The sequence below is a fragment of the Oncorhynchus gorbuscha genome, unplaced genomic scaffold (assembly GCF_021184085.1).
Source record: "Oncorhynchus gorbuscha isolate QuinsamMale2020 ecotype Even-year unplaced genomic scaffold, OgorEven_v1.0 Un_scaffold_487, whole genome shotgun sequence".
In the NCBI taxonomy this organism is placed as follows: Eukaryota; Metazoa; Chordata; class Actinopteri; order Salmoniformes; family Salmonidae; genus Oncorhynchus; species Oncorhynchus gorbuscha.
This window is the reverse complement of record NW_025745317.1, coordinates 1-135,000: the sequence shown is the minus strand read 5'-3', so window position 1 is coordinate 135,000 and position 135,000 is coordinate 1. Positions and strand designations below refer to the sequence as shown.

At 46.0% G+C, this 135,000-nt stretch overlaps 2 protein-coding genes across 2 annotated transcripts; one reads left to right on the top strand and one right to left on the bottom strand.

Annotated features, from left to right (window-relative positions):
• Nucleotides 1-28,230: 28,230 nt before the first annotated feature.
• On the top strand, nt 28,231-38,058 carry LOC124018352 (G-protein coupled receptor 26-like). Its single transcript, XM_046333627.1, has 3 exons — nt 28,231-29,003; nt 33,582-33,695; nt 37,809-38,058. The coding sequence occupies exons 1-3, from the start codon at nt 28,336-28,338 to the stop codon at nt 38,056-38,058; spliced, it is 1,032 nt and encodes a 343-aa protein (XP_046189583.1). The 5' UTR covers nt 28,231-28,335.
• Nucleotides 38,059-69,685: 31,627 nt separating this feature from the next.
• Nucleotides 69,686-128,089, bottom strand: LOC124018345 (inactive carboxypeptidase-like protein X2). The gene is made up of 11 exons (XM_046333617.1): nt 128,051-128,089; nt 120,899-120,983; nt 120,400-120,553; nt 113,756-113,844; nt 98,770-98,893; nt 97,613-97,809; nt 94,427-94,606; nt 92,571-92,868; nt 91,852-91,991; nt 90,200-90,299; nt 69,686-70,547 (listed from the first exon to the last, which is right to left on the bottom strand). The coding sequence occupies exons 3-11, from the start codon at nt 120,506-120,508 to the stop codon at nt 70,270-70,272; spliced, it is 1,515 nt and encodes a 504-aa protein (XP_046189573.1). The 5' UTR covers nt 120,509-120,553; nt 120,899-120,983; nt 128,051-128,089; the 3' UTR covers nt 69,686-70,269.
• Nucleotides 128,090-135,000: the final 6,911 nt, after the last annotated feature.

Genomic DNA, 135,000 nt, shown 5'->3' with positions numbered 1-135,000 from the left:
TGTATTTTTATAAAGACCCTTTTTACATCACCAGTTGTCACAAAGTGCTTTACATCCTGGGCAGTCTGTATACCTCTCTATCGCAGCCTGCCATTGGCTGTACCTGTATGGTGAACGACTAGGCCACGACCCAGTCAGAACAACACATCCAGCACAGTGAGTGAGCTCCCCCTGGTGGTTACATGAGGACTTTACATGTCAAATGGTTTCAGGTTCTCTTCACCTTCTGCATACAGGGGCCAGTCATTGGCCAAGCTAAACGTTAGGTGAAATGGTCTGTCTAGCAGAGAGAGAGAGAGAAGAAAGGGATCTCGTCTGTGCTGATTGCCGAAGGTGTTAAAACAACACATAATGGCAGACTAATAGTTAAAGGTTAGTAACCAGTGTTCCATCTCATCTTGAATAGGAGTCAGACAAAGTCAAGGGTCTTAGACAGGACAGCTTTTCATTCCCCAGGCGCAGGGGCAGCGTGAAAAAGCCAGCTGGGATGGAGACAGTAATAACCAGGAACACACAGTGTCATTCTCTGTGCTAATGGCCCAATGAGAAAAGGACTATGAGAGGACAGACAGACAGACAGACAGACAGACAGACAGACAGACAGACAGACAGACAGACAGACAGACAGACAGACAGACAGACAGACAGACAGACAGACAGACAGACAGACAGACAGACAGACAGACAGACAGACAGACAGACAGACAGACAGACAGACAGACAGACAGACAGACAGACAGACAGACAGACAGACAGACAGGGATTCTATGCTGTAGTTCTGTAAAGGGATTGTAGTTACGAACTTCAAACCGGCTCGAAGTTCGTAACAAAAGGAATGACAAAATATATTTATTAAACAAAGTAAACTAAATACAATTAAAAATGGTGTGTGTAATCAAATCAAATCAAATGTATTTGTCACATACACATGGTTAGCAGATGTTAATGCGAGTGTAGCGAAATGCTTGTGCTTCTAGTTCCGACAATGCAGTAATAACCAACGAGTAATCTAACCTAACAATTCCAAAACTACTGTCATATACACAGTGTAAGGGGATAAGGAACATGTACATAAGGATATATGAATGAGTGATGGTACAGAGCAGCATAGGCAAGATACAGTAGATGGTATCGAGTACAGTATATACATATGAGATGAGTATGTAAACAAAGGGGCATAGTTAAAGTAGCTAGTGACACATGTATTACATAAGGATGCAGTAGATGATATAGAGTACAGTATATACGTATCATATGAGATGTAATCATATGATAATAATATATATATAATAATAATATAATATATAATATAATAATATAATAATAATATAATAATAATAATATAATAATAATAATAATATAATAATAATATAATAATATAATAATATAATATAATATAATAATATAATAATATAATAATATAATATAATATAATATAATAATATAATATAATAATATAATATAATATAATAATATAATATAATAATATATATAATATAATAAATATAATATAATATAATAATATAATAATAATATAATAATATAATATAATAATATAATAATATAATAATAATAATATAATAATATAATAATATAATAATATAATATATAATAATATAATAATATATATAATAATATAATATAATAATAATATAATAATATAAATATAATAATATAATAATATAATAATATAATAATAATATAATATAATATAATAATATAATAATATAATATAATAATATAATATAATATAATAATATAATAATAATAATAATATAATAATAATAATATAATAATATAATAATAATATAATAATAATATAATAATATAATAATGATATAATAATATAATAATATAATATAATAATATATATAATATAATAATAATATAATATATAATATAATAATAATATAATAATATAATATAATAATAATATAATAATATAATAATAATATAATAATAATATAATATAATAATATAATAATATAATAATATAATATAATAATAATATAATATAATAATATAATATAATATAATAATAATATAATAATATAATATAATAATATAATAATAATAATATAATAATATAATAATATAACATGATAATATGATAATAATATAATAATAATATAATATAATATAATAATATAATATAATATAATAATATAATATAATAATATATATAATATAATAAATAATATAATAATGATATAATAATATAATAATATAATAATAATAATAATATAATATAATAATATAATAATATAATATAATAATATAATAATATAATAATATAATAATAATATAATAATAATATAATAATATAATAAATAATAATAATATAATATAATAATATAATATTATGTAATAATATAATATAATAATATAATATAATAATAATATAATAATATATATATAATAATAATAATATAATAATATAATATAATAATATAATATTAATATAATAATATAATAATATAATATAATAATATAATATTAATATAATAATATAATAATAGATAATAATATAATATAATAATAATATAATAATATAATAATAATATAATAATAATATAATAATATAATAATGATATAATAATATAATAATATAATATAATAATATAATATTAATATAATAATATAATATTATATAATATAATAATAATATAATAATATAAATAATAATAATATAATAATATATAATAATATAATAATAATATATATAATAATGATATAATAATATAATAATATAATATAATAATAATATAATATAATAATATAATATTAATATAATAATATAATATAATAATATAATATAATAATATAGTATAATAATAATATAATAATGGGTAATATCATGATAATATGATAATAATATAATAATATAATAATGTAATAATAATAATAATATAATAATATAATAATATAACATGATAATATGATAATAATATAATAATATAATAATGTAATAATAATAATAATATAATAATATAATATAATAATAATATAATAATATACTAATATAATAATAATATAATAATAATATAATAATAATATAATAATATAATAATAATATAATAATAATATAATAATATAATAATGATATAATAATATAATAATATAATAATAGTATAATAATATAATAATAGTATAATAATATAATAATATAATATAATAATATAATAATAGTATAACAGTAATATAATAATATAATATAGTGTATAATAATTATAATATAATAATATAATAATTATATAATAATATAATATATAATATAATATAATAATAATATTATAATGACTGGGGAAGATAATTATATAATAATATAATAATAATATAATAATATAATAATATAATAATATAATGTAATGCTACAGTAATAATGTAATCAGTAGTGTAAGTGAGTGTTTGCGTGCGTAAATGTGATAATGCGGTGTGTTGAAAGGTCCCAAAGCAAACAAACAAAATGACAACCAAAAATCAGTGTCTGCATTTATCCTGGGACACACCCGAGCCCAGGTGTGTCTGCATGGAGAGAGTCTCCTCAATGACTGGGGGAAGAGGTGTATTTATCCTGGGACACACCCAGCCCAGGTGTGTCTGCATGGAGAGAGTCTCCTCAATGACTGGGGGAAGAGGTGCATTTATCCCGGGACACACCCAGGCCCAGGTGTGTCTGCATGGAGAGAGTCTCCTCAATGACTGGGGGAAGAGGAGCATTTATCCCAGGACACACCCATGCCCAGGTGTGTCTGCATGGAGAGAGTCTCCTCAATGACTGGGGGAAGAGGTTTATTTATCCTGGGACACACCCAGCCCAGGTGTGTCTGCATGGAGAGAGTCTCCTCAATGACTGGGGGAAGAGGTGCATTTATCCTGGGACACACCCAGCCCAGGTGTGTCTGCATGGAGAGAGTCTCGTCAATGACTGGGGGAAGAGGTGCATTTATCCCAGGACACACCCAGCCCAGGTGTGTCTGCATGGAGAGAGTCTCCTCAATGACTGGGGGAAGAGGTGCATTTATCCCAGGACACACCCAGCCCAGGTGTGTCTGCATGGGAGAGTCTCCTCAATGACTGGGGGAAGAGGTGTATTTATCCTGGGACACACCCAGCCCAGGTGTGTCTGCATGGAGAGTCTCGTCAATGACTGGGGGAAGAGGTGCATTTATCCCGGGACACACCCAGCCCAGGTGTGTCTGCATGGAGAGTCTCGTCAATGACTGGGGGAAGAGGTGCATTTATCCTGGGACACACCCAGCCCAGGTGTGTCTGCATGGAGAGTCTCGTCAATGACTGGGGGAAGAGGTGCATTTATCCTGGGACACACCCAGCCCAGGTGTGTCTGCATGGAGAGTCTCCTCAATGACTGGGGGAAGAGGTGCATTTATCCTGGGACACACCCAGCCCAGGTGTCTGCATGGAGAGAGTCTCCTCAATGACTGGGGGAAGAGGTGCATTTATCCTGGGACACACCCAGCCCAGGTGTGTCCCAATTCTCTGACGACCCTCTCGGCTCCGCCCACCGACATCCTATTAAGGAAAAAAGAGCAAATAGAAAGAATTCGGCAGACAGAACAGGAGGGGCATCACAGAGTGGGAGGGGCGTCACAGAGTGGGAGGGGCGTCACAGAGTGGGAGGGGCGTCACACGACAAAACAGATGACCTAGGATGTGAAGTCATCTAGACATTAGACTACTGTCTACTGTAAATATATATATATATATATTTACATATATAAATGCGGATAATGTACTTTACTGTTTGATCAAATCATTGTTTTAGCCACCTAAATAAAGAGGAAGTTCAGAGTGAGTTGACGATATATACAGATCTCTTTCTAGGTGTATCAGCAACCTTTCAGTTCTTTTACGATCCATGATATTGTCAGTCTAACGGATGCAGCGTTTGTCTTTGAATGTGAGATTGACGTGACCTCAGTTCTGCCTGTCTGATCATTATAGATTAACATAACAGAGAAATTGCGCAAAAATCTTAAAAATAATGTAAACAGGCCCGGACAGGTCAGCCTTTTCATTCTTTTATTTTTATATATAGCATAGTTAACAAAACTAGGCAAGTCAGTTAAGAACAACTTCTTATTTACAATGACAGCCAACCAGGGAACAGGGGGTTAACTGTCTGATGGCCAACCAGGGAACAGTGGGTTAACTGTCTGATGGCCAACCAGGGAACAGTGGGTTAACTGTCTGATGGCCAACCAGGGAACAGGGAACAGTGGGTTAACTGTCTGATGGCCAGGGACCAGGGAACAGTGGGTTAACTGTCTGATGGCCAACCAGGGAACAGGGGGTTAACTGTCTGATGGCCTACCAGGGAACAGTGGGTTAACTGTTTGATGGCCAACCAGGGAACAGTGGGTTAACTGTCTGATGGCCAACCAGGGAACAGGGGTTAACTGTCTGATGGCCAACCAGGGAACAGGGAACAGTGGGTTAACTGTCTGATGGCCAACCAGGGAACATTTACATTACATTTAAGTCATGTAACAGAACGCTCTTATGTCTGATGGCCTACCAGGGAACAGGGCATTCACTGTCTGATGGCCAACCAGGGAACAGGGGTTCACTTTACAATAGTGCATCTAAATCCAGGGGGGAACAGTGGGTTAACTGTCTGATGGCCAACCAGGGAACAGTGGGTTAACTGTCTGATGGCCAACCGGAACAGTGGGTTAACTGTCTGATGGCCAACCAGGGAGGGAACAGTGGGTTAACTGTCTGGGGGCCACCAGGGAACAGTGGGTTTTGTCTGGGCCAACCAGGGAACTGGGTTAACTGTCTCAGTGGTACCAGGGAACAGTGGGTTAAGGTGGATGAACACAGTGCCCTTGTTTGTCTGAGGGCCTGATCAGGGAGCCAGGGGTTAACTGTCTGATGGCCAACCCGGGAGCACCAGTGGTCTTGTAGCGGATGCAAGCTTCAACTGGAAGCCAGTGGAGAGAACGGAGGACTGTCTGATGGCCAACCAGGGAACTTGGGAAGGTTGAACACCAGACGGGCTGCGGCGTTCTGGATGAGTTGAAGGGGTTAATGGCTGATGGCCAAGCCCAGGAACAGTGGGTTGCAGTAATGGCCAACGGGAGAGGGAACAGTGGGTTAACTGTCTGATGGCCTTCCAGGGAACAGGGTTAACTGTCTGATGGCCAACCATGAAACAGGAACAGGGGTTAACCGTCTGATGGGTTGACCAGGGAACAGGGTGTCTGATGGCCAACCAGGAACACGCCAAGGTTCTTGGCTGTCTGAGGGGACACAGGGAATGGAGGGTTAACTGTCTGATGGCCAATCAGGGAACAGTGGGCAGTCCTTCCCCGGGAGGAAGAGCAGCTCAGGGAACGAGGGAACAGTGGGTTAACTGTCTGATGGCCACCACTGATATGTCTGGGAACATGGGTTAATGTCTGATTCGCCACCTGGTCATCCAGGGGAAAGGGAAGATTAATTGTCTGTCGTCCAACCAGGGAATAAGAGGGAACATGTCTCATGAGGTTATGACAGAGCCAAGTGACTTGGTTAACTGTAGCGAGAATAGGAACAGTGGGTTAACTGTCTGATGGCCCTGGGGGAACAGTGGGTTAACTGTCTGTGGCCAACCAGGGAACAGAACGCCACCTGGAACAGTGGGTTAACCTGTCAGGTAGGACCAACCAGGGAACGTGGGTTAACTGTCTGAGATGCCCAACCAGGGAACAGGGTGGGTTAGGAGGTCTGATGGTTCACAGTATCGTTAAGGCAGCCGGAACTAGAAGGATGGGCAGATGATGAGAGCAGAGGGAAGAGTAGGGTTAACAGTCGGAGGCCTCCAGGGAACAGTGGGTTAACAGTCTCAGTTGAATGACTAGTCTTGAAACCTGACTGATTTGGATCAAGAAGGGAACAGTGGGTTAACTGGGAGATGGCCAACCAGGGAACAGTGGGTTAACTGTCTGATGGCCAACCAGGGAACAGGGAACAGTGGGTTAACTGTCTGACGGCCAACCAGGGAACAGTGGGTTAACTGTCTGATGGCCAACCAGGGAACAGTGGGTTAACTGTCTGACGGCCAACCAGGGAACAGTGGGTTAACTGTCTGATGGCCAACCAGGGAGCAGTGGGTTAACTGTCTGATGGCCAACCAGGGAACAGTGGGTTAACTGTCTGATGGCCAACCTAGGGAACAGGGAACAGTGGGTTAACTGTCTGATGGCCAACCAGGGAACAGTGGGTTAACTGTCTGGTGGCCTACCAGGGAACAGGGGGTTAACTGTCTGACGGCCAACCAGGGAACAGTGGGTTAACTGTCTGATGGCCAACCAGGGAACAGTGGGTTAACTGTCTGATGGCCAACCAGGGAACAGTGGGTTAACTGTCTGATGGCCAACCAGGGAACAGGGAACAGTGGGTTAACTGTCTGATGGCCTACCAGGGAACAGGGGGTTAACTGTCTGATGGCCAACCAGGGAACAGTGGGTTAACTGTCTGATGGCCAACCAGGGAACAGTGGGTTAACTGTCTGATGGCCAACCAGGGAACAGTGGGTTAACTGTCTGATGGCCAACCAGGGAACAGTGGGTTAACTGTCTCATGGCCAACCAGGGAACAGTGGGTTAACTGTCTCATGGTCAACCAGGGAACAGTGGGTTAACTGTCTGATGGCCAACCAGGGAACAGTGGGTTAACTGTCTGACGGCCAACCAGGGAACAGTGGGTTAACTGTCTGACGGCCAACCAGGGAACAGGGAACAGTGGGTTAACTGTCTGATGGCCAACCAGGGAACAGTGGGTTAACTGTCTGATGGCCAACCAGGGAACAGTGGGTTAACTGTCTGATGGCCAACCAGGGAACAGTGGGTTAACTGTCGGATGGCCAACCAGGGAACAGTGGGTTAACTGTCTGAAGGCCAACCAGGGAACAGTGGGTTAACTGTCTGACGGCCAACCAGGGAACAGTGGGTTAACTGTCTGACGGCCAACCAGGGAACAGTGGGTTAACTGTCTGATGGTCTACCAGGGAACAGTGGGTTAACTGTCTGATGGCCAACCAGGGAACAGTGGGTTAACTGTCTGATGGCCAACCAGGGAACAGTGGGTTAACTGTCTGACGGCCAACCAGGAAACAGTAGGTTAACTGTCTGATGGCCAACCAGGGAACAGTGGGTTAACTGTCTGATGGCCAACCAGGGAACAGTGGGTTAACTGTCTGATGGCCAACCAGGGAACAGTGGGTTAACTGTCTGATGGCCAACCAGGGAACAGTGGGTTAACTGTCTGATGGTCTACCAGGGAACAGTGGGTTAACTGTCTGACGGCCAACCAGGGAACAGGGAACAGTGGGTTAACTGTCTGATGGCCAACCAGGGACCAGGGAACAGTGGGTTAACTGTCTGATGGCCAACCAGGGAACAGTGGGTTAACTGTCTGATGGTCTACCAGGGAACAGTGGGTTAACTGTCTGACGGCCAACCAGGGAACAGGGAACAGTGGGTTAACTGTCTGACGGCCAACCAGGGACCAGGGAACAGTGGGTTAACTGTCTGATGGCCAACCAGGGAACAGTGGGTTAACTGTCTGATGGCCAACCAGGGAACAGTGGGTTAACTGTCTGATGGCCAACCAGGGAACAGTGGGTTAACTGTCTGATGGCCAACCAGGGAACAGTGGGTTAACTGTCTGACGGCCAACCAGGGAACAGTGGGTTAACTGTCTGATGGCCAACCAGGGAACAGTGGGTTAACTGTCTGATGGCCAACCAGGGAACAGTGGGTTAACTGTCTGATGGCCAACCAGGGAACAGTGGGTTAACTGTCTGATGGCCAACCAGGGAACAGTGGGTTAACTGTCTGACGGCCAACCAGGGAACAGGAACAGTGGGTTAACTGTCTGACGGCCAACCAGGGAACAGGGAACAGTGGGTTAACTGTCTGATGGCCAACCAGGGAACAGTGGGTTAACTGTCTGATGGCCAACCAGGGAACAGTGGGTTAACTGTCTGATGGCCAACCAGGGAGGGAACAGTGGGTTAACTGTCTGATGGCCAACCAGGGAACAGTGGGTTAACTGTCTGATGGCCAACCAGGGAACAGTGGGTTAACTGTCTGATGGCCAACCAGGGAACAGTGGGTTAACTGTCTGATGGCCAACCAGGGAACAGGGAACAGTGGGTTAACTGTCTGACGGCCAACCAGGGAACAGTGGGTTAACTGGGTCTGATGGCCAACCAGGGAACAGTGGGTTAACTGTCTGATGGCCAACCAGGGGGAACAGTGGGTTAACTGTCTGACGGCCAACCAGGGAGGGAACAGTGGGTTAACTGTCTGACGGCCAACCAGGGAACAGTGGGTTAACTGTCTGATGGCCAACCAGGGAACAGTGGGTTAACTGTCTGACGGCCAACCAGGGAACAGTGGGTTAACTGTCTGATGGCCAACCAGGGAACAGTGGGTTAACTGTCTGATGGCCAACCAGGGAACAGTGGGTTAACTGTCTGATGGTCTACCAGGGAACAGTGGGTTAACTGTCTGATGGCCAACCAGGGAACAGGGGGTTAACTGTCTGATGGCCAACCAGGGAACAGGGAACAGTGGGTTAACTGTCTAACTGTCTGACGGCCAACCAGGGAACAGTGGGTTAACTGTCTGATGGTCTACCAGGGAACAGTGGGTTAACTGTCTGACGGCCAACCAGGGAACAGGGAACAGTGGGTTAACTGTCTGATGGCCAACCAGGGAACAGTGGGTTAACTGTCTGACGGCCTCTACAAGGAGGTGCCATTAGACAACACTAACCTCCCTGCTCTACAAGGAGGTGCCATTAGACAACACTAACCTCCCTCCTCTACAAGGAGGTGCCATTAGACAACACTAACCTCCCTGCTCTACAAGGAGGTGCCATTAGACAATACCTCCCTCCTCCACAAGGAGGTGCCATTAGACAACACTAACCTCCCTGCTCTACAAGGAGGTGCCATTAGACAACACTAACCTCCCTCCTACACAAGGAGGTGCCATTAGAAAACACAAACCTCCCTCCTCTACAAGGAGGTGCCATTAGACAACACTAACCTCCCTGCTCTACAAGGAGGTGCCATTAGACAACACTAATCTCCCTGCTCTACAAGGAGGTGCCATTAGACAACACAAACCTCCCTCCTCTACAAGGAGGTGCCATTAGACAACACTAACCTCCCTCCTCCACAAGGAGGTGCCATTAGACAACACTAACCTCCCTCCTCTACAAGGAGGTGCCATTAGACAACACTAACTGCCCCTCCTCTACAAGGAGGTGCCAATAGACAATACCTCCCTCCTCCACAAGAAGGTGCCATTAGACAACACTAACCTCCCTCCTCTACAAGTAGGTGCCATTAGACAACACAAACCTCCCTCCTCCACAAGGAGGTGCCATTAGACAACACTAACCTCCCTGCTCTACAAGGAGGTGCCATTAGACAACACTAACCTCCCTGCTCTACAAGGAGGTGCCATTAGACAACACTAACCTCCCTGCTCTACAAGGAGGTGCCATTAGACAACACTAACCTCCCTCCTCTACAAGGAGGTGCCATTAGACAACACGAACCTCCCTCCTCTACAAGGAGGTGCCATTAGACAACACTAACCACCCTGCTCTACAAGGAGGTGCCATGAACAATTACCTCCCTCCTCCACAAGGAGGTGCCATTGAAGACAGACACTATTACCTGAAGACCCTCCTCTACAAGGAGGTGCCATGATGAACAATACAGGGAGTTCCCTGAACCTATTACAAGGAGGTGCCATTGAAGACAACACTAACCTCCCTCCTCTACAGAGGAGGTGCCATTGAAGACAGACTGATGAACCACCCTGCTCTACAAGGAGGTGCCATTGAAGACAGACTGATGAACCACCCTCCTCTACAAGGAGGTGCCATTGAAGACAACACTGAACCACCCTCCTCTACAAGGAGTTGTGCAGATTGAACAGGGTATTACAGGGAGTTGAACCACCCTCCTCTACAAGGAGAACACCTCATCGTGTTGTATTGTTGAAGGTATTACAATGGGTTGAAGACAGACTGATGAACAGGGTATTACAGGGAGTTGAAGACAGACTGATAAAAAGGGTATTACAGGGAGTTGAAGACAGACTGATGAACAGGGTATTACAGGGAGTTGAAGACAGACTGATGAACAGGGTATTACAGGGAGTTGAAGACAGACTGATGAACAGGGTATTACAGGGAGTTGAAGACAGACTAGTGAACAGGGTATTACAGGGAGTTGAAGACGGACTAGTGAACAGGGTATTACAGGGAGTTGAAGACAGACTGATGAACAGGGTATTACAGGGAGTTGAAGACAGACTGATGAACAGGGTATTACAGGGAGTTGAAGACAGACTGATGAACAGGGTATTACAGGGAGTTGAAGACAGACTGATGAACAGGGTATTACAGGGAGTTGAACAACACCCATTAGCACAGAGCACTGAGTCCTCTCCTCTCCTCTCCTCTCCTCTCCTCTCCTCTCCTCTCCTCTCCTCTCCTCCTCTCCTCTCCTCTCCTCTCCTCTCCTCTCCTCCTCTCCTCTCCTCTCCTCTCCTCCCTCCCCTCCTCCTCCTCCTCTCCTCTCCTCTCCCTCCCTCCCCCCTCCCCTCCCCTCCTCCACAGACACAAGATAACGATTCCCAAGGCTTTTTAAAAGCTGCATTTTTTTAATGACCAGCCAGGCCAACAGCAAATTTATCACATCCATTTTCAACGTAGATTTCACTAATTAGGGAGAATCCCATGTCCTGGAACCTTATCAAACGGAATTGAAATTAATGAGTTGAGATCTCAGAGAAAAAAAAGCTTTGTGGGAAAAAGACCCAATCTACTATGAAACAGACAGATTTTGATGGGGATTATGCTAATTCGATTTCTGCCGCTGAAATTGCAGCAGAAGAGTTTAACAATTCGCTATTTAAAGGATGTCCTAACGCTGCTATGTGTCTATAAAATACGATACATATTATCATTAAACACTTGTAATAAAAATGGATTACATTGTAATTACCACCGTAACAAAGAGGGGACAAAATGGCTAGAAGTGATTTGGTGGTCCCCTGTAAGTCACTGGAGCTACAGTAATGTTAACATGAGATTGGGCATCGGTGCTTTGGAGAAGTGTTGATCGGTCAGCCGGGCAGTGAGTTAGATAACTGGAAGAGAGGGGAAGGGGGAAAGAGAGAGAGAAAGAGGAGAGAGGAAGAGAGAGAGAGAAAGAGAGAGAGAGTAAGAACTAGAGAGAGGAAGGAGAGAGAGAGAGAGAGAGAGAGAGAGAGAGAGAGAGAGAGAGAGAGAGAGAGGAGAGAGTAAGAGAGGAAGGAGAGAGAGAGAGAGAGAGAGAGAGAGAGAGAGAGAGAGAGAGAGAGAGAGAGAGAGAGAGAGAGAGAGAGAGAGAGAGAGAGAGAGAGAGAGAGAGAGAGAGAGAGAATTAGAGAGAGAGAGAGAGATAGAGAAGAGAGAGAGTAAGAACTAGAGAGAGAGAGAGAGAGAGAGAGAGAGAGAGAGAGAGAGAGAGAGAGAGAGAGAGAGAGAGAGAGAGAGAGAGAGAGAGAGAGGAAGAGAGAGAGAGTAAGAACTAGAGAGAGGAAGGAGAGAGAGAGATAGGAGAGAGGAGAAAGCAAGGAGAGAGAGAGAGAGAGAAAGAGAGAGAAAGAGAGAGAAAGAGAGAGTGAAAAACAGAGAGAGACCATTGAATTGAGACAGAGAGAGAGAGGGAGAGAGGTAGGAGAGAGAGAGGTGGGATCTGTAGCTGGTTTAATTGACATACTGTATCTTCCTCTTATCTCTCTATCTTATACCGTTAGTTCTGTATCTATGACATCTATGTATTTGATACCATACCACTGATTTCGCTCCAGGAAATTACCACGAGCCCCTCCTCCCCAATTATGGTGCCACAAACCTCCTGTGAATCATACCCACTAACCCACACTGTCAGAGGGAAGAGGAGCAGTGCTGCAGTCTCTCTCCCCCTCCTTCCCTCCTTCCCTCCTTCCCTCCTTCCCTCCTTCCCTCCTTCCCTCCTTCCCTCCTCCCTCCCTCCCTCCCTCCCTCCCTCCCTCCCTCCCTCCCTCCCTCCCTCCCTCCCTCCTGGTCTCAGAGATAGTCACCACAGAGCCCCCTGGAGAATGAAGAGCTGGTCTCAGAGATAGTCACCACAGAGTCCCCTGGAGAATGAAGAGCTGGTCTCAGAGATAGTCACCACAGAGTCCCCTGGATAATGAAGAGCTGGTCTCAGAGATAGTCACCACAGAGTCCCCTGGAGAATGAAGAGCTGGTCTCAGAGATAGTCACCACAGAGTCCCCTGGAGAATGAAGAGCTGGTCTCAGAGATAGTCACCACAGAGTCCTCTGGAGACAATGAGGATCTGTTTGACCAGACAGCATCAGATAGGTGGTCAACACAGAGTCCTCTGGAGACAATGAGGATCTGTTTGACCAGACAGCATCAGATAGGTGGTCAACACAGAGTCCTCTGGAGACAATGAGGATCTGTTTGACCAGAGAGCATCAGATAGGTGGTCAACACAGAGTCCTCTGGAGACAATGAGGATCTGTTTGACCAGAGAGCATCAGATAGGTGGTCAACACAGAGTCCTCTGGAGACAATGAGGATCTGTTTGACCAGAGAGCATCAGATAGATGGTCAACACAGAGTCCTCTGGAGACAATGAGGATCTGTTTGACCAGAGAGCATCAGATAGATGGTCAACACAGAGTCCTCTGGAGACAATGAGGATCTGTTTGACCAGAGAGCATCAGATAGGTGGTCAACACAGAGTCCTCTGGAGACAATGAGGATCTGTTTGACCAGAGAGCATCAGATAGGTGGTCAACACAGAGTCCTCTGGAGACAATGAGGATCTGTTTGACCAGAGAGCATCAGATAGGTGGTCAACACAGAGTCCTCTGGAGACAATGAGGATCTGTTTGACCAGAGAGCATCAGATAGATGGTCAACACAGAGTCCTCTGGAGACAATGAGGATCTGTTTGACCAGAGAGCATCAGATAGGTGGTCAACACAGAGTCCTCTGGAGACAATGAGGATCTGTTTGACCAGAGAGCATCAGATAGGTGGTCAACACAGAGTCCTCTGGAGACAATGAGGATCTGTTTGACCAGAGAGCATCAGATAGGTGGTCAACACAGAGTCCTCTGGAGACAATGAGGATCTGTTTGACCAGAGAGCATCAGATAGGTGGTCAACACAGAGTCCTCTGGAGACAATGAGGATCTGTTTGACCAGAGCATCAGATAGGTGGTCAACACAGAGTCCTCTGGAGACAATGAGGATCTGTTTGACCAGACAGCATCAGATAGGTGGTCAACACAGAGTCCTCTGGAGACAATGAGGATCTGTTTGACCAGACAGCATCAGATAGGTGGTCAACACAGAGTCCTCTGGAGACAATGAGGATCTGTTTGACCAGACAGCATCAGATAGGTGGTCAACACAGAGTCCTCTGGAGACAATGAGGATCTGTTTGACCAGACAGCATCAGATAGGTGGTCAACACAGAGTCCTCTGGAGACAATGAGGATCTGTTTGACCAGACAGCATCAGATAGGTGGTCAACACAGAGTCCTCTGGAGACAATGAGGATCTGTTTGACCAGACAGCATCAGATAGGTGGTCAACACAGAGTCCTCTGGAGACAATGAGGATCTGTTTGACCAGACAGCATCAGATAGGTGGTCAACACAGAGTCCTCTGGAGACAATGAGGATCTGTTTGACCAGACAGCATCAGATAGGTGGTCAACACAGAGTCCTCTGGAGACAATGAGGATCTGTTTGACCAGACAGCATCAGATAGGTGGTCAACACAGAGTCCTCTGGAGACAATGAGGATCTGTTTGACCAGACAGCATCAGATAGGTGGTCAACACAGAGTCCTCTGGAGACAATGAGGATCTGTTTGACCAGACAGCATCAGATAGGTGGTCAACACAGAGTCCTCTGGAGACAATGAGGATCTGTTTGACCAGAGAGCATCAGATAGGTGGTCAACACAGAGTCCTCTGGAGACAATGAGGATCTGTTTGACCAGAGAGCATCAGATAGGTGGTCAACACAGAGTCCTCTGGAGACAATGAGGATCTGTTTGACCAGACAGCATCAGATAGGTGGTCAACACAGAGTCCTCTGGAGACAATGAGGATCTGTTTGACCAGAGAGCATCAGATAGGTGGTCAACACAGAGTCCTCTGGAGACAATGAGGATCTGTTTGACCAGACAGCATCAGATAGGTGGTCAACACAGAGTCCTCTGGAGACAATGAGGATCTGTTTGACCAGACAGCATCAGATAGGTGGTCAACACAGAGTCCTCTGGAGACAATGAGGATCTGTTTGACCAGACAGCATCAGATAGGTGGTCAACACAGAGTCCTCTGGAGACAATGAGGATCTGTTTGACCAGACAGCATCAGATAGGTGGTCAACACAGAGTCCTCTGGAGACAATGAGGATCTGTTTGACCAGACAGCATCAGATAGGTGGTCAACACAGAGTCCTCTGGAGACAATGAGGATCTGTTTGACCAGACAGCATCAGATAGGTGGTCAACACAGAGTCCTCTGGAGACAATGAGGATCTGTTTGACCAGACAGCATCAGATAGGTGGTCAACACAGAGTCCTCTGGAGACAATGAGGATCTGTTTGACCAGACAGCATCAGATAGGTGGTCAACACAGAGTCCTCTGGAGACAATGAGGATCTGTTTGACCAGACAGCATCAGATAGGTGGTCAACACAGAGTCCTCTGGAGACAATGAGGATCTGTTTGACCAGACAGCATCAGATAGGTGGTCAACACAGAGTCCTCTGGAGACAATGAGGATCTGTTTGACCAGAGAGCATCAGATAGGTGGTCAACACAGAGTCCTCTGGAGACAATGAGGATCTGTTTGACCAGACAGCATCAGATAGGTGGTCAACACAGAGTCCTCTGGATCTGTTTGTGGTTTCAGACAGCATCAGAGGTGGTCAACCAGAGTCCTCTGGAGACAATGAGGATCTGTTTGACCAGACAGCATCAGATAGGTGGTCAACACAGAGTCCTCTGGAGACAATGAGGATCTGTTTGACCAGACAGCATCAGATAGGTGGTCAACACAGAGTCCTCTGGAGACAATGAGGATCTGTTTGACCAGACAGCATCAGATAGGTGGTCAACACAGAGTCCTCTGGAGACAATGAGGATCTGTTTGACCAGACAGCATCAGATAGGTGGTCAACACAGAGTCCTCTGGAGACAATGAGGATCTGTTTGACCAGACAGCATCAGATAGGTGGTCAACACAGAGTCCTCTGGAGACAATGAGGATCTGTTTGACCAGACAGCATCAGATAGGTGGTCAACACAGAGTCCTCTGGAGACAATGAGGATCTGTTTCTGTTTGAGTCCTCTGGAGACAATGAGGATCTGTTTGACCAGACAGCATCAGATAGGTGGTCAACACAGAGTCCTCTGGAGACAATGAGGATCTGTTTGACCAGACAGCATCAGATAGGTGGTCAACACAGAGTCCTCTGGAGACAATGAGGATCTGTTTGACCAGACAGCATCAGATAGGTGGTCAACACAGAGTCCTCTGGAGACAATGAGGATCTGTTTGACCAGACAGCATCAGATAGGTGGTCAACACAGAGTCCTCTGGAGACAATGAGGATCTGTTTGACCAGACAGCATCAGATAGGTGGTCAACACAGAGTCCTCTGGAGACAATGAGGATCTGTTTGACCAGACAGCATCAGATAGGTGGTCAACACAGAGTCCTCTGGAGACAATGAGGATCTGTTTGACCAGACAGCATCAGATAGGTGGTCAACACAGAGTCCTCTGGAGACAATGAGGATCTGTTTGACCAGACAGCATCAGATAGGTGGTCAACACAGAGTCCTCTGGAGACAATGAGGATCTGTTTGACCAGACAGCATCAGATAGGTGGTCAACACAGAGTCCTCTGGAGACAATGAGGATCTGTTTGACCAGACAGCATCAGATAGGTGGTCAACACAGACAGAGGACAAGAGGGCCGTTGTTTTTCTCAGATGCTTTTTCTCCTGTGAGATACATTCCGTCTCTTGCGAACTGAAGGAAAATGACGAAAACATAGAGAAGCGAAATATCAATTATTTGATATGTTTTCCCCCCCAAAAAACATTGGTCAATGTTGTGTGTGAGGGGTGGGGTTGTGTGTGTGTGGGAAACAGACCCTGACTGCCCACCAGGGACTTTCAGCTGGGTTTCCTTTTCTCTGGAACCTTAACACACTCCATGTTGGAGTCCCAAATGGCCCCCTGTCCGCTACGTAGTGCAGTACGTCTGACGAGGGCACAGTGGGAATAGGGTGCCATTTGGGATTCAGAGCAGCAGTACTTTGTCCCATTGGAGAGCTGTAAAAGGCCCGTAATGACATTGTAGCTAGTTAAGGAGAATGGACTGATGTGATTCTGTCTGCTAGAAATGGATCCCAAACGTGTTGTTGGTCTTTCAAGGTGTTTCATCTGGCTGATGCCAAGGTCCCCAAGGTCCAGCTGGAGAGGACAACAGAGGACAGAATAAAACGCTCCTCGCCACGCTCCTCAACAATCTCCTCACTACGCTCCTCACTACGCTCCTCACTACGCGCCTCAACACGCTCCTCACTACGCTCCTCACTACGCTCCTCAACACCCTCCTCAACACGCTCCTCACTACGCTCCTCAACACGCTCATCAACTACGCTCCTCAACACGCTCCACACTACGCTCCTCACTACGCTCCTCACTACGCACCTCAACATGCTCCTCACTGCGCTCCTCAACACGCTCCTCAACACGCTCCTCACTACGCACCTCAACTACGCTCCTCAACACGCTCCTCAACAGGTTCCTCAACACGCTCCACACTACGCTCCTCACTACGCTCCTCAACATGCTCCTCACTGCGCTCCTCAACACGCTCCTCACGACGCTCCTCACCACGCTCCACACTACGCTCCACACTACGCTCCTCACTACGCTCCTCAACACGCTCCTCACTACGCTCCTCAACACGCTCCTCACTACGCTCCTCACTACGCTCCACACTACGCTCCTCACTACGCTCCACACTACGCTCCACACTACGCTCCTCACTACGCTCCTCACTACGCCCCTCACTACGCTCCTCACTACGCTCCTCACTACGCCCCTCACTACGCTCCTCACTACGCTCCTCACCACGCTCCTAAACACGCTCCTCACTACGCTCCTCACTACGCACCTCAACATGCTCCTCACTGCGCTCCTCAACACGCTCCTCACTACGCACCTCAACATGCTCCTCACTGCGCTCCTCAACACGCTCCTCAACATGCTCCTCACTACGCACCTCAACTACGCTCCTCAACACGCTCCTCAACAGGTTCCTCAACACGCTCCACACTACGCTCCTCACTACGCTCCTCAACATGCTCCTCACTGCGCTCCTCAACACGCTCCTCAACACGCTCCTCACTACGCTCCTCACCACGCTCCACACTATGCTCCACACTACGCTCCTCACTACGCTCCTCAACACGCTCCTCACTACGCTCCTCAACACGCTCCTCACTACGCTCCTCACTACGCTCCACACTACGCTCCTCACTACGCTCCACACTACGCTCCACACTACCCTCCCCTCACTACGCCCCTCACTACGCCCTCACTACGCTCCTCACTACGCTCCTCACTACGCCCCTCACTACGCTCCTCACTACGCTCCTCACCACGCTCCTAAACACGCTCCTCACTACGGACCTCAACATACTCCTCACTACGCACCTCAACTACGCTCCTCACTACGCTCCTCACTACGCTCCTCATTACGCTCCTCAACATGCTCCTCACTACGCTCCTCACTACGCTCCTAAACACGCTCCTCACTACGCTCCTCACTACGCTCCTCAACACCCTCCTCACTACGCTCCTCACTATGCTCCTCAACACGCTCCTCAACACGCTTCTCACACGCTCCTCACTACGCTCCTCAACACGCTCCTCAACACGCTCCTCACACGCTCCTCACTACGCTCCTCACTACGCTCCTCAACACGCTCCTCAACACGCTCCTCACTACGCTCCTCACTACGCTCCTCAACAGGTTCCTCGCTACGCTCCTCACTACGCTCCTCAACACGCTCCTCAACACGCTCCTCACTACGCTCCTCACTACGCTCCTCAACACGTTCCTCAACACGCTCCTCACTACGCTCCTCACTACGCCCCTCACTACGCTCCTCACACGCTCCTACGCTCCTCAACACCTCCTCACTACGCTCCTCACTACGCTCCTCAACACGCTCCTCAACAGGTTCCTCACTACGCTCCTCACTACGCTCCTCACTACGCTCCTCACTACGCTCCTCAACAGGTTCCTTACTACGCTCCTCACTACGCTCCTCACTACCCTCCTCACTACACTCCTCAACAGGTTCCTCACTACGCTCCTCACTAAGCTCCTCACTACGCTCCTCACTACGCTCCTAAACACGATCCTCACTACGCTCCTCACTACGCTCCTCAACACGCTCCTCACTACGATCCTCACTACGCTCCTCACTACGCTCCTCAACACGCTCCTCACTACGCTCCTCACTACGCTCCTCAACACGCTCCTAAACACGCTCCTCAACACGCTCCTCAACACGATCCTCATTACTCTCCTCAACAGGTTCAACAGCCCCCAGTCCCCAGCCCCCCAGCCCCCCAGACTCCAGATCTCAGCCCCCCAGACCTCAGCCCCCCAGACTCAAGCTGCCAGCCCCCCAGCCCCCAGCCCCCAGACTTCAGCCCTCAGCCCCCAGACTCCAGCTCACAGCCCCCCAGGTTCCAGCCCCCATACTCCAGCCCTCAGCCCCCCAGACTCCAGCCCCCAGACTCCATCCCTCAGCCCCCAGACTCCAGTCCCCAGCCCCCAGACTCCAGACCCCAGCCCCCAGACTCCAGCCCTCCAGACTCCAGCCAGCAGCCCCCAGATTCCAGCCCCCAGGTTCCAGCCCCCAGACTCCAGCCCCCAGACTCCAGCACCCCAGATTCCAGCCCCCATGCCCCCAAGACACCAGCGCCCCAGACTCCAGCCCCCAGACTCCAGCCACCAGCCCCCCAGTCTCCAGCCCCCAGACTCCATCCCCTAACCCCCAGACTCCAGTACCCAGCCCACCAGACTCCAGCCCCCAGAGTCCAACCCCCAAACTCCAGCCTCCAGCCCCCAAACTCCAGCCACCAGACTCCAGGACCCCAGACTCTACCCCCTGCCCCCCAGACTCCAGCCCTCAGCCCTCCAGACTCCAGCGCCCCAGACTCCAGCACTCAGCCCCCAAACTCCAGCCCCCAACCCCCAGAGTCCAGCCACCAGCCCCCTAGACTCCAGCCCCCAGACTCCAGCCACCAGCCCCCATTCTCCAGCCCCCAGTCTCAAGCCCCCAGACTCCAGCCACCAGCCCCCCAGACTCCAGCCCCACAGACTCCAGCCCCCCCAGACTCCAGCCCCCAGACTCCAGCCCCCAGACTCCAGCCCCCAGCCCCCAGTCCCCAGCCACCCAGACCCAGCCCCCCAGCCCCCAGCTCCCAGCCCCCAGACTCTAGCCCCCAGACTGCAGCCCCCAGCGCCCCAGACTCCAAACTCCAGCCCCCAGACTCCAGCCACCAGCCCCCAGACTCTAGCCCCCAGACTGCAGCCCCCAGCGCCCCAGACTCCAAACTCCAGCCCCCAGCCACTCAGCCCTCAGCCTGACAAAGCCTAACTGAGGTTCTGGGTAGAACTGTGTGTGTGTGTGTGTGTCTGAGTGTGTGTGTGTGTGTCTGAGTGTGTGTGTGTCCGTGTGTGTGTGTGTGTCTGTTCTCAGCCTTGTGTGTGTGTGTGTGTGTGTGTGTGTGTGTGTGTGTGTGTGTGTGTGTGTGTGTGTGTGTGTGTGTGTGTGTGTGTGTGTGTGTGTGTGTGTGTGTGTGTCTGTTCTCAGCCTTGTGGTGTGTGTGTGTGTGTGTGTGTGTGTGTGTGTGTGTGTGTGTGTGTGTGTGTGTGTGTGTGTCTGTCAGCCTTGTGGTGTGTGTGTGTGCCTGTGTGTGTGTGTGTGTGTCTGTTGTGTGTGTACGTGTGTGTGTGCCTGTCTCTCAGCCTTGTGGTGTGTGTGTGTCTGAGTGTGTGTGTGTCCGTGTGTGTGTGTGTGCGTCCGTGCATGTGCGTGTGTGTGTGTGTTCTCAGCCTTGTGGTGTGTGTGCGTACGTGTGTGTGTTCTCAGCCTTGTGGTGTGTGTGCGTCCGTGCGTGTGCGTGTGTGTGTGTTCTCGTGCGTGTGTGTGCGTGTGTGTGTGTTCTCAGCCTTGTGGTGTGTGTGTGCCTGTTCTCAGTGCGTGTGTGTGTGTGTGTGTGTGCCTGTTCTCAGCCTTGTGGTGTGTGTGTGTGCCTGTTCTCAGCCTTGTGGTGTGTGTGTGTGTGTGCCTGTTCTCAGCCTTGTGTGTGTGTGTGTGTGTGTGTGTGTGTGTGTGTGTGTGTGTGTGTGTGTGTGTGTGTGTGTGTGTGTGTGTGTGTGTGTGTGTGTGTCTGTTCTCAGCCTCGTGGTGTGTGTGTGTCCGTGTATGTGTGTGTGTGTGCCTGCCCTGCAGTCGGAAGGAAAGGCAGTGTTGCATTTTGGGCAGAGCGTGCGATAAATACCAAATAGTTTAGATGAATGTTGAGTAGTGACTGTCAGCGAAAAGTAGATGCCTTATCTCCCTACTGTCTCCCCTTATCTCCCTACTGTCTCCCCTTATCTCCCTACTATCTCCCCTTATCTCCCTACTGTCTCCCCTTATCTCCCTACTATCTCCCCTTATCTCCCTACTATCTCCCCTTATCTCCCTACTGTCTCCCCTTATCTCCCTACTATCTCCCCTTATCTCCCTAGTTTCAGACAACTCAATCTGCAAGTCACTTCTTCCATAGTTATTCTATAGTGTACTCAGTCAACCGTAAATCTAGGAGATGTTAGACTAAACTATGAGCCTATTATGTTACAGTCTATTTTCACATCTTTTCAAACAACTGGAACAGAGGAATGTGAATACTGCAGCCTACAGTGTGTGTGTTGCCTGCAGACGACAGAGAGAGACCCCACACTGTAAAGACCCTTACTGAAACAGATAACAACTGTAAAGACCCTTACTGAAACAGATAACCCTTACTGAAACAGATAACAACTGTAAAGACCCTTACTGAAACAGATAACAACTGTAAAGACCCTTACTGAAACAGATAACAACTGTAAAGACCCTTACTGAAACAGATAACAACTGTAAAGACCCTTATTAAACAGATAACAACTGTAAAGACTCTTATTAAACAGATAACAACTGTAAAGACCCTTATTAAACAGATAACAACTGTAAAGACCCTTACTGAAACAGAGAACTGTAAAGACCTTTACTGAAGCAGAGAACTGTAAAGACCTTTACTGAAGCAGAGAACTGTAAAGACCTTTACTAAAACAGAACTATAAAGACCCTTAGTGAAACAGAGAACTGTAAAGACCCTTAGTGAAACAGAGAACTGTAAAGACCCTTAGTGAAACAGAGAACTGTAAAGACCCTTAGTGAAACAGAGAACTGTAAAGACCCTTAGTGAAACAGAGAACTGTAAAGACCCTTAGTGAAACAGAGAACTGTAAAGACCCTTAGTGAAACAGAGAACTGTAAAGACCCTTAGTGAAACAGAGAACTGTAAAGACCCTTAGTGAAACAGAGAACTGTAAAGACCCTTAGTGAAACAGAGAACTGTAAAGACCCTTAGTGAAACAGAGAACTGTAAAGACCCTTAGTGAAACAGAGAACTGTAAAGACCCTTAGTGAAACAGAGAACTGTAAAGACCCTTAGTGAAACAGAGAACTGTAAAGACCCTTAGTGAAACAGAGAACTGTAAAGACCCTTAGTGAAACAGAGAACTGTAAAGACCCTTAGTGAAACAGAGAACTGTAAAGACCCTTAGTGAAACAGAGAACTGTAAAGACCCTTAGTGAAACAGAGAACTGTAAAGACCTTTACTAAAACAGAACTATAAAGACCCTTAGTGAAACAGAGAACTGTAAAGACCTTTACTGAAGCAGAGAACTGTAAAGACCCTTACTGAAACAGAGAACTGTAAAGACCTTTACTGAAAGAACAAAGACTATAAAGACTAAAACAGAACTATAAAGACCCTTACTGAAGCAGAGAACTGTAAAGACCTTTACTGAAACAGAGAACTGTAAAGACCTTTACTGAAGCAGAGAACTGTAAAGACCTTTACTAAAACAGAACTATAAAGACCCTTACTGAAACAGAGAACTGTAAAGACCTTTACTGAAACAGAGAACTGTAAAGACCTTTACTGAAGCAGAGAACTGTAAAGACCCTTACTGAAACAGAGAACTGTAAAGACCCTTAGTGAAACAGAGAACTGTAAAGACCCTTAGTGAAACAGAGAACTGTAAAGACCCTTAGTGAAACAGAGAACTGTAAAGACCCTTAGTGAAACAGAGAACTGTAAAGACCCTTAGTGAAACAGAGAACTGTAAAGACCTTTAGTGAAACAGAGAACTGTAAAGACACTTAGTGAAACAGAGAACTATAAAGACCCTTAGTGAAACAGAGAACTGTAAAGACCCTTAGTGAAACAGAGAACTGTAAAGACCCTTAGTGAAACAGAGAACTGTAAAGACCTTTACTAAAACAGAACTATAAAGACACTTAGTGAAACAGAGAACTGTAAAGACCTTTACTGAAGCAGAGAACTGTAAAGACCCTTAGTGAAACAGAGAACTGTAAAGACCTTTAGTGAAACAGAGAACTGTAAAGACCCTTAGTGAAACAGAGAACTGTAAAGACCCTTAGTGAAACAGAGAACTGTAAAGACCCTTAGTGAAACAGAGAACTGTAAAGACACTTAGTGAAACAGAGAACTGTAAAGACCCTTTAGTGAAACAGAGAACTGTAAAGACCCTTAGTGAAACAGAGAACTGTAAAGACCCTTAGTGAAACAGAGAACTGTAAAGACCCTTAGTGAAACAGAGAACTGTAAAGACCCTTAGTGAAACAGAGAACAACTGTAAAGACCCTTAGTGAAACAGAGAACAACTGTAAAGACCCTTAGTGAAACAGAGAACTGTAAAGACCCTTAGTGAAACAGAGAACTGTAAAGACCCTTAGTGAAACAGAGAACTGTAAAGACCCTTAGTGAAACAGAGAACTGTAAAGACCCTTAGTGAAACAGAGAACTGTAAAGACCCTTAGTGAAACAGAGAACAACTGTAAAGACCCTTAGTGAAACAGAGAACTGTAAAGACCCTTAGTGAAACAGAGAACTGTAAAGACCCTTAGTGAAACAGAGAACAACTGTAAAGACCCTTACTGAAACAGAGAACTGTAAAGACCTTTACTGAAACAGAGAACTGTAAAGACCCTTACTGAAACAGAACCGTAAAGACCTTTACTAAAACTGAACTGTAAAGACCCTTAGTGAAACAGAGAACTGTAAAGACCCTTACTGAAACAGAACCGTAAAGACCTTTACTAAAACTGAACTGTAAAGACCCTTAGTGAAACAGAGAACTGTAAAGACCCTTACTGAAACAGAACCGTAAAGACCTTTACTAAAACAGAACTGTAAAGACCCTTAGTGAAACAGAGAACTGTAAAGACACTTACTGAAACAGAGAACTGTAACGACCTTTACTAAAACAGTCAGAGGGTCTCATCCTGCTCTGTTCCACCTGACCTTCTTCTTGTCTCGACCCGCCTCCACGGTGTCGCCCATCTTCCCCACTTGGGTATTTATACCTGTGTTTTCTGTCTGTCTGTGCCAGTCTATTCTGAAGAGAGAGAGAGAGCGAGAGAGAGAGAGATCTACCTCCCACTCAGTCTATTCTGAAGAGAGAGAGAGGAGATCTACCTCCCACTCAGTCTATTCTGAAGAGAGAGGAGATCTACCTCCCACTCAGTCTATTCTGAAGAGAAGAGAGAGAGAGGAGATCTCTACCTCCCACTCAGTCTATTCTGAATAAAGAGAGAGAGAGGATATCTACCTCCCACTCAGTCTATTCTGAAGAGAGAGAGAGAGAGAGAGAGGATATCTACCTCCCACTCAGTCTATTCTGAAGAGAGAGAGAGAGAGAGAGAGAGAGAGAGAGAGGAGATCTACCTCCCACTCAGTCTATTCTGAAGAGAGAGGATATCTACCTCCCACTCAGTCTATTCTGAAGAAAGAGAGAGAGAGGATATCTACCTCCCACTCAGTCTATTCAGAAGAGAGAGAGAGTGAGGAGATCTACCTCCCACTCAGTCTATTCTGAAGAGAGAGAGGAGATGTACCTCCCACTCAGTCTATTCTGAGAGAGAGAGAGATCTACCTCCCACTCAGTCTATTCTGAAGAGAGAGAGAGGAGATCTACCTCCCACTCAGTCTATTCTGAAGAGAGAGAGAGGAGATCTACCTCCCACTCAGTCTATTCTGAAGAGAGCGAGAGAGAGAGGAGATCTACCTCCCACTCAGTCTATTCTGAAGAGAGAGAGATAAGAGAGAGAGAGAGGGAGGAGATCTACCTCCCACTCAGTCTATTCTGAAGAGAGAGAGGAGATCTACCTCCCACTCAGTCTATTCTGAAGAGAGAGAGAGGAGATCTACCTCCCACTCAGTCTATTCTGAAGAGAGAGAGAGAGAGAGGAGATCTACCTCCCACTCAGTCTATTCTGAAGAGAGAGAGAGGAGATCTACCTCCCACTCAGTCTATTCTGAAGAGAGAGGAGATCTACCTCCCACTCAGTCTATTCTGAAGAGAGAGAGAGAGGAGATCTACCTCCCACTCAGTCTATTCTGAAGAGAGAGAGAGGAGATCTACCTCCCACTCAGTCTATTCTGAAGAGAGAGAGAGGAGATCTACCTCCCACTCAGTCTATTCTGAAGAGAGAGAGAGGAGATCTACCTCCCACTCAGTCTATTCTGATCTACCTCCCACTCAGTCTATTCTGAGAGAGAGAGAGATCTACCTCCCACTCAGTCTATTCTGAAGAGAGAGAGAGGAGATCTACCTCCCACTCAGTCTATTCTGAAGAGAGAGAGGAGATCTACCTCCCACTCAGTCTATTCTGAAGAGAGAGAGAGGAGATCTACCTCCCACTCAGTCTATTCTGAAGAGAGAGAGAGAGGAGATCTACCTCCCACTCAGTCTATTCTGAAGAGAGAGAGAGGAGATCTACCTCCCACTCAGTCTATTCTGAAGAGAGAGAGGGGAGATCTACCTCCCACTCAGTCTATTATGAAGAGAGAGAGATCTACCTCCCACTCAGTCTATTCTGAAGACAGAGAGAGAGAGAGGAGATCTACCTCCCACTCAGTCTATTCTGAAGAGAGAGAGAGGAGATCTACCTCCCACTCAGTCTATTCTGAAGAGAGAGAGAGAGAGGAGATCTACCTCCCACTCAGTCTATTCTGAAGAGAGAGAGAGGAGATCTATCTCCCACTCAGTCTATTCTGAAGAAGAGAGAGAGAGGAGATCTACCTCCCACTCAGTCTATTCTGAAGAGAGAGAGGAGATCTACCTCCCACTCAGTTTATTCTGAAGAGAGAGAGAGGAGATCTACCTCCCACTCAGTCTATTCTGAAGAGAGAGAGAGAGGAGATCTACCTCCCACTCAGTCTATTCTGAAGAGAGAGAGAGAGGAGATCTACCTCCCACTAAGTCTATTCTGAAGACAGAGAGGGGAGATCTACCTCCCACTCAGTCTATTATGAAGAGAGAGAGATCTACCTCCCACTCAGTCTATTCTGAAGACAGAGAGAGAGAGAGGAGATCTACCTCCCACTCAGTCTATTCTGAAGAGAGAGAGAGGAGATCTACCTCCCACTCAGTCTATTCTGAAGAGAGAGAGGAGATCTACCTCCCACTCAGTCTATTCTGAAGAGAGAGGAGATCTACCTCCCACTCAGTCTATTCTGAAGACAGAGAGAGAGAGAGGAGATCTACCTCCCACTCAGTCTATTCTGAAGAGAGAGAGAGGAGATCTACCTCCCACTCAGTCTATTCTGAAGAGAGAGAGAGGAGATCTACCTCCCACTCAGTCTATTCTGAAGAGAGAGAGAGGAGATCTACCTCCCACTCAGTCTATTCTGAAGAGAGAGAGAGGAGATCTACCTCCCACTCAGTCTATTCTGAAGAGAGAGAGGAGATCTACCTCCCACTCAGTCTATTCTGAAGAGAGAGGAGATCTACCTCCCACTCAGTCTATTCTGAAGAGGAGAGAGAGAGAGGAGATCTACCTCCCACTCAGTCTATTCTGAAGAGAGAGAGAGAGGAGATCTACCTCCCACTCAGTCTATTCTGAAGAGAGAGAGAGAGAGGAGATCTACCTCCCACTCAGTCTATTCTGAAGAGAGAGAGAGGAGATCTACCTCCCACTCAGTCTATTCTGAAGAGAGAGAGAGGAGATCTACCTCCCACTCAGTCTATTCTGAAGAGATCAGAGAGAGAGAGAGATACTCAGTCTATTCTGAGAGAGAGAGAGAGGAGAGAGAGAGAGAGACAGAGAGAGAGAGAGAGAGAGAGAGAGAGAGAGAGAGAGAGAGAGAGAGAGAGAGAAAGAGAGAGAGAGGAGATCTACATCCCCCTCAGTCTATTCTGAAGAGAGAGAGAGAGAGCGAGTGAGAGAGAGAGAGATACAGAGAGAGAGAGAGAGAGTAAGAGAGAGAGAGAGAGAGAGAGAGAGAGAGAGAGAGAGAGATCTACATCCCCTCAGTCTATTCTGAAGAGAGAGAGAGAGAGAGAGAGAGAGAGAGCGAGAGAGAGAGAGAGAGAGAGAGAGAGAGTCTATTCTGAAGAGAGAGAGAGAGAGAGAGAGAGAGAGAGAGAGAGAGAGAGAGAGAGAGAGAGAGAGAGAGGAGCTGTCTTGAGAGAGCAGCGTCACAGAAGATAACACCACTGCAGAGACACGGGCATATTGGCACAGCGCCTGACAGCTGGCGTTTCTTTGCACTTAGTCGTAAACGGGGGAGTTTACTTGCCTCTCTCTCGGCCTCTCTCATTATGTTTTGAATCCTCCTAACTTGATGGACTTCACCGTCCCCTCTGCTGGTTCCTGCAGTAGAAGTCTGAGGACAACGAGTCAGAGGAGAGACACGGTTGCGCTCCACAGGAGAGGGATATAACTGGGAATGTCTGGATGTGGTTACGGGGTGAGTCTTCCAGCTAACACCATGCCTTTATTCCATAACCACATACGGTGGCTGGATCTGGACATAATCATTACCAAAAAGCAGATTTATAATAAGTGACTGGGACACACACCATGGCCGCTGTGGAGGTGCTTCTCGCCGTCTTGATGCTAGTCATTATCGTAGTGTCGTTGCTGTCCAACGCCGTGGTGCTGATCTGCTTTCTGTACAACCCACAGATCAGGAAGCAAGTGCCCTGTGTGTTCATCCTCAACCTCACTTTTTGTAACTTGTTGCTGACCGTTTCCAACATGCCTCTAACTCTGGTGGGTCTCGTCAACGAGGGTCAGCCCGGAAGTGACGCTTTCTGTCAGTCGGTCGGCTTCTCGGAGACGTTTTTAACGACTAATTCGATGTTGAGCATGGCCGCTCTGAGCATCGACAGGTGGATCGCTGTCGTGTTCCCGTTGAGGTACCATTCTAGAATACGACATAGAGATGCCGCTCTCGTGCTCGGATACACGTGGATACATTCTCTGTCTTTTTCGACGGCGGCTGCTTGCCTCTCGTGGGTGGGATACCGTCCGCTCTACGCGTCTTGCACGCTCTCCGACGTGACGGAGAACAGTCAGACTCCGTTTGTTGTGTTTACTGTGGTGTTTCACTCCCTCACCTTTCTCCTGTCCTTTCTCGTCCTGTGCGTCACGTACCTGAAAGTGCTGAAGGTGGCAAGGTTCCACTGTAGACGGATAGACGTTATCACAATGCAAACTCTAGTGCTGCTTGTGGATATTCACCCAAGGTAAGAGGAGGTCTTTGAGTTGCATTTCTCTCTGTGCACCTTACTCCAACTCACCTTACTCCAACTGACCTTACTCCAACTCACCTTACTCCAACTCACCTTACTCCAACTCACCTTACTCCAACGGACCTTACTCCAACTCACCTTACTCCAACTCACCTTACTCCAACTCACCTTACTCCAACTCACCTTACTCCAACTCACCTTACTCCAACTCACCTTACTCCAACTCACAATTGTTTTGAATTCATGTTGAAACCAGAACAATGCATCATGGGACATGTCTTTATTCTATTATGATCTGTTGTGTTCTATTGTGTTGCGTTCTATTCTGTTGTGTTCTATTCTGTTGTGTTCTATTGTGTTGTGTTCTATTCTGTTGTGTTCTATTCTGTTGTGTTCTATTCTGTTGTGTTCTATTCTGTTGTGTTCTATTCTGTTGTGTTCTATTCTGTTGTGTTCTATTCTGTTGTGTTCTCTACTGTTGTGTTCTATTATATTGTGTTGTGTTCTATTCTGTTGTGTTCTATTCTGTTGTGTTCTATTCTGTTGTGTTCTCTACTGTTGTGTTCTATTATATTGTGTTGTGTTCTATTGTGTTGTGTTCTATTCTGTTGTGTTCTATTCTGTTGTGTTCTCTACTGTTGTGTTCTATTATATTGTGTTGTGTTCTATTCTGTTGTGTTCTATTCTGTTGTGTTCTATTCTGTTGTGTTCTATTCTGTTGTGTTCTATTCTGTTGTGTTCTATTCTGTTGTGTTCTATTCTGTTGTGTTCTATTCTGTTGTGTTCTATTCTGTTGTGTTCTATTCTGTTGTGTTCTATTCTGTTGTGTTCTATTGTGTTGTATTCTATTCTGTTGTGTTCTATTCTGTTGTGTTCTATTCTGTTGTGTTATATTGTGTTGTGTTCTATTCTGTTGTGTTCTATTCTGTTGTGTTCTATTCTGTTGTGTTCTATTGTGTTGTGTTCTATTCTGTTGTGTTCTATTGTGTTGTGTTCTATTCTGTTGTGTTATATTGTGTTGTGTTCTCTACTGTTGTGTTCTATTATATTGTGTTGTGTTCTATTCTGTTGTGTTCTATTGTGTTGTGTTCTCTACTGTTGTGTTCTATTCTGTTGTGTTCTATTATATTGTGTTGTGTTCTATTCTGTTGTGTTCTATTCTGTTGTGTTCTCTACTGTTGTGTTCTATTCTGTTGTGTTCTATTGTGTTGTGTTCTCTACTGTTGTGTTCTATTATATTATATTGTGTTGTGTTCTATTCTGTTGTGTTCTATTGTGTTGTGTTATATTCTATTGTGTTATATTCTGTTGTGTTCTATTGTGTTGTGTTCTCTACTGTTGTGTTCTATTATATTGTGTTGTGTTCTATTGTGTTCTATTATGTTGTGTTGTGTTATATTGTGTTCTATGATATTGTGTTGTGTTATATTCTGTTGTGTTATATTCTGTTGTGTTATATTGTGTTGTGTTATATTGTGTTCTATGATATTGTGTTGTGTTATATTCTGTTGTGTTATATTGTGTTGTGTTCTCTACTGTTGTGTTCTATGATATTGTGTTGTGTTATATTCTGTTGTGTTCTATTGTGTTCTATTATGTTGTGTTGTGTTATATTGTGTTCCATGATATTGTGTTGTGTTATATTGTGTTTTATCATATTGTGTTCTATTGTGTTAAATGGTGTTGTGTTGTGTTCTATTGTGTTAAATGGTGTTGTGTTGTGTTCTATTGTGTTTATATGGTGTTGTGTTCTATTATATTGTGTTCTATTGTGTTCTATGATATTGTGTTGTGTTATATTGTGTTCTATTGTGTTATATGGTGTTGTGTTCTATTGTGTTATATGGTGTTGCGTTATGTTCTATTATGTTCTATTATATTGTGTTGTGTTTTATTGCGTTATTTTCTGTTGTGTTCTATTGCGTTCTATTCCATTGTGTTCTATTGTGTTGTGTTCTACTGTGGTCTATTGTGTTCTATTGTGTTGTGTTCTGTTGAGTCTATTCTGTTGTGTTCTATTCCACTGTGCTCTATTGTGTTCTATTGTGTTCTATTCTACTGTGTGATATTGTGTTAAATTCTGGTGTGTTCTATTCTATTGTGTTCTATTGTGTTCTATTCTACTGTGCTCTATTGTGTTCTATTGTGTTCTATTCTATTGTGTTCTATTCTGTTGTGTTTTATTCTGTTGTGTTCTATTCTATTGTGTTCTAATCCATTATGTTTTACTGTGTTCTATTCTATCTTCAGCACAGCTAATCACACCTAATGACACCTCGTGTCATTACAGCACACCTAAGCACACCTAATGACACATAATGACAACTCATGGCATTTAATGGCACCTCATAACACCTCATGGCACCTCATGGCACCTCATAGCACCTCATAACACCTCATGGCACCTCATGGCACCTCATAGCACCTCATAACACCTCATGGCACCTCATGGCACCTCATAGCACCTCATAGCACCTCATGGCACCTCATGGCTCCTCATAGCACCTCATGACACCTCATAACACCTCATGGTACCTCATAGCACCTCATAGCACCTCATAGCACCTCATGGCATCTCATGACACCTCATAGCACCTCATAGCACCTCATGGCACCTCATGGCACCTCATGGCACCTCATAGCACCTCATAGCACCTCATGGCACCTATTGGCACTTCAGCACACCTAATGACACCTAATGGCACCTCATGGCACCTCATAGCACCTCATAGCACCTCATGGCACCTATTGGCACTTCAGCACACCTAATGACACCTAATGACACCCCATGGCACCTCATGGCACCTCATGGCACCTCATGGCACCTAATGACACCTCATGGCACCTCATGGCACCTCATGGCACCTAATGGCACCTCATGGCACCTCATGGCACCTCATGGCACCTCATGGCACCTCATGGCACCTCATGGCACCTAATGACACCTAATGACACCTCATGGCACCTCATGGCACCTCATGGCACCTCATGGCACCTAATGGCACCTCATGGCACCTCATGGCACCTCATGGCACCTCATGGCACCTAATGGCACCTCATGGCACCTCATGACACCTAATGGCACCTCATGGCACCTCATGGCACCTCATGGCACCTCATGGCACCTCATGGCACCTAATGACACCTCATGACACCTCATGGCATCTCATGAAACATAATGACACCTCATGACAACCAATGGCACCTCATGGCACCTCATGGCACCTCATGGCACCTCATGAAACAAAATGACACCTCATGACAACCAATGGCATCTCATGGCACCTCATGGCACCTCATGAAACATAATGACACCTCATGAAACAATGACACCTCATGAAACCTCATGGCACCTAATGAAACCTAATGACACATAATGGCACCTCATGTCACTTCAGCACACCTCATGGCAGCTCGTGGCACCTCGTGGCACCTCATGGAACCTCGTGACACCTCCACCTCGTGGCACCTCATGGAACCTTGTGACACCTCCACCTCGTGGCACCTCGTGACACCTCCACCTCATGGAACCTCGTGACACCTCGTGGCACCTCGTGGCACCTCGTGGCACCTCGTGACACCTCGTGGCACCTCGTGGCACCTCGTGGCACCTCGTGGCACCTCGTGACACCTCATGGTACCTCGTGGCACCTCCACCTCATGGAACCTCGTGGCACCTCGTGGCACCTCGTGACACCTCGTGGCACCTCGTGGCACCTCGTGACACCTCGTGACACCTCCACCTCATGGAACCTCGTGGCACCTCGTGGCACCTCGTGGCACCTCGTGACACCTCATGGTACCTCGTGGCACCTCATGGTACCTCGTGGCACCTCATGACACCTCATGGCACCTCATGAAACATAATGACACCTCATGTCACTTCAGCACACCTAATGACACCTCATGGCACCTCATGGCACCTAATGGCACCTAATGGCACCTCATGGCACCTAATGACACCTAATGACACCTCATGTCACTTCAGCACACCTAATGACACCTCATGGCACCTAATGACACCTAATGACACCTCATGGCACCTCATGGCACCTCATGAAACATAATGACACCTCATGACAACCAATGGCACCTCATGGCACCTCATGGCACCTCATGAAACAAAATGACACCTCATGACAACCAATGGCACCTCATGGCACATCATGACACCTAATGGCACCTCATGACACCTCATGGCACCTCATGAAACATAATGACACCTCATGAAACAATGACACCTCATGAAACCTCATGGCACCTAATGAAACCTAATGACACATAATGGCACCTCATGGCACCTCATGACACCTCATGACACCTCCACCTCATGGCACCTCGTGGCACCTCGTGGCACCTCGTGACACCTCGTGGCACCTCGTGACACCTCGTGGTACCTCGTGGCACCTCGTGGCACCTCGTGGCACCTCGTGGCACCTCGTGACACCTCTTGGCACCTCATGGCACCTCATGGCACCTCATGGCACCTGATTTTAGGTCTAAGAACATAATCATGTTCATGTCATGAAGACGTGTGTCAAATAAAGTGTAACCACATATTTCCCTGATCAGTGTTCGAGAGCGTTGTCTGGAGGAGCAGAAGAGGAGGAGACAGAGAGCAACCAGGAAAATCAGTACCTTCATCGGCACATTCATGGTCTGCTTTGCTCCCTACGTCATCACCAGGTAGGTAGAAAGAGGGGAGGGGAAGAGAGAGATATCTTTACAAGAGAACATTAGATGAGATGTCCCTGATATCTTTACAAGAGTACATTAGATGATATTAATAACTAGGTTCAACAGGACCAATATCACCAAACAGGAAGCCAGCCATAATAACAAGGATCAACAGGATCTATACCACCTGGCAGCCATAATAACAAGGATCAACAGGATCTATACCACCTGCCAGCCATAATAACAAGGATCAACAGGATCTATACCACCTGCCAGCCAGCCAGCCATAATAACAAGGATCAACAGGATCTATACCACCTGCCAGCCATAATAACAAGGATCAACGGGATGGATCTATACCACCTGCCAGCCATAATAACAAGGATCAACAGGATCTATACCACCTGGCAGCCATAATAACAAGGATCAACAGGATCTATACCACCTGCCAGCCATAATAACAAGGATCAACAGAATCTATACCACCTGCCAGCCATAATAACAAGGATCAACGGGATGGATCTATACCACCTGCCAGCCATAATAACAAGGATCAACAGGATCTATACCACCTGGCAGCCATAATAACAAGGATCAACAGGATCTATACCACCTGCCAGCCATAATAACAAGGATCAACAGGATCTATACCACCTGGCAGCCAGCCATAATAACAAGGATCAACAGGATCTATACCACCTGGCAGCCATAATAACAAGGATCAACAGGATCTATACCACCTGCCAGCCATAATAACAAGGATCAACAGGATCTATACCACCTGCCAGCCAGCCAGCCATAATAACAAGGATCAACAGGATCTATACCACCTGCCAGCCATAATAACAAGGATCAACGGGATGGATCTATACCACCTGCCAGCCATAATAACAAGGATCAACAGGATCTATACCACCTGGCAGCCATAATAACAAGGATCAACAGGATCTATACCACCTGCCAGCCATAATAACAAGGATCAACAGAATCTATACCACCTGCCAGCCATAATAACAAGGATCAACGGGATGGATCTATACCACCTGCCAGCCATAATAACAAGGATCAACAGGATCTATACCACCTGGCAGCCATAATAACAAGGATCAACAGGATCTATACCACCTGCCAGCCATAATAACAAGGATCAACAGGATCTATACCACCTGGCAGCCAGCCATAATAACAAGGATCAACAGGATCTATACCACCTGGCAGCCATAATAACAAGGACCAACAGGATCTATACCACCTGGCAGCCATAATAACAAGGATCAACAGGATCTATACCACCTGCCAGCCAGCCATAATAACAAGGATCAACAGGATCTATACCACCTGGCAGCCAGCCATAATAACAAGGATCAACAGGATCTATACCACCTGCCAGCCAGCCATAATAACAAGGATCAACAGGATCTATACCACCTGGCAGCCATAATAACAAGGATCAACAGGATCTATACCACCTGGCAGCCATAATAACAAGGATCAACAGGATCAATACCACCTGGCAGCCATAATAACAAGGATCAACAGGATCTATACCACCTGGCAGCCATAATAACAAGGATCAACAGGATCTATACCACCTGGCAGCCATAATAACAAGGATCAACAGGATCTATACCACCTGGCAGCCATAATAACAAGGATCAACAGGATCTATAACACCTGGCAGCCATAATAACAAGGACCAACAGGATCTATACCACCTGCCAGCCATAATAACAAGGATCAACAGGATCTATACCACCTGGCAGCCATAATAACAAGGATCAACAGGATCTATACCACCTGGCAGCCATAATAACAAGGATCAACAGGATCTATACCACCTGCCAGCCATAATAACAAGGATCAACAGGATCTATACCACCTGGCAGCCATAATAACAAGGATCAACAGGATCTATACCACCTGGCAGCCATAATAACAAGGATCAACAGGATCTATACCACCTGGCAGCCATAATAACAAGGATCAACAGGATCTATACCACCTGGCAGCCATAATAACAAGGATCAACAGGATCTATACCACCTGGCAGCCATAATAACAAGGATCAACAGGATCTATACCACCTGGCAGCCATAATAACAAGGATCAACAGGATCTATACCACCTGGCAGCCATAATAACAAGGATCAACAGGATCTATACCACCTGGCAGCCATAATAACAAGGATCAACAGGATCTATACCACCTGGCAGCCATAATAACAAGGATCAACAGGATCTATACCACCTGGCAGCCATAATAACAAGGATCAGCAGGATCTATACCACCTGGCAGCCATATTAACAAGGATCAACAGGATCTATACCACCTGGCAGCCATAATAACAAGGATCAACAGGATCTATACCACCTGGCAGCCATAATAACAAGTGGAAGTGTTTGTGAAGGAAAATGAGGAAATGATTTCTCAGGGTGGTTGGAAGACAGGCTCATAAAGAAACAGAACCATTTGTTTTGGTGTACTTTTGACAGCCAGCCACATTTGATATTGCACGTGAATTCGGTCTACAGTAACGTATCCCTGCTGTGTTTTGGTAACTTACTGTGCTGTTGACTTTCAGGACAACAGAAAGGCACAATATACCCAGGCATCTTCAAATGGAAGATAAATATCTAAGTGCTCGATTCAAAGACCTCGATTCAATCCGTAGCGCAGAAGTTTAAGCCTTATACAGAAATGTCCTGTACATTTCAACCGTGCGACAATACAGATCTTCTGCGTTATGGAATTGATCAAGCCCTAAGTCTTTAAATAATGAATCTTTACCTGCCCTGTAAGTACATTATCATGAACTGAATTATATGTATTATGTAACAAACAACATAACTAAATGTCTGCTCTGAACTCTGACCTCTTCTGTAGTTGTGGGATGACAATTAGAATGTTGCACTTTGACATCCATAGATATCTAACACATTCCTCTCCCCCTCTCCTCCCCTCTCTCCCTCTCCTCTCCTTCTCTCTCCCTCTCCTCCCCTCTCTCCCACTCCTCCCCTCTCCTCTCCCTCTCCTCCCCTCTCTCCCTCTCCTCTCCTTCTCTCTCCCTCTCCTCCCCTCTCTCCACTCCTCCCCTCCTCTCCCTCTCCTCCCTCTCCTCTCCCTCTCCTCCCCTCTCTCCCTCTCCTCTCCTTCTCTCTCCCTCTCCTCCCTCTCTCCCACTCCTCCCCTCTCATCTCCCTCTCCTCCCCTCTCTCCCTCTCCTCTCCTTCTCTCTCCCTCTCCTCCCCTCTCCTCTCCCTCTCCTCCCCTCTCCTCTCCCTCTCCTCCCTCTCTCCCTCTCCTCCCCTCTCTCCATCTCTCCTCCCCTCTCTCTCTCCCTCTCCTCCCCTCTCTCCCTCTCCTCCCCTCTCTCCCTCTCCCTCTCCTCCCTCTCTCCCTCTCCTCCTCCCTCTCCTCTCCTCCCCTCTCTCCCTCTCCTCCCTTCTCTCCCTCTCCTCCCCTCTCTCCCTCTCCTCCCCTCTCCCTCTCCTTTTCTCTCTCCCTCTCCTCCCCTCTCTCCCTCTCCTCCCCTCTCTCCCTCTCTCCCTCTCCTCCCCTCCCTCTCTCTCCCTCTCCTCCCTCTCTCCTCTCTCCCTCTCCTCCCCTCTCCTCTCTCCCCTCCTCCCTCTCCCTCTCCTCCCCTCTCCCCCTCTCCCTCTCCTCCCCTCTCTCCTCCCCTCTCTCCTCCCCTCCCCTCCCCTCTCCTCCCCTCTCTCCCTCTCCTCTCCTTTCTCCCTCTCCTCCCCTCTCCCTCCCCTCCTCCCTCTCTCCCTCTCCTCCCCTCTCTCTCTCCCCTCCCCCCTCTCTCCTCTCCCTCCCCTCTCCTCTCTCCCTCTCCTCCCTCTCTCCCTCCTCCCCCTCTCTCCCTCTCCCTCTCCCTCCCTCTCTCTCCCCTCTCCTCCCCTCTCCTCTCTCCCTCTCCTCCCCTCTCTCCCTCCCCTACACTCCCTCCCTCTCCTCCACTCTCTCCCTCTCCTCCCCTCTCTCTCTCCTCCCCTCTCCTCTCTCCCTCTCCTCCACTCTCTCCCTCTCCTCCCACCCTCTCCTCCACTCTCACCCTCTCCTCCCCTCTCTCCCTCTCCTCCCTCTCTCTCCCATCCCTCTTTCCCGATCCTGTATAGGATAGTGGAGTTATTTCCGTCCGTGCCTATCGACCACCGCTGGGGACTGGTCTCCAAGTGCCTGGCCTACAGCAAGGCGGCCTGCGACCCCTTCGTCTACTCCCTGCTCCGTAACCAGTACAAGAAGACGTGTGGTGACATCATCAACAGGCTGCTGAAGCACAGCTCTATGAATGCATCTGGACCAGCTCACCATCACAACCATGAGACTAGGGGGAGGAACAACACAGTCCAGACTGCAGCAGACTGAGGCCGGGGGTTGTGTTACTGTCTAAGGGTTGATACTCTTATGTTCAGACTGAGGAAGGGGGTTGTGTTGCTGTCTAAGGGTTGATACTCTATGTTCAGACTGAGGAAGGGGGTTGTGTTGCTGTCTAAGGGTTGATACTCTATGTTCAGACTGAGGAAGGGGGTTGTGTTGCTGTCTAAGGGTTGATACTCTATGTTCAGACTGAGGAAGGGGGTTGTGTTATGGTCTAAGGGTTGATACTCTATGTTCAGACTGAGGAAGGGGGTTGTGTTATTCTCTAAGGGTTGATACTCTATGTTCAGACTGAGGAAGGGGGTTGTGTTACTGTCTAAGGATTGATGCTCTATGTTCAGACTGATGTATGTGGTACAGTTATTGTCTAATAGTCTATATGAGAATATAAAGTTACAAGTCACATAACAATAACACAGGAAGAACAGAGGCGAAGATTTCTGGGATACGATTCGGTGTATTTCTGTGGTTATCCAACCTCAACACGCCACACAGCGACCGATACGGCCGTAGCATCAACACGCCACACAGCGACCGATACGGCCGTAGCATCAACACGCCACACAGCGACCGATACGGCCGTAGCATCAACACGCCACACAGCGACCGATACGGCCGTAGCATCAACACGCCACACAGCGACCGATACGGCCGTAGCATCAACACGCCACACAGTGACCGATACGGCCGTAGCATCAACACGCCACACAGCGACCGATACGGCCGTAGCATCAACACGCCACACAGCGACCGATACGGCCGTAGCATCAACACGCCACACAGCGACCGATACGGCCGTAGCATCAACACGCCACACAGCGACCGATACGGCCGTAGCCGTAGCATGAGGCCTGTTACCTGGGAGATAGACTCAGGTATTTAAAACACATTGAGGCCTGTTACCTAGGAGATAGACTCAGGTATTTAAAACACATTGAGTCCTGTTACCTAGGAGATAGACTCAGGTATTTAAAACACATTGAGGCCTGTTACCTGGGAGATAGACTCAGGTATTTAAAACACATTGAGGCCTGTTACCTGGGAGATAGACTCAGGTATTTAATAAAACACATTGAGTCCTGTTACCTGGGAGATAGACTCAGGTATTTAAAACACATTGAGGCCTGTTACATGGGAGATAGACTCAGGTATTTAATAAAACACATTGAGTCCTGTTACCTGGGAGATAGACTCAGGTATTTAATAAAACACATTGAGTCCTGTTACCTGGGAGATAGACTCAGGTATTTAAAACACATTGAGGCCTGTTACCTGGGAGATAGACTCAGGTATTTAATAAAACACATTGAGTCCTGTTACCTGGGAGATAGACTCAGGTATTTAAAACACATTGAGGCCTGTTACCTGGGAGATAGACTCAGGTATTTAAAACACATTGAGGCCTGTTACCTGGGAGATAGACTCAGGTATTTAAAACACATTGAGGCCTGTTACCTGGGAGATAGACTCAGGTATTTAAAACACATTGAGGCTTGTTACCTAGGAGATAGACTCAGGTATTTAAAACACATTGAGGCCTGTTACCTAGGAGATAGACTCAGGTATTTAAAACACATTGAGGCCTGTTACCTGGGAGATAGACTCAGGTATTTAAAACACATTGAGGCCTGTTACCTGGGAGATAGACTCAGGTATTTAATAAAACACATTGAGTCCTGTTACCTGGGAGATAGACTCAGGTATTTAATAAAACACATTGAGTCCTGTTACCTGGGAGATAGACTCAGGTATTTAAAACACATTGAGGCCTGTTACCTGGGAGATAGACTCAGGTATTTAATAAAACACATTGAGTCCTGTTACCTGGGAGATAGACTCAGGTATTTAAAACACATTGAGGCCTGTTACCTGGGAGATAGACTCAGGTATTTAAAACACATTGAGGCCTGTTACCTGGGAGATAGACTCAGGTATTTAAAACACATTGAGGCCTGTTACCTGGGAGATAGACTCAGGTATTTAAAACACATTGAGGCTTGTTACCTAGGAGATAGACTCAGGTATTTAAAACACATTGAGGCCTGTTACCTAGGAGATAGACTCAGGTATTTAAAACACATTGAGGCCTGTTACCTGGGAGATAGACTCAGGTATTTAAAACCCATTGAGGCCTGTTACCTAGGAGATAGACTCAGGTATTTAAAACACATTGAGTCCTGTTACCTGGGAGATAGACTCAGGTATTTAAAACACATTGAGTCCTGTTACCTGGGAGATACCCTTACAGGATTAGATAGGGAGAAAGACCGGTTCTTTCCCTGTCGTATTTAAAAGCAGTGTTTATGTAGCTCTCACATGCATCGATATGTCCCCAATGGAACCCTACTCCCTATGTACAGCTATGGGCCCTGGTCAAAAGCATTGCACTGAATAGGGGATATGGTGCTATTTGGGATGTAACCCTATGTATTCTCTGGTTCTTCAACTGGCCCACTAGCCATGTTTTAATGGGGGATCTGGCCTTCAGACTGGTTCTTCAACTGGCCCACTAGCCATGTTTTAATGGGGGATCTGCCTTCAGACTGGTTCTTCAACAGGCCCACTAGCCATGTTTTAATGGGGGATCTGGCCTTCAGACTGGTTCTTCAACTGGCCCACTAGCCATGTTTTAATGGGGGATCTGGCCTTCAGACCGTTAACATTGCTGTTGTTGTGACGGACTGACTGTCTATCTGACTGACTGTCTGACTAACTGACTGACTGGTGACTGGCTGTCAGACTGACCGTCTACATGACTGTCTATCTGACTGACATGCTGACTGGCTGACTATCTAACTGACTGACTGGTTGACTGACTAACTAATTAACTGGTTGACTGACTTACTAATTAACTAACTGACTGGCTGACTGACTTACTAACTGACTGGCTGGCTGTCTGGCTGTCTGGCTGTCTGACTAACTGACTGACTGGCTGACTGACTTACTAACTGACTGGTTGACTGACTTCCTAATTAACTGGCTGGCTGGCTGTCTGGCTGTCTGGCTGTCTGGCTGTCTGACTAACTAACTGACTGGCTGACTGACTTACTGGCTGACTGACTTACTAATTAACTGGCTGACTGGCTGTCTGACTGCCTGTCAGACTGTTGGGTTTCCCTCAGGTTGTTTGATCAAGTGTAACATAATTAACAGAGCTTGGCGAGCCTCAGCTTGCATCCCACAGAGAAGGGAAGAGCTCTTCAACCTTGTGTGTTGTGTTTGTGTGGGTGTCTCTTTTAGCTAGAAAGATGGGTGATGGGTGCCATTATTATGGAATATGGAAATCAATACATAAATATGTTTCTCTTCTTGAGTACTCACAGCAGTGGAAATACGGCCGGAATAATGTGTTTGTTAGACAATACATTAATTACAGAAACTCTAACTTCCCATTCCCAACTGTACCTATTCCTTTTCTCTCCTAGTGGAGCAGGGGACCTCCCATTCCCAACTTTACCTATTCCTTTTCTCTCCTAGTGGAGCAGGGGACCTCCCATTCCCAACTTTACCTATTCCTCTTAGCTCCTAGTGGAGCAGGGGACCTCCCATTCCCAACTTTACCTATTCCTTTTAGCCCCTAGTGGAGCAGGGGACCTCCCATTCCCCACTTTACCTATTCCTTTTCTCTCCTAGTGGAGCAGGGGACCTCCCATTCCCAACTTTAACTATTCCTCTTAGCTCCTAGTGGAGCAGGGGACCTCCCATTCCCAACTTTACCTATTCCTCTTAGCTCCTAGTGGAGCAGGGGACCTCCCATTCCCAACTTTACCTATTCCTTTTCTCTCCTAGTGGAGCAGGGGACCTCCCATTCCCAACTTTACCTATTCCTTTTCTCTCCTAGTGGAGCAGGGGACCTCCCATTCCCAACTTTACCTATTCCTTTTCTCTCCTAGTGGAGCAGGGGACCTCCCATTCCCAACTTTACCTGTTCCTTTTAGATCCTAGTGGAGCAGGGGACCTCCCATTCCCAACTGTACCTATTCCTTTTCTCTCCTAGTGGAGCAGGGGACCTCCCATTCCCAACTTTACCTATTCCTTTTCTCTCCTAGTGGAGCAGGGGACCTCCCATTCCCAACTTTACCTATTCCTTTTAGATCCTAGTGGAGCAGGGGACCTCCCATTCCCAACTTTATATATTCCTTTTCTCTCCTAGTGGAGCAGGGGGCCTCCCATTCCCAACATTACCTATTCCTTTTCTCTCCTAGTGGAGCAGGGGACCTCCCATTCCCAACTTTACCTATTCCTTTTAGCCCCTAGTGGAGCAGGGGACCTCCCATTCCCAACTTTACCTATTCCTTTTCTCTCCTAGTGGAGCAGGGGACCTCCCATTCCCAACTTTACCTATTCCTTTTCTCTCCTAGTGGAGCAGGGGACCTCCCATTCCCAACTTTACCTATTCCTTTTAGATCCTAGTGGAGCAGGGGACCTCCCATTCCCAACTTTACCTATTCCTTTTCTCTCCTAGTGGAGCAGGGGGCCTCCCATTCCCAACTTTACCTATTCCTTTTCTCTCCTAGTGGAGCAGGGGACCTCCCATTCCCAACTTTACCTATTCCTTTTCTCTCCTAGTGGAGCAGGGGACCTCCCATTCCCAACTTTACCTATTCCTTTTAGATCCTAGTGGAGCAGGGGACCTCCCATTCCCAACTTTACCTATTCCTTTTCTCTCCTAGTGGAGCAGGGGGCCTCCCATTCCCAACTTTACCTATTCCTTTTCTCTCCTAGTGGAGCAGGGGACCTCCCATTCCCAACTTTACCTATTCCTTTTCTCTCCTAGTGGAGCAGGGGACCTCCCATTCCCAACTTTATCTATTCCTTTTGGCCCCTAGTGGAGCAGGGGACCTCCCATTCCCAACTTTATCTATTCCTTTTGGCTCCTAGTGGAGCAGGGGACCTCAGAGGACTCCTGTATAATAACCCAGATTAACCCCAGAGGACTCTAATTGGATCAGTCGTTGACCTCATCTGTAGTATTCTTTTAGCAACATGAATCTCCTGCTTTCTTTAGATTGACGGGTCCACAAAGTGCTAACGGGTATTTCTACGGGAGAAAAGATAGACAGTGCCAAATGAATGTACATTAAGTACTGGAAGGTCCAGGATGACAGAATCACACTTAGCTTTTAGATTAAACACGAAGGAAATCCACATGAAATCTGACTCCAGAAATATGTTATTAATCAACTGCCAAGGGGTGGGTGTGGCCGGTGCATCGAAGTCAGGCTCAGGAGACCAGAGATGAGCGGACAAAGCACTTTACTGAGGCAATGTAGCACAGAACGCAACCGCGCCACAAAACAAACGCCCGACGAACCAGTAAGGTAGCACAAGTACTCAAAACCCAAGTACAAAGTACCCGGCTGCCACAAAACAAACGCCCGACAAGAGTACCCAGCTGCCACAAACAAACCAGTAAGGTAGCACAAGTACTCAAAACCCAAGTACAAAGTACCCAGCTGCCACAAAACAAACGCCCGACGAACCAGTAAGGTAGCGCAAGTACTCAAAACCCAAGTACAAAGTACCCGGCTTCCACAAAACAAACGCCCGACGAACCAGTAAGGTAGCACAAGTACTCAAAACCCAAGTACAAAGTACCCGGCTGCCACAAAACAAATGCCCGACGAACCAGTAAGGTAGCACAAGTACTCAAAACCCAACTACAAAGTACCCGGCTGCCACAAAGCACGGGTAATAAATGAAACCCGGCGTAAACCAGCCGAAAGCTTCACACACAGACATGGGGGGGGGGGGGGTTAAATACATGACAAGCAACGAGGGAAATGTAAACCAGGTGTGTTGGGAAGACAAGACCAAACAAATGGAAAATGGAAAGTGGATCGGCGATGGCTAGAAGACCGGTGACGTCGACCTGCCGAACGCCGCCCGAACAAGGAGAGGAACCCGACTTTCGGTTGGAAGTCGTGACATCAACATTCTAGAAGGAGAAACGCTAACTGAAAAACATCTATCGTCTAATTGGATCAGTCGTTGACCTCATCTGTAGTATTCTTTTAGCAACTTGTGTTGTCATCAAAGTGCGCCGAAGGGGTGTAATATTATTGAGTCAGATTACGGTCTGAGCGACAACATCTTCATTAGAATTGATATCTGTATTTATTCCACGTAATTATCTTTATTTAATAAAAGTGGGCGAGCTGGTTGTTTTGATGGATTTGCACAGTACTGTGAATAACACTCAGTCAAGATGAGATAATAATGTCTTCAACGTAACCATGGTATAATGTCTGTCATATAATATAACAAAATCTCCTTTTCAGCAGTGAGATTGGTATCATCGTAATACAATTATTTTAACTGAGAGATCAGGACTAGATAGTCTGTCGTTGCCTCATTCATTGACATGTATGAACTTCGTGTTGGGATCCTCATGCTGTACCAGGGATGGGCATCTCCAGTCCTTGGGGCCTGATTGGTGACACACTTTGTCCCCAGCTAACAACATCCTGTCTCCAATAATCAACTAAACTCTTCTGTTTATAGTAAAAGAACGTGTTTTAATCAGGTGTGTCCGCTATAACGTTAGGAATGCAGTTGTCCATCCCTGCCTAGGCTGTCCTCATGTTGCATATAGATTCATGGCTCATGTTTTTCACTCATGACATTATAGTGGTCCTTCTGTAGCTCAGTTGGTAGAGCATGGCGCTTGTAACGCCAGGGTAGTGGGTTCGATCCCCGGGACCACCCATACGTAGAATGTATGCACACATGACTGTAAGTCGCTTTGGATAAAAGCGTCTGCTAAATGGCATATATTATTATTATTATAGTAAAATCATCATTCCCTAGAATGAATGATGAATTCTGATGATTATTATGATAAACACGTCAATGTGTTGTTAAGTTGGTGATATTCTGTGGAGCTCTGCAGAACTTCTATGAATGGTGAGTGGAGGAGTCGAGCACAGAGAGCAGGTCATTCCGTACGTGGATCTTTCATTCCAACGACAGCGGAGACACGGACGTGCAGAACACAAGGGCGCATGAAACAACCCGTCCGGAGACACGGACATGAAACAACCCGTCCGGAGACACTGACATGCAGAACACAAGGGCGCATTAAACAACCCGTCCGGAGACACGGACATGAAACAACCCGTCCGGAGACACGGACATGCAAAACACAAGGGCGCATTAAACAACCCGTCCGGAGACACGGACACAAGGGCGCATTAAACAACCCGTCCGGAGACACGGACACAAGGGCGCATTAAACAACCCGTCCGGAGACACGGACACAAGGGCGCATTAAACAACCCGTCCGGAGACACGGACACAAGGGCGCATTAAACAACCCGTCCGGAGACACGGACACAAGGGCGCATTAAACAACCCGTCCGGAGACACGGACACAAGGGCGCATTAAACAACCCGTCCGGAGACACGGACACAAGGGCGCATTAAACAACCCGTCCGGAGACACGGACATGCAAAACACAAGGGCAGGAAACAACCCGTCCGGAGACATGGACATGCAGAACACAAGGGCGCATGAAACAACCCGTCCGGAGACACTGACATGCAGAACACAAGGGCGCATGAAACAACCCGCCCCAAAAATACACAGGACTAAAACTGTCCATAAAAATAGAGATCACACTCATACACCAATAAACAGAGAACAAAAGGGAAAGGGAAACGATGGCAGCTAATAGCGCCGCCCGCACAGGAAGAGGCACCATCTTCGGGGGGATCCGTGACAGGAAGAGTGAGATTGTTAAAAATGTGTTAAAACAGTATTTTGGTGTCATTTGATACGAACTAAATGTAATTTCTGGAGACGTTGTTGAAGTGTTTTAGAATGTGCGGTTTATAATATCAGTCGTGGGTTTAAAACGTCTCTGTGTCGTTGACTCTGAATGGAGGCCCAATTTTACCACGGCTGTTGATTGGTTCACAGAAGATACATAATTACATATTCATATATACCTCCTAATTTATTATAATTTATTCAAATTGGATTCATTCCATTTGGTTGGTACATATCATGATGATGCTGACAATGTTGATGAGGATGAAGAGGATGATGTGATGAGGATGATGATGATGATGATGATGATGATGAAGATGGTGATGTTGATGAGGATGATGAAGATGGTGATGATGATGAATATGATGAATATGATGATGATGATGATGATGATGATGATTGTGATGTTAATGAGGATGATGATGAAGATTGTGATGTTGAAGATGATGAAGATTGTGATGATGATGGTGAAGAGTGTGATATTGATGATGATGATGATGATGATGATGAAGAGTGTGCTGACAATGTTGATGGTGATAAAGAGTGTGATGATGATGATGTTGATGAAGATGAAGAGTGTGACGATGATGTTGATGAAGATGAAGATTATGATGTTGATGAAGATGATGAAGAGTGTGGTGATGATGTTGATGATGATGTTGATGAAGATGAAGAGTGTGACATTTACATTTAAGTCATTTAGCAGACGCTCTTATCCAGAGCGACTTACAAATTGGTGCATTCACCTTATGACATCCAGTGGAACAGTCACTTTACAATAGTGCATCTAAATCTTAAAGGGGGGGATACTTATCCTATCCTAGGTATTCCTTAAAGAGGTGGGGTTTCAGGTGTCTCCGGAAGGTGGTGATTGACTCCGCTGTCCTGGCGTCGTGATGTTGATGAAGATGAAGAGTGTGGTGATGATGTTGATGATGATGTTGATGATGATGAAGAGTGTGATGATGATGTTGATGAAGATGAAGAGTGTGACGATGATGTTGATGAAGATGAAGAGTGTGGTGATGATGTTGATGATGATGTTGATGATGATGAAGAGTGTGATGATGATGTTGATGAAGATGAAGAGTGTGACGATGATGTTGATGAAGATGAAGAGTGTGGTGATGATGTTGATGATGATGTTGATGATGAAGAGTGTGGTGATGATGTTGATGTTGATCATTAAACCACAGTTGTCATTATTTTGCCAAAGTGTTCATTTGTTTCCCTGATGACTCATCCTGAATTTAATTCCACTGCTTTATGGATTTCTCCATTCAGTCTGAAGCTGTTATCCTAGAAGTAGTTTGTGCTGATGTCAAAGTGAGGGGTGTTTTACCCAATCAGAGTATCAAAGCCAATGATGTGATTCATAATTCATGTAGGCCAGCTCTGGCCCAAACCATTGGTTTCTGGGACAAATCAGAACGGTCAGAACCTGTTTGCATTCCACAAGGTGTGGAGTAAAAGAAAGTCCAGACTGATGGTGAAGAAGAAACTCTAGTGGGCGTGGCGTTTGGGCGGGGCGACGTTGATGTCTCATGGTGAAGAAGAAACTCTAGTGGGCGTGGCGTTTGGGGCGGGGCGATGTGGATGTCTCATGGTGAAGAAGTAACTCTAGTGGGCGTGGCGTTTGGGCGGCGCGATGTGGATGTCTCATGGTGAAGAAGAAACTCTAGTGGGCGTGGCGTTTGGGCGGGGCGATGTGGATGTCTCATGGTGAAGAAGAAACTCTAGTGGGTGTGGCGTTTGGGCGGGGCGATGTGGATATCTCATGGTGAAGAAGATACTCTAGTGGGTGTGGCGTTTTGGCGGGGCGACGTGGATGTCTCATGGTGAAAAAGTAACTCTAGTGGGCGTGGCGTTTGGGCGGGGCGACGTGGATGTCTCATGGTGAAAGAGTAACTCTAGTGGGCGTGGCGTTTGGGCGGGGCGACGTGGATGAGTAGTCAGGCTTTTAGTAAATCTCTGTAAATTGTGGTAAGGATCTTTCTCCAAAGCGATACATCTCTATAAATTGCATTCCATGTCAGAGCAAATCTTATTCTTCTTTAATCTTTAATCTTATTGCAACAATGACATAAACATGTATTTTTTTCTCACACATTAACCCCCCCACCCAAAGAGACAACGTAACAACCCAAACATTCACGTTAAAAAGTATAATGTTTCCAATAACAAAAATACATAGAAAGTATAATAGGCAGTCGCAGATAAATCTTCAACTGTCGCCAATGTTCACCTTGGAGAAAATGGAGAAAATACAGATTTACAATCCCAATGCTTCTAGAATATCTATATATAATATCTATATCTATATAGAATACAGATTTACAATCCCAATGCTTCTAGAATATCTATATATAATATCTATATCTATATAGAATACAGATTTACAATCCCAATGCTTCTAGAATATCTATATATAATATCTATGTCTATATAGAATACAGATTTACAATCCCAATGCTTCTAGAATATCTATATATAATATCTATATCTATATAGAATACAGATTTACAATCCCAATGCTTCTAGAATATCTATATATAATATCTATATCTATATAGAATACAGATTTACAATCCCAATGCTTCTAGAATATCTATATATAATATCTATATCTATATAGAATACAGATTTACAATCCCAATGCTTCTAGAATAACTATATATAATATCTATATCTATATAGAATACAGATTTACAATCCCAATGCTTCTAGAATATCTATATATAATATCTATATCTATATAGAATACAGATTTACAATCCCAATGCTTCTAGAATAACTATATATAATATCTATATCTATATAGAATACAGATTTACAATCCCAATGCTTCTAGAATATCTATATATAATATCTATATCTATATAGAATACAGATTTACAATCCCAATGCTTCTAGAATAACTATATATAATATTTATATCTATATAGAATACAGATTTACAATCCCAATGCTTCTAGAATATCTATATATAATATCTATATCTATATAGAATACAGATTTACAATCCCAATGCTTCTAGAATATCTATATATAATATCTATATCTATATAGAATACAGATTTACAATCCCAATGCTTCTAGAATATCTATATATAATATCTATATCTATATAGAATACAGATTTACAATCCCAATGCTTCTAGAATATCTATATATAATATCTATATCTATATAGAATACAGATTTACAATCCCAATGCTTCTAGAATATCTATATATAATATCTATATCTATATAGAATACAGATTTACAATCCCAATGCTTCTAGAATATCTATATATAATATCTATATCTATATAGAATACAGATTTACAATCCCAATGCTTCTAGAATATCTATATATAATATCTATATCGATATAGAATACAGATTTACAATCCCAATGCTTCTAGAATATCTATATATAATATCTATATCTATATAGAATACAGATTTACAATCCCAATGCTTCTAGAATAACTATATATAATATCTATATCTATATAGAATACAGATTTACAATCCCAATGCTTCTAGAATATCTATATATAATATCTATATCTATATAGAATACAGATTTACAATCCCAATGCTTCTAGAATATCAAATCAAATCAAAATCAAATTTATTTATATAGCCCTTCAGCCTCATTGGGCTTCATGAGCCAGAAGTAAGGGGTTTGGAATCAGCCTCATAGGGCTTCATGAGCCAGAAGTAGGGGGTTGAGGAATCAGCCTCATAGGGCTTCATGAGCCAGAAGTAGGGGGTTGAGGAATCAGACTCATAGGGCTTCATGAGCCAGAAGTAGGGGGTTGAGGAATCAGCCTCATAGGGCTTCATGAGCCAGAAGTAGGGGTTGAGGAATCAGCCTCATAGGGCTTCATGAGCCAGAAGTAGGGGTTGAGGAATCAGCCTCATAGGGCTTCGTGAGCCAGAAGTAGGGGGTTGAGGAATCAGCCTCATTGAGCTTCATGAGCCAGAAGTAGAGGAATCAGCCTCATAGTGCTTCATGAGCCAGAAGTAGGGGTTGAGGAATCAGTCTCATAGGGCTTCATGAGCCAGAAGTAGGGGGTTGAGGAATCAGCCTCATAGGGCTTCATGAGCCAGAAGTAAGGGGTTTGGAATCAGCCTCATAGGGCTTCATGAGCCAGAAGTAAGGGGTTTGGAATCAGCCTCATAGGGCTTCATGAGCCAGAAGTAAGGGGTTTGGAATCAGCCTCAGAGGGCTTCATGACCCAGAAGTAGGGGGTTGAGGAATCAGTCTCATAGGGCTTCATGAGCCAGAAGTAGGGGGTTGAGGAATCAGCCTCATAGGGCTTCATGAGCCAGAAGTAAGGGGTTTGGAATCAGCCTCATAGGGCTTCATGAGCCAGAAGTAAGGGGTTTGGAATCAGCCTCATAGGGCTTCATGAGCCAGAAGTAAGGGGTTTGGAATCAGCCTCATAGGGCTTCATGAGCCAGAAGTAGGGGGTTGAGGAATCAGCCTCATAGGGCTTCATGAGCCAGAAGTAGGGAGGTTGAGGAATCAGTCTCATAGGGCTTCATGAGCCAGAAGTAGGGGGTTGAGGAATCAGCCTCATTGGGCTTCATGAGCCAGAAGTAGGGGTTGAGGAATCAGCCTCATTGAGCTTCATGAGCCAGAAGTAGGGGGTTGAGGAATCAGCCTCATTGAGCTTCATGAGCCAGAAGTAGGGGGTTGAGGAATCAGCCTCATAGGTTCTTCATGAGCCAGAAGTAGGGGGTTAAGGAATCAGCCTCATAGGTTCTTTATGAGCCAGCAGTAGAGGAATCAGCCTCATAGGGCTTCATGAGCCACAAGTAGGGGGTTGAGGAATCAGCCTCATAGGGCTTCATGAGCCAGAACTAGAGGGTTGAGGAATCAGCCTCATAGGTTCTTCATGAGCCAGAAGTAGGGGTTGAGGAATCAGCCTCATAGGTTCTTTATGAGCCAGCAGTAGAGGAATCAGCCTCATAGGGCTTCATGAGCCAGAAGTAGGGGGTTGAGGAATCAGCCTCATAGGGCTTCATGAGCCAGAAGTAGTGGGTTGAGGAATCAGCCTCATAGGGCTTCATGAGCCAGAAGTAGTGGGTTGAGGAATCAGCCTCATAGGGCTTCATGAGCCAGAAGTAGTGGGTTGAGGAATTAGCCTCATAGGGCTTCATGAGCCAGAAGTAGTGGGTTGAGGAATTAGCCTCATAGGGCTTCATGAGCCAGAAGTAAGGGGTTTGGAATCAGCCTCATAGGGCTTCATGAGCCAGAAGTAGGGGGTTGAGGAATCAGCCTCATTGGGCTTCATGAGCCAGAAGTAGGGAGGTTGAGGAATCAGCCTCATAGGGCTTCATGAGCCAGCAGTCGAGGAATCAGCCTCATAGGGCTTCATGAGCCAGAAGTAGGGGGTTGAGGAATCAGCCTCATAGGGCTTCGTGAGCCAGAAGTAGGGGTTGAGGAATCAGCCTCATTGAGCTTCATGAGCCAGAAGTAGAGGAATCAGCCTCATAGTGCTTCATGAGCCAGAAGTAGGGGTTGAGGAATCAGTCTCATAGGGCTTCATGAGCCAGAAGTAGGGGTTGAGGAATCAGCCTCATAGGGCTTCATGAGCCAGAAGTAAGGGGTTTGGAATCAGCCTCATAGGGCTTCATGAGCCAGAAGTAAGGGGTTTGGAATCAGCCTCATAGGGCTTCATGAGCCAGAAGTAAGGGGTTTGGAATCAGCCTCATAGGGCTTCATGAGCCAGAAGTAAGGGGTTTGGAATCAGCCTCATAGGGCTTCATGAGCCAGAAGTAGGGGGTTGAGGAATCAGCCTCATAGGGCTTCATGAGCCAGAAGTAGGGAGGTTGAGGAATCAGTCTCATAGGGCTTCATGAGACAGAAGTAGGGGGTTGAGGAATCAGCCTCATTGGGCTTCATGAGCCAGAAGTAGGGGGTTGAGGAATCAGCCTCATTGAGCTTCATGAGCCAGAAGTAGGGTGTTGAGGAATCAGCCTCATTGAGCTTCATGAGCCAGAAGTAGGGGGTTGAGGAATCAGCCTCATAGGTTCTTCATGAGCCAGAAGTAGGGGGTTAAGGAATCAGCCTCATAGGTTCTTTATGAGCCAGCAGTAGAGGAATCAGCCTCATAGGGCTTCATGAGCCACAAGTAGGGGGTTGAGGAATCAGCCTCATAGGGCTTCATGAGCCAGAAGTAGAGGGTTGAGGAATCAGCCTCAAAGGTTCTTCATGAGCCAGAAGTAGGGGGTTGAGGAATCAGCCTCATAGGTTCTTTATGAGCCAGCAGTAGAGGAATCAGCCTCATAGGGCTTCATGAGCCAGAAGTAGGGGGTTGAGGAATCAGCCTCATAGGGCTTCATGAGCCAGACGTAGTGGGTTGAGGAATCAGCCTCATAGGGCTTCATGAGCCAGAAGTAGTGGGTTGAGGAATCAGCCTCATAGGGCTTCATGAGCCAGAAGTAGTGGGTTGAGGAATTAGCCTCATAGGGCTTCATGAGCCAGAAGTAGTGGGTTGAGGAATTAGCCTCATAGGGCTTCATGAGCCAGAAGTAGGGGGTTGAGGAATCAGCCTCATAGGTTCTTCATGAGCCAGAAGTAGGGGGTTGAGGAATCAGCCTCATAGGTTCTTTATGAGCCAGCAGTAGAGGAATCAGCCTCATAGGGCTTCATGAGCCAGAAGTAGGGGGTTGAGGAATCAGCCTCATAGGGCTTCATGAGCCAGAAGTTGGGAGGTTGAGGAATCAGCCTCATAGGGCTTCATGAGCCAGAAGTAGGGGGTTGAGGAATCAGCCTCATTGGGCTTCATGAGCCAGAAGTAGGGGGTTGAGGAATCAGCCTCATTGAGCTTCATGAGCCAGAAGTAGGGGGTTGAGGAATCAGCCTCATTGAGCTTCATGAGCCAGAAGTAGGGGGTTGAGGAATCAGCCTCATAGGTTCTTCATGAGCCAGAAGTAGGGGGTTAAGGAATCAGCCTCATAGGTTCTTTATGAGCCAGCAGTAGAGGAATCAGCCTCATAGGGCTTCATGAGCCACAAGTAGGGGGTTGAGGAATCAGCCTCATAGGGCTTCATGAGCCAGAAGTAGGGAGGTTGAGGAATCAGCCTCATAGGGCTTCATGAGCCAGAAGTAGTGGGTTGAGGAATCAGCCTCATAGGGCTTCATGAGCCAGAAGTAGTGGGTTGAGGAATTAGCCTCATAGGGCTTCATGAGCCAGAAGTAGTGGGTTGAGGAATTAGCCTCATAGGGCTTCATGAGCCAGAAGTAAGGGGTTTGGAATCAGCCTCATAGGGCTTCATGAGCCAGAAGTAGGGGAGTGAGGAATCAGCCTCATTGGGCTTCATGAGCCAGAAGTAGGGAGGTTGAGGAATCAGCCTCATAGGGCTTCATGAGCCAGCAGTCGAGGAATCAGCCTCATAGGGCTTCATGAGCCAGAAGTAGGGGGTTGAGGAATCAGCCTCATAGGGCTTCGTGAGCCAGAAGTAGGGGGTTGAGGAATCAGCCTCATTGAGCTTCATGAGCCAGAAGTAGAGGAATCAGCCTCATAGTGCTTCATGAGCCAGAAGTAGGGGGTTGAGGAATCAGTCTCATAGGGCTTCATGAGCCAGAAGTAGGGGGTTGAGGAATCAGCCTCATAGGGCTTCATGAGCCAGAAGTAAGGGGTTTGGAATCAGCCTCATAGGGCTTCATGAGCCAGAAGTAAGGGGTTTGGAATCAGCCTCATAGGGCTTCATGAGCCAGAAGTAAGGGGTTTGGAATCAGCCTCATAGGGCTTCATGAGCCAGAAGTAAGGGGTTTGGAATCAGCCTCATAGGGCTTCATGAGCCAGAAGTAGGGGGTTGAGGAATCAGCCTCATAGGGCTTCATGAGCCAGAAGTAGGGAGGTTGAGGAATCAGTCTCATAGGGCTTCATGAGACAGAAGTAGGGGTTGAGGAATCAGCCTCATTGGGCTTCATGAGCCAGAAGTAGGGGGTTGAGGAATCAGCCTCATTGAGCTTCATGAGCCAGAAGTAGGGTGTTGAGGAATCAGCCTCATTGAGCTTCATGAGCCAGAAGTAGGGGTTGAGGAATCAGCCTCATAGGTTCTTCATGAGCCAGAAGTAGGGGTTAAGGAATCAGCCTCATAGGTTCTTTATGAGCCAGCAGTAGAGGAATCAGCCTCATAGGGCTTCATGAGCCAGAAGTAGGGGGTTGAGGAATCAGCCTCATAGGGCTTCATGAGCCAGAAGTAGTGGGTTGAGGAATCAGCCTCATAGGGCTTCATGAGCCAGAAGTAGTGGGTTGAGGAATCAGCCTCATAGGGCTTCATGAGCCAGAAGTAGTGGGTTGAGGAATTAGCCTCATAGGGCTTCATGAGCCAGAAGTAGTGGGTTGAGGAATTAGCCTCATAGGGCTTCATGAGCCAGAAGTAGGGGGTTGAGGAATCAGCCTCATAGGTTCTTCATGAGCCAGAAGTAGGGGGTTGAGGAATCAGCCTCATAGGTTCTTTATGAGCCAGCAGTAGAGGAATCAGCCTCATAGGGCTTCATGAGCCAGAAGTAGGGGTTGAGGAATCAGCCTCATAGGGCTTCATGAGCCAGAAGTTGGGAGGTTGAGGAATCAGCCTCATAGGGCTTCATGAGCCAGAAGTAGGGGGTTGAGGAATCAGCCTCATTGGGCTTCATGAGCCAGAAGTAGGGGGTTGAGGAATCAGCCTCATTGAGCTTCATGAGCCAGAAGTAGGGGGTTGAGGAATCAGCCTCATTGAGCTTCATGAGCCAGAAGTAGGGGGTTGAGGAATCAGCCTCATAGGTTCTTCATGAGCCAGAAGTAGGGGGTTAAGGAATCAGCCTCATAGGTTCTTTATGAGCCAGCAGTAGAGGAATCAGCCTCATAGGGCTTCATGAGCCACAAGTAGGGGGTTGAGGAATCAGCCTCATAGGGCTTCATGAGCCAGAAGTAGGGAGGTTGAGGAATCAGCCTCATAGGGCTTCATGAGCCAGAAGTAGTGGGTTGAGGAATTAGCCTCATAGGGCTTCATGAGCCAGAAGTAGTGGGTTGAGGAATTAGCCTCATAGGGCTTCATGAGCCAGAAGTAGGGGGTTGAGGAATCAGCCTCATAGGTTCTTCATGAGCCAGAAGTAGGGGGTTGAGGAATCAGCCTCATAGGTTCTTTATGAGCCAGCAGTAGAGGAATCAGCCTCATAGGGCTTCATGAGCCAGAAGTAGGGGGTTGAGGAATCAGCCTCATAGGGCTTCATGAGCCAGAAGTTGGGAGGTTGAGGAATCAGCCTCATAGGGCTTCATGAGCCAGAAGTAGGGGTTGAGGAATCAGCCTCATTGGGCTTCATGAGCCAGAAGTAGGGGTTGAGGAATCAGCCTCATTGAGCTTCATGAGCCAGAAGTAGGGGTTGAGGAATCAGCCTCATTGAGCTTCATGAGCCAGAAGTAGGGGGTTGAGGAATCAGCCTCATAGGTTCTTCATGAGCCAGAAGTAGGGGGTTAAGGAATCAGCCTCATAGGTTCTTTATGAGCCAGCAGTAGAGGAATCAGCCTCATAGGGCTTCATGAGCCACAAGTAGGGGGTTGAGGAATCAGCCTCATAGGGCTTCATGAGCCAGAAGTAGGGAGGTTGAGGAATCAGCCTCATAGGGCTTCATGAGCCAGAAGTAGGGGGTTGAGGAATCAGCCTCATTGAGCTTCATGAGCCAGAAGTAGGGGGTTGAGGAATCAGCCTCACTGAGCTTCATGAGCCAGAAGTAGTGGGTTGAGGAATTAGCCTCATAGGACTTCATGAGCCAGAAGTAGGGGTTGAGGAATCAGCCTCATAGGTTCTTTATGAGCCAGCAGTAGAGGAATCAGCCTCATAGGGCTTCATGAGCCAGAAGTAGGGGGTTGAGGAATCAGCCTCATTGAGCTTCATGAGCCAGAAGTAGGGGGTTGAGGAATCAGCCTCATTGAGCTTCATGAGCCAGAAGTAGTGGGTTGAGGAATTAGCCTCATAGGACTTCATGAGCCAGAAGTAGGGGGTTGAGGAATCAGCCTCATAGGTTCTTTATGAGCCAGCAGTAGAGGAATCAGCCTCATAGGGCTTCATGAGCCAGAAGTAGGGGGTTGAGGAATCAGCCTCATAGGGCTTCATGAGCCAGAAGTAGGGAGGTTGAGGAATCAGCCTCATAGGGCTTCATGAGCCAGAAGTAGGGGGTTGAGGAATCAGCCTCATTGGGCTTCATGAGCCAGAAGTAGGGGTTGAGGAATCAGCCTCATTGAGCTTCAAGAGCCAGAAGTAGGGGTTGAGGAATCAGCCTCATTGGGCTTCATGAGCCAGAAGTAGGGGTTGAGGAATCAGCCTCATTGAGCTTCATGAGCCAGAAGTAGTGGGTTGAGGAATTAGCCTCATAGGACTTCATGAGCCAGAAGTAGGGGGTTGAGGAATCAGCCTCATAGGTTCTTTATGAGCCAGCAGTAGAGGAATCAGCCTCATAGGGCTTCATGAGCCAGAAGTAGGGAGGTTGAGGAATCAGCCTCATAGGGCTTCATGAGCCAGAAGTAGGGGGTTGAGGAATCAGCCTCATTGAGCTTCATGAGCCAGAAGTAGTGGGTTGAGGAATTAGCCTCATATAACTTCATAAGCCAGAACTAGGGGGTTGAGGAATCAGCCTCATAGGTTCTTTATGAGCCAGCAGTAGAGGAATCAGCCTCATAGGGCTTCATGAGCCAGAAGTAGGGGGTTGAGGAATCAGCCTCATAGGGCTTCATGAGCCAGAAGTAGGGAGGTTGAGGAATCAGCCTCATAGGGCTTCATGAGCCAGAAGTAGGGAGGTTGAGGAATCAGCCTCATAGTGCTTCATGAGCCAGAAGTAGGGGGTTGAGGCATCAGCCTCATTGGGCTTCATGAGCCAGAAGTAGGGAGGTTGAGGAACCAGCCTCATAGGGCTTCATGAGCCAGAAGTAGGGGGTTGAGGAATCAGCCTCATTGAGCTTCATGAGCCAGAAGTAGGGGGTTGAGGAATCAGCCTCATTGAGCTTCATGAGCCAGAAGTAGTGGGTTGAGGAATTAGCCTCATAGGACTTCATGAGCCAGAAGTAGGGGGTTGAGGAATCAGCCTCATAGGTTCTTTATGAGCCAGCAGTAGAGGAATCAGCCTCATAGGGCTTCATGAGCCAGAAGTAGGGGGTTGAGGAATCAGCCTCATAGGGCTTCATGAGCCAGAAGTAGGGAGGTTGAGGAATCAGCCTCATAGGGCTTCATGAGCCAGAAGTAGGGGGTTGAGGAATCAGCCTCATCGGGCTTCATGAGCCAGAAGTAGGGGGTTGAGGAATCAGCCTCATTGAGCTTCATGAGCCAGAAGTAGGGGGTTGAGGAATCAGCCTCATTGGGCTTCATGAGCCAGAAGTATGGGGTTGAGGAATCAGCCTCATAGGTTCTTTATGAGCCACCAGTAGAGGAATCAGCCTCATAGGGCTTCATGAGCCAGAAGTAGGGGGTTGAGGAATCAGCCTAATAGGGCTTCATGAGCCAGAAGTAGGGAGGTTGAGGAATCAGCCTCATAGGGCTTCATGAGCCAGAAGTAGGGGGTTGAGGAATCAGCCTCATTGGGCTTCATGAGCCAGAAGTAGGGGGTTGAGGAATCAGCCTCATTGGGCTTCATGAGCCAGAAGTAGGGAGGTTGAGGAATCAGCCTCATTGGGCTTCATGAGCCAGAAGTAGGCGGTTGAGGAATGGCTCACAGACTCCATTCAATATGTTTATTTAATTCGTTCATGTGGAACGACGACAGGTATATGGCTCACATAGGAAGGAACCAAAGGTTGAGTGCTTCTTGTAATTGGTAGGTTTGAAGGAAGGAGGAATGAGAGGAGGAAAAATGAGAGAGAGAGAGAGAGAGAGAGAGAGAGAGAGAGAGAGAGAGAGAGAGAGAGAGAGAGAGAGAGAGAGAGAGAGAGAGAGAGAGAGAGAGAGAGAGAGAGAGAGGGAGAGACCAGAGGAGCTGTGGCCCTCAGAGAGAGAGAATCAGAGAGAGAGAGAGAGAGAGAGAGAGAGAGAGAGAGAGAGAGAGAGAGAGAGAGAGAGAGAGAGAGAGAGAGAGAGAGAGAGAGAGAATGAGAGGGAGAGGGAGAGGAGAGGGAGAGGGAGAGGAGAAGGAGAGGGAGAAGGAGAAAGAGAGGGAGAGGAAGAGAGACAGAGAGACGCAGACCACTTCCTTTCAGGCTAGTCGTCTAGGCAGCATGGCTAATTGGGTACATTGCTTCCCGACATGTCCCAGATATGAGCTTAGCTAACCCAAGAAGAAATCGACGAGGTATTAAAAAGCAGTTAAAGGATACATTTACAATGAAACGAAATAGCTGATTAAATGGAACTCATGGAACGTGAAAGGGCTTAACCATCCTATCAAGGAACAATTAATTACATGGTGATGCTGTTTAGATAAATCCAGTGTGTTTAAAGAACATGTCTGTGAAGCCAATTGCGCAATTGAAAGAATACTTTATTAAAATGGGGGATTTGTATTTCTAGACTGTAACAACTAACACGGGTGTAAGGGTCTCCAGTTTCAGTGGAGTCGTAGTTCGACAGAGTATTATGCAGCTTGCAGAATAACAGCGTTGCCACGGAGAGAAAGAGAAAGGAAGTCAAAAACTGACTTGTAGTTATTACCTCACCTGGAACAACTGATGGTAGATGTTTAACTGATGTTCTATGGTAGATGTTTAACTGATGTTCTGCTCTGGTAGATGTTTAACTGATGTTCTGTATTGGTAGATGTTTAACTGATGTTCTGCTCTGGTAGATGTTTAACTGATGTTCTATGGTAGATGTTTAACTGATGTTCTATGGTAGATGTTTAACTGATGTTCTATGGCAGATGTTTAACTGATGTTCTGCTCTGGTAGATGTTTATCTGATGCTCTGTATTGGTAGATGTTTAACTGATGTTCTGTATTAATAGATGTTTAACTGATGTTCTGCTCTGGTAGATGTTTAACTGATGTTCTGCTATGGTAGATGTTTAACTGATGTTCTGCTCTGGTAGATGTTTATCTGATGTTCTGTATTGGTAGATGTTTATCTGATGTTCTGTATTGGTAGATGTTTAACTGACCTTATTAAGCCCTAGACAACCAGGTGAGGGGTGTTCCTTATTAAGACCAAGACAACCAGGTGAGGGGAGTTCCTTACTGAGACCTAGACAACCAGGTGAGGAGAGGTCCATACTGAGACATAGACAACCAGGTGAGGGGAGTTCCTTACGAGACCTAGACGACCAGGTGAGGAGAGTTCCATACTGAGACATAGACAACCAGGTGAGGGGAGTTCCTTACTAAGACCTAGACAACCAGGTAAGGGGAGTTCCTTATTCAGACCTAGACAACCAGGTGAGGGGAGTTCCTTATTAAGACCTAGACAACCAGGTGAGGGGTGTTCCTTATTAAGCCCTAGACAACCAGGTGAGGGGTGTTCCTTATTAAGACCTAGACAACCAGGTGAGGGGAGTTCCTTACTGAGACCTAGACAACCAGGTGAGGAGAGGTCCATACTGAGACATAGACAACCAGGTGAGGGGAGTTCCTTACTGAGACCTAGACAACCAGGTGAGGAGAGGTCCATACTGAGACATAGACAACCAGGTGTGGGGAGTTCCTTACGAGACCTAGACGACCAGGTGAGGAGAGTTCCATACTGAGACATAGACAACCAGGTGAGGGGAGTTCCTTACTGAGACCTAGACAACCAGGTAAGGGGAGTTCCTTATTCAGACCTAGACAACCAGGTGAGGGGAGTTCCTTACTGAGACCTAGATAACCAGGTGAGGGGAGTTCCTTACTGAGACCTAGACAACCAGGTGAGGGGAGTTCCTTACTGAGACCTAGACAACCAGGTGAGGAGAAGTCCATACTGAGACATAGACAACCAGGTGAGGGGAGTTCCTTACGAGACCTAGACAACCAGGTGAGGGGAGTTCCTTACGAGACCTAGACAACCAGGTGAGGGGAGTTCCTTACGAGACCCAGACAACCAGGTGAGGGGAGTTACTTACTGAGACAACCAGGTGAGGGGAGTTCCTTATTAAGACCTAGACAACCAGGTGAGGGGTGTTCCTTATTAAGCCCTAGACAACCAGGTGAGGGGTGTTCCTTACTGAGACCTAGACAACCAGGTGAGGGGAGTTACTTACTGAGACAACCAGGTGAGGGGAGTTCCTTATTAAGACCTAGACAACCAGGTGAGGGGTGTTCCTTATTAAGCCCTAGACAACCAGGTGAGGGGTGTTCCTTACTGAGACCTAGACAACCAGGTGAGGGGAGTTCCTCAATAATTAGTCAATCAAATACAAGGGAGGAGCGAAAACCTACAGACACTCAGCCCTCCGTGGAATTAGTTGTTCACATTAAACGGTTTCGGAACATATTAAAACAAAAACATTTATTTTAATTAAGTGAGAAGTTGGTCTGAAAAAGAAAGGAAATTCACATGAGCACCATAATACCTACTCCACCCAGGTCTGAAAAAGAAAGGAAATTCACATGAGCACCATAATGCCTACTCCACCCATGCTCTACCAAGGGTTTCCAGCACCACACTGCCTACTCCACCCATGCTCTACCAAGGGTTTCCAGCACCACACTGCCTACTCCACCCATGCTCTACCAAGGTTATCCAGCACCACACTGCCTACTCCACCCATGCTCTACCAAGGTTTTCCAGCACCACACTGCCTACTCCACCCATGCTCTACCAAGGTTTTCCAGCACCACACTGCCTACTCCACCCATGCTCTACCAAGGGTTTCCAGCACCACACTGCCTACTCCACCCATGCTCTACCAAGGGTTTCCAGCACCACACTGCCTACTCCACCCATGCTCTACCAAGGTTTTCCAGCACCACACTGCCTACTCCACCCATGCTCTACCAAGGGTTTCCAGCACCACACTGCCTACTCCACCCATGCTCTACCAAGGGTTTCCAGCACCACACTGCCTACTCCACCCATGCTCTACCAAGGGTTTTCCAGCACCACACTGCCTACTCCACCCATGCTCTACCAAGGGTTTCCAGCACCACACTGCCTACTCCACCCATGCTCTACCAAGGGTTTCCAGCACCACACTGCCTACTCCACCCATGCTCTACCAAGGTTTTCCAGCACCACACTGCCTACTCCACCCATGCTCTACCAAGGGTTTCCAGCACCACACTGCCTACTCCACCCATGCTCTACCAAGGTTTTCCAGCACCACACTGCCTACTCCACCCATGCTCTACCAAGGTTTTCCAGCACCACACTGCCTACTCCACCCATGCTCTACCAAGGGTTTCCAGCACCACACTGCCTACTCCACCCATGCTCTACCAAGGGTTTCCAGCACCACACTGCCTACTCCACCCATGCTCTACCAAGGGTTTCCAGCACCACACTGCCTACTCCACCCATGCTCTACCAAGGGTTTCCAGCACCACACTGCCTACTCCACCCATGCTCTACCAAGGGTTTCCAGCACCACACTGCCTACTCCACCCATGCTCTACCAAGGGTTTCCAGCACCACACTGCCTACTCCACCCATGCTCTACCAAGGGTTTCCAGCACCACACTGCCTACTCCACCCATGCTCTACCAAGGTTTTCCAGCACCACACTGCCTACTCCACCCATGCTCTACCAAGGGTTTCCAGCACCACACTGCCTACTCCACCCATGCTCTACCAAGGTTTTCCAGCACCACACTGCCTACTCCACCCATGCTCTACCAAGGTTTTCCAGCACCACACTGCCTACTCCACCCATGCTCTACCAAGGGTTTCCAGCACCACACTGCCTACTCCACCCATGCTCTACCAAGGGTTTCCAGCACCACACTGCCTACTCCACCCATGCTCTACCAAGGGTTTCCAGCACCACACTGCCTACTCCACCCATGCTCTACCAAGGGTTTCCAGCACCACACTGCCTACTCCACCCATGCTCTACCAAGGGTTTCCAGCACCACACTGCCTACTCCACCCATGCTCTACCAAGGGTTTCCAGCACCACACTGCCTACTCCACCCATGCTCTACCAAGGTTTTCCAGCACCACACTGCCTACTCCACCCATGCTCTACCAAGGGTTTCCAGCACCACACTGCCTACTCCACCCATGCTCTACCAAGGTTTTCCAGCACCACACTGCCTACTCCACCCATGCTCTACCAAGGTTTTCCAGCACCACACTGCCTACTCCACCCATGCTCTACCAAGGGTTTCCAGCACCACACTGCCTACTCCACCCATGCTCTACCAAGGTTTTCCAGCACCACACTGCCTACTCCACCCATGCTCTACCAAGGGTTTCCAGCACCACACTGCCTACTCCACCCATGCTCTACCAAGGTTTTCCAGCACCACACTGCCTACTCCACCCATGCTCTACCAAGGTTTTCCAGCACCACACTGCCTACTCCACCCATGCTCTACCAAGGGTTTCCAGCACCACACTGCCTACTCCACCCATGCTCTACCAAGGTTTTCCAGCACCACACTGCCTACTCCACCCATGCTCTACCAAGGGTTTCCAGCACCACACTGCCTACTCCACCCATGCTCTACCAAGGGTTTCCAGCACCACACTGCCTACTCCACCCATGCTCTACCAAGGGTTTCCAGCACCACACTGCCTACTCCACCCATGCTCTACCAAGGGTTTCCAGCACCACACTGCCTACTCCACCCATGCTCTACCAAGGGTTTCCAGCACCACACTGCCTACTCCACCCATGCTCTACCAAGGTTTTCCAGCACCACACTGCCTACTCCACCCATGCTCTACCAAGGGTTTCCAGCACCACACTGCCTACTCCACCCATGCTCTACCAAGGTTTTCCAGCACCACACTGCCTACTCCACCCATGCTCTACCAAGGTTTTCCAGCACCACACTGCCTACTCCACCCATGCTCTACCAAGGGTTTCCAGCACCACACTGCCTACTCCACCCATGCTCTACCAAGGGTTTCCAGCACCACACTGCCTACTCCACCCATGCTCTACCAAGGGTTTCCAGCACCACACTGCCTACTCCACCCATGCTCTACCAAGGTTTTCCAGCACCACACTGCCTACTCCACCCATGCTCTACCAAGGGTTTCCAGCACCACACTGCCTACTCCACCCATGCTCTACCAAGGTTTTCCAGCACCACACAGCCTACTCCACCCATGCTCTACCAAGGGTTTCCAGCACCACACTGCCTACTCCACCCATGCTCTACCAAGGTTTTCCAGCACCACACTGCCTACTCCACCCATGCTCTACCAAGGTTTTCCAGCACCACACTGCCTACTCCACCCATGCTCTACCAAGGTTTTCCAGCACCACACTGCCTACTCCACCCATGCTCTACCAAGGGTTTCCAGCACCACACTGCCTACTCCACCCATGCTCTACCAAGGGTTTCCGGGCACCACACTGCCTACTCCACCCATGCTCTACCAAGGTTTTCCAGCACCACACTGCCTACTCCACCCATGCTCTACCAAGGTTTTCCAGCACCACACTGCCTACTCCACCCATGCTCTACCAAGGTTTTCCAGCACCACACTGCCTACTCCACCCATGCTCTACCAAGGTTTTCCAGCACCACACTGCCTACTCCACCCATGCTCTACCAAGGGTTTCCAGCACCACACTGCCTACTCCACCCATGCTCTACCAAGGTTTTCCAGCACCACACTGCCTACTCCACCCATGCTCTACCAAGGGTTTCCAGCACCACACTGCCTACTCCACCCATGCTCTACCAAGGTTTTCCAGCACCACACTGCCTACTCCACCCATGCTCTACCAAGGTTTTCCAGCACCACACTGCCTACTCCACCCATGCTCTACCAAGGTTTTCCAGCACCACACTGCCTACTCCACCCATGCTCTACCAAGGTTTTCCAGCACCACACTGCCTACTCCACCCATGCTCTACCAAGGTTTTCCAGCACCACACTGCCTACTCCACCCATGCTCTACCAAGGTTTTCCAGCACCACACTGCCTACTCCACCCATGCTCTACCAAGGTTTTCCAGCACCGCACTGCCTACTCCACCCATGCTCTACCAAGGTTTTCCAGCACCACACTGCCTACTCCACCCATGCTCTACCAAGGTTTTCCAGCACAAGGCCTAACGCTGCCTTTCTGTCGATTTATCAGTATCGACACATGCTTTAACAACGACAAACTTATTGAAAGTTCTCCCTATGTGGTGAATGCATCTAAGTTCTACATCCGTTTATAGATTCATTGTTAAAAAAAACTCGGGAAGCTTTAAGTTCCATTGTTATCGGGAAACCGTGTCCTAGTAATTACATCATCGACATGGCTATTTGCATTTATGCAAAACACGTGGATTCTCCCTTTAAAGAGGGGAGGGGGTGAATATCAACAGCAGCTGCCTCACATTAATCACATACCAGTTCCAGGAACGTACTGAATTAGTCAGCATTTGGAAAGAAATCTGTGATCTACTACCCATTAAGGGGGATCTCTGCCAATGGCTTTTAATGTCTTTTTTTAGGTTCTGTTCAGACCAGATGTCTTGGTTCTGTTCAGACCAGATGTCTTGGTTCTGTTCAGACCAGATGTCTTGGTTCTGTTCAGACCAGATGTCTTGGTTCTGTTCAGATGTCTTGGTTCTGTTCAGACCGGATGTCTTGGTTCTGTTCAGACCAGATGTCTTGTCTTGGTTCTGTTCAGACCAGATGTCTTGGTTCTGTTCAGACCAGATGTCTTGGTTCTGTTCAGACCAGATGTCTAGGTTCTGTTCAGACCAGATGTCTTGGTTCTGTTCAGACCAGATGTCTTGGTTCTGTTCAGACCGGATGTCTTGGTTCTGTTCAGACCAGATGTCTTGGTTCTGTTCAGACCAGATGTCTAGGTTCTGTTCAGACCAGATGTCTTGGTTCTGTTCAGACCAGATGTCTTGGTTCTGTTCAGACCGGATGTCTTGGTTCTGTTCAGACCAGATGTCTTGGTCCTGTTCAGACCAGATGTCTTGGTTCTGTTCAGACCAGATGTCTTGGTTCTGTTCAGACTGGATGTCTTGGTTCTGTTCAGACCAGATGTCTTGGTTCTGTTCAGACCGGATGTCTTTGTCTTCGTCCTGTTCAGACCAGATGTCTTTGTCTTGGTTCTGTTCAGACCGGATGTCTTTGTCTTCGTCCTGTTCAGACCAGATGTCTTCGTCCTGTTCAGACCAGATGTCTTGGTTCTGTTCAGACCAGATGTCTTGGTTCTGTTCAGACCAGATGTCTTGGTTCTGTTCAGACCAGATGTCTTGTCTTGGTTCTGTTCAGACCAGATGTCTTGGTTCTGTTCAGACCAGATGTCTTGGTTCTGTTCAGACCAGATGTCTTGTCTTGGTTCTGTTCAGACCAGATGTCTTGGTTCTGTTCAGACCAGATGTCTTGGTTCTGTTCAGACCAGATGTCTTGGTTCTGTTCAGACCAGATGTCTTGGTTCTGTTCAGACCGGATGTCTTGGTTCTGTTCAGACCGGATGTCTTCGTCCTGTTCAGACCAGATGTCTTGGTTCTGTTCAGACCAGATGTCTTGGTTCTGTTCAGACCAGATGTCTTGGTTCTGTTCAGACCAGATGTCTTGTCTTGGTTCTGTTCAGACCAGATGTCTTGTCTTGGTTCTGTTCAGACCAGATGTCTTGGTTCTGTTCAGACCAGATGTCTTGGTTCTGTTCAGATCAGATGTCTTGGTTCTGTTCAGACCAGATGTCTTGGTTCTGTTCAGACTGGATGTCTTCGTCCTGTTCAGACCGGATGTCTTGTCTTGGTTCTGTTCAGACCGGATGTCTTTGTCTTCGTCCTGTTCAGACCAGATGTCTTTTTCTTGGTGAGGTCCGGACCGGCCTTGATTTCAAAGTCCACGGACGGGACTCCTTAAAACCACTACGATACAAGTGACCCAATCAAAGACCAATCATAAACATCCATGTTTCACAAGTTTGGACAGCAATAGAGTCGTGGCTCTCAAACCTCTCCACGGGGGGGACCCCAGATCAAACCTACAAGCTCTCGAATCTCACCTAGCTATCTTAAGATTAATGCACTAACTATAAATCACTCTGGATAAGTGTGTCTGCTAAATGACTAAAATGTATAGATTAAAAATTGAAAAAGGTATAGCCAGTTCAGAAGTACAGCAAAATCGTGAAACGTCTGGAGGCCCCCAGGGACCTGGTTTGAGAACCACTGCAGTAGAGCACAACAGAGAGTACATTACAGCACAGTTTAAAAAAAAGAGATTAACATTCAACATTCATTCAGACCTGAAAATGAGCCTGATTTTAAACGTCCCGGAAAATTTGTATTTTCAACGTCTAGGAAAAAACTAATTTTATACGCCTTTCATTCAGAAGCTAAAATGAACCCAACTTCAACGCCTGGAAAATACGTCCCTTAACCTTGAATTCAGAACCTAAAATTAACCTAACTTCAACGCCTCGAAAATATGAATTTTAAATGTAATAATGCTTACTGGGTACAAAATATTGGTAACACACTGAAAAGTAATGAAGTCTGTTGATGAAAAATCCATTGACAGAGGAGGTAGTGTACTGAATCAACACATCATAAGGGCTGGAACTGAGTGTCTGTCTTGTGTGTTTATCAGGCTAATTAGCTAGCTAGATAGCATGTGTACACTCACTGCAATGCACAGCCAATGCGCTACTTGCATCACAACACAAACTAACTGATGTCTTGCTAATAAACCAGTTAGCTATGTGTTAGTTTGTGTTGTGAGAGGCTGTTGTTGGTTGAGGAAATGTGGACCAGCTATTGAGACGTTTTGTTTTGTTAAGAAAATCAGGGGATAAATGAGCTGAAAAGCAGCCTGGAGTTTAAATCCTTTAGGACTCTAAATCCTTTAGGACTCTAAATCCTTTAGGACTTTAAATCCTTTAGGACTTTAAATCCTTTAGGACTCTAAATCCTTTAGGACTTTAAATCCTTTAGGACTCTAAATCCTTTAGGACTCTCAATCCTTTAGGACTCTAAATCCTTATGACTCTAAATCCTTTAGGACTCTAAATCATTTAGGACTCTAAATCCTTTAGGACTTTAAATCCTTTAGGACTCTAAATCCTTTAGGACTTTAAATCCTTTAGGACTCTAAATCCTTTAGGACTTTACATCCTTTAGGACTCTAAATCCTTACGACTTTAAATCCTTTCTGAGCGCAGAAAAGTAAGATGAGGAGTGGCATTATATAAAAAATACAATATTTAGAGAGCTTTTTCTACATTCAAAATATATGCATCATTTTATTTATTTATTCCAAGAACAATTTCAAAAGATATTACTTGCAAGGATGAAGCTTGTACACGTTTCAGTAAGATAGTTATTACTGCTTTGTACTGGTACAGGTACTGGTACTATACTGGTACTGGTACTATACTGGTACTGGTACTATACTGGTACTGGTACTGGTAGTGGTACTGGTACTATACTGGTACTGGTACTGGTACTGTACTGTACTGTACTGGTACTATACTGGTACTGGTACTGGTAGTGGTACTGGTACTATACTGGTACTGGTACTGGTACTGTACTGTACTGGTACTGGTACTGGTACTATACTGGTACTGGTACTATACTGGTACTGGTACTATACTGGTACTGTACTGGTATTGGTAGTGGTACTGGTACTATACTGGTACTGTACTGGTAGTGGTAGGGGTACTGGTACTGGTACTGATACTGGTACTATACTGGTACTGGTACTGGTACTATACTGGTACTGTACTGGTACTGTACTGTACTGGTACTGGTACTGGTATTGGTACTGTACTGGTACTGTACTGGTACTATACTGGTATTGGTACTGTACTGGTAATGTACTGGTACTGGTATTGGTACTGTACTGGTACTGTACTGATACTGGTACTATACTGGTACTGTACTGTACTGGAACTGGAACTGGTACTGTACTGTACTATACTGGTACTGTACTGGTAGTGGTAGGGGTACTGGTACTGGTACTGATACTGGTACTATACTGGTACTGGTACTGTACTGTACTGGTACTGGTACTGGTACTATACTGGTACTGGTACTGGTACTGGGTACTGTACTGTACTGGTACTGTACTGGTACTGGTATTGGTACTGTACTGGTACTGTACTGATACTGGTACTATACTGGTACTGGTACTGTACTGTACTGTACTGGTACAGGTACTGGTACTGGTATTGGTACTGTACTGGTACTGTACTGATACTGGTACTATACTGGTACTGTACTGTACTGGTACTGTACTGTACTGGTACTATACTGGCACTATACTGGTACTGGTACTGAACTGTACTGGTACTGGTACTAGTACTGTACTGTACTGTACTGGTACTTTAACTATACTGGTACTATACTGGTACTGGTACTGTACTGTACTGTACTGGTACTATACTGGTACTGGTACTGGTACTGTACTGTACTGTACTGGTACTGGTACTGTACTGGTACTGGTACTGGTACTGTACTGGTACTGGTGCTGTACTGGTACTGAACTGGTACTGGTACTGTACTGGTACTGTACTGTACTGGTACTGGAACTGGTACTATACTGGTACTGGTACTGTACTGGTACTGTACTGATACTGGAACTGGTACTGGTACTGAACTGTACTGTACTGGTACTGGTACTGGTACTGTACTGGTACTGGTACTTTACTGTACTGTACTGGTACTGTACTGGTACTGTACTGTACTGGTACTGTACTGGTACTGGTACTGTACTGGTACTGGTACTGGTACTATACTGGTACTGTACTGGTACTGGAACTGGTACTGTACTGGTACTGGTACTGGTACTGTACTGGTACTGGTACTGGTACTGGTACTGTACTGGTACTGGTACTGTACTGGTACTGGAACTGGTACTGGTACTGTACTGGTACTGGTACTGTACTGGTACTGTACTGGTACTGTACTGTACTGGTACTGGTACTGGTACTGTACTGGTACTGTACTGGTACTGGTACTGTACTGGTACTGTACTATACTGTACTGGTACTGGTACTGGTACTGGTACTGTACTGGTACTGGTACTGTACTGGTACTGGTACTGTACTATACTATACTGTACTGTACTGGTACTGTACTGGTACTGGAACTGGTACTATACTGGTACTGGTACTGTACTGGTACTGTACTGATACTGGTACTGTACTGGTACTGGAACTGGTACTGGGTACTGTACTGGTACTGGTACTGGTACTGGTACTGTACTGGTACTGGTACTTTACTGTACTGTACTGGTACTGTACTGTACTGGTACTGTACTGGTACTGTACTGTACTGGTACTGTACTGGTACTGGTACTGTACTGTACTGGTACTGTACTGGTACTGGTACTGGTACTATACTGGTACTGTACTGGTACTGGAACTGGTACTGTACTGGTACTGGTACTGGTACTGTACTGGTACTGGTACTGGTACTGTACTGGTACTGGTACTGTACTGGTACTGGAACTGGTACTGTACTGTACTGGTACTGGTACTGGTACTGGTACTGTACTGGTACTGGTACTGTACTGGTACTGTACTGGTACTGGTACTGGTACTGGTACTGGTACTGTACTGGTACTGTACTGGTACTGGTACTGTACTGGTACTGTACTATACTGGTACTGGTACTGGTACTGGTACTGTACTGGTACTGGTACTGTACTATACTATACTGTACTGTACTGTACTGGTACTGTACTGGTACTGGTACTGTACTATACTGTACTGGTACTGTACTGGTAATGGTACTGGTACTGTACTATACTGTACTGGTACTGTACTGGTACTGTACTATACTGGTACTGGTACTGTACTGGTACTGGTACTATACTGGTACTGCATGAGTTAGTAGAGAGACACATGGTAATATCCATGGTCAAAATTCATCATTTGAAATATAGACTGACAATTTCATTACCAAATAATGGCAAAGTAAAAATTGGACTTTTCGGGTTCACCATGTATACTGTAATAACTCTTTGGTAGAGAAGTCATTGCAACATTTAAGATGCCCCCCCCCAAAAAAAATACACTTATTTTACAGTAAGCACCAGAGAGCTTAATTCATGGTTGAAAGAACAGAACCTTGTTTTTAATACAGAAAAACACACCGTTATCGCTCAAAATATCTCATCTTTTTACCATCAATCTCCAATCTGCACTTCCACCAGAGTGCCACAACAGAGAAAGGAGTCCCGATCAAAGAAGATGTTGGATCCGAACTAGAGAGAGAGATGTTCGAGTCTGTCTCTCAATTGCTCTCTTCACACCGAGCCTTGTCCCAGATCAGTTTGTGCTGTAAAGCCCTCTGGTCATTGGCAGATTGGCAGAACAATGACCACAGGTGTTGGCAAGACAGCGCATTCAGGTGAGGGACCAGGCTACTCGTTCTCTCTAACGCTCCCTGGCGGGGGCCCCCTATGATGTCCTCACACGTCTGTGTCGGGGGCCGGGCCTGCGTGCTTGCAGCTGCCTGACGGGCGGCCTGAGAGGCTGTCTGATGGGCTGCTTGTTGTATCTCTCCATGATCTCCTTGATGCGTGACAGGTTGGTGCGGCTGACGGTGAAGTCACAGCGGGTGGCTCCGATGTCGTAGCCCACCTCACACACCTTACTGCTGGCGCTGTAGCCCTCGGCCCTCACCGTGATGCTGTACTCTCCTGGGTTCAACAGCCTCCAGTAGTCCCCGTCCGCCGCTAGGGAGACAAAGAGAGGAGTGAGAGAGAGAGACAAAGAGAGGAGTGAGAGAGAGACAAAGAGAGGAGTGAGAGAGAGAGACAAAGAGAGAGAGAGAGACAAAGAGAGAGGAGAGAGAGAGACAAAGAGAGGAGTGAGAGAGAGAGACAAAGAGAGGAGTGAGAGAGAGAGACAAAGAGAGGAGTGAGAGAGAGAGACAAAGAGAGGAGTGAGAGAGAGACAAAGAGAATAGAGAGAGACAAAGAGACAAAGAGAGACAAAGAGAGGAGTGAGAGAGAGACAAAGAGAGGAGTGAGAGAGAGAGACAAAGAGAGGAGTGAGAGAGAGACAAAGAGAGGAGTGAGAGAGAGACAAAGAGAATAGTGAGAGAGAGACAAAGAGAGGAGTGAGAGAGAGACAAAGAGAGGAGTGAGAGACAAAGAGAGGAGTGAGAGAGAGACAAAGAGAGACAGAGAGTGAGTGAGTGAGTGAGTGAGTGAGTGAGTGAGTGAGTGAGTGAGTGAGTGAGTGAGTGAGTGAGTGAGTGAGTGAGTGAGTGAGTGAGTGAGTGAGTGAGTGAGTGAGTGAGTGAGTGGCACCTAAATCTTCTGCATAGTTTCTTATTAGAATTGGCGCGGGCACTAGAAAAGTCTGCAGCCCCCGGCCTCACCCTACTAGAATCCGAAGTCAAATGTCTGCTGTTTGCTGATGATCTGGTGCTTCTGTCACCAACCAAGGAGGGCCTACAGCAGCACCTAGATCTTCTGCACAGATTCTGTCAGACCTGGGCCCTGACAGTAAATCTCAGTAAGAGAAAAAATAATGGTGTTCCAAAAAAGGTCCAGTTGCCAGGACCACAAATACAAATTCCATCTAGACACTGTTGCCCTAGAGCACACAAAAACTATACATACCTTGGCCTAAACATCAGCGCCACAGGTAACTTCCACAAAGCTGTGAACGATCTGAGAGACAAGGCAAGAAGGGCCTTCTATGCCATCAAAAGGAACATAAATGTCAACATACCAATTAGGATCTGGCTAAAAATACTTGAATCAGTCATAGAGCCCATTGCCCTTTATGGTTATGAGGTCTGGGGTCCGCTCACCAACCAAGAAATCACAAAATGGGACAAACAACAAATTGAGACTCTGCATGCAGAATTTTGCAAAAAAAATATCCTATGTGTAAAACGTAGAACACCAAATAATGCATGCAGAGCAGAATTAGGCCGATACCCACTAATTATCAAAATCCAGAAAAGAGCCGTTAAATTCTACAACCACCTAAAAGGAAGCGATTCACCAACCTCCCATAGCAAAGCCTTCACCTAAAGAGAGATGAACCAACATGGTCCAAGCACACCAAGACAGTCGTGAAGAGGACACGACAAAACCTAGTCCCCCTCAGGAGATTTGGATTCGGGTCCTCAGATTCTCAAAATGTATCTACAGCTGCACCATCGAGAGCATCCTGACAGGTATGGCAACTGCTCGGCCTCCGACCACAAGGCACTACAGAGTACATCACTAGGACCAAGCTTCCTGCCATCCAATTGTCAAAGACTCCAACCACACTAGTCATGGACTGTTCTCTCTGCTACCGCACGGCAAGCGGTACCGGAGTGCCAAGTCTCGGTCCAAGAGGCTTCTAAATAGCTTCCTCAATAACCTCAGGTGCCGGTACCCCCTGTATTTAGACTCCACATTGACTCTGTAACGGTACCCCCTGTATATAGCCTCCACATTGACTCTGTACTGGTACACCCTGTATATAGCCTCCACATTGACTCTGTACCGGTACACCCTGTATATAGCCTCCACATTGACTCTGTACCGGTATCAAATCAAATCAAATTGATTTATATAGCCCTCCGTACATCAGCTGATATCTCAAAGTGCTGTACAGAAACCCAGCCTAAAACCCCAAACAGCAAGCAATGCAGGTGTAGAAGCACGGTGGCTAGGAAAAACTCCCTAGAAAGGCCAAAACCTAGGAAGAAACCTAGAGAGGAACCAGGCTATGTGGGGTGGCCAGTCCTCTTCTGGCTGTGCCGGGTGGAGATTATAACAGAACATGGCCAAGATGTTCATGACCAGCATGGTCGAATAATAATAAGGCAGAACAGTTGAAACTGGAGCAGCAGCACAGCCAGGTGGACTGGGGACAGCAAGGAGTCAATATGTCAGGTAGTCCTGGGGCACGGTCCTGAATATAGCCTCCACATTGACCCTGTACTGGTACCCCCTGTATATAGCCTCCACATTGACTCTGTAACACCCCCTGTATGTAGCCTCCACATTGACTCTGTACCGGTACCCCCTGTATATAGACTCCACATTGACTCTGAAACCGGTACCCCCTGTATATAGCCTCCACATTGACTCTGTACCAGTACCCCTGTATATAGTCTCTACATTGACTCTGAACCGGTACCCCTGTATATAGCCTCCACATTGACTCTGTACCGGTACCCCCTGTAGTCTCCGGTACCCCCTGTATATAAGCCTCCACATTGACTCTGTACCGGTACCCCTGTATATAGCCTCCACATTGACTCTGTACCGGTACCCCCTGTATATAGCCTCCACATTGACTCTGTACCGGTACCCCCTGTATATAGCCTCCACATTGACTCTGTACCGGTACCCCCTGTATATAGCCTCCACATTGACTCTGTACCGGTACCCCCCTGTATATAGCCTCCACATTGACTCTGTACCAGTACCCCCTGTATATAGCCTCCACATTGACTCTGTACCGGTACCCCCTGTATATAGCCTCCACATTGACTCTGTACCGGTACCCCCTGTATATAGCCTCCACATTGACTCTGTACCGGTACCCCCTGTATATAGCCTCCACATTGACTCTGTACCGGTACCCCCTGTATATAGCCTCCACATTGACTCTGTACCAGTACCCCCTGTATATAGCCTCCACATTGACTCTGTACCAGTACCCCCTGTATATAGCCTCCACATTGACTCTGTACCAGTACCCCCTGTATATAGCCTCCACATTGACTCTGTACCGGTACCCCCTGTATATAGCCTCCACATTGACTCTGTACCGGTACCCCTGTATATAGCCTCCACATTGACTCTGTACCGGTACCCCCTGTATATAGCCTCCACATTGACTCTGTACCAGTACCCCCTGTATATAGCCTCCACATTGACTCTGTACCAGTACCCCCTGTATATAGCCTCCACATTGACTCTGTACCGGTACCCCCTGTATATAGCCTCCACATTGACTCTGTACCTGTATATAGCCTCCACATTGACTCTGTACCCCCTGTATATAGCCTCCACATTGACTCTGTACCGGTACCCCCTGTATATAGCCTCCACATTGACTCTGTACCGGTACCCCCTGTATATAGCCTCCACATTGACTCTGTACCGGTACCCCTGTATATAGCCTCCACATTGACTCTGTACCGGTACCCCTGTATATAGCCTCCACATTGACTCTGTACTGGTACCCCCTGTATATAGCCTCCACATTGACTCTGTACCGGTACCCCCTGTATATAGCCTCCACATTGACTCTGTACCGGTACCCCCTGTATATAGCCTCCACATTGACTCTGTACCAGTACCCCTGTATATAGCCTCCACATTGACTCTGTACCAGTACCCCCTGTATATAGCCTCCACATTGACTCTGTACCGGTACCCCCTGTATATAGCCTCCACATTGACTCTGTACCGGTACCCCCTGTATATAGCCTCCACATTGACTCTGTACCGGTACCCCCTGTATATAGCCTCCACATTGACTCTGTACCGGTACCCCCTGTATATAGCCTCCACATTGACTCTGTACCGGTACCCCCTGTATATAGCCTCCACATTGACTCTGTACCGGTACCCCCTGTATATAGCCTCCACATTGACTCTGTACCGGTACCCCCTGTATATAGCCTCCACATTGACTCTGTACCGGTACCCCCTGTATATAGCCTCCACATTGACTCTGTACCGGTACCCCCTGTATATAGCCTCCACATTGACTCTGTACCGGTAGTCTCCCCCCTGTATATAGTCTCCACATTGACTCTGTACCGGTACCCCTGTATATAGCCTCCACATTGACTCTGTACCGGTACCCCCTGTATATAGCCTCCACATTGACTCTGTACCGGTACCCCCTGTATATAGCCTCCACATTGACTCTGTACCGGTACCCCCTGTATATAGCCTCCACATTGACTCTGTACCAGTACCCCTGTATATAGCCTCCACATTGACTCTGTACCAGTACCCCCTGTATATAGCCTCCACATTGACTCTGTACCAGTACCCCCGTATATAGCCTCCACATTGACTCTGTACCAGTACCACTGTATATAGCCTCCACATTGACTCTGTACCAGTACCCCTGTATATAGCCTCCACATTGACTCTGTACCGGTACCCCCTGTATATAGCCTCCACATTGACTCTGTACCGGTATCCCCTGTATATAGCCTCCACATTGACTCTGTACCATTGGTACCCCCTGTATATAGCCTCCACATTGACTCTGTACCGGTACCCCCTGTATATAGCCTCCACATTGACTCTGTACCGGTACCACCTGTATATAGCCTCCACATTGACTCTGTACCAGTACCCCCTGTATATAGCCTCCACATTGACTCTGTACCGGTACCCCCTGTATATAGCCTCCACATTGACTCTGTACCGGTACCCCCTGTATATAGCCTCCACATTGACTCTGTACCGGTACCCCCTGTATATAGCCTCCACATTGACTCTGTACCGGTACCCCCTGTATATAGCCTCCACATTGACTCTGTACCGGTAGCCCCTGTATATAGCCTCCACATTGACTCTGTACCGGTAGCCCCTGTATATAGCCTCCACATTGACTCTGTACCGGTACCCCCTGTATATAGACTCCACATTGACTCTGTACCGGTACCCCCTGTATATAGCCTCCACATTGACTCTGTACCGGTACCCCCTGTATATAGCCTCCACATTGACTCTGTACCGGTACCCCCCTGTATATAGCCTCCACATTGACTCTGTACCGGTACCCCCTGTATATAGTCTCCACATTGACTCTGTACCGGTACCCCCTGTATATAGTCTCCACATTGACTCTGTACCGGTACCCCCTGTATATAGCCTCCACATTGACTCTGTACCGGTACCCCCTGTATATAGCCTCCACATTGACCCTGTACCGGTACCCCCTGTATATAGTCTCCACATTGACTCTGTACCGGTACCCCCTGTATATAGTCTCCACATTGACTCTGTACCAGTACCCCCTGTATATAGACTCCACATTGACTCTGTACCGGTACCCCCCTGTATATAGCCTCCACATTGACTCTGTACCGTAATACCCTGTATATAGCCTCCACATTGACTCTGTACCAGTACCCCCTGTATATAGCCTCCACATTGACTCTGTACCGGTACCCCCTGTATATAGCCTCCACATTGACTCTGTACCGGTACCCCCTGTATATCTATTGTTATTTTACTGCTGCTCTTTAATTATCTGTTACTTTTAATCCTTATTTGTATTTTATTATTATTATTATATATATTTTTAAACTTTATATATATTTATTATTATATATATTTATTTATATATATTTTTAAACTTGGTTAGGGGCTTGATAGCATTTCACTGTAAGGTCTACACCTGTTGTATTCGGCGCATGTGACTAACACAATGTGATTTGATTTGAACTTGAAGACGAGTCCCCTAAGCAAGCTGGTCCTGGGGCTCTGTTCACAAACACAAACACACCCTACAGAGCCCCAGGACAGCAGCACAATTAGACCCAACCAAATCATGAGAAAACAAAAAGATAATTACTTGACACATTGGAAAGAATTAACAAAAAAACAGAGCAAACTAGAATGCTATTTGGCCCTACACAGAGAGTACACAGCGGCAGAATACCTGACCACTGTGACTGACCCAAAATTAAGGAAAGCTTTGACTATGTACAGACTCAGTGAGCATAGCCTTGCTATTGAGAAAGGCCGCCGTAGGCAGACATGGCTCTCAAGAGAAGACAGGCTATGTGCTCACTGCCCACAAAATGAGGTGGAAACTGAGCTGCACTTCCTAACCTCCTGCCCAATGTATGACCATATTAGAGAGACATATTTCCCTCAGATTACACAACAGAGAGAGAGCGAGAGAGAGAGAGAGAGACAGAGAGAGAGAGAGAGAGAGAGAGACAGAGAGAGACAGAGAGAGAGAGAGAGAGAGAGAGACAGAGAGAGACACAGAGAGAGAGAGAGAGAGAGAGAGAGAGAGAGAGAGAGAGAGAGAGAGAGAGAGAGAGAGAGAGAGAGAGAGAGAGAGAGAGAGAGACAGAGAGAGAGAGAGAGAGAGAGAGAGAGAGAGAGAGAGAGAGAGAGAGAGAGAGAGAGAGAGAGAGAGAGAGAGAGAGAGAAGAGAGAGAGAGAGAGAGAGAGAGAGAGAGAGAGAGAGAGAGAGAGAGACAGAGACAGAGAGAGAGAGAGAGAGAGAGAGGTGCTGCATATGTATTGTAGGTTACGTATCAGAAGAAATGTGAGAAAGTTCAGAGTTCACAGCACGTGTCAGCATTCTGATCCACATTGCATTCCATCATATAGGCCACGGACTGTGAATCACCAAAAAAAAAAACTTGTTTTAAGCCAGTCAAAGTTAACTATCCTGTATGCAAATATAGCCCTGGAAGAAAGCAGCACATCTTGATACTTGGCAACAGCGAAAGGCAAAGAGCTCCACAAAGCAATCCTCTAGGAATTCACTGACTGAACTGACAGAGAAAGGAGGGAGGGCAGAACATAGAGGAAGGAGGGAGGGCAGAACACAGAGGAGGGAGGGAGGGCAGAACACAGAGGAGGAGGGAGGGCAGAACATAGAGGAAGGGCAGAACATAGAGGAAGGAGGGAGGGCAGAACACAGAGGAGGGAGGGAGGGTAGAACATAGAGGAAGGAGGGAGGGCAGAACATAGAGGAGGAGGGAGGGCAGAACATAGAGGAAGGGCAGAACATAGAGGAAGGAGGGAGGGCAGAACACAGAGGAGGGAGGGAGGGCAGAACACAGAGGAGGGAGGGAGGGCAGAACATAGAGGAAGGAGGGAGGGCAGAACATAGAGGAAGGAGGGAGGGCAGAACACAGAGAAAGGAGGGAGGGCAGAACATAGAGGAAGGAGGGAGGGTAGAACACAGAGGAGGAGGGAGGGCAGAACACAGAGGAGGAGGGAGGGCAGAACACAGAGGAGGAGGGAGGGCAGAACACAGAGGAGGAGGGAGGGCAGAACACAGAGGAGGAGGGAGGGCAGAACACAGAGGAGGAGGGAGGGCAGAACATAGAGGAAGGAGGGCGGGCAGAACATAGAGGAAGGAAGGAGGGCAGAACACAGAGGAAGGGCAGAACATAGAGGGAGGAGGGAGGGCAGAACACAGAGGAAGGATGGAGGGCAGAACATAGAGGAAGGAGGGAGGGCAGAACACAGAGGAGGAGGGAGGGCAGAACATAGAGGAAGGAGGGAGGGCAGAACAGAGGAAGGAGGGAGGGCAGAACATAGAGGAAGGAGGGAGGGCAGAACATAGAGGGAGGAGGGAGGGCAGAACATAGAGGAAGGAGGGAGGGCAGAACACAGAGGAGGAGGGAGGGCAGAACACAGAGAAAGGAGGGAGGGCAGAACATAGAGGAAGGAGGGAGGGTAGAACACAGAGGAGGAGGGAGGGCAGAACACAGAGGAGGAGGGAGGGCAGAACACAGAGGAGGAGGGAGGGCAGAACATAGAGGAAGGAGGGAGGGCAGAACATAGAGGAAGGAGGGAGGGCAGAACACAGAGGAAGGAGGGAGGGCAGAACATAGAGGCAGGAGGGAGGGCAGAACACAGAGGAAGGAGGGAGGGCAGAACATAGAGGAAGGAGGGAGGGCAGAACATAGAGGAAGGAGGGAGGGGAGAACATAGAGGAAGGAGGGAGGGCAGAACACAGAGAAAGGAGGGACGGCAGAACACAGAGGAGGGAGGGAGGGCAGAACATAGAGGAGGAGGGAGGGCAGAACACAGAGGAAGGAGGGAGGGCAGAACATAGAGGAAGGAGGGAGGGCAGAACATAGAGGAAAGAGGGAGGGCAGAACATAGAGGAAGGAGGGAGGGCAGAACATAGAGGAAGGAGGGAGGGCAGAACATAGAGGAAGGAGGGAGGGCAGAACATAGAGAAAGGAGGGAGGGCAGAACATAGAGGAAGGGTAGAAAGGGAAGAAGAGGGCGTTCTAACCTACTCCATGAAAAGAGGAACTCTCATCTCTCCTGCTCAACTGTTAAGAAGTTTAAAAATACCGCATTGTCATCTTGGATTTACCTTCCTCCAGTCTCCAGTCTCCAGTCTCCAGTCTCCAGTCCCCAGTCTCCAGTCTCCAGTCTCCAGTCTCCAGTCTCCAGTCCCCAGTCTCCAGTCTCCAGTCTCCAGTCTCCAGTCTCCAGTCTCCAGTCTCCAGTCTCCAGTCTCCAGTCTCCAGTCTCCAGTCCCCAGTCTCCAGTCTCCAGTCTCCAGTCTCCAGTCCCCAGTCCAGTCTCCAGTCTCCAGTCTCCAGTCCCCAGTCCCCAGTCTCCAGTCTCCAGTCTCCAGTCTCCAGTCTCCAGTCTCCAGTCTCCAGTCTCCAGTCAGTCCCAGTCCCCAGTCTCCAGTCTCCAGTCTCCAGTCTCCAGTCCCCAGTCCCAGTCCCCAGTCCCCAGTCCCCAGTCCCCAGTCTCCAGTCTCCAGTCTCCAGTCCCAGTCCCCAGTCCCTCCAGTCCCCAGTCTCCAGTCTCCAGTCTCCAGTCTCCAGTCCCAGTCTCCAGTCTCCAGTCTCCAGTCTCCAGTCTCCAGTCTCCAGTCCCCAGTCCCCAGTCTCCAGTCTCCAGTCTCCAGTCCCCAGTCTCCAGTCTCCAGTCTCCAGTCTCCAGTCTCCAGTCCCCAGTCCCCAGTCTCCTGTCTCCAGTCCCCAGTCCCCAGTCCCCTGTCTCCAGTCTCCAGTCTCCAGTCTCCAGTCTCCAGTCCCCAGTCTCCAGTCTCCTGTCTCCAGTCCCCAGTCCCCAGTCTCCAGTCTCCTGTCTCCAGTCTCCAGTCTCCAGTCCCCAGTCCCCAGTCCCCAGTCCCCAGTCCCCTGTCTCCAGTCCCCAGTCCCCAGTCCCCAGTCTCCTGTCTCCAGTCCCCAGTCTCCAGTCTCCAGTCTCCAGTCTCCAGTCTCCAGTCTCCAGTCTCCAGTCTCCAGTCTCCAGTCCCCAGTCCCCAGTCTCCAGTCTCCAGTCTCCAGTCTCCAGTCTCCAGTCTCCAGTCTCCAGTCTCCAGTCTCCTGTCTCCAGTCTCCAGTCTCCAGTCTCCAGTCCCCAGTCTCCAGTCTCCAGTCTCCAGTCTCCAGTCTCCAGTCTCCTGTCTCCAGTCCCCAGTCTCCAGTCTCCAGTCTCCAGTCTCCAGTCTCCAGTCCCCAGTCTCCAGTCTCCAGTCCCCAGTCCCCAGTCCCCAGTCTCCAGTCTCCAGTCTCCAGTCCCCAGTCCCCAGTCTCCAGTCTCCAGTCCCCAGTCCCCAGTCCCCAGTCTCCAGTCTCCAGTCTCCAGTCTCCAGTTCCTGTCTCCAGTCTCCAGTTCCTGTCTCCAGTCTCCAGTCTCCAGTCCCCAGTCCCCAGTCCCCAGTCTCCAGTCTCCAGTCTCCAGTCTCCAGTCTCCAGTCCCCAGTCCCCAGTCCCCAGTCTCCAGTCTCCAGTCTCCAGTCTCCAGTCTCCAGTCCCCAGTCCCCAGTCTCCAGTCTCCAGTCCCCAGTCCCCAGTCCCCAGTCCCCAGTCTCCAGTCTCCAGTCCCCAGTCCCCAGTCTCCAGTCTCCAGTTCCTGTCTCCAGTCTCCAGTCCCCAGTCCCCAGTCTCCAGTCTCCAGTCCCCAGTCCCCAGTCTCCAGTCTCCAGTCCCCAGTCTCCAGTCCCCAGTCCCCAGTCTCCAGTCTCCAGTCCCCAGTCCCCAGTCCCCAGTCTCCAGTCTCCAGTCTCCAGTCTCCAGTCTCCAGTCTCCAGTCTCCAGTCTCCAGTCCCCAGTCCCCAGTCTCCAGTCTCCAGTCCCCAGTCCCCAGTCTCCAGTCTCCAGTCTCCAGTCCCTAGTCTCCAGTCTCCTGTCTCCAGTCTCCAGTCTCCAGTCTCCAGTCTCCAGTCTCCAGTCTCCAGTCTCCAGTCTCCAGTCTCCAGTCTCCTGTCTCCAGTCTCCAGTCTCCAGTCTCCAGTCTCCAGTCTCCTGTCTCCAGTCTCCAGTCTCCTGTCTCCTGTCTCCTGTCTCCACTAGGCATGACATTGTTTGCGTGATCTGGAAGCAACGGTGAACTGAACTCACCGTGTGAACCTTTGATCCAGCCACAGAAACAGACCGTTTGATTTCCTACCCATCATGCTGTTCACCCACCCACCCACCCATCCCCACATCTCAGCTCAACCACTGATCTGTGTGTGAGATACGGGGCCAGTTATAAAACTGTTGATCTGCTGTACCAGACACACGAAGAGCAACACATTGGTATTCTGCTCTAACGAGTGACTCACTGAGGTCACAAATCTACAAGTGAAGCTAGGTGTTGCTTTGTCCTTTAATTAACCAACCCAAAAAAATGACATGCTATAAAATGCTAATACCTTATCAATAATACCTTAGCATTTTGTGTGTGTGTGTGTGTGTATCTGCTATCTGTCTATCCTGGGTTCACAGTGAAGACATCATGATGATGATTCACACTCTCTAACTAACTGGGGAATAGCAAGTACCTTTTCTATAAGTAGGTCGTTCACAGCCGGGACTTGGTGTTCCCCTCTTCCCACATGCAGAGCCTCCTTGTTAACAGATAGAGAGAGTGTGTGTGTGTGTGTGTGTGTGTGTGTGTGTGTGTCCAGTGTGTGTGTGTGTGTGTGTGTGTGTGTGTGTGTGTGTGTGTGTGTGTGTGTGTGTGTGTGTGTGTGTGTGTGTGTGTGTGTGTGTGTGTGTGTGAATGTTATGTGTGTGTGTGTGTGTGTGAATGTTATCTGTGTGTGTGTGTGTGTGTGTGTGTGTGTGTGTGTGTGTGTGTGTGTGTGTGTGTGTGTGTGTGTGTGTGTGTGTGTGTGTGTGTGTGTGTGTGTGTGTGTGTGTGTATCTGCTATCTGTCTATCCTGGGTTCACAGTGAAGACATCATGATGATGATTCACACTCTCTAACTAACTGGGGAATAGCAAGTACCTTTTCTATAAGTAGGTCGTTCACAGCCGGGGCTTGGTGTTCCCCTCTTCCCACATGCAGAGCCTCCTTGTTAACAGATAGAGAGAGAGAGTGTGTGTGTGTGTGTGTGTGTGTGTGTGTGTGTGTGTGTGTGTGTGTGTGTGTGTGTGTGTGTGTGTGTGTGTGTGTGTGTGTGTGTGTGTGTGTGTGTGTGTGTGTGTGTGTGTGTGTGTGTGTGTGTGTGTGTGTTGTGTGATGTGTGTGTGTGAATGTGTGTGTGTGTGTGTGAATGTTATGTGTGTGTGTGAATGTTATGTGTGTGTGTGTGTGAATGTTGTGTGTGTGTGTGTGTGTGTGTGTGTGTGTGTGTGTGTGTGTGTGTGTGTGTGTGTGTGTGTGTGTGTGTGTGTGTGTGTGTGTGTGTGTGTGTGTGTTATGTGTGAATGTGTGTGTGTGTGTGTGAGTGTGTGAGTGTGAGTGTGAGTGTGTGTGAGTGTGAGTGTGAGTGTGAGTGTGAGTGTGAGTGTGAGTGTGTGTGTGTGTGTGTGTGTGTGTGTGTGTGTGTGTGTGTGTGTGTGTGTGTGTGTGTGTGTGTGTGTGTGTGTGTGTGAAAGTAAGACCATTTTAAGAGGAGCAGCATGTTTCCTCCCTCCTCTCTGGGACCACAGCAGAGGGAACTGGATTCTCTTGAAGGAACGTGACTTACAGATGGTACAGTTGGTTCCATGAACACTGACAACAGCTACAGATATAGTCCTGAATGAATCGTGAATAACGATGAGTGAGAAAGTTACAGACGCACAAATGTCAACGAGGGAGGTTAGCATACCCCCAACACATGCTAACCTCTCACCATTACAATAACAGGGGAGGTTAGCATACCCCCAACACATGCTAACCTCTCACCATTACAATAACAGGAGGTTAGCATATCCCCAAGACATGTTAACCTCTCACCATTACAATAACAGGGGAGGTTAGCATACCTCCAAGACATGCTAACCTCTCACCATTACAATAACAGGAGGTTAGCATACCTCCAAGACATGCTAACCTCTCACCATTACAATAACAGGAGGTTAGCATACCCCCAAGACATGCTAACCTCTCACCATTACAATAACAGGGGAGGTTAGCATACCTCCAAGACATGCTAACCTCTCACCATTACAATAACAGGGGAGGTTAGCATACCCCCAACACATGCTAACCTCTCACCATTACAATAACAATGGTCCTTCTGTAGCTCAGTTGGTAGAGCATGGTGATTGTAACGCCAGGGTAGTGGGTTCGATCCCCGGGACCACCCATACGTAGAATGTATGCACACATGATTGTAAGTCGCTTTGGATAAAAGCGTCTGCTAAATGGCATATATTATTATTTCATATATTATATATTATAACAGGGGAGGTTAGCATACCCCCAAGACATGCTAACCTCTCACCATTACAATAACAGGGGAGGTTAGCATTCCCCCAATAACAGGGGACATATGGCCCTATCCACATTGAGGGACCGCAGTGGAGAAGTTGGAAAGCTTCAAGTTCCTTGGTGTACACATCATTGACAATCTGAAATGGTCCAACCACACAGACATCGTTGTGCAACAGCACCTCTTCAACCGCAGGAGGCTGAAGACATTTGGCTTGGCACCTAAGACCCTCACAAACTTTTACAGATGCACCACTGAGAGCATCCTGTAGGACTGTATCACCGCCTGGTATGGCAACTGCACCACCTGCAACCGCAGGGCTCTCCAGAGGGTGGTGTGGTGTGCCCAACACATCACCGGGGGCAAAATGCTTGCCCTCCAGGACACCTACAGCATCCGATGTCACAGGAAGGCCAAAAGATGATCAAGGACAACAACCACCCGAGCCACTGCCTGTTCACCCCGCTATCATCCAGAAGGCGAGGTCAGTACAAGTGCATCAAAGCTGGGACCGAGAGACTGAAAAACAGATTCTAACTCAAGGCCATCAGACTGTTAAACAGCCATCACTAGCCAGGCTCCACCTGGTTACTCAACCCTGCACCTTAGAGGCTGCTGCCCTATAGACATGGAATCCTATATACATAGAGACATGGAATCACTGGTCACTTTAATAATGTTTACATATTGCTTTACTCATTTCATATGTATATATCGTATTTTAGTCAATGCCACTCCTACATTGTTTTCCTAATATTTCTATATTTATTAATTACATTATTTTACTTTTAGATGTGTGTGTATTGTTGTGAATTGTTAGATATTACTGCACTATTGGAGCTAGGAACACAAGCATTTAGTTAGATATTACTGTAGTGTTGGAGCTAGGAACACAAGCATTTAGTTAGATACTACTGCACTGTTGGAGCTAGAAACACAAGCATTTAGTTAGATACTACTGTTGGAGCTAGGAACACAAGCATTTAGTTAGGTACTACTGTTGGAGCTAGGAACACAAGCATTTAGTTAGATACTACTGCACTGTTGGATCTAGGAACACAAGCATTTAGTTAGATACTACTGTTGGAGCTAGGAACACAAGCATTTAGTTAGATACTACTGTTGGAGCTAGGAACACAAGCATTTAGTTAGATACTACTGTACTGTTGGAGCTAGGAACACAAGCATTTAGTTAGATACTACTGTTGGAGCTAGAAACACAAGCATTTAGTTAGATATTACTGCACTGTTGGAGCTAGGAACACAAGCATTTAGTTAGATATCACTGCTGGAGCTAGGAACACAAGCATTTAGTTAGATACTACTGTTGGAGCTAGGAACACAAGCATTTAGTTAGATACTACTGTTGGAGCTAGGAACACGAGCATTTAGTTAGATATTACTGCACTGTTGGAGCTAGGAACACAAGCATTTAGTTAGATATTACTGCACTGTTGGAGCTAGGAACACAAGCATTTAGTCAGATATTACTGCACTGTTGGAGCTAGGAACACAAGCATTTAGTCAGATATTACTGCACTGTTGGAGCTAGGAACACAAGCATTTAGTCAGATATTACTGCACTGTTGGAGCTAGGAACACAAGCATTTAGTTAGATATTACTGTACTGTTGGAGCTAGAAACACCAGCATTTAGTTAGATATTACTGCTGGAGCTAGGAACACAAGCATTTAGTTAGATATTACTGCACTGTTGGAGCTAGGAACACAAGCATTTAGTTAGATATTACTGTACTGTTGGAGCTAGGAACACAAGCATTTAGTTAGATATTACTGCACTGTTGGAGCTAGGAACACAAGCATTTAGTTAGATATTACTGCACTGTTGGAGCTAGGAACACAAGCATTTAGTCAGATATTACTGCACTGTTGGAGCTAGGAACACAAGCATTTAGTCAGATATTACTGCACTGTTGGAGCTAGGAACACAAGCATTTAGTCAGATATTACTGCACTGTTGGAGCTAGGAACACAAGCATTTAGTTAGATATTACTGTACTGTTGGAGCTAGAAACACCAGCATTTAGTTAGATATTACTGCTGGAGCTAGGAACACAAGCATTTAGTTAGATATTACTGTACTGTTGGAGCTAGGAACACAAGCATTTAGTTAGATATTACTGTACTGTTGGAGCTATGAACACCAGCATTTAGTTAGATATTACTGCTGGAGCTAGGAACACAAGCATTTAGTTAGATACTACTGTTGGAGCTAGGAACACAAGCATTTAGTTAGATATTACTGCACTGTTGGAGCTAGAAACACAAGCATGTAGTTAGATATTACTGCACTGTTGGAGCTAGGAACACAAGCATTTAGTTAGATATCACTGCTGGAGCTAGGAACACAAGCATTTAGTTAGATATTACTGCACTGTTGGAGCTAGGAACACAAGCATTTAGTTAGATACTACTGCACTGTTGGAGCTAGGAACACAAGCATTTAGTTAGATATCACTGCTGGAGCTAGGAACACAAGCATTTAGTTAGATATTACTGCACTGTTGGAGCTAGAAACACAAGCATTTAGTTAAATATTACTGCACTGTTGGAGCTAGGAACACCAGCATTTAGTTAGATATTACTGTACTGTTGGAGCTAGAAACGCGTGTGTGCGTGTGTTTGTAGAATTAAGGAAGAGAATTGAGCTGAAAGGAAGAGACATGGGACTTTCATTAATCCCTGAAGCAACACTTCTGCCCATTGCTTTAACTGCACAATGTAAACTTACCCCCACACATATGACTTCTAAAATACAAGGCCAACAGGGACCAGGTACTTGTGTCATCATGCCTTACAGGCAGTATCTACTGAATAGTAATATATTCAGGACTTTCTATAAAATGGTAGCTATTTCCTGCTGCGGATTTACTTATGTCAAGCATTTCCTGTCAAAATGAATATATATACTGTTGTCCATAATACATCATCTGCTAATGATGTTTTCTACAGAATGCTACTGATGTTTTCTATAGAATGCTACTGCTGTTTTCTATAGAATGCTACTGATGTTTTCTATAGAATGCTAATGATGTTTTCTATAGAATGCTAATGATGTTTTCTATAGAATGCTAATGATGTTTTCTATAGAATGCTACTGATGTTTTCTATAGAATGCTACTGATGTTTTCTATAGAATGCTAATGATGTTTTCTATAGAATGCTACTGATGTTTTCTATAGAATGCTACTGATGTTTTCTATAGAATGCTACTGATGTTTTCTATAGAATGCTACTGATGTTTTCTATAGAATGCTACTGATGTTTTCTATAGAATGCTACTGATGTTTTCTATAGAATGCTACTGATGTTTTCTATAGAATGCTACTGATGTTTTCTATAGAATGCTACTGATGTTTTCTATAGAATGCTAATGATGTTTTCTATAGAATGCTAATGATGTTTTCTATAGAATGCTAATGATGTTTTCTATAGAATGCTACTGATGTTTTCTATAGAATGCTACTGATGTTTTCTATAGAATGCTACTGATGTTTTCTATAGAATGCTACTGATGTTTTCTATAGAATGCTACTGATGTTTTCTATAGAATGCTACTGATGTTTTCTATAGAATGCTACTGATGTTTCTATAGAATGCTATGTTTTCTATAGAATGCTACTGATGTTTTCTATAGAATGCTAATGATGTTTTCTATAGAATGCTACTGATGTTTTCTATAGAATGCTAATGCTGTTTTCTATAGAATGCTACTGATGTTTTCTATAGAATGCTACTGATGTTTTCTATAGAATGCTACTGATGTTTTCTATAGAATGCTACTGATGTTTTCTATAGAATGCTACTGATGTTTTCTATAGAATGCTACTGATGTTTTCTATAGAATGCTAATGATGTTTTCTATAGAATGCTAATGATGTTTTCTATAGAATGCTACTGATGTTTTCTATAGAATGCTACTGCTGTTTTCTATAGAATGCTACTGATGTTTTCTATAGAATGCTACTGATGTTTTCCATAGAATGCTAATGAGGTTTCTATAGAATGCTACTGATGTTTTCTATAGAATGCTAATGATGTTTTCTATAGAATGCTACTGCTGTTTTCTATAGAATGCTACTGATGTTTTCTATAGAATGCTACTGATGTTTTCTATAGAATGCTAATGATGTTTTCTATAGAATGCTAATGATGTTTTCTATAGAATCTAATGATGTTTTCTAGAATGCTACTGATTTTTTCTATAGAATGCTAATGATGTTTTCATAGAATGATGCTGTTTTCTATAGAATGCTACTGCTGTTTTCTATAGAATGTGTTTTCTATAGAATGCTACTGATGGAATTGAATGAAGACTACTATGCCATTGATTGTGTTATTGTGCTGATCATTGGTTGATACACACGTGGTAATACACACTAAGACATGTCAGATACTGGAGTGGCATTTTGGACTCTGATAGCTGGGTTTGGTGGAGTAATGTCAGATCTATGGACACAGAATGAGAACAGAGAGTCTACTCTAATACATCTCTATATCGTATGTATGGACACAGAATGAGAACAGAGAGTCTACTATAATACATAGTATAGTATGTATGGACACAGAATGAGAACAGAGAGTCTACTATAATACATCTCTATATAGTATGTATGGACACAGAATGAGAACAGAGAGTCTACTATAATACATCTCTATATCGTATGTATGGACACAGAATGAGAACACAGATACTACAATAGCATGCATTGCTGCAGCTGCAGTCATCCCCCTCTTCAAAGGGGGGTACACTCTTGACCCAAACTGCTACAGACCTATATCTATCCTACTCTGCCTTTCTAAGGTCTTCGAAAGCCAAGTCAACAAACATATTACCGACCATTTCGAATCCCACCATACCTTCTCCGCTATGTAATCTGGTTTCAGAGCTGGTCATGGGTGCACCTCAGCCACGCTCAAGGTCCTAAACAATATCTTAAAGAAACATTACTGTGCAGCCGTATTCATTGATCTGGCCAAGGCTTTCGACTCTGTCAATCACCACATCCTCATCGGCAGACTCGACAGCCTTGGTTTCTCAAATGATTGCCTCGCCTGGTTCACCAACTACTTCTCTGATAGAGTTCAGTGTGTCAAATCGGAGGGTCTGCTGTCTGGACCTCTGACAGTCTCTATGGGGGTGCCACAGGGTTAAATTCTTGGACCAACTCTCTTCTCTGTATACATCAATGATGTCGCTCTTGCTGCTGGTGATTCTCTGATCCACCTCTACGCAGACGACACCATTCTGTATACTTCCGGCCCTTCTTTGGACACTGTGTTAACAAATCTCCAGACGAGCTTCAATGCCATACAACTCTCCTTCCGTTGCCTCCAATTGCTCTTAAATACAAGTAAAACTAAATGCATGCTCTTCAACCGATCGCTGCCCGCACCTGCTCACCCGTCCAACATCACTACTCTGGACGGTTCTGACTTAGAATATGTCGACAACTACAAATACCTCGGTGTCCGGTTAGACTGTAAACTCTCCTTCCAGACTTACATCAAACATCTCTAATCCAAAGTTATATCTAGAATTGGCTTCCTATTTCACAACAAAGCATCCTTCATTCATGCTGCCAAACATACCCTTGTAAAACTTACTATCCTACCGATCCTCGACTTCGGCGATGTCATTTACAAAATAGCCTCCAATACCCTACTCAACAAATTGGATGCAGTCTATCACAGTGCCATCCGTTTGGTCACCAAAGCCCCATATACTACCCACCACTGCGACCTGTATGCTCTCGTTGGCTGGTCCTCACTTCACACCCCGCCTTATCTCAGCTCGCTGGTCACCATAGCTGCACCCACCGGTAGCACTCCCTCCAGCATGTATATCTCTCTGGTCACCCCCAAAACCAATTCTTCCTTTGGCCTCCTTTCCTTCCAGTTCTCTGCTGCCAATGACTGGAACGAACTACAAAATCTTTAAGCACCAGCTGTCAGAGCAGCTCACAGATTACTGCACCTGTACATAGCCCATCTATAATTTTGCCCAAACAACTACCTCTCCCACTACTGTATTTATTTATTTATTTTGCTCCTTTGCACCCCATTATTTTTATTTCTTCTTTGCACATTCTTCCACTGCAAATCTACCATTCCGGTGTTTTACTTGCTATATTATATTTACTTCACCACCATGGCCATTTTTGCCTTTACCTCCCTTCTCCCCTCATTTGCTGACATTGTATATAGACTTCTACTGTATTATTGACTGTATGTTTTGTTTTACTTCATGTGTAACTCTGTGTTGTTGTTTGTCTCGAACTGCTTTGCTTTATCTTGGTTAGGGTCGCAATTGTAAATGAGAACTTGTTCTCAACTTGCCTAGCTGGTTAAATAAAGGTGTTCTCAACTAGCCTACCTGGTTAAATAAAGGTGTTCTCAACTAGCCTACCTGGTTAAATAAAGGTGTTCTCAACTAGCCTACCTGGTTAAATAAAGGTGTTCTCAACTAGCCTACCTGGTTAAATAAAGGTGTTCTCAACTAGCCTACCTGGTTAAATAAAGGTGTTCTCAACTAGCCTACCTGGTTAAATAAAGGTGTTCTCAACTAGCCTACCTGGTTAAATAAAGGTGTTCTCAACTAGCCTACCTGGTTAAATAAAGGTGTTCTCAACTAGCCTACCTGGTTAAATAAAGGTGTTCTCAACTAGCCTACCTGGTTAAATAAAGGTGTTCTCAACTAGCCTACCTGGTTAAATAAAGGTGTTCTCAACTAGCCTACCTGGTTAAATAAAGGTGTTCTCAACTAGCCTACCTGGTTAAATAAAGGTGTTCTCAACTAGCCTACCTGGTTAAATAAAGGTGTTCTCAACTAGCCTACCTGGTTAAATAAAGGTGTTCTCAACTAGCCTACCTGGTTAAATAAAGGTGTTCTCAACTGGGCCTACCTGGTTAAATAAAGGTGTTCTCAACTAGCCTACCTGGTTAAATAAAGGTGTTCTCAACTAGCCTACCTGGTTAAATAAAGGTGTTATAAATCAATAAAATAAATGTATCTCTACCTGTTCTGATGTCATGGCCGATCCCTTCCACTTGGATGGTGGCGTTGGCTATGCCCCGCCCCTGCATGTCCCAGACAATGCCTTTGATCCCACGATGCACCTGTGCATGAAAGGTCAGAGGTCAAAGATCAACTGACTGAATAATAATAATAATAATAACAACAATAATAATATGTAACGTATCATATATAATATTAATTTGATGATATTATATTTTATTTGGGGGGTAAAAACAAGTTTTAACAGTATTTAAAAGTACAATAAACCCCAGAGTATGACACATGAATGCTTAAAAACTATTATTTTCAATGTGATCTTTGATATAAATATTTAAACAGTATAATATGACTGGTTTCAGAAAGCTAGGCGTATGTCACTACTTCGCAGGAGAGGCATTTAAACGTCTTGATGTCGTTGTTGTCATGGAAATGCCTTCTGGAACATGTCAACTTTCATGTGCCTTAATAAACCAACATTTATTCAATCTGTAAATACGAATACAATTTGTTAAAATACTAGCTTAATTGGTTTAAGCCACGGAAAACGGCAGGAACCTTCCCGTCAGCCAGGATTTTATTGCAAGTCAAAGCATATTGTTCGCTAGCTAACGTTAGGTTATCTTAATGGCTCGCTAGCTAACGTTATCTTACTGGTTATCTTACTGGCTCGCTAGCTGATGTTATTTTAGCTTAGATTATCTTACTGGCTGGCTAGCTAACGTTAGATTATCTTACTGGCTGGCTAGCTAACGTTATCTTACTGGCTGGCTAGCTAATATTATCTTACTGGCTGGCTAGCTAACGTTATCTTACTGGCTGTCTAGCTATCATCTTACTGGACTCTGCCCTCTCTAGACTCTACGCCCCTCTGGACTCTATCTCTGGACTCTACGCCCCCTCTGGCTACGCCCCTCTGGACTCTACGCCCCCTCTGGACTCTACGCCCTCTCTGGACTTATCTCTGGACTACGCCCTCTCTGGACTCTACGCTCTCTGACCTTCTCTGGACTCTACGCCCTCTCTGGACTACGCCCTCTCTGGACACCCTCTCTGGACTCTACGCCCTCTCTGGACTCACGCCCTCTCTAGACTCTACGCCCTCTCTGGACTACGCCCTCTCTGGACAACGCCCTCTCTGGACTCTACGCCCTCTCTGGACTCTACGCCCTCTCTGGACTCTACGCCCTCTCTGGACTCTACGCCCTCTCTGGACTGCCCTCTCTGGACTCCCCTGGACTCTGGCCCTCTACTCTAGACTCTACACCCTCTCTGGACTCTACACACCCTCTCTGGACGCCCTCTCTGGACACCCTCTCTGGACTCGCCCTCTCTGGACGCCCTCTCTGGACTCTACGCCCTCTCTGGACTCTACGCCCTCTCTGGACTCTACGCCCTCTCTGGACTCTACGCCCTCTCTGGACTCTGGACTCTGGACTCTACACCCTCTCTAGACTCTACGCCCTCTCTGGACACTACACCCTCTCTGGACTCTACGCCCTCTCTGGACTCTACGCCCTCTCTGGACTCTACGCCCTCTCTGGACTCTACGCCCTCTCTGGACTCTACGCCCTCTCTGGACTCTACACGCCCTCACTAGACTCTACACACCCTCTCTGGACTCTACACACCCTCTCTGGACTCTACATACTGTACCTGCTCCATGAAGACGAGCAGAGACTCCCGGTTATTTTCCCACTCCTCCGCCAGCTCACTCTCATGGGGGAATTTGTCACAGCCCACATACATCGACAGCTCAAAGCAGTTGGTGTGCAAGTAGCTGAAGTCGTTCATACCTGCCAACACAGAGACAGTGGTGCTACTGCACTGTAACACTGAGAGACAGTGGTGCTACTGCACTGTAACACTGAGAGACAGTGGTGCTACTGCACTGTAACACTGAGAGACAGTAATTTATCTGGGGCTGAAAAGTCAGCTCATACCTGCCAACACAGCGGCACAGACAGAGTAATTTATCTGTCGGCCAACTGCCCAATGAAAAGACATCAGCTCATATGTTCTTTTTTCACCAGTGTTTTATAAAGATAATACATCAAAATCAACATGTGTTGAAATGAAGAACTACTCTGGTACTGGTCTGTGGTAATACATCAATACATGAATTTAATTGAATCAGAGATGAATTGAAATGAATTGAATTGAACTGAAATTAATTGAACTGAACTGAAATGAATTGAATTGAACTGAAATGAATTGAACTGAACTGAAATGAATTGAATTGAACTGAAATGAATTGAACTGAACTGAACTGAAATTAATTGAACTGAACTGAATTTAACTGAATTTAATTGTAATGAACTGAACTGAAATGAATTGAATTGAATTGAATCGAATGGGAAAACATCAACACTAACTCCCTGCCGCGGTGTGCCAGGACGCCCCGTTGATGGTGCCATCTTCCTTGGCAAAGTCCTCGGTGTGGCAGACGCGTCGTCTGGCGTCGGTCATCAGGCGGTGGGTGGATGCGTAGGAGAAGGCCAGCCAGCGGAAGACGTGGTCGTCTGGGGTGGGGGTCTGCTCCCTCGATACACCCTGGGAACGGGTCCTGTCGTAGGGGAAGGTCACCACCAACTCCCCTCCCTGGAGGTTACCACCCAGAACGAACGGGATCTTCTCCATCCAGGAGACCAGCGCACGCGTCTCTGCTGCTACCTGAGGAGAGGAGAGGAGAGGAGAGGAGAGGAGAGGAGAGGAGAGGAGAGGCGAGGAGAGGAGAGGAGAGGAGAGGAGAGGAGAGGAGAGGAGAGGAGAGGAGAGGAGAGGGAGGGGAAGAGAGGAGAGGAGAGGAGAGGAGAAAAAGGGAATGGGAGGAAAGAGGAGAAAGGAGAGGAGGAGAAAGAGGAAAGGAGGAGAGAAAGAGAGGAGAGGAGGAGAGGAGAGGAGAGGAGAGGAGAGGAGAGGAGAGGAGAGGAGAGGAGAGGAGAGGAGAGGAGAGGAGAGGAGAGGAGAGGAGAGGAGAGGGGAGTAGTGAGGAGGAAAACCAGAAGTCCTCTATCTGTCATAGTGACAGGATGAGAACCTGAAGTCCTCTATCTGTCATGGAGTCATAGTGACAGGATGAGAACTAGAAGTCCTCTATCTGTCATGGAGTCATAGTGACAGGATGAGAACCAGAAGTCCTCTATCTGTCATGGAGTCATAGTAACAGGATGAGAACTTGAAGTCCCCTATCTGTCATGGAGTCATAGTGACAGGATGAAAACCAGAAGTCCTCTATCTGTCATGGAGTCATAGTGACAGGATGAGAACCAGAAGTCCTCTATCTGTCATGGAGTCATAGTGACAGGATGAGAACTAGAAGTCCCCTATCTGTCATGGAGTCATAGTGACAGGATGAGAACCAGAAGTCCTCTATCAGTCATAGTGACAGGATGAGAACCAGAAGTCCTCTATCTGTCATGGAGTCCTAGTGACAGGATGAGAACCAGAAGTCCTCTATCTGTCATAGTGACAGGATGAGAACCAGAAGTCCTCTATCAGTCATAGTAACAGGATGAGAACTTGAAGTCCCCTATCTGTCATGGAGTCATAGTGACAGGATGAAAACCAGAAGTCCTCTATCTGTCATGGAGTCATAGTGACAGGATGAGAACCAGAAGTCCTCTATCTGTCATGGAGTCATAGTGACAGGATGAAAACCAGAAGTCCTCTATCTGTCATGGAGTCATAGTGACAGGATGAACCAGAAATCTGTCATAGTGACAGGATGAGAACCAGAAGTCCTCTATCTGTCATGGAGTCATAGTGACAGGATGAGAACCAGAAGTCCTCTATCTGTCATAGTGACAGGATGAGAACCAGAAGTCCTCTATCTGTCATGGAGTCATAGTGACAGGATGAGAACCAGAAGTCCCCTATCTGTCATGGAGTCATAGTGACAGGATGAGAACCAGAAGTTCCCTATCAACTAACTGTGGGATGCGATGACTAAGAAGGAACTTTGTTCAGGTGCTCTGTTCTTTTGTAAATTATAATTTGGAGCAATCACAATTTCACAGGTGCTCGCATCTTGTGAATTTCGTAAGGGGAAGGGACATTTGTCCCAGAGAGGGGCTCGAACCTGGCTGCAAGTTTCCGTTAAGGAGGGTGGCGACTTCGCTAGTCTCAATAGTATCTTCTCTCATTTTTCTCTTCTAGTTCTGGATGTCTGAGATTCCCCTGTCAATGTCTTTCGAAAACTCCTCGGAATCTTGTTGTTGCATTTACTGACCGTGGAGTTCTTGGACTGATACCACTGGGGAATGGGCACATGGTGGTTGAGCATCTTCCTGGGGATCCATTTCTTTGTTTCAGCCTCCCACAGGATGGAGTTGAGGTCAGGGAAGTTATGGTGGATGTCTACTCCGTCCTGACTCCACCGACCCAGGGACCAGCCACTCAGCTCTGAACCCTGAGGGACAACGGGAGAGTGACACATGGTGACACGTGAGAGCAGATAATTAAGACATGAGGTCCCCAAATGGTTTTAAATGAATTAAGGATAAAAAGTTTCCATTTTTAAAATAAAACTATACTATTCACATAACAAATAATTGATTAAAAAAAACAATGTTTTGTAATGAAGGTCTACAATATCCTCAGCAGCACTCTGTAGGGTAGCACCATGGTGTAGCCAGAGGACAGCTAGCTTCTGTCCTCCTCTAGGTACATTGACTTCAATACAAAACCTAGGAGGCTCATGGTTCTCACCCCCCTTCCATAGACTTATACAGTAATTAAGACAACTTCTGGAGGATGCCCTCCACCAACCTATCAGAGTTCTTGCAGCATGATCTGACATGTTGTCCACCCAATCAAAGGGTCAGAGAATTAATCTAGTACAGAAAGCATAAGCTACAGCTAGCTAGCACTGCAGTGCATCAAACGTGGTGAGTAGTTGACTCAAAGACAATAGTTGAACAGTTTTGAACAAATTCATTTCTTCAAAAATGAAGGAGAAACAAGAGAGTGAGAGATGTTGTATTTAGTTGTCATTTTTTGAACTTTCACTTACTTAGCTAGCGAATGCAGCTAGCTAGTTTAGCATACTCAAACACCCGGTTCAAATGGAGAGGGATGCTGTTACTGTAATTTCATTATGCCAATGTGCTTTCATTAATTGAAAACCCTTAATCTATTTTATGAGAATTTGCAAGATTCTTGTTTGCATAAAATAGACCAGTCTTTTTAATAATAGGTAACAGAATTTATTCTCGGAGCGCGATCCCACTTCACCACGAGCAACAGTTTATATACAAATCATGACGTCATTTCATTGCTTTAACAGAATCCCCTCCTCTCGGTCGGGACAAAGTGAGGTGAAAAGTTCATTCTAACTTACTAACTTTTGACCCCTCAACATTATCGATCACCACTGAGCTGACAGTTCTAATTAACAGAAAACTTAGGAATGCTCTCACTGTCTTATCTAAAAGCCCAGAGCTAAGTTTCTGTAGGGTCAACCATAGGCTAACGACCTTATGTGTTTACACAGTCCCCAACCCATTCGTTTCTTCCTAGTTGGAATGGTGTTTATTAACTTGAATTACACCTTGTCTGTGTCACACAATCCCATCGTATGAACTCATATTGTTAATCAGATATAATAAAACAGAGTATAAGTTTACTTAGTTATAGTTCCATTTAAAATAATTTGTTCAGTCATTTAATAATAATTTTACCAACAGATACTATGTTAGCTAGCTAGTTTAGCCTGCTCAAACACCTGGCTTAAACGGAGAGGGATGCTATGTTAGCTAGCTAGTTTAGCCTGCTCAAACACCTGGCTCAAACGGAGAGGGATGCTATGTTAGCTAGCTAGTTTAGCCTGCTCAAACACCTGGCTCAAACGGAGAGGGATGCTATGTTAGCTAGCTAGTTTAGCTTGCTCAAACACCTGGCTCAAACGGAGAGGAATGCTATGTTAGCTAGCTAGTTTAGCCTGCTCAAACACCTGGCTCAAACGGAGAGGGATGCTATGTTAGCTAGCTAGTTTAGCCTGCTCAAACACCTGGCTCAAACGGAGAGGGATGCTATGTTAGCTAGCTAGTTTAGCCTGCTCAAACACCTGGCTCAAACGGAGAGGGATGCTATGTTAGCTAGCTAGTTTAGCTTGCTCAAACACCTGGCTCAAACGGAGAGGGATGCTATGTTAGCTAGCTAGTTTAGCCTGCTCAAACACCTGGCTCAAACGGAGAGGGATGCTATGTTAGCTAGCTAGTTTAGCCTGCTCAAACACCTGGCTCAAACGGAGAGGGATGCTATGTTAGCTAGCTAGTTTAGCCTGCTCAAACACCTGGCTTAAACGGAGAGGGATGCTATGTTAGCTAGCTAGTTTAGCCTGCTCAAACACCTGGCTCAAACGGAGAGGGATGCTATGTTAGCTAGCTAGTTTAGCCTGCTCAAACACCTGGCTCAAACGGAGAGGGATGCTATGTTAGCTAGTTGGAACTGGAACACTTCCAAATGCTAATTAATTACTTAAAAATCATACAATGTGATTTTCTGGATTTTTGTTTTAGATTCCGTCTCTCACAGTTGAAGTGTCCCTATAATAAAAATTACAGACCTCTACATGCTTTGTAAAGTAGGAGAACCTGCAAAATCGGCAGTGTATCAAATACTTGTTCTTCCCACAGTATATATACTTAATAAAAATATGTATATGGGGGATTGAAAATGATGCAGATCATTACATTGATGGAAGCTACAATCTACCTGCAATATTAAAGCTGCTCAACACCCTAAAGTGAAACCCCCCCCCCCAAAAAAAACCAAGTGATTTCACCCTAGATCAGCTAGATGAAGGCAAGAGAGTGCCAGGCGGTATTGAATGTATCAAATCAAATCAAATTTGATTTATATAGCCCTTCGTACATCAGCTGATATCTCAAAGTGCTGTACAGAAACCCAGCCTAAAACCCCAAACAGCAAGCAATGCAGGTGTAGAATAATCTCTCCTTGATTACTCTAATTTCTCTTGACCCTTGATTCATAGTGTAGGTTGTAGCAACCTCATGATGGTTACAGGGGAACATTGCAGTATCATGTAGTAGCCTAAACCTATCACTGTTACATTGAACTGGGTGAATGGAATATTATCCAATGGAATGGAATATTATGGACAGTTATCCAATATGCTGTAATAGAAATAAGGAAGGAGTCACCCTCCTTCATCCTAAACGACACCAGCCGCCACTGGAATCCCTGGAGAGGATGCTTTGAACTTCTGACTTCAGAAGAGGAGAATCTTTCATCTGACGATCACATGGCTGACGAGCAAAAGACCCTCCACACGTGTCCCAGAAGAGTCAGTTGTATCCGTGGTATGTTTCAGTACAGCCTTAATGATGCAGTCAATATTTGTAATATCAGCTGTGGGGTTTTGGGGGGGGGTCTTTCGGACACCCACACCTACCACTTCAAGGGCTTTGTCGTAACCGTCGGGGTTGATGGAGGGGAGCAGGTGTATCCTGGTCTCGTGCACCAGGTGACGTATCCGTGGGTTACCCGACAGGTACTCCTGACACATGAACTGCATCAGCAGCAGGAGCAGCTCTCGGCCCAGCACCTCGTTACCATGGGAACCGGCCGTGTAGCGGAATTCTGGTTCACCTGGGAGAAGAGGGAGTGAGGGAGGGAGGGAGGGGGAGGGAGGGAGGGAGGGAGGGAGGGAGAGAGGGAGGGAGGGAGGGAGGGAGGGAGGGAGGGAGGGAGGGAGGGAGGGAGGGAGGGAGGGAGGGAGGGAGGGAGGGAGGGAGGGAGGGAGGGAGGGGGAGGGAGGGAGGGAGGGAGGGAGGGAGGGAGGGAGGGAGGGAGGGAGGGAGGGAGGGAGGAGGAGGGAGGGAGGGAGGGAGGGAGGGAGGGAGGGAGGGAGGGAGGGAGGGAGGGAGGGAGGGAGGGAGGGAGGGAGGGAGGGAGGAGGGAGGGAGGGAGAGGGAGGGAGGGAGGGAGGGAGGAGAGGGAGGGAGGGAGGGAGGGAGGGAGGGGGAGGGAGGGAGGGAGGGAGGGAGGGAGAGGGAGGGAGGGAGGGAGGGAGGGAGGGAGGGAGAGAGGGAGGGAGGGAGGGAGGGAGAGGGAGGGAGGGAGAGAGGGAGAGAGGGAGGGAGGGAGGGGAGGGAGGGAGAGAGGGAGGGAGGGAGGGAGGGAGGGAGGGAGGGAGGGAGGGAGGGAGGGAGGGAGGGAGGGAGGGAGGGAGGGAGGGAGGGAGGGAGGGAGGGAGGGAGGGAGGGAGGGAGGGAGGGAGGGAGGGAGGGAGGGAGGGAGGGAGGGAGGGAGGGAGGGAGGGAGGGAGGGAGGGAGGGAGGGAGGGAGGGAGGGAGGGAGGGGAGGGAGGGAGGGAGGGAGGGAGGGAGGGAGGGAGGGAGGGAGGGAGGGAGGGAGGGAGGGAGGGAGGGGAGGGAGGGAGGGAGGGAGGGAGGGAGGGAGAGGGAGGGAGGGAGGGAGGGAGGGAGGGAGGGAGGGAGGGAGGGAGGGAGGGAGGGAGGGAGGGAGGGAGGGAGGGAGGGAGGGAGAGAAACCACGTTCACCAAACCACTTGAACCCAGAGAACTGTACTGCTAGGAATGGTCTTACCTGGTTCATGCTCTCCGGGATTGTCTGAGATCTCGATGGCGTAGAGTTTCTGTCCGTTGTGACTCTTGCCGATGTTATAGATCCTTGTGATGTTGGGGCACATCTCATTAACCACCTTCATCAGCTGTAGAGCACACCTCATTAATCACCTTCATCAGCTGTAGAGAACACCTCATTAATCACCTTCATCAGCTGTAGAGAACACCTCATTAACCACCTTCATCAGCTGTAGAGCCAGTAGAGAACACCTCATTAACCACCTTCATCAGCTGTAGAGAACACCTCATTAATCACCTTCATCAGCTGTAGAGAACACCTCATTAACCACCTTCATCAGCTGTAGAGCCAGTAGAGAACACCTCATTAATCACCTTCATCAGCTGTAGAGCCAGTAGAGAACACCTCATTAATCACCTTCATCAGCTGTAGAGCCAGTAGAGAACACCTCATTAATGACCTTCATCAGCTGTAGAGCCAGTAGAGAACACCTCATTAATCACCTTCATCAACTGTAGAGAACACCTCATTAATCACCTTCAACAGCTGTAGAGCCAGTAGAGAACACCTCATTAATCACCTTCATCAGCTGTAGAGCCAGTAGAGAACACCTCATTAATCACCTTCATCAGCTGTAGAGAACACCTCATTAATCACCTTCATCAGCTGTAGAGCCAGTAGAGAACACCTCATTAATCACCTTCATCAGCTGTAGAGCCAGTAGAGAACACCTCATTAATGACCTTCATCAGCTGTAGAGCCAGTAGAGAACACCTCATTAATCACCTTCATCAGCTGTAGAGAACACCTCATTAATCACCTTCATCAGCTGTAGAGCCAGTAGAGAACACCTCATTAATCACCTTCATCAGCTGTAGAGAACACCTCATTAACCACCTTCATCAGCTGTAGAGCCAGTAGAGAACACCTCATTAATCACCTTCATCAGCTGTAGAGAACACCTCATTAATCACCTTCATCAGCTGTAGAGAACACCTCATTAACCACCTTCATCAGCTGTAGAGCCAGTAGAGAACACCTCATTAACCACCTTCATCAGCTGTAGAGCCAGTAGAGAACACCTCATTAACCACCTTCATCAGCTGTAGAGCCAGTAGAGAACACCTCATTAATCACCTTCATCAGCTGTAGAGCCAGTAGAGAACACCTCATTAATGACCTTCATCAGCTGTAGAGCCAGTAGAGAACACCTCATTAATCACCTTCATCAGCTGTAGAGAACACCTCATTAATCACCTTCATCAGCTGTAGAGCCAGTAGAGAACACCTCATTAATCACCTTCATCAGCTGTAGAGAACACCTCATTAACCACCTTCATCAGCTGTAGAGCCAGTAGAGAACACCTCATTAATCACCTTCATCAGCTGTAGAGAACACCTCATTAATCACCTTCATCAGCTGTAGAGAACACCTCATTAACCACCTTCATCAGCTGTAGAGCCAGTAGAGAACACCTCATTAACCACCTTCATCAGCTGTAGAGCCAGTAGAGAACACCTCATTAACCACCTTCATCAGCTGTAGAGCCAGTAGAGAACACCTCATTAATCACCTTCATCAGCTGTAGAGAACACCTCATTAACCATCTTCATCAGCTGTAGAGCCAGTAGAGAACACCTCATTAATCACCTTCATCAGCTGTAGAGAACACCTCATTAACCACCTTCATCAGCTGTAGAGAACACCTCATTAACCACCTTCATCAGCTGTAGAGCCAGTAGAGAACACCTCATTAATCACCTTCATCAGCTGTAGAGAACACCTCATTAATCACCTTCATCAGCTGTAGAGCCAGTAGAGAACACCTCATTAATCACCTTCATCAGCTGTAGAGCCAGTAGAGAACACCTCATTAATGACCTTCATCAGCTGTAGAGCCAGTAGAGAACACCTCATTAATCACCTTCATCAGCTGTAGAGAACACCTCATTAATCACCTTCATCAGCTGTAGAGCCAGTAGAGAACACCTCATTAATCACCATCAGCTGTAGAGAACACCTCATTAACCACCTTCATCAGCTGTAGAGCCAGTAGAGAACACCTCATTAATCACCTTCATCAGCTGTAGAGAACACCTCATTAATCACCTTCATCAGCTGTAGAGAACACCTCATTAACCACCTTCATCAGCTGTAGAGCCAGTAGAGAACACCTCATTAACCACCTTCATCAGCTGTAGAGCCAGTAGAGAACACCTCATTAACCACCTTCATCAGCTGTAGAGCCAGTAGAGAACACCTCATTAATCACCTTCATCAGCTGTAGAGAACACCTCATTAACCATCTTCATCAGCTGTAGAGCCAGTAGAGAACACCTCATTAATCACCTTCATCAGCTGTAGAGAACACCTCATTAACCACCTTCATCAGCTGTAGAGAACACCTCATTAACCACCTTCATCAGCTGTAGAGAACACCTCATTAACCACCTTCATCAGCTGTAGAGAACACCTCATTAACCACCTTCATCAGCTGTAGAGAACACCTCATTAATCACCTTCATCAGCTGTAGAGCCAGTAGAGAACACCTCATTAACCACCTTCATCAGCTGTAGAGCCAGTAGAGAACACCTCATTAATCACCTTCATCAGCTGTAGAGCCAGTAGAGAACACCTCATTAACCACCTTCATCAGCTGTAGAGAACACCTCATTAACCACCTTCATCAGCTGTAGAGAACACCTCATTAATCACCTTCATCAGCTGTAGAGCCAGTAGAGAACACCTCATTAACCACCTTCATCAGCTGTAGAGCCAGTAGAGAACACCTCATTAATCACCTTCATCAGCTGTAGAGCCAGTAGAGAACACCTCATTAACCACCTTCATCAGCTGTAGAGAACACCTCATTAACCACCTTCATCAGCTGTAGAGAACACCTCATTAATCACCTTCATCAGCTGTAGAGCCAGTAGAGCACACCTCATTAACCACCTTCATCAGCTGTAGAGAACACCTCATTAATCACCTTCATTAGCTGTAGAGCCAGTAGAGAACACCTCATTAATCACCTTCATCAGCTGTAGAGCCAGTAGAGAACACCTCATTAACCACCTTCATCAGCTGTAGAGAACACCTCATTAACCACCTTCATCAGCTGTAGAGAACACCTCATTAATCACCTTCATCAGCTGTAGAGCCAGTAGAGAACACCTCATTAACCACCTTCATCAGCTGTAGAGAACACCTCATTAACCACCTTCATCAGCTGTAGAGAACACCTCACTAATCACCTTCATCAGCTGTAGAGAACACCTCATTAACCACCTTCATCAGCTGTAGAGCCAGTAGAGAACACCTCATTAACCACCTTCATCAGCTGTAGAGAACACCTCATTAATTTACATTTACATTTACATTTAAGTCATTTAGCAGACGCTCTTATCCAGAGCGACTTACAAATTGGATCACCTTCATCAGCTGTAGAGCCAGTAGAGCACACCTCATTAATCACCTTCATCAGCTGTAGAGCCAGTAGAGAACACCTCATTAACCTAACCCCCTTCATCGGCTGTAGAGCCAGTAGAGAACACCTCATTAACCTAACCCCCTTCATCGGCTGTAGAGCCAGTAGAGAACACCTCATTAACCTAACCCCCTTCATCGGCTGTAGAGCCAGTAGAGAACACCTCATTAATCACCTTCATCGGCTGTAGAGCCAGTAGAGAACACCTCATTAATTACCTTCATCAGCTGTAGAGCCAGTAGAGAACACCTCATTAATCACCTTCATCAGCTGTAGAGCCAGTAGAGAACACCTCATTAATCACCTTCATCAGCTGTAGAGAACACCTCATTAATCACCTTCATCAGCTGTAGAGAACACCTCATTAATCACCTTCATCAGCTGTAGAGAATACCTCATTAATCACCTTCATCGGCTGTAGAGCCAGTAGAGAACACCTCATTAATTACCTTCATCAGCTGTAGAGCCAGTAGAGAACACCTCATTAATCACCTTCATCAGCTGTAGAGCCAGTAGAGAACACCTCATTAATCACCTTCATCAGCTGTAGAGAACACCTCATTAATCACCTTCATCAGCTGTAGAGAACACCTCATTAATCACCTTCATCAGCTGTAGAGCCAGTAGAGAACACCTCATTAATCACCTTCATCGGCTGTAGAGCCAGTAGAGAACACCTCATTAATCACCTTCATCGGCTGTAGAGCCAGTAGAGAACACCTCATTAATCACCTTCATCAGCTGTAGAGCCAGTAGAGAACACCTCATTAATCACCTTCATCGGCTGTAGAGAACACCTCATTAATCACCTTCATCAGCTGTAGAGCCAGTAGAGAACACCTCATTAATCACCTTCATCAGCTGTAGAGAACACCTCATTAACCACCTTCATCAGCTGTAGAGAACACCTCATTAACCACCTTCATCGGCTGTAGAGCCAGTAGAGCACACCTCATTAATCACCTTCATCAGCTGTAGAGAACACCTCATTAATCACCTTCATCGGCTGTAGAGCCAGTAGAGAACACCTCATTAATCACCTTCATCAGCTGTAGAGCCAGTAGAGAACACCTCATTAATGACCTTCATCAGCTGTAGAGAATACCTCATTAACCACCTTCATCAGCTGTAGAGCCAGTAGAGAACACCTCATGAATCACCTTCATCAGCTGTAGAGCCAGTAGAGAACACCTCATTAACCACCTTCATCAGCTGTAGAGCCAGTAGAGAACACCTCATTAATCACCTTCATCAGCTGTAGAGCCAGTAGAGAACAACTCATTAACCTCCTTCATCAGCTGTAGAGAACACCTCATTAATCACCTTCATCAGCTGTAGAGAACACCTCATTAATCACCTTCATCAGCTGTAGAGAACACCTCATTAATCACCTTCATCAGCTGTAGAGCCAGTAGAGAACACCTCATTAACCACCTTCATCGGCTGTAGAGCCAGTAGAGAACACCTCATTAATCACCTTCATCAGCTGTAGAGAACACCTCATTAATCACCTTCATCAGCTGTAGAGCCAGTAGAGAACACCTCATTAATGACCTTCATCAGCTGTAGAGCCAGTAGAGAACACCTCATTAACCACCTTCATCAGCTGTAGAGCCAGTAGAGAACACCTCATTAATCACCTTCATCAGCTGTAGAGAACACCTCATTAATCACCTTCATCAGCTGTAGAGCCAGTAGAGAACACCTCATTAACCACCTTCATCAGCTGTAGAGAACACCTCATTAATCACCTTCATCAGCTGTAGAGCACACCTCATTAACCACCTTCATCAGCTGTAGAGAACACCTCATTAATCACCTTCATCAGCTGTAGAGCCAGTAGAGAACACCTCATTAATCACCTTCATCAGCTGTAGAGAACACCTCATTAATCACCTTCATCAGCTGTAGAGAACACCTCATTAACCACCTTCATCAGCTGTAGAGAACACCTCATTAATCACCTTCATCAGCTGTAGAGAACACCTCATTAATCACCTTCATCAGCTGTAGAGAACACCTCATTAATCACCTTCATCAGCTGTAGAGAACACCTCATTAATCACCTTCATCAGCTGTAGAGAACACCTCATTAATCACCTTCATCAGCTGTAGAGAACACCTCATTAATCACCTTCATCGGCTGTAGAGCCAGTAGAGAACACCTCATTAATCACCTTCATCAGCTGTAGAGAACACCTCATTAATCACCTTCATCGGCTGTAGAGCCAGTAGAGAACACCTCATTAATCACCTTCATCGGCTGTAGAGCCAGTAGAGAACACCTCATTAATCACCTTCATCAGCTGTAGAGAACACCTCATTAACCACCTTCATCAGCTGTAGAGAACACCTCATTAACAACCTTCATCAGCTGTAGAGAACACCTCATTAATCACCTTCATCAGCTGTAGAGAACACCTCATTAACCACCTTCATCAGCTGTAGAGCCAGTAGAGAACACATCATTAATCACCTTCATCAGCTGTAGAGCCAGTAGAGAACACCTCATTAACCACCTTCATCAGCTGTAGAGAACACCTCATTAATCACCTTCATCGGCTGTAGAGCCAGTAGAGAACACCTCATTAATCACCTTCATCAGCTGTAGAGAACACCTCATTAATCACCTTCATCAGCTGTAGAGCCAGTAGAGAACAACTCATTAACCTCCTTCATCAGCTGTAGAGAACACCTCATTAATCACCTTCATCAGCTGTAGAGAACACCTCATTAATCACCTTCATCAGCTGTAGAGAACACCTCATTAATCACCTTCATCAGCTGTAGAGCCAGTAGAGAACACCTCATTAACCACCTTCATCGGCTGTAGAGCCAGTAGAGAACACCTCATTAATCACCTTCATCAGCTGTAGAGAACACCTCATTAATTACCTTCATCAGCTGTAGAGCCAGTAGAGAACACCTCATTAATGACCTTCATCAGCTGTAGAGCCAGTAGAGAACACCTCATTAACCACCTTCATCAGCTGTAGAGCCAGTAGAGAACACCTCATTAATCACCTTCATCAGCTGTAGAGAACACCTCATTAATCACCTTCATCAGCTGTAGAGCCAGTAGAGAACACCTCATTAACCACCTTCATCAGCTGTAGAGAACACCTCATTAATCACCTTCATCAGCTGTAGAGCACACCTCATTAACCACCTTCATCAGCTGTAGAGAACACTTCATTAATCACCTTCATCAGCTGTAGAGCCAGTAGAGAACACCTCATTAATCACCTTCATCAGCTGTAGAGAACACCTCATTAATCACCTTCATCAGCTGTAGAGAACACCTCATTAACCACCTTCATCAGCTGTAGAGAACACCTCATTAATCACCTTCATCAGCTGTAGAGAACACCTCATTAATCACCTTCATCAGCTGTAGAGAACACCTCATTAATCACCTTCATCAGCTGTAGAGAACACCTCATTAATCACCTTCATCAGCTGTAGAGAACACCTCATTAATCACCTTCATCAGCTGTAGAGAACACCTCATTAATCACCTTCATCGGCTGTAGAGCCAGTAGAGAACACCTCATTAATCACCTTCATCAGCTGTAGAGAACACCTCATTAATCACCTTCATCGGCTGTAGAGCCAGTAGAGAACACCTCATTAATCACCTTCATCGGCTGTAGAGCCAGTAGAGAACACCTCATTAATCACCTTCATCAGCTGTAGAGAACACCTCATTAACCACCTTCATCAGCTGTAGAGAACACCTCATTAACAACCTTCATCAGCTGTAGAGAACACCTCATTAATCACCTTCATCAGCTGTAGAGAACACCTCATTAACCACCTTCATCAGCTGTAGAGCCAGTAGAGAACACCTCATTAATCACCTTCATCAGCTGTAGAGCCAGTAGAGAACACCTCATTAACCACCTTCATCAGCTGTAGAGAACACCTCATTAATCACCTTCATCGGCTGTAGAGCCAGTAGAGAACACCTCATTAATCACCTTCATCAGCTGTAGAGAACACCTCATTAATCACCTTCATCAGCTGTAGAGCCAGTAGAGAACACCTCATTAATCACCTTCATCAGCTGTAGAGCCAGTAGAGAACACCTCATTAATCACCTTCATCAGCTGTAGAGAACACCTCATTAATCACCTTCATCGGCTGTAGAGAACACCTCATTAATCACCTTCATCAGCTGTAGAGCCAGTAGAGAACACCTCATTAATCACCTTCATCGGCTGTAGAGCCAGTAGAGAACACCTCATTAACCACCTTCATCAGCTGTAGAGAACACCTCATTGACCACCTTCATCAGCTGTAGAGAACACCTCATTAATCACCTTCATCAGCTGTAGAGCCAGTAGAGAACACCTCATTAATCACCTTCATCGGCTGTAGAGCCAGTAGAGCACACCTCATTAACCACCTTCATCGGCTGTAGAGAATACCTCATTAACCACCTTCATCAGCTGTAGAGCCAGTAGAGCACACCTCATTAACCACCTTCATCGGCTGTAGAGAATACCTCATTAATCACCTTCATCAGCTGTAGAGCCAGTAGAGAACAAGAGTCCCAGAGCTTTCAGTAGGCCTTCCACCTGGCGAAATTGATTTCAGATATGTTGTCTCGCTGCTTACTTAGCGGGCTAACACTTTCCTCCCGATTCTGCCCATACCTGGGGCCAACTCTGCCCATACCTGGGGCCAACTCTGCCCATACCTGGGGCCAACTCTGCCCATACCTGGGGGCCATACTCTGCCCATACCTGGGGCCAACTCTGCCTTGCTAGCACACGTGACTGCCCTCCCTGAAGCTTCTCACCAGTCGGGCCCCAAGCGAAAGGCTAACTATTCGCCGGCTCTATAAAGGGGGACACTAAAGGCTGAGGAGTTAATTTCACACATCCCCTCCATGAACAGCATCACTCCACTGTGATAATGTAATATATATTTTTATCATATAATGTATTACCAAATGTTTCATTTTCATAACAACATTCTAAATTAGTACATTGTTACCATTTAAAAACATTCTAAATGTTCTAAATTCTAGTACATTGGTACCATTTAAAAACATTCTAAATGTTCTAAATTCTAGTACATTGGTACCATTTAAAAACATTCTAAATGTTCTAAATTCTAGTACATTGGTACCATTTAAAAACATTCTAAATGTTCAAAATTCTAGTACATTGGTACCATTTAAAAACATTCTAAATGTTCTAAATTCTAGTACATTGGTACCATTTAAAAACATTCTAAATGTTCTAAATTCTAGTACATTGGTACCATTTAAATGTTTATTGGTTTAAACTGGCTCTCTCCAGAGCATAGACCGGGTTCCTCCATTTCGCTTACAGTGTCTGCCCAGCATTACTCTGTGGTGTAGTATAGAATCTGCCCAGCATTACTCTGCGGTGTAGTGTCTGCCCAGCATTACTCTGTGGTGTAGTGTCTGCCCAGCATTACTCTGCGGTGTAGTGTCTGCCCAGCATTACTCTGTGGGGTAGTGTCTACCCAGCATTACTCTGTGGTGTAGTGTCTGCCCAGCATTACTCTGTGGTGTAGTGTCTGCCCAGCATTACTCTGTTGTGTAGTGTCTGCCCAGCATTACTCTGTGGTGTAGTGTCTGCCCAGCATTACTCTGTGGTGTAGTGTAGTATCTGCCCAGCATTACTCTGTGGTGTAGTGTAGTATCTGCCCAGCATTACTCTGTGGTGTAGTGTAGTATCTGCCCAGCATTACTCTGTGGTGTAGTGTCTGCTCAGCATTACTCTGTGGTGTAGTATAGTATCTGCCCAGCATTACTCTGTGGTGTAGTGTCTGCCCAGCATTACTCTGTGGTGTAGTGTAGTATCTGCCCAGCATTACTCTGTGGTGTAGTGCAGTGTCTGCTCAGTATTACTCTGAGGTGTGGTGGTGTATCTGCCCAGCATTACTCTGTGGTGTAGTGTTGTATCTGCTCAGCATTACTCTGTGCTATGGTGGTGTATCTGCCCAGCATTACTCTGTGGTGTAGTGTAGTGTCTGCCCAGCATTACTCTGTGGTGTAGTGTAGTATCTGCCCAGCATTACTCTGTGGTGTAGTGCAGTGTCTGCCCAGCATTACTCTGTGGTGTAGTGTCTGCCCAGCATTACTCTGTGGTGTAGTGTTGTATCTGCCCAGCATTACTCTGTGGTGTAGTGTTGTATCTGCTCAGCATTACTCTGTGGTGTAGTGTTGTATCTGCCCAGCATTACTCTGTGGTGTAGTGTTGTATCTGCCCAGCATTACTCTGTGGTGTAGTGTTGTATCTGCTCAGCATTACTCGGTGGTGTAGTACAGTGTCTGCCCAGCATTACTCTGTGGTATGGTGGTGTATCTGCCCAGAATTACTCTGTGGTGTAGTGTAGTGTCTGCCCAGCATTACTCTGTGGTGTAGTGTAGTGTCTGCCCAGCATTACTCTGTGGTGTAGTATAGTATCTGCCCAGCATTACTCTGTGGTATGGTGGTGTATCTGCCCAGCATTACTCTGTGGTGTAGTATAGTATCTGCCCAGCATTACTCTGTGGTATGGTGGTGTATCTGCCCAGCATTACTCTGTGGTGTGGTGTAGTGTCTGCTCAGCATTACTCTGCGGTGTAGTGTAGTGTCTGCTCAGCATTACTCTGTGGTGTAGTGTAGTGTCTGCCCAGCATTACTCTGTGGTGTAGTGTAGTGTCTGCCCAGCATTACTCTGTGGTGTAGTGTAGTGTCTGCCCAGCATTACTCTGTGGTGTAGTGTAGTGTCTGCCCAGCATTACTCTGTGGTGTAGTGCAGTGTCTGCCCAGCATTACTCTGTGGTGTAGTGTAGTATCTGCTCAGCATTACTCTGTGGTGTAGTGTAGTATCTGCCCAGCATTACTCTGTGGTGTAGTGTAGTACAGTGTCTGCCCAGCATTACTCTGTGGTATGGTGGTGTATCTGCTCAGCATTACTCTGTGGTGTAGTATAGAATCTGCCCAGCATTACACTGCGGTGTAGTGTCTGCCCAGCATTACTCTGTGGTGTAGTATAGAATCTGCCCAGCATTACTCTGCGGTGTAGTGTCTGCCCAGCATTACTCTGTGGTGTAGTGTCTGCCCAGCATTACTCTGCGGTGTAGTGTCTGCCCAGCATTACTCTGTGGGGTAGTGTCTACCCAGCATTACTCTGTGGTGTAGTGTCTGCCCAGCATTACTCTGTGGTGTAGTGTCTGCCCAGCATTACTCTGTTGTGTAGTGTCTGCCCAGCATTACTCTGTGGTGTAGTGTCTGCCCAGCATTACTCTGTGGTGTAGTGTAGTATCTGCCCAGCATTACTCTGTGGTGTAGTGTAGTATCTGCCCAGCATTACTCTGTGGTGTAGTGTAGTATCTGCCCAGCATTACTCTGTGGTGTAGTGTCTGCTCAGCATTACTCTGTGGTGTAGTATAGTATCTGCCCAGCATTACTCTGTGGTGTAGTGTCTGTCTGCCCAGCATTACTCTGTGGTGTAGTGTAGTATCTGCCCAGCATTACTCTGTGGTGTAGTGCAGTGTCTGCTCAGTATTACTCTGAGGTGTGGTGGTGTATCTGCCCAGCATTACTCTGTGGTGTAGTGTTGTATCTGCTCAGCATTACTCTGTGCTATGGTGGTGTATCTGCCCAGCATTACTCTGTGGTGTAGTGTAGTGTCTGCCCAGCATTACTCTGTGGTGTAGTGTAGTATCTGCCCAGCATTACTCTGTGGTGTAGTGCAGTGTCTGCCCAGCATTACTCTGTGGTGTAGTGTCTGCCCAGCATTACTCTGTGGTGTAGTGTTGTATCTGCCCAGCATTACTCTGTGGTGTAGTGTTGTATCTGCTCAGCATTACTCTGTGGTGTAGTGTTGTATCTGCCCAGCATTACTCTGTGGTGTAGTGTGTATCTGCCCAGCATTACTCTGTGGTGTAGTGTTGTATCTGCTCAGCATTACTCTGTGGTGTGTACAGTGTCTGCCCAGCATTACTCTGTGGTATGGTGGTGTATCTGCCCAGAATTACTCTGTGGTGTAGTGTAGTGTCTGCCCAGCATTACTCTGTGGTGTAGTGTAGTGTCTGCCCAGCATTACTCTGTGGTGTAGTAGTATCTGCCCAGCATTACTCTGTGGTATGGTGGTGTATCTGCCCAGCATTACTCTGTGGTGTAGTATAGTATCTGCCCAGCATTACTCTGTGGTATGGTGGTGTATCTGCCCAGCATTACTCTGTGGTGTGGTGTAGTGTCTGCTCAGCATTACTCTGCGGTGTAGTGTAGTGTCTGCTCAGCATTACTCTGTGGTGTAGTGTAGTGTCTGCCCAGCATTACTCTGTGGTGTAGTGTAGTGTCTGCCCAGCATTACTCTGTGGTGTAGTGTAGTGTCTGCCCAGCATTACTCTGTGGTGTAGTGTAGTGTCTGCCCAGCATTACTCTGTGGTGTAGTGCAGTGTCTGCCCAGCATTACTCTGTGGTGTAGTGTAGTATCTGCTCAGCATTACTCTGTGGTGTAGTGTAGTATCTGCCCAGCATTACTCTGTGGTGTAGTGTAGTACAGTGTCTGCCCAGCATTACTCTGTGGTATGGTGGTGTATCTGCTCAGCATTACTCTGTGGTGTAGTGCAGTGTCTGCTCAGCATTACTCTGTGGTGTAGTGTAGTACAGTGTCTGCCCAGCATTACTCTGTGGTGTGGTGTAGTGTCTGCCCAGCATTACTCTGTGGTGTAGTGTAGTACAGTGTCTGCCCAGCATTACTCTGTGGTGTGGTGTAGTGTCTGCCCAGCATTACTCTGTGGTGTAGTGTCTGCCCAGCATTACTCTGTGGTGTGGTGTAGTGTCTGCCCAGCATTACTCTGTGGTGTAGTGTAGTGTCTGCTCAGCATTACTCTGTGGTGTAGTGTAGTGTCTGCTCAGCATTACTCTGTGGTGTAGTGTAGTGTCTGTTCAGCATTACTCTGTGGTGTAGTGTAGTGTCTGCTCAGCATTACTCTGTGGTGTAGTGTAGTGTCTGCCCAGCATTACTCTGTGGTGTGGTGTAGTGTCTGCCCAGCATTACTCTGTGGTGTAGTGTAGTGTCTGCTCAGCATTACTCTGTGGTGTGGTGTAGTGTCTGCCCAGCATTACTCTGTGGTGTGGTGTAGTATCTGCTCAGCATTACTCTGTGGTGTAGTGTAGTGTCTGCTCAGCATTACTCTGTGGTGTAGTGTAGTATCTGCCCAGCATTACTCTGTGGTGTAGTGTAGTACAGTGTCTGCCCAGCATTACTCTGTGGTATGGTGGTGTATCTGCTCAGCATTACTCTGTGGTGTAGTGCAGTGTCTGCTCAGCATTACTCTGTGGTGTAGTGTAGTACAGTGTCTGCCCAGCATTACTCTGTGGTGTGGTGTAGTGTCTGCCCAGCATTACTCTGTGGTGTAGTGTCTGCCCAGCATTACTCTGTGGTGTGGTGTAGTGTCTGCCCAGCATTACTCTGTGGTGTAGTGTAGTGTCTGCTCAGCATTACTCTGTGGTGTAGTGTAGTGTCTGCCCAGCATTACTCTGTGGTGTAGTGTTGTATCTGCCCAGCATTACTCTGTGGTGTAGTGTTGTATCTGCCCAGCATTACTCTGTGGTGTGGTGTAGTGTCTGCCCAGCATTACTCTGTGGTGTGGTGTAGTGTCTGCCCAGCATTACTCTGTGGTGTAGTGTAGTATCTGCTCAGCATTACTCTGTGGTGTAGTGTAGTGTCTGCCCAGCATTACTCTGTGGTGTAGTGTTGTATCTGCTCAGCATTACTCTGTGGTGTAGTGTAGTGTCTGCCCAGCATTACTCTGTGGTGTAGTGTAGTGTCTGCTCAGCATTACTCTGTGGTGTAGTGGTGTATCTGCTCAGCATTACTCTGTGGTGTGGTGTAGTGTCTGCTCAGCATTACTCTGTGGTGTAGTGGTGTATCTGCTCAGCATTACTCTGTGGTGTGGTGTAGTGTCTGCCCAGCATTACTCTGTGGTGTAGTGGTGTGTCCACTCAGCATTACTCTGTGGTGTGGTGTAGTGTCTGCTCAGCATTACTCTGTGGTGTGGTGTAGTGTCTGCCCAGCATTACTCTGTGGTGTAGTGTGTATCTGCTCAGCATTACTCTGTGGTGTGGTGTAGTGTCTGCTCAGCATTACTCTGTGGTGTAGTGGTGTATCTGCTCAGCATTACTCTGTGGTGTAGTGTTGTATCTGCTCAGCATTACTCTGTGGTGTAGTATTGTATCTGCTCAGCATTACTCTGTGGTGTGGTGTAGTGTCTGCCCAGCGTTACTCTGTGGTGTAGTGGTGTATCTGCTCAGCATTACTCTGTGGTGTAGTGTAGTGTCTGCTCAGCATTACTCTGTGGTGTAGTGTAGTGCAGTTTCTGCTCAGCATTACTCTTTGGTGTAGTATTGTATCTGCTCAGCATTACTCTGTGGTGTAGTGTAGTGCAGTGTCTGCTCAGCATTACTCTGTGGTGTGGTGTAGTGTCTGCCCAGCATTACTCTGTGGTGTATGGTGGTGTAGTGTCTGCCCAGCATTACTCTGTGGTGTGTAGTATCTGCTCAGCATTACTCTGTGATGTGGTGTAGTGTCTGCTCAGCATTACTCTGTGGTGTAGTATTGTATCTGCTCAGCATTACTCTATGGTGTGGTGTTGTATCTGCTCAGCATTACTCTGTGGTGTAGTATTGTATCTGCTCAGCATTACTCTGTGGTGTGGTGTAGTGTCTGCCCAGCGTTACTCTGTGGTGTAGTGGTGTATCTGCTCAGCATTACTCTGTGGTGTAGTGTAGTGTCTGCTCAGCATTACTCTGTGGTGTAGTGTAGTGCAGTTTCTGCTCAGCATTACTCTTGGTGTAGTATTGTATCTGCCAGCATTACTCTGTGGTGTAGTGTAGTGCAGTGTCTGGTGTGGTGTGGTGTCTGCCCAGCATTACTCTGTGGTATGGTGGTGTAGTGTCTGCCCAGCATTACTCTGTAGTGTAGTATCTGCTCAGCATTACTCTGTGATGTGGTGTAGTGTCTGCTCAGCATTACTCTGTGGTGTAGTGTAGTGTCTGCCCAGCATTACTCTGTGGTGTGGTGTCTGCCCAGCATTACTCTGTGGTGTAGTGTCTGCCCAGCATTACTCTGTGGTGTAGTGTCTGCCCAGCATTACTCTGTGGTGTAGTGTCTGCTCAGCATTACTCTGTGGTGTAGTGCAGTGTCTGCTCAGCATTACTCTGTGGTGTAGTGTAGTGTCTGCCCAGCATTACTCTGTGGTGTAGTGTCTGCCCAGCATTACTCTGTTGTGTAGTGTCTGCCCAGCATTACTCTGTAGTGCAGTGTCTGCTCAGCATTACTCTGTGGTGTGGTGTATCTGCTCAGCATTACTCTGTGGTGTAGTGTCTGCTCAGCATTACTCTGTGGTGTAGTATCTGCTCAGCATTACTCTGTGGTGTAGTATCTGCTCAGCATTACTCTGTGGTGTAGTGTCTGCTCAGCATTACTCTGTGGTGTAGTGTCTGCTCAGCATTACCCTACTTACATGTCTCATCTCTTTGTAGCTGTGATGTTTGAAGTCCAGGTTGTCTGTGGTTGTGATCTCGTTCCGTCTGTGGTAATAGTTCTGAGAGTCTGACAACAAACACATCCCATATCAAGTCATTGACCAAATCACTATATCGACAACAGTATATGTGTCAACTGAAGAGCTAGATCGGTCTGATAGTGATCAATGGGTTACAGTCACGATACCACAAAATGGAGGTTGGTGTCACCTGAATTGGGGAGGACAGGCATGTGGAAATGACTGGAGTGGAATGGTATCAAATACATAAAAAAAAAACGTGGTTTCCATGGTTTCCACGTGTCCATTGTCTCAGTTCCAAACATTATTAAGAGCCGTCCTCCCTTCAGCAGCCTCCTGTGGTATATTCCCCTGTAAAGACTGGGTTTAGTTTGTTGTGTGGCAATGCTCATGCCCTGGTTCTGGAAGTGCATTACGTGACGCTAAGTAGATTGAGCATTGTTAGCTACCTACACTGTTCGGTCCATGGAAAAGGACCTAACTTTTTAATATTGTTTTCGGGGGGCGCCCCCCCAAAGTTGTTTTTTATTGTTTGTAAAACTTGTTGAGAGCTCTCAAGTGTTTTTAGCTTTACTATCTTAGGCTTTAAGGTATATAGTGGCTTTAAGGTATATAGTGGCTTTAAGGTATATAGTGTCCTTCAGAAAGCATTCAGACCCCTGTCACTTTGTGGTCCTTCTGTAGCTCAGTGGTCCTTCTGTAGCTCAATTGGTAGAGCATGGCGCTTGTAACGCCAGGGTAGTGGGTTCGATCCCCGGGACCACCCATACGTAGAATGTATGCACACTTGACTGTAAGTCGCTTTGGATAAAAGCGTCTGCTAAATGGCATATATTATTATTATTACATTATATTATTATTATATATTACTTTACTATCTTAGTCTTTAAGGTATATAGTGGCTTTAAGGTATATAGTGGCCTTCAGAAAGCATTCAGACCCCTGTCACTTTACTATCTTAGTCTTTAAGGTATATAGTGGCTTTAATGTATATAGTGGCTTTAAGGTATATAGTGGCCTTCAGAAAGCATTCAGACCCCTGTCACTTTACTATCTTAGTCTTTAAGGTATATAGTGGCTTTAATGTATATAGTGGCTTTAAGGTATATAGTGGCTTTAAGGTATATAGTGGCCTTCTGAAAGCATTCAGACCCCTGTCACTTTACTATCTTCGTCTGTAAGGTATATAGTGGCCTTCAGAAAGCATTCAGACCCCTGTCACTTTACTATCTTAGTCTTTAAGGTATATAGTGGCTTTAAGGTATATAATGGCCTTCAGAAAGCATTCAGACCCCTGTCACTTTACTATCTTAGTCTTTAAGGTATATAGTGGCTTTAAGGTATATAGTGGCCTTCAGAAAGCATTCAGACCCCTGTCACTTTATTATCTTAGTCTTTAAGGTGTATAGAGGCCTTCAGAAAGCATTTCAGACCCTGTCACTTTTTCCAAATTTCGTTACGCTAAAGCCTTATTCTGAAAATGGATTTAATTTAAATTGTTCCTCATTAATCTACACACAATAAATACCCCATAATGACAGAGTGAAAACAGGTTTTTAGAAATTTTTGCAATTTTATTAAAAAAATAAAAAACAGGAATACCTTATTTACATAAGTATTCAGACCCTTTGTTATGAGACTCTAAATTGAGCTCAGGTGCATCCTGTTTCCATTGATCATCGTTGAGATGTTTCTACAACTTGGAGTCCACCTGTGGTAAATTTAATTGATTTTGACATAATTTGCCAAGGCGTGTACCTGTCTGTATAAGGTCCCACAGTTGACAGTGCATGTCAGAGCAAAAACCAAAGTTTCCTCCCCTGGTTTCACCAGTCTACAGGGTTTGATCTATATATATACAGTGCGGCAAAAAGGTATTTAGTCAGCCACCAATTGTGCAAGTTCTCCCACTTAAAAAGATGAGAGAGGCCTGTAATTTTCATCATAGGTACACTTCAACTATAAATAAATACTTATTTTCCACCATAATTTGCAAATAAATTCATTAAAAATCATACAATGTGATTTTCTGTCAGGAGGACATTTTCTATAGGATTGAGGTCAGGGCTTTGAGATGGACACTCCAATACATTGACTTTGTTGTCCTTAAGCCTTTTTGCCACAACTTTGGAAGTCTGCTTGGTGTCATTGTCCATTTAGAAGATCCATTTAACTTCCTGACTGATGTCTTGAGATGTTGCTTCAATATATCCACATCATTTTCCAGTCTCATGATGCCATCTATTTTGTGAAGTGCACTAGTCCCTCATGCAGCAAAGCACCCCCACAAACATGATGCTGCCACCCCCGTGCTTCACAGTTGGGATGGTGTTCTTCGGCTTGCAAGCCTCCCCCTTTTTCCTCCAAACATAACGATGGTCATTATGGCCAAACAGTTCTATTTTTGTTTCATCAGACATTTCTCCAAAAAGTGTATTTCTTTCTGAGGTCTTGGCTGATTTCTTTTGATTTCCCCATGATGTCAAGCAAAGAGGCACTGAGTTTGAAGGTAGGCCTTGAAATACATCCACAGGTACACCTCCAATTGACTGAAATTATGTCAATTAGCCTATCAGAAGCTTCTAAAGCCATGACAACATTTTATGGAATTTTCCAAGCTGTTTAAAGGCACAGTCAACTTACTGTATGTAAACTTCTGACCCACTGGAATTGTGATACAGTGAATTATAAGTGAAATAATCTGTCTGTAAACAATTGTTGGAAAAATGACTTGTGTCATGCACAAACTTGCCAAAACTATAGTTTGTTAACAAGAACGTTGTGGAGTGGTTGAAAAACAAGTTTTAATAACAATCTTCCCCCTGTATTGTTAATGGTCTTATCGACTTGTGGTAATACAGCGTCTTGTCCTACCCATACACCACCCCCCTGCCTCATACACTGAGGCCACTGGCCAGTTTATTAGGTACACCACCCCCTGTCTGCTACTGCCATTCATACACTGACTTGTGGTAATACAGCGTCTTGTCCTACCCATACACCACCCCCCTGCCTCATACACAGAGGCCACTGGCCAGTTTATTAGGTACACCACCCCCTGTCTGCTACTGCCATTCATAGAAAGAGGTTTATTAGGTACACCACCCCCTGTCTGCTACTGCCATTCATAGAAAGAGGTTTATTAGGTACACCACCCCCTGTCTACTACTGCCATTCTCCTTAATACACTGGGGGTAACTGGACAGTTTATTAGGTACACCACCCCCTGTCTACGATTCTATCACACAGTATACACAGCAGTTACCTAGTAGAATCACACAGTATACTCAGCAGTTACCTAGTAGAATCACACAGTACACACACAGCAGTTACCTAGTAGAATCACACAGTACACACAGAAGGTACCTAGTAGAATCACACAGTACACACAGCAATTATCAGATAGAATCACACAGTACACACAGCAGTTACCTAGTAGACTCACACAGTATACACAGCAGTTACCTAGTAGAATCACACAGTACACACACAGCAGTTACCTAGTAGAATCACACAGTACACACATAGCAGTTATTGGGTAGAATCACACAGTACACACACAGCAGTTACCTAGTAGAATCACACAGTACACACAGCAGTTACCTAGTAGAATCACACAGTACACACAGCAGTTACCTAGTAGAATCACACAGTACACACACAGCAGTTACCTAGTAGAATCACACAGTACACACACAGCAGTTACCTAGTAGAATCACACAGTACACACACAGCAGTTACCTAGTAGAATCACACAGTACACACAGCAGTTACCTAGTAGAATCACACAGTACACACAGCAGTTACCTAGTAGAATCACACAGTATACACACAGCAGTTATTGGGTAGAATCACACCGTTACACAGATAGCAGTTACCTAGTAGAATCACACAGTACACACAGCAGTTACCTAGTAGAATCACACAGTACACACACAGCAGTTACCTAGTAGAATCACACAGTTACACACAGCAGTTACCTAGTAGAATCACACAGTACACACAGCAGTTACCTAGTAGAGTCACACAGTACACACACAGCAGTTACCTAGTAGAATCACACAGTTCACACAGCAGTTACCTAGTAGAATCACACAGTACACACAGCAGGTACCTAGTAGAATCACACAGTATACACACAGCAGTTATTGGGTAGAATCACACCGTTACACACATAGCAGTTACCTAGTAGAATCACACAGTACACACAGCAGTTACCTAGTAGAATCACACAGTACACACAGCAGTTACCTAGTAGAATCACACAGTACACACAGCAGTTACCTAGTAGAATCACACAGTATACACACAGCAGTTATTGGGTAGAATCACACCGTTACACACATAGCAGTTACCTAGTAGAATCACACAGTACACACAGCAGTTACCTAGTAGAATCACACAGTACACAAAGCAGTTACCTAGTAGAATCACACAGTATACACACAGCAGTTACCTAGTAGAATCACACAGTTACACACAGCAGTTACCTAGTAGAATCACACAGTACACACATAGCAGGTACCTAGTAGAATCACACAGTACACACAGCAGGTACCTAGTAGAATCACACAGTACACACAGCAGTTACCTAGTAGAATCACACAGTACACACAGCAGTTGCCTAGTAGAATCACACCGTTACACACAGCAGTTACCTAGTAGAATAACACAGTACACACAGCAGTTACCTAGTAGAGTCACACAGTTACACACAGCAGTTACCTAGTAGAGTCACACAGTTACACACAGCAGTTACCTAGTAGAGTCACACAGTTAAACACACAGCAGTTACCTAGTAGAATCACACAGTACACACATAGCAGTTACCTAGTAGAGTCACACAGTACACACAGCAGTTACCTTGTAGAATCACACAGTACACACGTAGCAGTTATTGGGTAGAATCACACAATACACACAGCAGTTACCTTGTAGAATCACACAGTACACACAGCAGTTACCTAGTAGAATCACACAGTACACACAGCAGTTACCTAGTAGAATCACACAGTACACACAGCAGTTACCTAGTAGAATCACACAGTACACACAGCAGTTACCTAGTAGAATCACACAGTACACACAGCAGTTATCAGATTGAATCACACAGTACACACACAGTAGTTACCTAGTAGAATCACACAGTACACACAGCAGTTACCTAGTAGAATCACACAGTACACACAGCAGTTATCTAGCAGAATCACACAGTACACACAGCAGTTACCTAGTAGAATCACACAGTACACACAGCAGTTACCTAGTAGAATCACACAGTACACACAGCAGTTACCTAGTAGAATCACACAGTACACACAGCAGTTACCTAGTAGAATCACACAGTACAAACAGCAGTTACCTAGTAGAATCACACAGTACAAACAGCAGGTACCTAGTAGAATCACACAGTACACACAGCATGTACCTAGTAGAATCACACAGTACACACAGCAGTTACCTAGTAGAGTCACACAGTTACACACAGCAGTTACCTAGTAGTCACACAGTACACACAGCAGTTACCTAGTAGAATCACACAGTTACACACAGCAGTTACCTAGTAGAGTCACACAGTACACACAGCAGTTATCAGATAGAATCACACAGTACACACAGCAGTTACCTAGTAGAGTCACACAGTTACACACAGCAGTTACCTAGTAGAGTCACACAGTACACACGTAGCAGTTGTTGGGTAGCATCACACAGTACACACGTAGCAGTTATTGGGTAGAATCACACAATATACACACAGCAGTTACCTAGTAGAATCACACAGTACACACAGCAGGTACCTAGTAGAATCACACAGTACACATAGCAGTTACCTAGTAGAATCACACAGTACACACAGCAGTTACCTAGTAGAATCACACAGTACACACAGCAGTTACCTAGTAAAATCACACAGTACACACAGCAGTTACCTAGTAGAATCACACAGTACACACAGCAGTTACCTAGTAGAATCACACAATACACACAGCAGTTACCTAGTAGAATCACACAGTACACACATAGCAGTTACCTAGTAGAGTCACACAGTACACACACAGCAGTTACCTAGTAGAATCACACAGTACACACAGCAGTTATCTAGTAGAATCACACAGTACACACAGCAGTTACCTAGTAGAATCACACAGTACACACAGCAGTTACCTAGTAGAATCACACAGTACACACAGCAGTTACCTAGTAGAATCACACAGTACACACAGCAGTTACCTAGTAGAGTCACACAGTACACACAGCAGTTACCTAGTAGAGTCACACAGTACACACAGCAGTTACCTAGTAGAGTCACACAGTACACACAGCAGTTACCTAGTAGAGTCACACAGTACACACAGCAGTTACCTAGTAGAATCACACAGTACACACAGCAGTTACCTAGTAGAATCACACAGTACACACAGCAGTTATCTAGTAGAATCACACAGTATACACATAGCAGTTATTGGGTAGAATCACACAGTACACACAGCAGTTACCTAGTAGAATCACACAGTACACACATAGCAGTTATTGGGTAGAATCACACAGTACACACACAGCAGTTACCTAGTAGAATCACACAGTAGACACATAGCATGTACCTGGCATGGGACATCCCAGGATCTCCACTCTCATGCAGATGCTGCCACGGTTGAACCAGGAACGAGGGTTGACCCTGATGTAACGAGCCACGGCGGACACAGGAAACATGTTCAACACAGGGATCTCTTTCTCCTTGTTACCAATGAAGATCTACTGAGACAAGCAGATGTTGAGCAACACAGTGAATAAGAGACTAGGGATCGGGAGTTGGCATATGGTACAGTACTATCTATGGACCATGGTAATACAGTACATCTATGGACCATGGTAATACAGTACATCTATGGACCATGGTAATACAGTACATCTATGGACCATGGTAATACAGTACATCTATGGACCATGGTAATACAGTACATCTATGGACCTATTGATCACCACCCCAATCATATATATTTATCTGCACCCCAATCATATCTATTGATCTCCATGCCAATAATATATATTGATCTCCACCCCATTCATATCTATTGATCATGATCTCAGCTAGCTACTCACCAGGTCTTGTGATCCATTCTTCAGAGTGACCCAGGTGTGACTGTCGTTGCTCACAAGGACCTTGTACGACGTCACCCAGTCGCTCCTAAAACGTGGGAGGGGAGAGAAAGTCAAGAAAGTGTAAGAAGAAGGAATCAGTTTAAAGTGTTCAAAGCCGAGCTGTTCCACGCTGGACTGACGTACACGGTGTCCATATTAGGAAGCAAACGTCCATGGGAACTGTGTCAGAGTCACTAGGAGTTGGTGTGTTACGCCCTGGTCTTAGTATTTTGTGTTTTCTTTATTATATTGGTCAGGCCAGGGTGTGACATGGGTGATTATGTGTTTGCCTTGTCTAGGGGTTTTGTAGATTAATGGGGTCGTGTTTAGTAGAGTAGTCTAGGTAAGTCTATGGTTGCCTAGAGTGGTTCTCAATCAGAGGCAGGTGTTTATCGTTGTCTCTGACTGGGAACCATATATAGGCAGCCATATTCTTTGAGTGTTTCGTGGGTGATTGTTCCTGTCTCTGTGTTTGTAGCACCAGATAGGGCTGTTTTGGTTTTTTCACGTTTCTTGTTTTTGTATATTGTTTGTATTTTCATCTTTCATTAAAGATGTTTATGAATAACCCACGCTTCTTCTTTCACCAGAAGAAAACCGTAACATGGTGTCTTTTCCTAATACGGACACCATACATTTCTGAAAGTGAATTTAACTACAGTACAGATGTAAGGATCATACTTTGATCAATCTTTTGTTGCTGAGAATTTTCCAGCAACGCAGGAAACGCAGATGAGATTTGTGATTTACATCAATTCTCCGAAAACCCCAAATAACACACGGTTTAATATTGCACTTTTCGTGTAGCCTACTTTTGTCCAGCTAATAGCTTAACCGCCGATCAAGCAAATTACTGCATTATTTTTTTGCGATTACAATATAGTTCAAATTATGATCCTATGCCTGTAGCTAATCCACTAGGTAACAGCAAATATAGATTTCAAATGTATTTCGCCAATATATATGAAAATATCTTCAGAGATCTTGTCCATATGACCATGTATACAATTCCACTGTGCATGCTGACAGCACAGCAAAGACACACACACACACACACACACACACACACACACACACACACACACACACACACACACACACACACACACACACACACACACACACACACACACACAGACAGACAGACAGACAGACAGACAGACACACACACACACACACACACACACACACACACACACACACACACACACACACACACACACACACACACACACACACACACAGGGTGTACGTATGGTGTGATGAGTCTGGTGCTGTAGGAATCCCCCAGTCCTGCTAATTAAAACTCTATTACATCTGGCACCATTAACATAGACAGATAACAGTTACAATATAGTCTTTTCCTAAAGCCCCATGTGTCTTTCTTATGAACTCTGTAACTCCAGATCAGCAGCTGGAGACGACTTGGGAGGGAAATGACAAAGGGGGACTTTCCCAGCTCACCCCCCCCCCCTCCAATTCTGAAAATTAACAAGCAGTTTTCTGAGAGAGACATTAATTAAGAGCCTCCTTTTCCCAGTTAACCAGAACAAAAGGGCAGAAGGTGTCAAATAGGACCACAGGCTGCTGAGGAGAGTAGGGAGATTCTAACGGACGATGTGATCGTCAGCAGAAAGAGAGAGTTAAATGGTTCTTCTTCACTAGGGGTAGAGGTAGAGAGGTAGAGGTAGGGGTAGAGGTAGAGAGTTAGGGGTAGAGAGGTAGAGGTAGGGGTAGAGGTAGAGAGTTAGAGGTAGGGGTGGAGGTAGGGTTAGAGTTAGAGTTAGGGGTGGAGGTAGAGAGGTAGCGGTAGGGGTAGAGGTAGGGTTAGAGTTAGAGTTAGGGGTAGAGGTAGAGGTAGAGAGTTAGAGGTAGAGAGTTAGGGGTAGAGGTAGAGGTAGAGAGTTAGAGGTAGAGAGTTAGGGGTAGAGGTAGAGGTAGAGAGTTAGAGGTAGAGAGTTAGGGGTAGAGGTAGAGAGGTAGGGGTAGAGGTAGAGAGGTAGAGGTAGAGAGTTAGAGGTAGAGGTAGAGAGTTAGGGGTAGAGGTAGAGAGTTAGGGGTAGAGGTATAGAGTTAGGGGTAGAGGTAGAGGTAGAGAGGTAGAGGTAGGGGTAGAGGTAGGGTTAGAGTTAGAGTTAGGGGTAGAGGTAGAGGTAGAGAGTTAGAGGTAGAGAGTTAGGGGTAGAGGTAGAGGTAGAGAGTTAGAGGTAGAGAGTTAGGGGTAGGGGTAGAGGTAGAGAGGTAGGGGTAGAGGTAGAGAGTTAGGGGTAGAGGTAGAGAGTTAGGGGTAGAGGTAGAGAGTTAGGGGTAGAGGTAGAGAGTTAGGGGTAGAGGTAGAGAGTTAGGGGTAGAGGTAGAGAGTTAGGGGTAGAGGTAGAGGTAGAGAGGTAGAGGTAGGGGTAGAGGTAGGGTTAGAGTTAGAGTTAGGGGTAGAGGTAGAGGTAGAGAGGTAGCGGTAGGGGTAGAGGTAGGGTTAGAGTTAGGGGTAGAGGTAGAGGTAGAGGTAGGGGTGGAGGTAGGGGTAGAGAGGTAGAGGTAGGGGTAGAGGTAGGGTTAGAGTTAGAGGTAGAGGTAGAGGTAGAGGTAGAGGTAGAGGTAGAGGTAGGGGTGGAGGTAGAGGTAGGGGTAGAGGTAGGGGAGGTTCAGCAGAAAGAGAGAGTTAAATGGTTCTTCTTCACTAAAACAAAACAAGGGAATTTGTTTTTGCTCACAATGCCGGGTATTTTTCATTAATTTGCTTAAAAACTGTCAGTTGATGACAGTCTGTTAATAAGTAGGTTTACTTAGATGTGCTTTCCTCATTGGTCTATTTCAGTGGAAGAGTACCTGCTATTTGAGTATATTATATTACGGTTAGAGGGTAGTGAGGTCTGCACAACGCATCACCTGGGGCAAACTACCTGCCCTCCAGGACACCTACACCACCCGATGTCACAGGAAGGCCATAAAGATCATCAAGGACATCTTGCCTATGCTGCTCTGTACCATCACTCATTCATATGGGTCCTTCTGTAGCTCAGTTGGTAGAGCATGGCGCTTGTAACGCCAGGGTTCGATTCCCGGGACCACCCATACGTAGAATGTATGCACACATGACTGTAAGTCGCTTTGGATAAAAGCGTCTGCTAAATGGCATATATATATATCTTTATGTACATATTCTTCATCCCTATACACTTGTGTGTATAAGACAGTAGTTTTGGAATTGTTAGCTAGATTACTCGTTGGTTATTACTGCATTGTCGGAACTAGAAGCACAAGCATTTCGCTACACTCCCACTAACATCTGCTAACCATGTGTATGTGACAAATACATTTCGATTTGATTTGATTTGATTTAAGTGGCTAAACGTGATGATATTGTTCACCAGCTTTATACAGGACCCCTGTAGGCCTGATGCTGCCCGAGAACAATGGTCTCCTTCATTAACCAATGAGGTCATTGGCTCACGGTGCTGGTTTCTGTTTAGTTCTCTTTTAAATTTATTTACTTTTGATTTGCTTTGGAGAAACTTGTGGTGTCTTGTCAGGACATTGTGGTGTCTTGTCAGGACATTGTGGTGTCTTGTCAGGACATTGTGGTGACTTGTCAGGACATTGTGGTGTCTTGTCAGGACATTGAGGTGTCTTGTCAGGACATTGAGGTGTCTTGTCAGGACATTGTGGTGTCTTGTCAGGACATTGTGGTGTCTTGTCAGGACATTGTGGTGTCTTGTCGGGACATTGTGGTGTCTTGTCAGGACATTGTGGTGTCTTGTCGGGACATTGTGGTGTCTTGTCGGGACATTGTGGTGTCTTGTCAGGACATTGTGGTGTCTTGTCAGGACATTGTGGTGTCTTGTCGGGACATTGTGGTGTCTTGTCAGGACATTGTGGTGTCTTGTCGGGACATTGTGGTGTCTTGTCGGGACATTGTGGTGTCTTGTCAGGACATTGTGGTGTCTTGTCGGGACATTGTGGTGTCTTGTCGGGACATTGTGGTGTCTTGTCAGGACATTGTGGTGTCTTGTCAGGGCAATGTGGTGTCTTGTCAGGACATTGTGGTGTCTTGTCAGGACATTGTGGTGTCTTGTCAGGACATTGTGTGTTATTTTTATTTAATTAATTTAAAATATATATTTTTTATTTTATTTTTTTAAGTCAGAACTTTTTTCATTTCTTAAAAATATGTTAAAATGCTATCCTAGGTTAAGTGTTAAGGTTAGGTTAAGGGTTAAATTAGGGGTTAGGGTTAGACATTAGGTTTCAGTTTGTGGTTATGTCCAGGATTAAGGGTTAGGGTTTGGGAAAATAGGATTTTAAATGGGAATACATTTTTACTCCCTGTGTGTGTGTGTGTGTGTGTGTGTGTGTGTGTGTGTGTGTGTGTGTGTGTGTGTGTGTGTGTGTGTGTGTGTGTGTGTGTGTGTGTGTGTGTGTGTGTGTGTGTGTGTGTGTGTGTGTGTGTGTGTGTGTGTGTGTGTTTAATCCACCACAGCTGATTAAGGGCTGGGCTGCTGCTGAGGGAAGCAGGGCTCCAGGAAGCAGGGCTTTTACTGCTGCTCTTTAATTACTTGTTCCTTTTAATTCCTATTTGTATTTTTTAAACTATGGACTTGTAAGTAAGCTGTAAGGTCCTGTTGTATTCGGCGCATGTGACTAATATATTTGATTTGAAGGGGAGGGGTGATGGGTTGAATTGGAGGACAGATTCCCTTCCTAGGCTGGTGAAGCTGAGACTTATGGGATGCCAGGAAGACATGATGAGACCTGCCATTTAGACACGTCAGTCTCAGACTCAAAAAAAAGCTTCCAGAGAAAAGGTTTCTCAGAGGAGGATTAAAATATGACTCACAGACAATCTGATTGGCAGATACATTTTTTTTTTTGGGGGGGTTGCTTCGTATATGGGGGGGGGTTGCTTCGTATATGGGGGGTTGCTTCGTATATGGGGGGTTGCTTCGTATATGGGGGGTTGCTTCGTATATGGGGGGTTGCTTCGTATATGGGGGTTGCTTTGTATATGGGGGGTTGCTTCGTATATGGGGGGGTTGCTTCGTATATGGGGGGGTTGCTTCGTATATGGGGGGGTTGCTTCGTATATTTTCTGTCACGTGTGAAATGGAAATATGTTTGATGCGTATCCCAACTCCCCATGAGACACCCTCAGAGAGTGGGGTCACGACTAGGGACAGACATTATCAACAGACTGGGGTCAGACATTACCAACAGACTGGGGTCACGACTAGGGTCAGATATTATCAACAGACTGGGGTCAGACATTACCAACAGACTGGGGTCAGACATTACCAACAGACTGGGGTCACGACTAGGGTCAGATATTACCAACAGACTGGGGTCACGACTAGGGACAGACATTATCAACAGACTGGGGACAGACATTACCAACAGACTGGGGTCACGACTAGGGTCAGACATTATCAACAGACTGGGGTCAGACATTACCAACAGACTGGGGTCACGACTAGGGTCAGACATTATCAACAGACTGGGGTCAGACATTACCAACAGACTGGGGTCACGACTAGGGTCAGACATTATCAACAGACTGGGGTCAGACATTACCAACAGACTGGGGTCACGACTAGGGTCAGACATTATCAACAGACTGGGGTCAGACATTACCAACAGACTGGGGTCACGACTAGGGTCAGACATTATCAACAGACTGGGGTCAGACATTACCAACAGACTGGGGTCACGACTAGGGTCAGACATTATCAACAGACTGGGGTCAGACATTACCAACAGACTGGGGTCACGACTAGGGTCAGACATTATCAACAGACTGGGGTCAGACATTACCAACAGACTGGGGTCACGACTAGGGTCAGACATTTTCAACAGACTGGGGTCACGACTAGGGTCAGACATTTTCAACAGACTGGGGTCACGACTAGGGTCAGACATTATCAACAGACTGGGGTCACGACTAGGGTCAGATATTATCAACAAACTGGGGTCACGACTAGGTCAGATATTATCAACAGACTGGGGTCAGGGTCAGACATTATCAACAGACTGGTGTCACGACTAGGGTCAGACATTATCAACAGACTGGGGTCACAACTAGGGTCAGACATTATCAACAGACTGGGGTCAGGGTCAGACATTATCAACAGACTGGGGTCAGGGTCAGACATTATCAACAGACTGGGGTCAGGGTCAGACATTATCAACAGACTGGGGTCAGGGTCAGACATTATCAACAGACTGGGGTCAGGGTCAGATATTATCAACAGAGTGGGGTCACGATCAGGGTCAGACATTATCAACAGACTGGGGTCACGACTAGGGTCAGACATTATCAACAGACTGGGGTCACGACTAGGGTCAGACATTATTAACAGACTGGGGTCACGACTAGGGTCAGACATTATCAACAGACTGGGGTCACGACTAGGGTCAGACATTATCAACAGACTGGGGTCAGGGTCAAGGTCAGACATTATCAACAGACTGGGGTCAGGGTCAAGGTCAGACATTATCAACAACAAACCCGGTCAAGGTCAGGGTCTGCAGCTGATTGTCCAGGGGCATGGGGTCAAGGTCAGGGTCTGCAGCTGATTGTCCAGGGGCATGGGGTCAAGGGGTCAAGGTCAGGGTCTGCAGCTGATTGTCCAGGGGCATGGGGTCAAGGGGTCAAGGTCAGGGTCTGCAGCTGATTGTCCAGGGGCATGGGGTCAAGGGGTCAAGGTCAGGGTCTGCAGCTGATTGTCCAGGGGAATGGGGTCAAGGGACATAAAAGGTTAAGCTGGGTAAATATATTTTAATCCAACTTGACGGAGGGCTACCTGACTTAAGACAATGAAAAGGGATAGTACTCACTACTCAGCCACCAGATAAAGAGAGAGAGACAGAGAGAGAGACAGAGAGACAGAGAGAGAGAGACAGAGAGAGAGAGAGAGAGAGAGAGAGAGAGAGAGAGAGAGAGAGAGAGAGAGAGAGAGAGAGAGAGAGAGAGAGAGAGAGAGAGAGAGAGAGAGAGAGAGAACGAGAGAACGAGAGAACGAGAGAGTGAGTGAGACAGACAGAGAGAGAGAGTGAGACAGACACAGAGAGAGACAGACAGAGAGACAGACAGACAGACAGTTGAGTTGAGTTGATACTCACGACCAGAGAGAGCTCCTTCCCTGTGTGATGACCCCTGTGAACTTGGTCAGCCTCCTGGCGTCCACCTCCAGCCACTGCAGGGGGTCGTTCCTCCCGGCACACCAGGCTCCATCGTAGAGGTCATCATCATACAGGCCAGCCTAGCAGAGGATTTAGAAAGGGGTTCCAAGAAGTTTAAATACTGTAATAAATAGTTCTAACACATTACAGGGGGTGGTTCCTCCCAGAGGCCTAGCAGAGGATTTAGAAAGGGGTTCCAAGTAGTTTATATACTGTAATAAATAGTTCTAACACATTGCAGGGGCCTAGAAGAGCGAGACAATGGCTTCCTTGGGCTAAGGCAAGGCTATGGGACTGTAATGCCCTGACTTCCACATAATACCTCCTCCACACCAGGGTGTTGGGACTGTAATGATGCACTTCCACATAATACCTCCTCCACACCAGGGTGTTGGGACTGTAATGATGCACTTCCACATAATACCTCCTCCACACCAGGGTGTTGGGACTGTAATGATACACTTCCTCCACACCAGTGTGTAGGGACTGTACTCACCTGCTCTGTCTAGGTCTACCTGTACTCACCTGCTCTGTCTAGGTCTACCTGTACCCACCTACTCTGTCTAGGTCTACCTGCTCTGTCTAGGTCTACCTGTACCCACCTGCTCTGTCTCGGTCTACCTGTACCCACCTGCTCTGTCTAGGTCTACCTGCTCTGTCTAGGTGTACCTGCTCTGTCTAGGTGTACCTGTACTCACCTGCTCTGTCTAGGTCTACGTGCTCTGTCTAGGTCTACCTGCTCTGTCTAGGTGTACCTGCTCTGTCTAGGTGTACCTGCTCTGTCTAGGTGTACCTGTACTCACCTGCTCTGTCTAGGTCTACCTGTACTCACCTGCTCTGTCTAGGTCTACCTGCTCTGTCTAGGTCTACCTGCTCTGTCTAGGTCTACGTGCTCTGTCTAGGTCTACGTGCTCTGTCTAGGTGTACCTGCTCTGTCTAGGTCTACCTGCTCTGTCTAGGTGTACCTGCTCTGTCTAGGTCTACGTGCTCTGTCTAGGTCTACCTGCTCTGTCTAGGTCTACATGCTCTGTCTAGGTGTACCTGTACTCACCTGCTCTGTCTAGGTCTACGTGCTCTGTCTAGGTGTACCTGCTCTGTCTAGGTGTACCTGCTCTGTCTAGGTCTACGTGCTCTGTCTAGGTGTACCTGTACTCACCTGCTCTGTCTAAGTCTACGTGCTCTGTCTAGGTGTACCTGCTCTGTCTAGGTCTACCTGCTCTGTCTAGGTCTACCTGCTCTGTCTAGGTGTACCTGTACTCACCTGCTCTGTCTAGGTCTACCTGCTCTGTCTAGGTGTACCTGTACTCACCTGCTCTGTCTAGGTCTACCTGCTTTGTCTAGGTGTACCTGTACTCACCTGCTCTGTCTAGGTCTACCTGCTCTGTCTAGGTGTACCTGTACTCACCTGCTCTGTCTAGGTCTACCTGCTCTGTCTAGGTGTACCTGTACTCACCTGCTCTGTCTAGGTCTACGTGCTCTGTCTAGGTGTACCTGCTCTGTCTAGGTCTACCTGCTCTGTCTAGGTCTACCTTCTCTGTCTAGGTGTACCTGTACTCACCTGCTCTGTCTAGGTCTACCTGCTCTGTCTAGGTGTACCTGTACTCACCTGCTCTGTCTATGTCTACCTGCTCTGTCTAGGTCTACCTGTACCCACCTGCTCTGTCTAGGTCTACCTGTACCCACCTGCTCTGTCTAGGTCTACCTGTACCCACCTGCTCTGTCTAGGTCTACCTGTACCCACCTGCTCTGTCTAGGTCTACCTGTACTCACCTGCTCTGTCTAGGTCTACCTGTACCACCTGCTCACCTGCTCTGTCTAGGTCTACCTGTACCCACCTGCTCTGTCTAGGTCTACCTGTACCCACCTGTTCTGTCTAGGTCTACCTGTACCCACCTGTTCTGTCTAGGTCTACCTGTACTCACCTGCTCTGTCTAGGTCTACCTGTACCCACCTGTTCTGTCTAGGTCTACCTGCTCTGTCTAGGTCTACCTGTACTCACCTGGTCTGTCTATGTCTACCTGCTCTGTCTAGGTCTACCTGCTCTGTCTAGGTCTACCTGCTCTGTCTAGGTCTACCTGCTCTGTCTAGGTCTACCTGCTCTGTCTAGGTCTACCTGTACTCACCTGGTCTGTCTATGTCTACCTGCTCTGTCTTGGTCTACCTGCACTCACTGCACTTCAATTCCACAAAAAATGAACACCAAAATACAGTGATCTGTCTTCTCAGACACAGATTCTCAGGTGGGCGGGGCATGTGCTTTGCTATGCATCGGAATCATTCACAAGACGATATCCGTTTCCTCTGTGTACCGACCCTCTATTCCTTCTGATTTCAAGAGATTTCTCTATCTCATGCTATCCTCTTTGTCTCTATCTTTCAAGTACATTTCTGTTTAATTTAAGTGGCTTTATTGGCATGGGAAACGTGTTTATGCACACTGTGGTTTATCCGACCCCATTTGCACACACTGTATATAGACATTTTCTACTGTATTATTGACTGTATGTTTGTTTTATTCCATGTGTAACTCTGTTGTTTGTGTCGCACTGCTTTGCTTTATCTTGGCCAGGTAGCAGTTGTACATGAGAACTTGTTATCCACTGGCCTACCTGGTTACATTTTTAAATACATTTTAAACATTTAAACAGTGGACATTTGACTGATTCTAGGTGCTGCAGACGGTTGCAGACTGCCCTCTCCCATTTGTTGATACATACATATATATATATATATATACAGTGCCTTGCGAAAGTATTCGGCCCCCTTGAACTTTGCGACCTTTTGCCACATTTCAGGCTTCACTGCACACATAAAGATATAAAACTGTATTTTTTTTTGTGAAGAATCAACAACAAGTGGGACACAATTATGAAGTGGAACGACATTTATTGAATGTTTCAAACTTTTTTAACAAATCAAAAACTGAAAAATTGGGCGTGCAAAATTATTCAGCCCCTTTACTTTCAGTGCAGCAAACTCTCTCCAGAAGTTCAGTGAGGATCTCTGAATGATCCAATGTTGACCTAAATGACTAATGATGATAAATACAATCCACCTGTGTGTAATCAAGTCTCCGTATAAATGCACCTGCACTGTGATAGTCTCAGAGGTCCGTTAAAAGCACAGAGAGCATCATGAAGAACATTTGGATTTGGATACAAAAAGATTTCCCAAGCTTTAAACATCCCAAGGAGCACTGTGCAAGCGATAATATTGAAATGGAAGGAGTATCAGACCACTGCAAATCTACCAAGACCTGGCCGTCCCTCTAAACTTTCAGCTCATACAAGGAGAAGACTGATCAGAGATGCAGCCAAGAGGCCCATGATCACTCTGGATGAACTGCAGAGATCTACAGCTGAGGTGGGAGACTCTGTCCATAGGACAACAATCAGTCGTATATTGCACAAATCTGGCCTTTATGGAAGAGTGGAAAGAAGAAAGAAATTTCTTAAAGATATCCATAAAAAGTGTTGTTTAAAGTTTGCCACAAGCCACCTGGGAGACACACCAAACATGTGGAAGAAGGTGCTCTGGTCAGATGAAACCAAAATTGAACTTTTTGGCAACAATGCAAAACGTTATGTTTGGCGTAAAAGCAACACAGACCATTACCCTGAACACAGCATCCCCACTGTCAAACATGGTGGTGGCAGCATCATGGTTTGGGCCTGCTTTTCTTCAGCAGGGACAGGGAAGATGGTTAAAATTGATGGGAAGATGGATGGAGTCAAATACAGGACCATTCTGGAAGAAAACCTGATGGAGTCTGCAAAAGACCTGAGACTGGGACGCAGATTTGTCTTCCAACACAAGACAATGATCCAAAACATAAAGCAAAATCTACAATGGAATGGTTCAAAAATAAACATATCCAGGTGTTAGAATGGCCAAATCAAAGTCCAGACCTGAATCCAATCGAGAATCTGTGGAAAGAACTGAAAACTGCTGTTCACAAATGCTCTCCATCCAACCTCACTGAGCTCGAGCTGTTTTGCAAGGAGGAATGGAAAAAAATTCAGTCTCTCGATGTGCAAAACTGATAGAGACATGTTTGTTTGCTGTCACTTACAGCTGTAATCGCAGCAAAAGGTGTCGCTACAAAGTATTAACTTAAGGGGCTGAATCATTTTGCATGCCCAATTTTTCAGTTTTTGATTTGTTAAAAAGTTTGAAATATCCAATAAATGTCGTTCCACTTCATGTTTGTGTCCCAACTGTTGTTGATTCTTCACAAAAAATACAGTTTTATATCTCTATGTTTGAAGCCTGAAATGTGGCAAAAGGTCGCAAAGTTCAAGGGGGCCGAATACTTTCATTCAATGTAATTGGAGAATCCAGTGGGTTCTGGTAGCAAGGCACTGTATGTTGAAGAGGGTGGGGCTTTAGCTGTATCCCTGTCTCACCCCCCTACCCTGTGGAAAGAAATGGTTGTGTTTTTTAGCCAATTTTAACCGCTTGTTTGTGTACATGGATTTTACAATGTTGTTTTTTTACAAAGTTTTTCCCCAAAACCACTTTCCATCCATTTGTATAGCAGACCCTCATGCCAATTTGAGTCTAAGGCTTTTTTGAAATCCACAAAGCTTGAGAACACTTTGCCTTGGTTTTGGTTTGTTTGTTTGTCTGTCATTTAGGGTGTGAAAGTTGAAAATGTGGTATGATAATTTGGTTAAAAGCCAATTTGACATTTGCTCAGTACATTGTCTTCGATGAGAAATGGTACAAGTCTGCTGTTAATGATGGTGCAGAGATATTTTCTCTCTCTTGACTTTCTCTCTCTCTCTCTCTCTCTCTCTCTCTCTCTCTCTCTCTCTCTCTCTCTCTCTCTCTCTCTCTCTCTCTCTCTCAAGAAAGATTAAAGCCTCTCTCTCTAGGTGTTTCTAATCTCTCTCTCTCTCTCTGTTTCAATGTTTCTCTCTCATGGGGATTTATTGGCATGAGAAACATTTGTTTACATTACCAAAGCAAGCGAAATAAATAATAAACAAAAGTGAAATAAGCAATATAAAGTAACAGTAAACACTCACAAAAGTTCCAAAATAATGTACAATTCTAATGTCATATTATGTCTATATACAGTGTTGTAAAGGAATGCAAATAGTTAAAGTACAAAAGGGAAAATAAATAAGCATAAATATGGGTTGTATTTACAATGGTGTTTGTTCTTCACTGGTTGTAATTTTCTTGTGGCAACAGGTCATAAATCTTGCTGCTGTAATTGCTCACTTTCTCTCTCTGTCTCTGTCTCTCTCTCTTCTCCAGATTGGAGACATTATCCTGCACAATCCCAGAATGCAACACACTATGTTACCACACAGCTATAAACACACAATAACAAAGGGTTTTGTTTGTCTGGAAGTGTGTGTGTGTGGAAGTCATTATGGGTCATTATGGGTGTACTACAGTTTCTGATCTAAGGACAATAGAAAACCCAGATGATGATGAGGGAAACTGAACCGCACTCCTCCTCTTCATATCCTGACAGGAAATACCTCTTCTCCCAGATACCAGTTCACTTTAGGTTAGTGCTATCTGGAATCCTTGTGAGCGTCTTTACCCTTAAACACTATCCCTAACCTTAACCATTACTTAAGCATTTAACGGTTCATCTTAAGTGGGGTGATGTCAGAGTTGGGATGTTTCAAGGATCCCATTTAGACTTTTCTGTCCACTTTATGAGATTTGGGGTTAACAACTGTAATAATGGACCCCCAGTTTAATGGTAGTCAGATAATAATGGACCCCAGTTTAATGATATAATAATGGACCCCCAGTTTAATGGTAGTCAGATAATAATGGATCCCCAGTTTAATGGTAGTCAGATAATAATGGATCCCCAGTTTAATGGTAGTCAGATAATAATGGACCCCAGTTTAATGGTAGTCAGATAATAATGGACCCCCAGTTTAATGATATAATAATGGACCCCCAGTTTAATGGTAGTCATATAATAATGGATCCCCAGTTTAATGGTAGTCAGATAATAATGGACCCCCAGTTTAATAGCAGCCATAATAATGGACCACCAGTTTAATGATAGTCAGATAATAATGGACCCCCAGTTTAATGGTAGTCAGATAATAATGGACCCCCAGTTTAATGGTAGTCAGATAATAATGGACCCCCAGTTTAATGGTAGTCATATAATAATGGACCCCAGTTTAATGGTAGTCAGATAATAATGGACCCCAGTTTAATAGCAGCCATAATAATGGACCCCCAGTTTAATGGTAGTCATAATAATGGACCCCCAGTTTAATGGTAGTCATATAATAATGGACCCCAGTTTAATGGTAGTCAGATAATAATGGACCCCCAGTTTAATGGTAGTCAGATAATAATGGACCCCAGTTTAATGGTAGTCAGATAATAATGGACCCCCAGTTTAATGGTAGTCAGATAATAATGGACCCCCAGTTTAATGGTAGTCAGATAATAATGGACCCCAGTTTAATGGTAGTCAGATAATAATGGACCCCCAGTTTAATAGCAGCCATAATAATGGACCCCCAGTTTAATGGCAGTCAGATAATAATGGACCCCCAGTTTAATAGCAGCCATTATAATGGACACCCCAGTTTAATGGTAGTCAGATAATAATGGACCCCCAGTTTAATGGCAGTCATAATAATGGACCCCCAGTTTAATGGTAGTCAGATAATAATGGACCCCCAGTTTAATGGTAGTCAGATAATAATGGACCCCCAGTTTAATGGTAGTCAGATAATAATGGACCCCAGTTTAATGGTAGTCAGATAATAATGGACCCCCAGTTTAATGGTAGTCATAATGATGGACCCCCAGTTTAATGGTATAATAATGGACCCCCAGTTTAATGATATAATAATGGATCCCCAGTTTAATAGCAGCCATAATAATGGACCCCA

Excerpts from the sequence above, each read along its gene's own strand:
- LOC124018345 (XM_046333617.1), bottom strand. The coding sequence starts at position 120,508 with ATGTTTCCTGTGTCCGCCGTGGCTCGTTACATCAGGGTCAACCCTCGT. Across the intron at positions 113,845-120,399 it reads CCTGGGATGTCCCATGCCAG|ACTCTCAGAACTATTACCAC; the intron begins GTACATGCTATG and ends GTTTGTTGTCAG. Across the intron at positions 90,300-91,851 it reads TGCTCGTCTTCATGGAGCAG|GTGCATCGTGGGATCAAAGG; the intron begins GTACAGTATGTA and ends TTTCATGCACAG.
- LOC124018352 (XM_046333627.1), top strand. The coding sequence starts at position 28,336 with ATGGCCGCTGTGGAGGTGCTTCTCGCCGTCTTGATGCTAGTCATTATC. Across the intron at positions 29,004-33,581 it reads CTTGTGGATATTCACCCAAG|TGTTCGAGAGCGTTGTCTGG; the intron begins GTAAGAGGAGGT and ends TTCCCTGATCAG. Across the intron at positions 33,696-37,808 it reads GCTCCCTACGTCATCACCAG|GATAGTGGAGTTATTTCCGT; the intron begins GTAGGTAGAAAG and ends GATCCTGTATAG.